At 37.3% G+C, this 125,164-nt stretch overlaps 1 protein-coding gene across 7 annotated transcripts; it reads right to left on the reverse strand.

Annotated features, from left to right (window-relative positions):
* Positions 1–300: 300 nt before the first annotated feature.
* Positions 301–70,594, reverse strand: gria1b (glutamate receptor, ionotropic, AMPA 1b). 7 transcript variants are annotated; one of them, XR_007181302.1, is made up of 17 exons: positions 70,070–70,594; positions 69,784–69,918; positions 55,716–55,955; positions 42,070–42,254; positions 38,807–38,860; positions 36,573–36,731; positions 36,113–36,280; positions 35,482–35,586; positions 35,015–35,125; positions 31,931–32,137; positions 29,135–29,601; positions 15,645–15,855; positions 10,642–10,889; positions 6,829–6,943; positions 6,209–6,323; positions 3,893–4,027; positions 650–885 (listed from the first exon to the last, which is right to left on the reverse strand). XR_007181302.1 is itself a non-coding variant. In XM_048166569.1 (16 exons), exons 1-16 carry the CDS (start codon positions 70,197–70,199, stop codon positions 727–729), a joined length of 2,829 nt encoding a protein of 942 aa, XP_048022526.1. In that variant the 5' UTR covers positions 70,200–70,590; the 3' UTR covers positions 301–726. The 7 variants fall into 7 exon arrangements, 5 of the variants coding, with proteins under 5 accessions (XP_048022526.1, XP_048022525.1, XP_048022528.1 ...); XM_048166569.1 differs by lacking the exon at positions 6,829–6,943 and having other exon boundaries at positions 301–885; positions 70,070–70,590; XM_048166568.1 differs by lacking the exon at positions 6,209–6,323 and having other exon boundaries at positions 301–885; positions 70,070–70,587.
* Positions 70,595–125,164: the final 54,570 nt, after the last annotated feature.

Here is a 125,164-nt window from a genome sequence, read left to right on the forward strand (position 1 = left end):
AGTTTGACACGCGATCTGAATCATGATTCGATACACTGCTTCAGGAAGATTCGGAGCGTTATGAATCAGTGTTTTGAAATCGGCCATCACTAAATAAGTCATTATTTTGTTTTTTGGCGCACCAAAAATATTCTCGTCGCTTTATAATATTAATATTGAACCACTGTACTGACATGAACTGATTTAAATATGTTTTTAGTACCTTTATGGATCTTGAGAGAGGAAGTGTCATTGCTCCCTATGGAGGCCTCACGGAGCCATCGGATTTCAACTAAAATATCTTAATTTGTGTTCCGAAGATTAACGAAGGTCTTACAGGTGTAGAACGACATGAGGGTAAGTAATAAATGACAGAATTTTCATTTTTGGTTGAACTAACCGTTTAATGTCAGAGATGTGTGTCAAAGATATATCATAAGGCAGAAGAAAATAATGAGCGAAAACTCTCAAAAATGATGCATCATACAAAAACACCTCACGCATAGTCTCCGTATTGCCCCCCCCCCCAAAAAAAAACAAAAACAGAAAACAACTACATCTTATTATTAGAAAAGTAATTTTCCTCCCTCATTATCTAATTTCATTTGGAGCCCAAAGCGTGTCCTGAATCTATTTGGCAGTACTTCAGTTGCAGGTAAGCTGTACGCTGCAGTGTCTCTCACATCCTCTCCCACTCTTTCCATTGGTCTCCTGATGTCCCCTGATCTCAGAGAGGCTGATGGCCATTTACATCCCAGTGGTGCTGAGGCCCATGGCGGCCGCCTGGCCCATACATGGCAGAGTCTGTGCCGCTTTTGGGAAGTCATGGGCCATCACACGACCGTTCTCACCTCCGCTGCCCATCCTGGTCAGTGTGGAGCTGAGCATGGCAGCGTCAATTATTTGCTAGGAGAAAAGAAACACAAAGAAGCTGCTCAGACTACATATTGCACAGGCATTACAGCACAAATGGCAAGAGAGCGCTGTTTTAAAGCCGGCTAACTGTACGCACTAGCTCTGACCTCAATTACGCGTAAAGATTTTTCATTTGATCTGAGGATTTGCTCCAGTCGGAACAGGCAATGATTCATGATAAGAAATGGTGAAAAATAACAGCCATCAAGTGCAGCAATGATGAGACCAGTGCCACACTAACTTGAAGCCACTCTCTCATGTAGCAATTTTACATAATGAAACCCTGTAGGCTTGAAACTGGAGCTAATGATGTGGATGTTGGCTTGTACATCCTTGACGAATAAATGATTTAAATCCAGCACACTTCAGTGGATTGCTGGGGATTATGTTGCTCTGGCTGATGCAGACTAATTGGCCTGCAAGCAACAGCGATTTGTTGCTGTGATATTTTAAATGTGGCTGTTATGTGATTGTAATGTCTTAACACTTGAAGAATGAAAAAAGAAGAGTGTCACGTTGAGGAAGAAAACACAAAATACGAGGTGAAATACACAGAAGTGTGAAACTTAAAGAGATAATTGATGCAAAAACAACAATTCTGTCATCATTTACTCTTCCTCATGTCGTTCCATTGTTGTTAACTTTCTTTCTTCTGCAGAACTCATATTTTATAGATTTTTCAATTCTTTTTGTCCAAAATAACACTAGACCCAAATGTCTTTCATTGTACCAGCAAACAAAAGAGATCTTTCTACGTAAATATCTTCTTTTGTGCTCCATTGAAGAATATAAGTCATATTAGGTCTATTTTGATATGTCCCACACAAATTTACTGTTTGAGTAAGAAATATGTGAAGACAGGAAAGGCAAATGTACTCAAGTAATCAGGACAATCTAATACATTTTAAAATTACAGTCACATTACAGTGGGATAGTTCACCCAAAAATGAAAATTCTGTCATTACTGATCAGCGAACATTGAGAAGCTCAACCTAACTTGACTCCTCCTAACTCCTAACTCAAACGTGCTGCGTAACCAATGAGGTTCATTGAGCACGTTTGAGCTTCCAGAAAAGGTTTGATCTCTTGCGTCATTCAAGTTCGGTTGAGTTTCTGTTTTTGTTTGCTGATCAATGTTTACATGCGAGTAAAAGCCTACATTAAATCTGTTCATCAAATAAAGCGACCGAGTCTCTTCAGAAAATTTGGACTAACCCGCTCAATTCTTATGGTTTTACGATCTCTTTATGAACTTTTTAAAGCTTCAAAGTTCAAGTTGTGAAGGCTGTCTATGGAGAAACAAGATTTCCAAAAAAAAGATCTTAATTTGTGTTCTGAAGATGAACGAAAGTCTTACGGGTTTGGAACGACATGAGGGTGAGTAATTAATGGCAGATTTTTAATTTTTGGGTGAACTAACCCTTTAACCATTTGATACAATTTACTTATGTACATACATTCTTGGTGCATTGTTAAAGGTGCAATATGTAATATTTTATGTCCGCTAGAGGTCGCTAGAGACCTATTCAAAACAAAGGCGTAGCTTGATAATGCCAAGTTTGAGCGCGGAATCTTGGGACATGTGGTCTTCACCTCAACGGCAAGTGGAAAAGAATCGGGATAGGACTCGGGAAGAAATCATGTTCATGGATGCGATTATTAATGTTACTGTAGTATGAAGCAGAGCTGGACCGAGTGTTGTTGGAGCTGAACGAGGCCACTGGAGCGATTGCGCAACGCACGCAGCGAGCAGCGGAACTTTTATTATGCCACAGTCGCCGGCGCCGCTTCCGCTTTTCCGGTCATGAGTATGAGGTAACGCAGCACTGTTTATCATATTAGATACATTTGAGTGTGTTGAAAATGTTATAACGTTACTCTGTGCATTCGCTCAGCGGCTGCTCTGAGACACTTGTTGCACACTGCAGTAAGCTAGATCGATTTTATAATATCATATTAAATGCTGGATGGCTTGTGTTGATAAATGGCATGCAATTAATTTTAAAACGTATTGTATGATGGAGAAAATGCTGTATTACCGTTACTAAAAATAAAGCTGCATCTGATTATGCTATGTTAGCTACTTCACAAAATAGTGTTTTTCTTGGAGGCATGGTACTCTCAAAAAATCAAGAAAATTAGATTTAAACAATAAGACTAAACGTGTTGAGCTATATAACAATAAGTAGTTTTCTCAAGATTTACAAATAGTTGTAAACATTTGGGATATTGTAAGTACTCAAGTGAACAAAATATATAACACTGGCCTAGTGTTTTTTGGATATTTTACTGCAAAATTCTTACATATTGCACCTTTAAAGTAATTGCATTTAAATAACATTTGTAGTTACACTGTTAACTTTACTCCTTACAGTAAACCAACCATTATCCCAAAACTTAACCCCCTTAATCTTAACCTTAACCCAACCCTACTCCTAAACCTAAACCTAACCATACCTCAAACTCGTTAGCAGTAAATGTGGGAATTTTCAAAACAACATGTAGTTACACAGTAAAGGCCACTTGATGTAGCTGTAAAGTGTGACCAAAATTGCTGTTCCTGCATGATGTCTTAAAAGTATATTTAGGCAATGCAGAGTGTTTCATAAACCATGTCTTAAAAAGGACTTCTCAGATTTCCCTTTGAAGGACCTTAAATGAAAATTATGAGTCATCACATGGGTTTGTGGTTAATTAAATCTATATAAGTCACTGTATTCTTCTTAATTTTGTAAGCATTTGAGAGCAATGCGCTCCAGGATTAGAGAAAAGCGCAGTGGGTGGTATGATGTTTACACCCACCCACAATTACCTCCTAAATGCCAACATGTTCCTCTGCCAGATCCCCCAGAGGAAGTGAGGTCAGTATACTATAGCAGTTATAAAACATTATAAGTGCCAAATGCAAAACCCATAATTAAATGCGGACGGATCTAAATATTGCACTATAGTGGGCTGTAGATGCTGAATGGGGTGGGTTATCATGGTTTTTACACACCTTCATCCTTCGAGACTCGATTCTGGATTTGTAACAGAACTCAACAAGGGCCACCAGCATGGCAAGCCCAAGCCCACCAATCAGAATGTAGAAAACTCCAGCCACATTACTAAGGCTCAGAGCGCTGGTCTTATCCTGCAGAGCAGAGACGACAATCAAACACTCGCACTGTGATCTGTCACACAAACACATAAACGCACGCAAATCTACAGGACAGCGACAAACATAAATGATCTCTTTCTATCACAACTATTCAATAAACACACAACATGATATTTACAGCTATAAGATATAAGGTACACTTCAACAAAATCTAGATACTTAAACATTCGCTATATATCTATATTATGATAACTATGATATTTATTCTGTCACAGTATATAAAATGAGTCAGCAATAAAAAGAACTACCTAAATCATGCAAACACATGCATCAGCTTGGAACAAACAATCTTTCAGTCATTTCTGGCTGTCTCGGCATAGTGATTTCATTTTTAACAAAGCATTACAAATAAATCAAAACAATATTCACATTTAATAATAAAATATGAATCAAATCAAACATATCTCCCTGTTTACATTTTAACTATATCTATACCTCCTTATTATTTAAAACCATGCAGGTATAAAGTTTTTTGTCTTGTTTATAGAATTTCTTGGCTTCTGTTTTAAGATTTCTTGCCAAAAAGTCATAATTGAGACCCTTTGGCATCTCTCTCTGCCTCTGGTGGCAGAGACATCATGTCAGGGGTGGTGGGAGTCAATGACATGCATCTGTTTGGCGACCGTATGGAGGTCTCATCCATTGGCATGCACATTGTCTTTGGACAGAGACAAGACAGCACTGAAGGACTCTAAAGGGGAAGAGCAATCCTGTTAGAGGGCATTTCATGGCAACGCTTTTCTCTCCAGACTGCCATTTACTCATGCTGAGATAGATGGGTGGCTTTAGGCTTTATATGTTGCTGTTGTTATGAGGAGTTTAGGAGAAAGCAGATACAATGGGGGTTCATCTTAGTTCATCTTCAGAACACAAATGAAGATATTTTTGATAAAATCCAAAGCCGCAGCGAGGCCTCCGTTGCCAGAAACGTACACTTTCAAATGTCCAGAAAGGTACTAAAGTTATATTTAAAACAGTTCATGTGACTACAGTGGTTCAACCTTAATGTTATGAAGCAACGAGAATACTTTGTGCTCCAAAAACAAAATGACATCTTTATTCAACAATATCTAGTGATGGCCGATTTCAAAACACTGCTTAATGAAGCTTCGAAGCATTACGAATCTTTTGTTTCGAATCAGTGGTTCGGAGCGCCAAAGTGACCTGATTTCAGTAAACGAGGCTCCACTGCGTCATAAGCGTTTCGAAATTTCAATGATTCACGTGACTTTGGCAGTTTGATACGAGCTTCGAACCACTGATTCGAAACAAAAGATTCGTAAAGCTTCGAAGCTTCACGAGTGTCATGAAATCCCCCATCACTAGATATTGTTGAATAAAGTCGTTATTTTGTTTTTTTGGCGGACAAAAAGTATTCTCGTCACTTCATAACATTAAGGTTAAACCACTGTAGTCTCATGAACTTTTTTAAATACGTCTTTAGTACCTTTCTGGGCATTTGAAAGTGTAAATTAACTTGCTGTCAATGCAGGCCTCACTGAGCCATCGGATTTTATCAAAAATATCTTAATTTGTGTTCTGAAGATAAACGAAGGTCTTACGGGTGTGGAACGACATGAGGGGGAGTAATTAATGACAGAATTTTCATTTTTGGGTGAACTAACCCTTTAAATACTATTAATATTTTTGCCACTAGGTTAATACTCATTATCCTGATAAATAATATAATATAATATAATATAACTTTTGAACCGGGAGTCTGATTTTATCCTTGAGTACATGAATTTATTGATGAAAACATTTTTACGAGTGAAGAGGTTTGAGTTTTACACATGAATATGTAGGTACGGTTATTAAATGCGGCCAAATGAGCAGGAAAAGCTCAATAATTTGGAAATACTGCAAGTGCAGAACAAAGTGCCCATGCAGAAGCACTGAAGTGAGTGAAGAAAAAAAAGCTACGTTGCTTATTTCTATAAATACACCACAAGCATCACGTCTATTTTGTAATGTGGGAAGTAATAGGGGCCAGACAGCAACATGATGACAGTGCACGCAAGTCTCTGGGTAAATGGCAGATTGGAGACAGAGCGTTGGCTGTGGCGCGTGTTTAAGAGAGAGGAGGACAGGGCCTTTAGTAAAGCGCTAAAGCTGGATCTCTAAGTGAGGGAAAGGACCAATGAGTGAACTGACCTTTCTGGCGGAGTCCTTGCTTCCACACTCCCCTTTATCGTACCACCATTTGTTTTTCAGTTTGTCTAAGACGGCTTGCTCATTGAGTTTCAACACCGCTAGGTTTACGGGGATTCTTCAACCAGGAAAATAACATAAATAACATTACCCATGTTATCTTATGTTATTCAGCATTTAAGCAAACATACACCCATAATTACGTTTTGATGTGTTCTACATGTCTACATATAAATAGAAAAGAAAACAAACAAAACAAAACAGAAAAAAAGGAAAGAACAGCACAGTCACAGAGTTTGAAAACTGTCACTGCCAAAGTGATATGCATTAATACTCCATCTAGCTTTTGTGACCTTTCTCCCTACTGCAAGATGTGTATTACTATATCACTTTGGGTAACCGGCAAGAGATCGAAAACACTCGGATTTGCACAAATTTGAGTGTTACTCAATGTTATAATTGACTGTCAATCATTTAAACTTCTTAGGAGCATTAAATAAACTTTTTTTAGTTGGAATACGTTCAATTTGTGTACAACTGCAGCCGAGGTGTTTGTTAACTGAGGTTGCCGGTTACCCCCGAAGGTGGTGGTTACCCGCTGGATAGCTCATATTGGGGCTGACCTTGGAATCACCTCCTCCGCTGCCACACTCTCCCTTGTCGTACCACCATTTGTTTTTCAATTTGTCCAACAGGCCCTGCTCGTTCAGTTTTAACACTGCCAGGTTTACTGGGTTTCTTGAAATGATAATAAAATAAGCTGGGTCAGCATTGGTGATATGATACGGCGAGGCAGAGGTTGTGTCAAATAAAAGTGAGTCTATTAAGTCGTAGAGGAAGTGAACAGAACATAAAACTGATCTGACTGTGTGCCTGGCTCTGCTGGGCTTGTTGATGTAATATTAGTTGTCTTGTGTTGTGCTAAAGTGTAAAAAAAAAAAAAAGTACCGTGACCAAATTATGAGAGATTTTACTGAGCAAGACCCGAATTGTGGGTGAGGAAACAGGACGAATTAGCAATGCTCTGGATTTAAGCCCTTTGTCACAGAGTGGTCTGCGTAAGAGGATTCCCAGATTAAGTCAATATTACTGAGATTAGCTCTGGAAAATCTAATACGCCGTGGTTGCGGTTGAAGGACACTGTACGTTCCATATTTTGGGAAATCCCAACACTGCAATCAAACCCAGAGCGCTCTTAATGCGGCCCGTTCTCATATGTGTGGCGTTGTCTTTCTCTGTAAAATCCCTGACTTCTTTCTGTACCCTTCGAGACAGGGGGGAGAAAGAGGCCGATGTGCTTATGGATGACTAAAACAAAGCCAGACTTCATCCATGAACATTAATCTGAAATCTGCAGGGTACACAAGACAACAAGGATGTCAGAGAGGATAACGATGGGTAAGACCATCTCAACTTCTGAAATGGAGCACATGAGAGATGAATTTGAGAGAAAGATGGTGAAAATGCCAGAAGTCGTTGGTCAACATCTGATTTACGTTCATCAGCTCTGGACTGGAAAACAGACTGCTGTTTTCTAAGAAAGAAACATTTGTGTTACTGTCTGAAAGGCCTTTATTTGTCATAAAACTGCCTTTTAAGTGTCTGTGCCTTATTTGTGTTGAATTATTACAGACAATAGTTTAGGTGTATAGGATACATTAAATTGATAAATGTTCAAATCTTCTATTTATGAAAGAATCCTGACAAATTGTATTACAGTTTCTATAAAAAATATTAAGCAGCACTACTGTTTTCAAAATTGATAACCAGAAATGTTTGTTGAGCACCAAATCTGCATATCAGAATGATTTCTGAAGGATCATGTGACACTGAAGCCTGGAGTAATGATGCTGAAAATTCAGCTTTGCCATTACAGAATAAACAACATTTTAATATATATTTAAATAGAAAACTATTATTTTATATTGTAATAATATTACTGCTTTTACTGTGTTTTTGATCAAATAAATGTAGTCTTGGTGCGGTAAAAAAGATTTTAAAAATCTTACTGACCACAAACTTTTGAATAGCAGTGTACACCGATCAGGCATAACATTAAAGGTGCCCTAGATTCAAAAATTGAATTTATATTGGCATAGTTAAATAACAAGAGTTCAGTACATGGAAAAGACATACAGTGAGTCTCAAACTCCATTGTTTCCTCCTTCTTATGTAAATCTCATTTGTTTAAACGATCTCCGAAGAACAGGCGAATCTCAACATAACACTGACTGTTACGTAACAGTCGGGTTGTACGCCCCAATATTTGCATAATGCCAGCCCATGTTTAAGGGATTACACAAGCCAGTAACGTCTGGATCTGCACAGATGAAGCAGCAGACTAGGTAAGCAAGCAAGAACAACAGCGAAAAATGGCAGATGGAGCAATAATAACTGACATAATCCATGATATCATGATATTTTTACTGATATTTGTAAATTGTCTTTCTAAATGTTTCGTTAACATGTTGCTAATGTACTGTTAAATGTGGTTAAAGTTACCATCGTTTCTTACTGTATTCACGGAGACAAGAGCCATCGCTATTTTCATTTTTAAACACTTGCAGTCTGTATAATGCATAAACACAACTTCATTCTTTATAAATCTCTCCAACAATGTAGCATTAGCCGTTAGCCACAGAGCATATAACCTCAAATTCACTCAGAATAAAACATTAACATCCAAATAAATACTTTACTCACATAATTTGAAGCATGCATGACGAACATCTTGTAAAGATCCATTTGAGGGTTATATTAGCTGTGTGAACTTTGTAAATGCGCTGTAATATAGTCGAGAGCTCGTTTGGCAGGGAGCGTGAGCATTTAAAGGGGCGGCGTCGAGTGTAAATCAGTGCATTGTTAATGATGCCCCAAAATAGGCAGTTAAAAAAATTAATTTAAAAAAATCTATGGGGTATTTTGAGCTGAAACTTCACAGACACATTCAGGAGACACCTTAGATTTATATTACATCTTGTGAAAAAGCATTCTTGGGCACCTTTAAGAACACCTTCCTAATATCGTGTTGGTCCCCCTTTTGCTGCCAAAACATCCCTGTCCCGTTGAGGCATGGACTCCACTAGACCCCAGCAGAACATTGCCCAAAGCATCACACTGCCTCCGCCAGCTTGCATTCTTCCCATAGTCCATCCTGGTGCCATGTGTTCCCCAGGTAAACAACGCACATGCACGTGATGTAAAAGAAAACGTGATTCATCAGACCAGGCCACCTTCTTCCATTGCTCCGTAGTCCAGTTCTGATGCTCACGTGCCCACTGTTGGTGCTTTCAGCTGTGGACAGGGGTCAGCATGGGCACCCTGACTGGTCTGCAGCTATGCAGTCCCATACACAACAAACTGCAATGCACTGTGTATTCTGTATTTTTTATCAGAACCAACATTAACTTCTTGAGCAATTTGAGCTACAGTAACTTGTCTGTTGGATCAGACCACACGGGCCAGCCTTCGCTCCCCACGTGCATCAGTGAGCCTTAGCTGCACATGTCCCTGTCGCCGGTACACCACTGTTCCTTCCTTGGACCACTTTTGATAGACACTGACCACTGCAGACCGGGAACATCCCACAAGAACTGCAATTTTGGAGATGCTCTGACCCAGTCATCTAGCCATCATAATTTGGCCCTTCACCTTCATCTCCAGTGTTGGGTCATAATTTTATGCCTGATCGGTGTATGTATTTTAGTCTTTGAGTCTAGATGTTGAAATCAACTCTTAGGAAGTATTTTCTATAGTTGAATGCTACTGAACAGGGACAAAGCTCTTATTCAAATCAGAGTTTGCCATTTAAAAAAGCACAATGGGTCATTATTCTCAAGGATGTGTTCTTTGATTCATGTATAAAAGAACAGAAGTACTGAAATGCATTTAGTCAGTGTGGTGAGATGCAAGTAGGATGTATTCACACAAACATTAAAAATGGAAAATCTTGATGATGGAATTATGATTTTGTGGTAAGGAGAGTTAATGGTACAGAACACAAACACAGACAATTACAACTAATTTCAGTCAACAGATAAAACGAGAGGTTACAGAGGAGATGCTTCTTTAAAAAAAGAGATAAACTCGGCCATACAGAACTCTCAGCAAAGATAAAGTCTTATTTAACTTTAGTTGTAGTTACTTTATTACATTCATTTTAAAATATAAAATTTAAAATAGATATTAAAAATTTAAAGTTGAAGTGTGCAATTTTTGGATACCAAATTGGATGATTAAAATATTTCTCCTTACTCAGTTTAATATACATAGACGACTCTAAGCAAGCCATTTATCTGAGAAACCCTTACACACTTCAGCTGTAAGCATGCTGTTATGCCTTCAGACATCTCTCCGTTGTAAACTCTCAGACTTTTAATGATTCATAATCATTGTCAGAAAAAAACATTTTGAAGTATTAGGAGGCTCAGGTGTACCTCAGGGCCGATCCTTTGGGTGTGGCTACTCCATAGCCCTTTGAGTCCAGGTTTCCTCCCACCTTCATGGTGTCACATGGTTTGCGCTGTTCAATGTATTCGTTCATAGTGGACTCCAGCAGATAAGCATACTTCCCTTTGGACTTCCTCACCCGCACGACACCTTCGTCTGTCGTCTTCACAAATACAGAAGGCTCTGCAGACTTCATGTAGGACCACATCTTCTCAAATACTGCGATCTTTGATCTCTGAGGAAGGGGGTTATACTGAAGTCAGATTAAGAAGTCAGATTTCGGTGTGTTTGCCTCAATATTTTAGGTGTACACGATGCATTAAATAGATCAAAAGTAATAGTTCAAAAGAACTGCTGTTTTGTACCATATTTGAAAATACACTTAGGTGCAAAAGTTTGGGATAAGTAAGATATTTTTTTTTAAAGAAATTAATACTTTTATTCAGCAATGTAGGATTTTAGGATGAACAAACACAAATGAATCTTCATTCAAACATAATTCCATTCAAAACTCATCTCAACACTCCAGATCCCAAATCAACAAGCAGGACCCAAAATCAGAGAATCGGTCATTTGCGGCTCCATTCAGTCTACAAAACCACCAGATAAGTACTTTATCGCCTTGCAAGCTTGTAAAAGTTGAGCCTAGCTGAGGAAGATGATGTCAACCTTAAGCAGTTTGTAAAAGACGGATTGAAGAGGGCACAGCTCGAGACCCAGCAAGATAACAGCAGAGGTTGTTTGATCTCCGAAACGTAGATACAAAACAGGCATTCTTCTTCTGAGTGACAGAGACCCACAGAAAACCCCATAGAGACTGTTTATATATAAACTGCATCGAATTGTTCTAAAAACAATTCTAAACGGATTTGTTATCAAACATCGTTCAACTGCATTATTCTATATTACGTCTACACACTATATACGTGATATTATGCTCAGGACACTCACAATTCATGTAATTGTTATAACTATTGAATGGTTGATTGAAAGTGTGCCTTGTTTGGTATGAGTGTAAATCTTTGTTCATAATTCAAAGGATGGCATAAATGAAATCTGTGTAGGGCTGGGCGATGTATCGAATGTATCGCCATCACCTGCTTTCAAATGGAGCGGCATTTAATAGACAGAGCCGTAGATCACTGATAAGCCACGCAATATCGCGTTCAATATCGACGGCGATACATATCGATATTGAACGCGATATTGCGTGGCTTATCAGTGATCTACGGCTCTGTCTATTAAATGCCGCTCCATTTGAAAGCAGGTGATGGCGATTTAGCGGTAATCAGGGAACCGGCTTTACTGAAGAAATGCGCGTGACAAAAGCATTCGATACATCGCCCAGCCCTAAATCTGTGTAAAATGTATTGTATTCCTTTTATAGAAATCATGTCTAAACTGTACTCTCTGCTAATAGCAGTAAAGTTAAGAGACCAGGTGATAATATGTAATATATGTATGTATGCCACCTCTGAAACAAAGATGATACCTAATTGGTCAGAACTCCTCAAAGAGGTTGGACAAACACCTCAGTTTAAAAATTCAGTACACAAAGACAATTTAGACTGACGAGAAGATCAAGAAGACAGAGATGATGATGAAGACAAGACAAAGGCAAACCAAGATCAGATGAAAATAAGAACAAGCAGCGTCATTCAAGCCATCCAACTACTCTCGTCTCACTCACTTACTTTCCTTTCTTTTACTTAGTTTCCTTTCTTTTTCGTTGAGTCTCGTGTTCTAAGTTAAGTTTTGCCCCAAAGTTTAATCAACGATTCTACAGTCTTTGCCCACCACAAAACTTCAAACTTCAGCCACGAGGGAGACTCCACTCCTCCGCCAGCACACCAGAACGTGATTGGCTTCCCACGACATCAATCCGGAACCGAAAAGACCTGCAGCAAATCAGAAGAACCTGGGAGACACCTTTCTCCAAGCCAAAGATGCTGACAAGGGAATCCCCATTTAAAGACACAAATAACAAACGCAAGTATATCTCCAGATTCTCAATGAACTGGTGCATCCATAAAGTCTAATAACCCTGCCTAAGAAGCGATAGAAGGATTAAATTAATGATTGATGGTTCATTCAAATCAGGTCTTAGAGATGACAATTAATTTGCTCGGCCGTAAAATAAGTGATTTTTTTTTTTTTTTTTAATTCCCTGCAAATTAATTAATAATTCTCTTTGAGCTAAATTGACCTGTGTACCCTTACAGCAAGGATGCATTAAATTAATCAAAAGTGACAGTAAAGACGTTTATAATATTATAAAATAATTCTAATTTAAATAAATTGTTCCCTCCATAGAATCCTGAAAAAAAAAACAAAAAAAAAAACGATAATTTCCACAATAACATTAAGTTTTAGTTTTTTGTTATAAGTGTGCCTTTGTTAAAGGATTAGATCACTTTTAAATAAACTTTTCCTGATAATTTACTCACCCCCATGTCATCCAAGATGTTCATGTCTTTCTTTCTTCAGTCGAAAAGAAATTAAAGTTTTTGATGAAAACATTCCAGGATTTTTTTTCCATATAGTGGACTTGAATGGGCACCAAACAGTTGAAGGTCAAAATTAGTTTCACTGCAGCTTCTAATTGTTCTATACGATCCCAGATGAGAAATAAGGGTGTTATCTAGTGAAACCATTGCTCATTTTCTGAAAAAAATTGAAAATTATATAAGTTTTAACCAGAAATGCTCATCTTGAACTAGCTCTCTTCTTCTTCTTTATTAGAATTCCGGCAGTGTAGACACTGCTAAGAGTATTACTGCCCTCCACAGGTCAAAGTTTGAACTAATTGTTATATACTAGCATATTGCATATAATAATTTATTTTCGACTGAAGAAAGACATGGACATCTTGGATGACATGGGGGTGAGTAAATTATCAGGAAAAGTTTATTTAAAAGTGAACTAATCCTTTAATGCCAACTACATGAATTTTGGCTCAGGTGTTTATTTTTATTGGAATTTTAATATTTTACCCCCATTTCCTTCAAAAAATCAATTTTACCCTCTGTACAAAAAATACTCACACTCAGGACCTTAAGGACAAAAATGTCCACATTGAAACCCATTAAAACTGCAATTTTTTAACCCAGGGCCATTTGACTATAAAACGATACAATATTTGCAAATAGGCATTCATTCTATCGGCAAGGCTTCAAATCTTACATTTTTACCATTTTTTACTAGATTGTGCCATATTTTCAAATTTGGCATATAAAAGAAATACTCGCTTTCTGCTTATGCATATTATAGTCTATTATAGAGTCAATTGGAAAAATAATGCAGCTATAATTGTGTGGGTAAGTTGGTAAGGATGTCAGAGTGTAGTTTGCATGTGTTTACTGAAAATTTATTGTGTGTAATTAGTTTGAAAGAAATTATATTGTACTGGCAATCAAAAATCCCACTCCATGTATGAGTCACACCCTTGGCAGGGTCATAGGGCCATGTGAAAACTATGAAAAAGGTCAAAGAAGGTTAATGAGCTTTGAGTTTTTTCTTTTTCACCCAAACACGCATCTTAACCCTTGATTGCACTTTTTCACTTGTTATTGTTTTTGTACGGAGATAAAAGGTGCGCTTGAATTTGAAGTAGAAGTTCAGAAGCCCCTAAACACATTGTTTTAGTTATCACCACAAGAAAATGCTGATTGTTTAGTCTGGTAGATTTTATACAAAGCTTGAGTTCACACAGGTGTTCTCGCAGCCAAACCTATAAATATGTTGTGCTTGAGGGGTTGATCATTTCATTGTTTGCAAGATGAAGAGATGTTACTCAGCAGAGGAAGCTCTGAAGCTAGTGTTGCCCACTGACAGTGAGCACACAGTTGCATTAGAAGCTGAGGATGTAAAGAAACCGATTTGTAAAGCGTTAAAATTCTTAAAATGACTGAATGTTTGGTAATTATGAATAGAAGAGATGCTGACAAAAAAAACAGTGAAAGTGGAAAAAAATATTAATATATAATATGTTTATGACAGTTCTTTGGCATGGACATTTTTGTCCATTATGGACCTAAGTGTTAGTTTTTTTTTTTTTAAATCTACACTACATAAAAAATGTAAATGCCACAAAATTAATGTTGTTGTTCTTCATTGACACACCCAAGAATCTAATAAGCAAAGAAAAAAAAATCTGATTAGTATTTAGTTTATGAAAATAACCTACTATTTTTTTATTTTTTTCAGAAAAAAACACCTATGGCATTATGTAAACAAACCAGCATTTAAAGGGTTACAGTTCTTAAAATTAATGAATGTTTGGCATCTATGGATGGAACAGATGCTGGTTAAAAAAATTTACATCAGTGAAAGTGGAAAAAAAATTAATAAATCATATTTTTATGACAGTTTTTGGACATGGACATTTTCGTCCATTTTGTGTAACTTTTTTTTTTGATGCACAAGGGTTAAAACATGTGCAGCCCTGGTGAACATAAGAGACTTTCAAAAACATTAAAAGAATCTTCACGACCCCAAACTTTTGAACATGTACATGAATAAGGTTTGAAAGCTACAGCACAGGTGACAATTATCATTGAATAACATCTTTTAAAACATAAATTTCTGGCTTTTCCCCTCACACAAAGCTGTCATAGTCTGTCTATATACTTTCACATGGTACAGAAGATAGCAAGTATACAACGTGAAACAGACAGTTTTTTTTTTTACGTTTCTAAACTTGAATTTAAAATATGAAAAGTACTTTTTGTGTTCTCGATGTACAGATAAAATGTGCAAAAATTGTACCTTTAGGGCTACAAAAGCTTCTCACCAGGTTAGTGCCCTCATCTTTGTACCTTATCTACCCTTAAAGGGTGCATATTAATACCTTAGAGGTGAATATTGGTACCTTGAAGTATTAATATGCTCCTTTTAGTGGTAGATAAGGTCCAAAGCGAAGACACAACGTTTGAGGGTATTGATAAAAGCACAATTTTTTCACATTTTGTGTAAGAGTATAGTAACATACTTTTTCTCTTACCCTGAAGAACTCTTTGGTGGATCCTCCATCCAGAGTTCCATAGGCAATCTCTGTTTGCTTAGCTAGATCCTCGGCACTCTCGATGGGGGACACCATCCTTTCCACAGTGAGGAAGGCAGCCAGGTTGGCTGTGTAGGAGGAGATGATAATCAGAGTGAAGAACCACCACACACCTCCAACTATACGACCGGAGAGAGATCTGGGGGGGAAAGGTACAGTTTAACAACAAACAGGTGGTTAATTGTCTGGAATATTGAAGTGATCTTCTCTATCCAATTAGACTCATAATGAAGTGCCTCAATTTTAATATGATTTCCATTTCTAGCTGTGCACACAGTGGAAAGATAACAGATTAATTAATTAATTACTTTATCAGCAGGCATATATTTAAAAAAAAGCCTTCTTAATGGTTAATCTAGTTATAAATCAGATCTGGATCAGGGATTAAACAAAAGTAAAGTCATTTGCAGCCTTTGTATGGCAGAATTTAATTATCATCAGAGCTCAAAATGTCTGAAATATCACCTATATGAGCTTAATGAAAAGACCAGAGGACTGCTGCAGTTACAATAAAACATCTTTGAAATATAATTGTATTTCGTTCCTGAAAAGAGGAGCTGGATGCATTAAAACTGCATATAATTATTTTTTAAAGACACAAATTATAAACAGCTTATAAGAGACAGTATGCAAGAAAGAATCCCAGTATTTTACAAACACGTTATTTAGATGTTATTTTTCATTTTGAATATATTAAATTGTGCAATAACACCAACACCAAAAGTGATTTAAAACAACTTGCCCTTATGGATTTAGACAAGTAATGCACAAGTCAGCATTTTTATGTTGAGTAAATTAAAAGTATGGAAAGAATATGCCTCCTTGAAGCTGTATGTAAGATAAAATTGATTGTATAACTAATAATAATACTAATAACCATTATATAACCCCTAATGTTCTTTGTCCACGAGACATGGCTTAGTTTGATCTGTGACTTCTCTATGCATATGTCTATTAATTTGAGTGTCCTCAAACGTTGAAAACTGTTGTTCTTTCACCATTCCCTTTGAATGAAAGTCTTAAATTTAATAAAAACGATCCTGTTTTGCCAAGCTAGCACTAAAGTTCTGCTTTCCAATACATGCTGCACACAATTCCGCCCTCTTTCACTTTCAAGGGAAATATACATTCTCTTCAAGACTCCAATGATATTATCAGTTATATTAAAGGGGCCCATAAACCACTTTGAATTTTTATAGGGAAGCGAAATGCCCTGCATTACAAATTGGAAGTTGTTGGAACATTGTTGGAATGTTAATGCATTTTAGATATAGATCCAGAACAGAAATTATAGTTCATGCTTTCTAATAAAGGAAAAAAAACAGCACACGTTTAACTTTAGCATGTAAGAATAAAGTTAAATGACAAATGGATGATGCTTATCAGGAAAATTACTTGGGCGGGTCTTTTATTGAACATTTATAAAAGATTATTTTATCGAAAACACACTATTAAACAATAACATTGTGAAATATTACAAAAAACTGTTATCACTGTTATTGTTACAGTCAGAGACAGAAGATGACAGTTCAGTTTGTTTATTGGACACAAGCAGAGGGAACAGTGATAACAGGTGAGTTTGCAGAGGTTGTATAAGTGAATGATGAATGAATGAATGGTAATACTGTCCTTTGTGGTTTGCAGGTTGGATGCTGGAGAATAGCGGTAGCAGAATGGAGACAGGGATGGCAGACGACACAGACACAGACACAGACACAGACACAGACACAGACACAGACACAGACACAGACACAGACACAGACACAGACACAGACACAGACACAGACACAGACACAGACACAGACACAGACACAGACACAGACACAGACACAGACTTGGAACACAGGAGTCCTTGAGGTAGGCATAGAGGTAAGTTCCTTGATGCAAACAAGACCGGACAATGTGAAGGAGTGTGTGAGTGTCTTTTATGTGAGTGCTGATTGGCGTGGTGATGAGGTGCAGGTGTTAGTGATCAGTACTCAGGGGGAAGGCGTGCACTGTGATTGGTGGGTGCTGGAGACTGGCGTGTCTGTGACAGTTATAATATATTTGAAAATGTACTTTATTTCTGTGATGGCAAAGCTGAATTTTCAGCATCGTTGTCACAATCCTGTAGTCTTCAGAGTCACATGATCCTTCAGAAATCATTCTAATATGCTGATTTGATGCTCAAGAAACATTTCTTATTATTATCAATGGGTAATCTGCTTAAACCTTTTTGGAAAATGTTTTTATGAAAGAACAAAGAACAGCATTTAGAGAAATGTTCAAAGCATTTGTAAGGATACTGATTGTTAGAAGGCAGCTGTCTGACACTGACATGGCGAACAGGAACATGGTTTGTGTAACATTAGCAACACATTATTAGCTGTTTGATAACATAGTCAAGCAAAAGGCTAATCATATTAATTATCGTTATGTGTCCGATGTTGTAAAGAGCGATGCCATTGTGCAGCGTTTACCTCAGTAAGTTGACCGAGTGGATCTCTGAGCTGGCACGAGCGAATGGAGGCGGGGTTAATTTGCATATTCATTGATCCGCATATATTAAATGAGGCAAGGATATAGAGTTACATTCAAGCTATTTTATAGCATGAAGAATTTTTTTTCAGAGGAAGAAAACGTTTAAATATCATTTTGGTGATCAAAGATGAGTTTTATGGGATAAAATGATTGACTACAGGGGGACTTTAAATATGAATGACTTCATTATGAATGACTTTAGGCCTATCCTTCCATGTCAAAGATCACAGTATTTGAGAAGATGTGGTCCTACAGAAAGTTTTAAACCAGTTTATTGTGTCACGCTGAGTAAAAGTATTAATTTCTTTAAAAAATATATAAAGAATAAAAAAGAGAACACAAAGTCAAATTGCACCACTTCAAAAAATGTCTTACATCGCTTACAGCAGTGGTTCTCAAACTGGGATACGCATACCCCTGGGGGTACGTGAGATAACAAGAGTGGATATGTGAACAAAATGCTGAGTTTTGCCATTCATTTAATTCTACCCCACCTTAAAATAACATTAAAACCGAGCATGTATTTCTATCAGGCAAAATGTTGTAAATAAATGACATCCAATCGAATTACCTCATCTTTTGTGTCCACACAAGCAGCGTGCAAATATGTTTCATGCAGAGTATGCAAATCACAAAGCAAATTAAAAGTGGGGATTTAGCAATTACTGGCATGAAGAACAAATAGCCTATAGACAAGGTGTGCATAGAGATCGATTTAAGACTCTCTTTGAAAAAAAAAAAACCCTGTGTGAGTTCTTGACATTGACTTTATATAACAATTCAACAAAATTAAGTGATAAACATTTTAAATGCAGTATTGTCAGTGTTGTTTGCTCAATTTTGCAACAAAATAACAGTTCCAGTTTTCAACAAAAAACACAGAAGAACTGCAACATGCAGCGGTGTTTCGTGAATGAATCGTTTGAACAAATCATTAGAGTCAATGATTCAATGACCTATTCATTAATAGGCTACAGCCACTTTCTTCGTTACTGAATGAATTAATGACTCAATGACTCACTCACTAAGACAGTGGGCCCTATCATACACCCGGTGCAATGCGTGTTTTTTGCTAGTTTCAGCCCAACGCAGTTATCATTTTCACGTCCTACGCCACGTTGTTTAAAATGCAAATGCATTTGTGCCCATTTGTGCGCCCAAAATGCACTATATATATACACTAGGGATGGGCAATATATCGCATGCGATTCTCACGCGCATTTCGTCAGTAAAGCCGGTTCCCTGATTACCGCTAAATCGCCATCACCTGCTTTCAAATGGTGCGGCATTTAATAGACAGAGCCGTAGTTCACTGATAAGCCACGCAAATATCGCGTTCATTATCGAAGGCGATTCATCTGCGATATGAACGTGATATTGCGTGGCTTTTCAGTGATCTACGGCTCTGTCTGTTAAATGGCGCACCATTTGAAAGCAGGTGATGGCGATTTAGCGGTAATCAGGGAACCGGCTTTACTGACGAAATGCGCGTGAGAATCGCATGCGATATATTGCCCATCCCTAATACACACACACACACACACACACACACACACACACACACACACACACACACTGCCCTCCAAAAGTTTGGAAACACCCTAGAAAAGTGGGGTTTTGGACAATATTGGCATGAATCCTTTTAATTTGTGATAATTTTGCACTGATAAGGGACAACACAAACAAACAATTAATCAAAATATCCACCATTAGCAGCTATCTGACCTAAACTGGGTTCTGGTTGGTTCATTGTATTCTAAACTTAATTGGCAATCAATTGTTGAAGCTATTAAGGTGTGCTGACCCAAAAATCTTTTACAAAACTGGGGCAAGTTTAAACCAGTAACCAGGCATCATAGCTGGCAAAGGGGCATGTCTGACTTTGACATGTATATATTGCTATTATTATGTAATCAAAATGAAAATTATTATTGCTGATCTTCAATGATAATGTCAAGTTACTGTAATGTATTTGCACCAAAAAAATGATAAGGATTTATGCTGATATCGTCCAAAACCACACTTTGCCAGGGGTGTTTCCAAACTTTTGGAGGGCAGTGTATATATATATATATATATATATATATATATATATATATATATATATATATATATATATATATATATATATATATATATATATATATATATTATTATTATTATTTTTTTTTATTAATTAATTTATTTATTTTTGTGATGGCAAAGCTGAATGATCTTTCTATTCATCAGAGAATCCTGAAAAAAAATGTTAATAATAAATGGTTAATAATACATTTTTCTTGAGCAGCAAATCAGCATATCAGGATAATTTCTGAAGGATCATGTGACACTGAACACTGGAGTAATGATGCTGAAAATTCAGCTTTGCCAACACAAACATAAATTATATTTTAAAATATATTCAAATAGAAAACAGTTCTTTTAAATTGTAATAATATTTCTATTATTATTTTTTAATATTACTATTTTTTTGTTTGTATTTGTAATCAAATAAATGTAGCCTTGGAGAGCAGAGGAGACTTCTTTTAAAAACATTTTAAAAAACTTACCGATATTTGCTATGCATTTCTGTATGCTAGAGGTCATGTAACACATTTAAGAAACTAATACGGGGCTCAAAAGTATTTGAACACACACATCTTGCACATTAGAAGAATACCGGCAGTGCAAACCCCCTAATGAATACTCAAAATGAATTATCAATCTAATCCGTAGAATATGGGTCACTCCTACACTGAAAGCAAAATAAAAGGTTCTCATGGACAAACACTGTTTCAAACGCACGCAATCATGTCTCCATGGAGATTAACAATAGAGCTGTAACTAAAAATAATAGTCTCCTTGTCGTTTCACATTGTAATGCTGCAAAATGTCCGTTCCATTACAGAAACTCGGAAGGGTGCTGTTGGGAACGTTGTGACATGCTGATCATCTCTTCGTACTCTGGTGTCACAGTTCCGTTAAACACTGCAGAACATTTTCAAACACTCGGGATGGCAAGGTCACCTCGACAGTGGGAAAGACCCAAGCGAGACCTCCCTCCAGGCTTTTGTGTACGTGTGTTTGTATTGTGAAATTACACTAATGTGCTTGTGACCTAAATGTGTGACCTAAACCTAATATGTATGTGACCTGCTAGTGTCATTGCGTATGGAAGTGTTTGTAAACCGGAGTATTTTTGTACGGGGGGAAAGGGAATCTGGACAAAGCTGAAGTGACAGTCGGAGGCCTGCGGGAGGAAGGGGGCACCACAGAGCCTGGGTTGAACTGTCATGCTCGCTGAAAGCCTGATGGTACGACCCCGCACAAACACAGACACAAAGACACACTCCACGTCTCAAATAAAGCTCCTAAAGCACACAACATGTATCACTTCCTCGGGGTAACTCGCTCTATTTCTCTGTCACACACACACTTCTCCATGCTCATATCCTGGAGTGCTCTTGGTTTATTCTTTAGCAGGTGTGAACAGACAGACCATTGGCCTCCGGGCCAATTTAACTCATTGGAAAATTTATTGGGCCTTTATGCGACAGCTTTCCTAGGAGTCACATCTACACCATCCTTTATGGTGAGCACTCGTCATACCAAGACATTCAAAGTAGCAGTTCAGTGGAGGTTATTCTGTCTACAATAATGAGGGCACTGGGTTTTACTGCTGAAAACACTGACATCTGTGGCTAAAATAACTTATATTTTCACTTAAAGGGGCAGTGTGTATTTTTCATGGTGTCAAGGTTTGGCTGGTTAGCATGACCACATTAGCTGGTACATGTTGTATCTACATTTAGAGCAAAAATAATCTTGCTCGTACTTTTTGCTTTCAAAAGTTGCCATGTTCTCTGACAATTTTTTTTTTACATTTAAAGTACACATGAAATCAAAATTGACCTTATCTACTTTGTTAGTGCATATTACTAGTCTTGTAGTAAACAATTAATCTGTGCAAGTTAAAACACAGAAAAAAATTGTTTTTCGTGATAATCTTTAATCAAAATCTGAAAAGTTACTTCCGGTCTGGAATGGCGTTCCTTCTCTGATGATGTCAGTTTGACGGCATGGGTTGAAAACGTGTAAACCACTCCCCTCCATCCGTTAGTCTGCTATGAGTGAGAGATGGAGAGGAGGAGCGCTAAAGTAAAACTCTGCTCTCTATTCAATATTCCGTTTCACTTCGAAATACGTCACAACACTGGAGAAAAGTCGTTTGCAACTTCCGGTTCACGTGGACTTTAAGAATGCTAAACAGACAGAAAGAACGCTAGACAGACAGACAGAATGTTAGACAGACAGAATGCTAGACAGACAGACAGAACGCTAGGCAGACAGACAGAACGCTAGACAGACAGAATGCTAGACAGACAGACAGAATGCTAGACAGACAGACAGAACACAAGACAGACAGACAGAATGCAAGACAGATAGAATGCTAGACAGACAGATAGAATGCTCGACCGAGAGAATGCTAGATAGACCGACAGAATGCAAGACAGACAGACAGACAGACAGACAGAATGCAAGACAGACAGAATGCTAGACAGACAGACAGAACGCTAGACAGAATGCTAAACAGACAGAACGCTAGACAGACAGACAGAATGCAAGACGGACAGAATGCAAGACAGACAGAATGCTAGACAGACAAACAGACAGACAGACAGAACGTTAGATAGAATGCTTGACAGGCAGAACGTTAGATAGAATGCTAGACAGACAGACAGAATGCAAGACAGACAGACAGAAAGCTAGACAGACAGACAGAATGCAAGACAGACAGACACACAGAACGCTAGATAGAATGCTAGACAGACAGAACGCTAGACAGACAGACAGAAAGCTAGACAGACAGACAGAATGCTAGACAGACAGACAGAAAGCTAGACAGACAGACAGAACGCTAGACAGACAGACAGAACGCTAGACAGACAGACAGAAAGCTAGACAGACCGACAGAACGCTAGACAGACAACCAGACAGAACGCTAGACAGACAGACAGACAGAAAGCTAGACAGACAGACAGAACACTAGACAGACAGACAGAATGCAAGACAGACAGACAGAAAGCTAGACAGACAGACAGAATGCAAGACAGACAGAATGCTAGACAGACAGACACACAGAACGCTAGATAGAATGCTAGACAGACAGAACGCTAGACAGACAGACAGAAAGCTAGACAGACAGACAGAATGCTAGACAGACAGACAGAAAGCTAGACAGACAGACAGAACGCTAGACAGACAGACAGAACGCTAGACAGACAGACAGAAAGCTAGACAGACCGACAGAACGCTAGACAGACAACCAGACAGAACGCTAGACAGACAGACAGACAGACAGAAAGCTAGACAGACAGACAGAACACTAGACAGCCAGACAGAACGCTAGACAGACAGCCAGACAGAACGCTAGACAGACAGACAGAACACTAGACAGACAGACAGACAGAACATTAGAAAGACAAACAGACAGACAGAATGCTAGTTAAACATACCAAGAGTACGCTAGACAGACAGAACACTAGACAGAATGCTAGAAAGACAGACTGTTAGACAGTCAGACCGCTAGACAGACAGACAGAAAGCTAGACAGATAGACAGAACACTAGACAGACAGATAGACAGACAGAACGCTAGACAGACAGACAGAACGCTAGTTAGACATACTGAGAGAACGCTAGACAGACAAAATACTAGACAGAATGCTACAAAGACAGACTGTTAGACAGTCAGACCGCTAGACAGACAGACAGACAGATAGATACTTCACACTTAATTAAAATAATGTAAGATTCAGTGATGTAGACCAGATAAATAAATCACATTAATGCATCAATTACCAAATTAAGTTGAACCGGATTTCACACATAACATTCACCTGGATCAACATTCCAATCAACCAATTAGATTTGGGGGATAAGTTTGCAGTTTATGTCAAGTTTAGGCTTACGACCAGGGTCACGTGCTTCTACATCAGTGTTATTCACCTTTCATATCCCTCTCATTTTAGGGATAAGTTTTAGGTTAAGGGGTAGGGATATGGTTAGGACTATGTTTTTGGACAGGAATGTTGTTCCAAGTCTTGGCAAAATCACAGTGACCCCAAATTAACAATACAGCACTCAAGATGTGTTCTAAAAAAAAAGCACACATCTCTCTACAGACGAACACAGACGAAAACGCTGTTTTTATTCTAACAGGTGGCTTTTAGCAGTCAGAATCTAAAAAGACAGTTCGCATAAGCATACTGTTTACATAGCCTAGCTGCAGCAACACTCAAATGTGCTATGAAATGCTACAATGTTGATGCTAGTGGACATGACAGTGATTGTGAATTATATGCATAGTAAACAGTCTGCAATTCCCACTTCTGGGTGAACCACTAACAGAGGAGCAGCAATTGTGCCGTGTGTCAAGTTATTAATTTATATACCATCAGAGCCGTGTCAGCCTGCTGGGCTTCAGTAATTCTCTGCTCAGGTTTTGCACTTGCTAATCATCTGTGCCATCTTCTCATGACTTCAGATTACAGCACAGCTCGAACCGAGTTAATTGCTTTGATTGCCCGTGTGCTTACAGTAGCTTTTCTATTTGCTATCTGTCTCTAGAGATGTCAAAGAGACTTTGTTTTTGGCACCTTTATAAGAAATAATGAATTAATGAAATCCCTTCATAAGCACCTCATCAGAAACTAATCAGAGAATCAGAAAGGCTAGATGAGGTAACAGGGTTTTTATGAAGCAATGGCACAGATGAGCTGGAGCGAAAAACAATGTGAACAGTCAGAGCTCTGAGTGGCAGCTCTGACATTTGTTGAGGACAAACAAGTTTCCTGTCAGAGATAAATACTGTAAGCAGCCTAGCGCCTTCTGTCTGGCCCACACAATCCTCATTACCAAAACACTCATGCCAAAAAACTTTTTTAAATAAAGGATTCTGAGATGGTTGACAAAAAACAAACAAACAAACAAAAAAAAACAAAAAAAAAAACAGAAAACCAGCACCTTTATGTAAAACCACAAGAGTATTAATGAGTTTAAACTATTACAGTCACAACTGCCAACCAACATAAAAACTTGTTCAACACTGCATAAAATCGTTTTCTTAATCAGTACTTTTGTCTTGTTTTCCAGTAAAAATATCTACACATTATTTGTCATAGAGAGAAAACATTGCCTTGAATTAGCACAACTTGTACAGTATGTGCAGCATGTATAATGCAACCTGTTATTATTATAGTTTTTTTTTCATTGTCCTTATATTTAACTTCTTGATCTAAATGGCTGATCTAATAATAATATTAATAAGAAAAATAATAACAATAACACCTACAACAATAGTAATTATTGTATAATAAAAATAATAATAATAGTTATTATTACTATTATTATCATATTTATTTATACAGTAGTTTCATGATCTAAATGGCTGATCTAATAATAATAATAACAATTATAATAAAAACAATAATTTTATGATAATCTGAGCAATGGCCTAGGAGTAGTTCGAAAATTTAGGTTTTTCAGAAAATTCAAAATTGCAGAAAAATTTTCATGACGAACAATTATGTCATTGGGTGCAATCGAATGGTCTTGAGCAAAGGAATCAGAGGGAAAATTTTGTTTCTAGCCATTACGGTTCAAAAGTTATTAGCATAAATGTGAGTGCAAATTTGGTCAGTTGGTTTGTTAGAGCGACTGAGTTAGAGACTCCAAATTTGCTATGATGACAGTTTGGACTGTGTGCCAAATTTCATAACTTTCCCACAAGCGGTTCAACGGGCTGCCATAGACTTCCAGAATGGAAGAAGAAGAAGAAGAAGAAGGTGCCTACTATTGTATTATGTAAAAAAAAAAAATTGTTCTGCATATCAGTTATCAGAACTATTATCAGATTAATTAGCATTAAAAATAGGAAGAATCCACGAGAGATTGGATGTGTTTCCCTATCACTGTCTGAAGCTCTCTCATGTCTGAAACATGATGATTCAATTCCATGTCAGTTCTAAACCTTTCTAGCCATAAAATCCAACTGACCTCCCTCACATACTGAGCACAGATCAAAGATTTTCTAATGATTTCATAACAGCCTCATGCCTACAGAACTTCAGCATTCCTCCTTCAGCTCAAAGGGGGTAGGTGAAGAAGTTTTCCATGGAAGTCCTCAGTTAGCATGGAGAAACACTGTCAAGCTGAGTGCTCTGACGCAGACAATCACATCTGTCATGGAACGCTCTCTGGCAGTGTAATCTAATTTGAGTGTGTTGCTTCCTTCCCTCAAGCCAAGGATATACATGTCCAACCAAAATGTCAAACACTAGCAGACGAGCCAGCACACCCAGAGGCTCAAGGCAAATCTGCACATAATGAGGCTAGAGGACCCTATCAGGGGTGTCATCACTAGGCTAACCTATGGTTACATGTTCCTCATGACTAATGCTAAAAAAAAATGTGTGAACAAGTGTCAGTGCAGTCAAAGAGACAGGACAGAATCAAATAAGGTGCCTGGAGTAGAAAGGTCAGGGAATTTTGAGCCACGGGATGGTTCCTACATCGAATGATTCCTACATCGGATGATTCCTATATCGGATGATTCCACAAAAACGTGACATTAACAGAGAAAGGTTTACTACTGCAAAACACACACAAACCACAGTGGGTAATCTGTGCAGCTGTTAAAGTAACATTTATAGAATAATATGAAGTTTAATGAAACAATACTGGAATAGTTTGAAAAAGTATTTTAAATTTTTTTTACATTTTAATTCATCAAGTAGAGTAGTTAAATAATTTGTCCCACCGGGGATAAAAAATAATTCAGCAGAGCCCATGAACATGCACGTTGTAGCAACTTTACATTACTGCTTGCGCTAACAGTAACCTAGATAAATGTGCACTATTATATATCCAAGTGTTTGTGCGGAGTGTGGAAGGCAGCTAAAGTATAGTGCGCCGGCGCGATCACTTGCATTTTTTCAACTTAAAATACTCTGTCCTTTTTTTGTTATACAGATAAGAGTAATACATCATTTTGAACTGTAAAGGGTCTACATTTATTTGTGTACACTCACAATAACAACAAAACATTGTGCTTTTGTAAAATAAAGAAAACAAACAGGATGGTCTCCCTGAACAGCAGCACGTCACATAAATAAAACGAAACTCAGCATATAGGCTACTTGCCTCACAGACATGAGAAATATATCTATAGAAAGCTTGAAACGTCTACTTTTAAACTAACCAATTCGAATCGAAAACAAATGTAGGCCTACTCTCTGATTATGTAATCCATATGAAAGGTGCATTTCATTCTATAGGCGTGTTACTACGGAGATGAGTCAGCATTGTCAGCTTCATCTTTGCAGCCAACACTGACTCAGAAAACACTAGTTTATTAATAAAAAATTTAATTTATAATAATAAACTTATATAACCTTGCTATTTTTTCCGACACATTCACAATCATTACTTTTGCCACTGCTTTGCTGCAAGTGCATTTGTGTGCGCTTGAGCGAGAGGCATATATTCCGCCCACCAGTATATTTAAGTAATTAAATTAATATAAAATATTATATATATTATATATACAGTACAGTCCAAAAGTTTGGAACCAAGATTTTTAATGTTTTTAAAAGAAGTTTCGTCTGCTCACCAAGGCTACATTTATTTAATTAAAAATACAGTAAAAACAGTAATATTGTGAAATATTATTACAATTTAAAATTTTCTATTTGAATATATTTCACAAAGTAATTTATTCCTGTGATGGCAAAGCTGAATTTTCAGCATCATTACTCCAGTCTTCAGTGTCACATGATCCTTCAGAAATCATTCTAATATGCTGATCTGCTGCTCAAGAAACATTTAATGTGTACAATTGTACAAAATATTTGTGTACAATATTTTTTTTTCAGGATTATTTGATGAATAGAAAGTTCAAAAGAACAGTATTAATCTGAAATCTAATCTTTTGTAACATTATAAATGTCTTTACTGCCACTTCTGATCGATTTATTGCATCCTTGCTGAATAAAAGTATTCATTTCTTTAATTTCTTTTCAAAAAAATAAAAATTAAAATTCTTACTGACCCCAAACTTTTGAACGGTAGTGTATAATGCTACAGAAGCTTTGTATTTCAGATAAATGCTGTTCTTTTGAACTTTCTATTCATCAAGGAATCCTGAAAAAAAAAGTACACAACTGTTTTCAACATTGAAAATAATCATAAATGTTTATTGAGCAGCAAATCAGCATATTAGAATGATTTCTGAAGGATCATGTGACACTGAAGACTGGAGTAACGATGCTGAAAATTCAGCTTTGCATCACAGGAATAAATTACTTTGTCAAATATATTTCAATAGTACACAGTTATTTTAAATTGTAATAATATTTCACAATATTACTGTTTTTTTACTGTATTTTTAATTAAATAAATGTAGCCTTGGTGAGCAGATGAAACTTCTTTTAAAAACATTAAAAATCTTAGTGGCTCCAAACTTTTGGACTGTACTGTATATATAATATATATATATATCAAAAATATCTGAATAATTTTTGGTTTGACTGTAGTTTTCAGACACCATAAAATCTGTGTCTGCATTGGTCATAAAAATGTCTATCTAATCTTTACCTTCACTTTAAATAAAATCATCCTGTTCCTTTCTTAATATAACCTGAGAATCTTTTCAACATGATGTGCATTTCAGATGTAGTTTAGAGAGGGACCGTGTAATGCAGCAGGTGATTAAAGAGATCATCTTTATTTTACAACCCATTTTCTCTATCACAGATGTTGTTTGTGGAATATGAGCCAAATAAAAAAGTAGCAGTGGAAGAAGAAAACATTATGGCAATGATGATGACAATGGCTTTTTTTCCCATGTGCACCTACCTTGGTGAGATATCACATCCTTGCTGCATAAAGGCTCCCAGGGAAAACCACAGGCTGTTAAAGATCCCAAACTCATTGGAGTGTTCAGGTTGCTTCTCCTGCTTCTCCTCTCGCTGATTTTGATTTTGACCTTGCTGATTTGGCGACTGGTTGGCCTCTGGTGATGGTGGTTGGTTCTGGTTCTGATTTTGCTGCTCTGTTCCATCCTCTTCATCATCTGCATGCCACTCGTACGGACTGAAGCGACTCACCAAGAATAGCACCACACTCACGCCAATGTAGGCAAACACAATACACATCCAGATCTCATACGCCAGTGGGTCCAGGAAGGAGAAGACACCTGGCTTGGACTTGGTGGGCTTCTTGATCATGATGGATATACCTAAGCTCATGAAGGGCTTGGAGAAATCGATGACCTCCTCTCTGACCAAAGTGATGGTAAGGGGGGCGACAGCTACGTCTGCTTTCTACAAGACAATATGATTACATCATTAAGCATGGATAGAGTGCCTATTGTGATTTAATATGTTGGTATTCAAGCATAGCATTCATGTTTTCGAAGAAATCAAACATTCAGAATGTGTTTCATGAAGCTTTGAGATTCAGCTTGCATAAAACAAGGCTGTTCCTCTGTAGGTTTTAGAAATCAAGCACAAGCCAACAAAAAGCTTTATACACCATTTTAGAATCATCTGAACATATAAATAACATCAAGTATTATGAATCACTACAGAGTCAGTTCTACTCAATGCTGCATCCTCAAGAGAATCCCTCATACATTATCGCTCTCTATGCTTCATAATAATATCACATTTTCTTCAAGCAGAAGAGAAATCTAACGAACTGCGCTTGACAACACTGAGCTGGAGTGTTCGCATTTAGCCCAATGAAGGCAGACTATATCTGACACTGCTTAGCATTCCAAAGCCACTAATGCTGCAGCCTTAGGGTAAAAATGCTCTGAATAAAAAACTGACTGCCTACAAAAGCCAACCTCACATGCACCTAAGTTTTGCTATTATAAATTACATCTTGCTAATTTGCCTTCGTTAGCAGTAATAGGACTCTTTTTTATGTTGAAAAAAAGCCAGAAAGTCAGACATTGCACTAATATGCTCTGACAGTAGGAAAAAATTACTTCATAAGTGATGAGAGACAAAAACTTTTGTTCAACCTGAGGGATTGAGGTGCGGACACACCATGTGCTCTTCTCTGTTCTGCAGCACTCTATGCAAGCTTTGCTACTTATTTCGGAAAAGATTTCTGCCACTGTTACAAATCTTACCTCCAAGGAATAGAGGTAATGCAGTTTTAGCTAAAGTGACTCGTAATGTATGCTAGAGACACACAGATTTAAAGGGGTGGTTCACTGTTTTGTTTTTTCTAGGCTTGATTGTGTTTATGGGGCGTAGTTTAACATGTCTTAATGCTTTGTTTAAAAAAAAAACACTGTATTTTTTATATATTTTACCTTTATTCTACACCGCTGTTTCTCTTCTCCTAAAAACGCTCTATTAAGTTTCTGGTTCTATGAAGACCCTCCCTCAGAAATATGCAATGGGCTCACATTGTCCGGAAATGCCATGTGCTTCGGTGGAAATGTAAATAATGGCGTCAATATTGCTGTATCAATCTGAGCCCGAATCAGACCCAGATAGCAGTAAAGAAGAGGGTCAAGCAGAACCTCTGCAAGCACAGCTTTTAATGGACGTTTATGAATGTTAAGTATTTTGTTTGTATTTGTGTCAAAGTGTTTAGATATGCTGTCACTTGCTGTTTATGTTAGCATTTGATGTTATCAGGTGTTATCCTGATTAAAGCTTTACTGTAGCTGAATACATGACTGAGTAGTAGCATTTTTGTAAAGGTATTGTATAATTTATAATAATATGAACAAGCATGTGGGTAAACACAACATAAAAGCCGTAATGAAACAATACTGTACAATGATAACAGAAACGGCAACAAACACCAACAGAAGTTCGCTGGAGTGATTACATAGAAGTTTGTTGATGATGTAGGCGTTTGTTGGAGAAGTATGAAATAGAATTTAGCTAACTGGCTAGCGAGGCCAAACCACGTTGGTCTTTGTTTACATCCCAGAAAAAATATAACTTTAAAAACAATAAAATATACTTACAGGTTGGGGCCCATAAACAGCAGCTTCTGCTTTTAAAGTGGGAACTGCTCCATCTTTCAGTAATAGCGTTTGTGCAAATCCAGGATTGAACTCGTGTAGATTCTGGAAGCTGTCTTCAGTGAAATGTGCAGCACAGACAGCTAAATTACCATTATAATTGTCAGGAACAGAATTAAACATAAATTTCAAACGTTGTTCCTGAAGTCCAGTGTCCCTAAGAAGCCCAAACACAGAAGACTCGTATGCACAGGACATGGGCTTGCCCACTTTGTTGTGTGTTCCCGTGGGCAGTTTATGTTAATTGCAGGGTTTATGATGTCACTAACCCGGGAAGAAGCGTGTTGTAGTCCAACCCGGTCGTAATTGTAGCCATTAAACTGCCATAACTTTAAAAGACAATATCTCCGTTTGGATTGAACTTTCAGCGCTGTAACTTTGCAGATACTGTTTATGCTCAAGCAGCAACATTACACACTAACTAAAGTTAAAAAAGTGAAATCGCAATGAACAACCCCTTTAATATGTAATGTCTTATAAAATAAAATAAAATAATATAAATAAAATGAACAAAAGACAACCCTGAAAGGTTAAAATAATTAAATAAATAAATCCTTACCACACAGAAATGATAAGAATCAGAGATAATAGCCACTTACGCCATACACTAATTCTCCAACCATCCCATTCCACATCATTGTCTCTGCGTCTCTGGCTCCATACTTTCCGTCCCCCACGAGTTCTAGTCTGTAGGAATAGCCCACATGCTTGGCGATCTCTGCAGCCAGCTCCACGCAATAACCCTCATATTTGTCATTTCCGACTAGCTGCTCATGGTTCTTCTTCAGCATCACATATGGAGATTCCTAAGGATGAAGAACATAGTGCAGGTTAATTTTGCATTTCCCTTTTCTTGTGGTAGCATGGGCCAGATCAGTCTAGTTGTTTGGTTACTGCATGATTCAGAGTAGTTGAAGAGGCTTGAAAGGAAATCTTGCATCAGCTACATCAAATGTTTTCTGCATTTCCAGCATATTTCTTGGCTTATAAATTATTGAAGACTTGCATTTCAGCTAAATCATATAGAATGCACAGAACAACATAAACAGAAAAAAACAACAACCTATAACAAGATATATATATATATATATATATACAGTGGGTACGGAAAGTATTCAGACCCCCTTAAATTTTTCACTCTTTGTTAAATTGCAGCCATTTGCTAAAATCATTTAAGTTCATTTTTTCCTCATTAATGTACACACAGCACCCCATATTGACAGAAAAACACAGAATTGTTGACATTATTGCAGATTTATTAAGAAAGAAAAACTGAAATATCACATATATTTAACTCAGGTGCTGTCCATTTCTTCTGATCATCCTTGAGATGGTTCTACACCTTCATTTGAGTCCAGCTGTGTTTGATTATACTGATTGGACTTGATTAGGAAAGCCACACACCTGTCTATATAAGACCTTACAGCTCACAGTGCATGTCAGAGCAAATGAGAATCATGAGGTCAAAGGAACTGCCTGAAGAGCTCAGAGACAGAATTGTGGCAAGGCACAGATCTGGCCAAGGTTACAAAAAAATTTCTGCTGCACTTAAGGTTCCTAAGAGCACAGTGGCCTCCATAATCCTTAAATGGAAGACGTCTGGGATGACCAGAACCCTTCCTAGAGCTGGCCATCCGACCAAACTGAGCTATCGGGGGAGAAGAGCCTTGGTGAGAGAGGTAAAGAAGAACCCAAAGATAACTGTGGCTGAGCTCCAGAGATGCAGTCGGGAGATGGGAGAAAGTTGTAGAAAGTCAACCATCACTGCAGCCCTCCACCAGTCGGGGCTTTATGGCAGAGTGGCCTGACAGAAGCTTCTCCTCAGTGCAAGACACATGAAAGCCCGCATGGAGTTTGCCAAGATGGTGAGAAATAAGATTCTCTGGTCTGATGAGACCAAGATAGAACTTTTTGGCCTTAATTCTAAGCGGTATGTGTGGAGAAAACCAGGCACTGCTCATCACCTGTCCAATACAGTCCCAACAGTGAAGCATAGTGGTGGCAGCATCATGCCGTGGGGGTGTTTTTCAGCTGCAGGGACAGGACGACTGGTTGCAATCGAGGGAAAGATGAATGCGCCAAGTACAGGGATATCCTGGACGAAAACCTTCTCCAGAGTGCTCAGGACCTCAGACTGGGCCGAAGGTTTACCTTCCAACAAGACAATGACCCTAAGCACAAAGCTAAAATAAGGAAGGAGTGGCTTCACAACAACTCCGTGACTGTTCTTGAATGGCCCAGCCAGAGCCCTGACTTAAACCAATTGAGCATCTCTGGAGAGACAAAAAATTTAAGGGGGTCTGAATACTTTCCGTACCCACTGTATATGATATGTGTGTATGAGGAAACATATCTGTACATGTGTGTGTTGACATACACTATAAACAACATGGCTATAGTATTACAGTCCTATAGTCTACTATAAAAAAACAAATCAGTACTAAAGCCTAACGACAGTCAAAGAAGAATCCTTAAGGGAATGAGGGTATTTCTTTTTGGAGTTCCAATGAAATAAGATTAATAGCCACTCAAAACTCTGAGTCAAACCTCAAACTGTGCCCGTAATGAGCAGAACAGTAAACCCAGCATGATTCAAAAGATTCACACTACCTCTCACCTTCCTGAGAGGATGGTGATTCACCCCAGAGGCAGAGAACAAACTCTTCTGAGTGAGGGATCATGGGGTGACAATTTTTGTAGAATTTGCATCATTTTTTTTTTAACATGAAACAAGTGATAACCTACCAGAAGCACAAAAATATCACAATGTACACTGTGACAGTAATATTAAGGCTTTTTTTATGTCTTTGTTGTATGCTGATGCTCTAAATGGTTTGTGGTTACAGAGTAAAATGGGAGCGAATGGACCTGAAGGAGAGCAGCCTAGCACCTACATATTTTCGATATAACCGAAACCCATTTCCATCTTATAGTAAAAACGGTAATTGAAACCATGATTATAGTTAACTGAATCTAAAACTAAAACTATAAAAATAATTTTGTTGCTAGAAATAAAATAAATGTTAACTGAAATAAAATAAAATATTTAAAAAATATATTTTATTACTGATAAAATATAGTTTATCACATGTATATTACAGTTTGCAAGGCAGTATTTCTCATTTAACTTGATGTACTGAAATTAAAACTGACATAAAAATGAATAAAAACTATATACTGTAGAAATATTAAAAAAAAAACAAAAAAAAAAAACACTAAGACTTTATATATAACTATATTTCACAAATTTGACTTAAATATCCTACAATGTGACTTTAAACTCATAATTAACTTTTATAATTTTACTTTGAGGAAACAAGCTTCCATATAAAATGCACAGCTATAAGCCATTTGTAGTGGTAACCATTCATAGCCTGACACAGCCATATACAGTAAGCTCAACCAATGGAATGAATTCGGGTTGAGACTATCTATTTGGATGACCAAAACAATCATGTTTGCAATTCTGTTTAGTGAGAATAGTGGGGAAAAAATCTGCACACTTCAGCTTAATGTCACTTACCTCAGGATCATTTTCTGCATACAAACACAAATCAAAAAACACATGCACACCATTTCATTTTGATGACACTGATGACTTGTAATTCACACTCATGTGACACATTGCCAGATCAGAAGAACAGAAATCAAAAAACAACTCTAGTAGTATTGGAAAAACTCACCAGGATGGTGGTGACTATGTAGGTCCTGTTTTGCAGTCCGTACGTCTCATTGAGTATGTTGCTGTAAGTAGCTGTGTTCACATATTTCTCATGTTGGTTCCAGTAGCCCACCTGCAGGCAGAAGGGAGGAATATCACAGCAGCACACAGAAATTTCAGAGACGCTATTTTTAGAATGTTAAATATTCATATTGACGGCTTAAGAGGAGCTGTAATCACTTGAAATGCATACACGGCTCTTTAAGCCTTCCTGTGACTAACACTTCATTCGCTTTCATCACAGTCAGTGCTAAAGTTTCAGGTGCAACCTCAGGTTAATCATCACAAATCAAATTTATGTCAGGAGAATGTCAAGCACTGATGTGTTTTCAAATTTTGAGTTAGATGTCAGAATGTCCAATTATTGGGATGCGTTGTAAGTGTGAACCCCATTTGTGTGCGAGCAAGGAAAAAAAAGAGTCGATTTACTTTCTTGGGTCCATTTGGGCCAAGATCCATCACGCTGACAGTGAAGTTGGTCCGATGTCCTTTGTCATTAAACTGAACATGTCCTGTAAGTCCTTCAAACTGCACCTACAGAGAGAATCACACATAATCGGATTGTTCATAACTGAAATCGTCATATATCGCAAAGGCTGTGATTTAATTCAATACGTATATTATAAGTATATAATATAAAATATAAGTATATTTTTAACCTGGAGCTTAAAAAAAATTTGCAATTAGATTTTTTCCCAAAATTGTGCAGTTTCCCAAAACCCAGTTCTGGGTGATCATATTGGCTCTGCCCAAGCCCCTAAAAATTTTTTTGGTCTTGAACCAGAAACCCAATAAGAAAAGAGATGCCGATAAGGAGTTAGTCTAAAATGATTGTATTTACAAACAATATATCTTTGAACGATTGCTAAGAATTTCATCAGAAAATGGATAAAACAAAAGCAGTTTGTGATTGCATAAACATGCTGAATACAATTACTCTGGATGTTAAGATGACCCTGATGCACTTATATTTGTTTGTGGGCAGGTTATATAGAAACGTAGTGTGTTATTTCATTGTTGAGGTTTGCAGGTCCCCTGACTATAGCATTCTTTTGGTTACCTGCTGTAAGGCTCTCTGAATGTCGATGCCCTGGCCCCAGGGTGCAGGAGGGTTAGCCAGACACTCTCCTGCATTCCCTCTGCGAGAGATATCAATGCGCTGCTTTCTCAGGTTCTGGAAAGCAGTGGCCATGACAGTCACCCCGTCATACGTGAGCGCTCCCGTGTACTGAGACATTCCACAGACACGGTTTCAAATGAAAATTTAGGAAAAAAAGATAAAGGAATTTATTCACAACATTTGGATTTCACAGTGAGTATCTTGTCCTGCTGAAAAGACCAGCATATTTTGGTATGTTTCTTTGGTAGCAAGTAGTAAGATTTTCTTGATCAACCATCTTTACCTCTAAAATGCATTAACCAAGCTGGATGAAAAGGGAAATTCAAGGTCTTTTCAGCAGGATACACACCTTTCCATCATGATAACATGTAAAATATTTCATATTAAGACCTTGCTTTACCTTGAGCCTCCTTTTGGGACTTTTCAAGTCTTTACTGTCAAACTCCAGCCAGTCCTGTATTGTCCTGCTGACATTAGGATTTGTGTAGTTCATGAGCTGGAAGCCTGTCACATTGGCACCTCCCTTCCTGAATTCTGTGAGATTAAGATCCAGAAATCCCTGAAGGCAAACACATCAAAATCTCCATTTACTCATACATTTAACATCCATTTATTCACATGTCTATCATCGATCCTTCTTTGATACACAGTCCAACGCGTAGCATAGAAAGTTTCAGGACTTTGTGTACTCTAATATAAGCAAATCCAATCATTTTATTCTCAGAAATGTATTAAGAAATGGTTTCAGGGATTTAGGACTATTGTAAAGTGAGTTAGAATGTTTTACACTATCTATTGCAGCAATAGGTAAGATATCAAAAGATGTAAAATAGAGCTATAAAACACAATATGAACCCATAATTAAAGTCAGAACACTTTTTTTACATAGACATAATTACATACTCTTAGATTAAATCTTAGAAAAATACCCAAGAGAAACTAGGGCTTTATGGCACGGTTATGGTTAGAGTTATCAGTATAATGTGACATGGTTAAAAGAGAGTCATTGTTAGAGCTAATGATACAGTGACTGACATGCATAGACTTACATAGATATGCATGCTGGGTAAATATCATGTGTGATAACAGCTAATTGTATATGTGTTTGTGTATATTTTAGTTCATTTGGGTGACCCATGCAGCGATGAACCCCAGGGGACTCTATCATGCAATGTGTTGCATCCTTGCTGCTTTTATCATAATTGGTTATGGGATGACATCTTTTTTCATCATTGCTGAATTATGCACTTGGCAAAAGAGTGTTGCGGTTTGGAGGATTTTCTTCTTCTTTTCTTCCCCTCACAGAACCCAATTATAAATTTACAATGCTTCCTGTGAAGTCACAGTTCATGAGTGCTGTATTACAGTTTCTTCAGTTGGCCAGTTATGTTTTCTGAGCAACTAAGTAATTCAGTGAACTGCTTAATTCATTGGCAGCCCTAAAATATTTAAACCATCCTGAAAATCTAAAACTGAAACTAGAAAAACAAACAAACAAACAAAAAAAACCTAAAATAAAACATTAATAACAAATTCTAAACTACCATAATACTGAGAGGCATATTATATATCTATATAGCAAGAGTAAAAAATAATCAAAATGTAATAAATATTTGTAAAATAAAATAAACTATCACAATGCGATTATTACGGAAGAGGATTAGGACCAAGCAATAATAAAAAAATAAAACCATCTCGAGATTAAAGTTGTTAAATTTAGAGAAAAAAGTCAAGATAAAATGTTGAGAATAAACTCGTTAAATTATGAGAAAAAACTCTTTAAATTTCGAGAAAAAAGTCGAGATAAAATGTTGAGAATAAAGTCATTAAATTACGAGAACAAATTCGTTAAATTATGAGAAAAATGTCGTTAAATTTCAAGAAAAAAGTTGAGATAAAATGTTGAGAATAAAGTCATTAAATTACAAGAAAAAAAGTTGTTAAATTACGAGAAAAAAAGTCGTTAAATTACAAGAACAAATTTGTTAAATTATGAGAAAAATGTCGTTAAATTTCGAGGAAAAAAGTCAAGATAAAATGTTAAGAATAAAGTCATTAAATTATGAGAAAAAAGTTTTTTCGACATTTTATCTCGACTTTTTTCTCGTAATTTAATGACTTTTTTCTCATAATTTAATGACTTTATTCTCAACATTTGATCTCGACTTTTTTCTCGAAATTTAATGACATTTTTCTCATAATTTAATGAATTTTTTCTCATAATTTAACGACTTTAATCTCGAGATAGTTTTATTTTTTTTATTATTGCTTGGCCCTAATCCTCTTCTGTAGATTATGCTTTGTGAGAAACTATTATTTTGTTACTCCACTGAAATGCTTAATGCAGGGTATTATTCATATTAAAATAGAAACTGAACTAAAAAACTGAAGCTAGGGATAAAAAAATAAAGATAATTAAAATAAAACATAATAACATAAAATATGAAATAAAATAAAATAAAATAAAATAAAATAAGAAGTGCAACATACAACACCACCATCAGCTTGTCTGAGCGTTGCGATTCCAGTCAATGTGTAAGAGGTTAACCAACAATACATCTTAAGTAGCCTCAAGGCTCATAGTTCATTTATGCAGACCAAAAAGGGCTGTAAGATGCAGGATACTTCACTTACCAGGTTTGCTAGTATGTAGTGGTAGTTCTTCAAGTTCTTTTTTTGCGCTGCAATCTGAAAGACAAATGCAACATACATGAGAGCATAAAAGCGCAACTCTCTCTCACTGTCAGCTAATGGCAGGCCTCTTTCATTCAGTGCCAATTAAAGTTTTTAGCCTGGCTCTCTAAATAGCAATGAATAGGTCCTATCATTCAGGACTTAATTGCACACCCTCCCAAGCTCACTGAGTGTGGAATATCTGTGATCAGAAGGAGCAGTCGGAACTACACGAGATGGAAGGGAGGAAAGAAAGATTTGGCATCTGTCACCATAGGAAGTCCAATTATAGGACTTAATGACTACATGCGCATGAAGACCGCAGGAACACCTGTGAACAGCAGCGGCCCTCTGGAATCACACCGTCAGGGTTAATTGTATCGAATGCTGATTTCTGATCACTTGGTTTGGCAGTGGTTTCTTTGAGATCTTGTCAGTCTGGATGGCGAGTGGTGAGGAGAGTAATTGCCTTGGTGAGTCTGAAGGTGGAATTCATTGTTTCTCAAATCATTTTCTCGCTTTTCTGGGAAAGACATGGCAGAACTTTAAAGTTTACAGAAATATCATCTGCTAAGTAAGAAGACATGCAATGTTCCATAATAAACTTAACATAAAATTTCAGACTGTGTAAAAAGAAATTGAGATGTATGTCCTGGAGTAACTTCTTTTACCAGTAAAGTCCAGATAATACACTGTACATTAAGAAATATGAAAACAGGGTTTTGACAATACATGGAATCCCTCCAGAAACTTCCTAAGAAATGAAATAGGGATAGGGCAGATGCAATAAATGATTAACAGATGTGTAAATGTAAAGCAGTAGAGTGTTTAACTAGGAAGCCTTTGTACGTGTGTTAAGGCTGTAGCTTTTTTTTTTTTTTAAATATTATAATTCTGTATCCTGCTACTTTACTAAATGTTAAATCCAGATGAAACTCCTCAGATTACAAAGTTTCCACCCTTTTTGACCAATTAATTTCCATCACATTCACTTGTGACATTTGCCAGTCGATTGTGATTACTAGACACTACTATTTTAATGATCTTTCAGAAATCATTCTAATATGCTGATTTGCTGCTCAAGAAGCATGTATTATTGTCAGGGCTTGACAAATGCGGGTAGATTTCAGCATTGGCGGGTAAGACAGCCACTTCCACTTGCCACTTTGGCGGGTTGAATATAATTTCAGCCTACAGCCTAATCAAAGGTAGCCAAGCTCGACGTATCACAAAATTACAATCCGAACACAATTCGTTATTGATTAACTTGCAGTTAGTGAAGGCGGGAAAGGCAGAATCGCACTGAATGACACACAACAGAAGCTGGATATGTGTCAGTATATTACATCCATGCATTCAGCAGCCCAAATAAATACCTGTCTGTCATTAATAAATGTTAAATAAACCAACTATATCTGAAAAAAAAGAGTTTAGGCTGTTTAATTTACTATTGTATTTGTAATTTGCTAATTTGCTGCTTTGTTCTTTTTATATAGCTTAACAAAAATAATGTATAAAATGTAGCATATTATGGTCATATTATCCACTCCTTGCCCACCCGTACATACCAGCTAATATAGCTACCATGTTGGCCTAGTCTTGATTTAGGTGGTCAATCTGCATTTGAAAGTTTGAAAGGGTTTTAAATCTAGATTGACTCAAAATCAAGCAATTTTAGCATGCCAAAGTCATTTGTAATCATATAAAATGTAATTTTGCCATTACATGAAATACATTACATTTTGAAATATATTCAAACAGAAAAGTTATTTTAATTTGTAATAATATTTCACAATATTACTGTTTTTACTATATTTTTAGTGAAATAAATGCAGCCTTGGTGGGCAAAAAAACATTAAAAATTGTAATGTTTCCAAACTTCCAAGTACTGTAAGTTTATAAATTATAAACACATAATTACAATCAGATAATATGATTATGTAAATAATCAATACAATAATCATTTTTTATTTAATTAAATTTATATACTTTTTTTATTTCAATTACTTTTTAGGCTTAGAAATCATAATTTAATGAATTTTGGAATCCTGAACTAAGTGCTCTCAGCTTTTCTTTTTTTAAAGGTGCCCTAGAATCAAAAATTGAATTTATCTTGGCATAGTTGAATAACAAGAGTTCAGTACATGGAAATGACATACAGTGAGTCTCAAACACCATTGTTTCCTCCTTCTTATGTAAATCTCATTTGTTTAAAAGACCTCCGAAGAACAGGCGAATCTCAACATAACACCGACTGTTACGTAACAGTCGGGATCATTAATATGTACGTCCCCAATATTTGCATATACCAGCCCATATTCAAGGCATTAGACAAGGGCAGCCAGTATTAACGTCTGGATCTGTGCACAGCTGAATCAACAGACTAGGTAAGCAAGCAAGAACAATAGCGAAAAATGGCAGATGGAGCGATAATATCTGTCTGACTGTCTGGAACTGATATTTGTAAATGTAAATCGAAATAAATATTTCATTAGCATGTTGCTAATGTACTGTTAAATGTGGTTAAAGTTACCATTGTTTATTACTGTATTCACGGAGACAAGAGCCATCGCTATTTTCATTTTTAAACACTTGCAGTCTGTATAATTCATAAACACAACTTCATTTGTATAAATCTCTCCAACAGTGTGTAATGTTAGCTTTAGCCACGAAGCACAGCCTCAAACTCATTCAGAATCAAATGTAAACATCCAAATAAATACTTTACTCACATGATCCGACGCATGCATGCAGTATGCGTGACGAACATCTTGTAAAGATCCATTTGAGGGTTATATTAGCTGTGTGAACTTTGTAAATGCACTGTATTATAGCCGAGAGCTCGTGGGGCAGGAAGCGCACGATTTAAAGGGGCCGCACGCTGAATCGGTGCATAGTTAATGATGCCCTAAAATAGGCAGTTAAAAAAATTAATTAAAAAAAAATCTATGGGGTATTTTGAGCTGGAACTTCACAGACACATTCAGGGGACACCTTAGACTTATATTACATCTTGTAAATCTGGTTCTAGGGCACCTTTAAAAACACATTATTCAATCCATTCTACTGAATTCCACAGATTTTTCCTCAAAATCAAAGCAGAAAATCTGGGAATTCTGTCTGGGTCAACCACCTGGTTATTGGTTCACTATAAAATACTACATACAAAAATGAAAAATGTTCCTAATCATATTTCAACCCTAAGAAATGTATGAAGCATTCACCAAGTTTAAGATGGAATTGAGTCTCTCCAGCTCACAGTCCAGAATGATCTTGTACTCCTTCTTATTTTCCAGATCTTGGATGGTTTTCAAGAATGCCGCCTCCGTCAGGGTGTCAAAGTTTATGGATGTCACCTGCCAGGTCTTCTCGGCGGCAGTGTCCAAAATCTTCTGCAGCACCGTCAGACCTTCAAATACAAAAAAAACAACAACAAAAAAGTCCCAATAAGAAGACTCATATGGCTATAATTAAATATTTGTAACTGGCAGCTGTCTGCATGGATACACATTTGTTTCAGCACAATATGGTAAAGCATCTGTACCTCTTTAAAATATCAGTATTTTAAGACAGTGATGCAGCTCTACGAATATCACTTTAGTGAGGTACTGTAACATTCTGGGAAGTAAAGTCTTGATTTGGAAAAAAACCCCACATGCTCTGTTGAGTCACGTACTCCTGAGGAGAAGCTCTGTCTCCACATTCAGCAGGGGGTCTCCGCTGTTCTGCTCCAGCTCTGATCAACATCTGCTTTCATATCACTTAGAATCTCCTGCTTAGAATTATGGACAGCTAAACACTGAACTTCAAATGTTCCTGTTTTCTTCTGCTTAGGGAAAATTCGGGGTATTTTTGTAAGGAGAAGGACCAGTAGAGACGTGTTTGAAGTTGTTTAGTCTGGACACATTTAAAAAAAAACTTAAGTGATCATAGTCAAATGAAGTATTTATATACGAAATATTCATTTTTTCACTAAACAGTGCTCTTCTATTATTTCTAGCTTGCTTATGCCTGATTCTCAGCGTCACATCCTCTTATATCCATGGATGTTTTTCCTCCGGTGCTTATTTTCAAAGAAAACAGAACCTCACATTGAGGAACTTGTAATCCAGTAGATCAAAAGCCACTACCACCAATTGTTTGAATTGAATAGCTGTGCTTTTCTTAGAGGAAATTAAACAATTTGATATTACTCTGACATTACTCTGCTGAGAGTCAACTTTTAGAGGGCTTGCTGTGAAATTTCATTAGAATCAAACAACCAATTTTATTGGATGTCTCTCATCCTGCAGAGTATTCATAAACATGCACCATTTCAGATCATTTGACTTTTTTATTCAAGCAGTTTATCAAGTTACTGCTTCCCTGCATGTACTGTAGTTTAGTCATGTGATGGCTTCTTGCATATGGAGAGAAACTAATAAAAAAATGAATGACTGATTGCTCTTCAAAAAGGAACTCTTTGAATCTGACAGCTTGTTTCCTGTGCACCAGACACATTGATAGTTGTTTTAATGAAAGATGATTGCTACTCAGTATCATTTGCATGCTTAAGGTGAGTGCTTTCCTAGACTCCTCTGATCTATTGATTTTAACAATGAATTGAACAGAATTAAGCAAATTCCTCCATTTATTAGACTGTTACCTATGGGTCAATGACAAATAAGAGTTTCCAAGATAAAGGAGAAAATATTTAATGTGTGTGCCAAGCTTTCAGAAATGTTTTTGCATTCATAGTTTTATATAGTTTAAAACATTTATACCATTTTCAACAAAAAGTTTCAATTTAAAGTTTTATGACGTAACCATCATGTAAAAAGTAAATAATACTTGACTAATGATTACTTGAAAAACATTATTTTAATAAATAAAAAGTTTAAATATTTTAAAATCATTAGCACCATATGATTTGATTGATTTGGCAGACAGAAGTTTTTTCAAATATTTATAATATTTAAAAAGAAAAATTTCGTTTTTAAATGGGTATTTTTAAATTCCTCACAAAATGTCAGTTTCTTCAAAATGAATACTTTTATATATTTTATTGTCCAGTGTCTTTAATAGTGGTTAAACGGATCGTTGTTGATCCGTGATCCGTACGGACCAAGCCCTCACTGAGCCATCGGATTTTATCAAAATTATCTTAATTGGTGTTCCAAAGATGAAAGAAGGTCTTACGGGTGTAGAACAACATGAGGGTGAGTAATTAATGACTGAATTTTCATTTTTGGGTGAACTAACCCTTTAAATGTACGCCCACCAATAACAACAAATAGAAAAGAAAATGCTTCTAAGTGCCACTGCAGTGTTAAATCAAAATATTTCAGCATTTAAAAGTCATCGGTAACATATAATATGCTGATCAAAAGTGCTATGTGTTTAAAAAGAGATCTGGGTGGTCATGCAGCACTTACCAACTTCAAAAGACAATCTCAGTTAGGCAAGTTCCCTGTCAGGCTCTACCTAGAGGAACAGGATCAAAGCCTGTGCAGTTTTTAAAAAACAAATTATGATGCTTTAATACAGCGATCAGCGTTGGCTTGTGCACGGTTACGATAAGCTCACTGGTCAATATGAAGGACGGAATCTGCAGGCAGCAGAATTTCAACTTCAAAGGCATCAAATCTCCAATTCAACCAAAGGCAACGGCCTTCAAAGCAAAATCTAGATCAATACAGACACCTATAATCACACCTCAGTGTTTGTGAGCAGCACAAATGTAAAACAAAAACGGCCAACCTCCTAATAAAGCCTGACTATGCATTGAGTAGAAAATTAGGCCATGCAAAAGTTCAGCAAGTGAGATGTTTTACTGAAAACTAGCTGGCGCATTTAAATGGGTCAGGAACGCAACATAAACTCAAAGAAATTAATCCAAGACAACGTTAATAAGCCAATTTATGTATTTAAATGAATTTGCATTTATTGTGAATGCTCAGTTGCACTTTCAGTCATGGTTTTGGCTCATAATTGGTGCTGTCATCACAGTTGCTCGTACATTACGGCTCAGTCTCCTACAAGGAAGCTTGGTGTTAGAAAAACATGATTCGTTTTGCTTCACTGTCAAAATATGTATGAAAATTTGTCCATTTTTGTTAACACCATGTCTTTTGAGCAGCTCTTGCATGATTTTTTTTTTTTTTTTTCAAAATGAGGCAACAAAAAATGCTTTTGGTGCTGAATCAACTATATCTAGAGATGAGCAGATAGAAACATTATAAATATAGACACTGATCTTGGCCCACTGCATCCCATTAGCATAATATGTTAACAATGCATATCATTAACTAAAAACAAGACTACAATCTGGACTGTGGCGAACGTAATAAGAGACTCTTGGGTTCAGTTGTCCACACAAAAATATTGCTCTCTGCAGAATATTCATCGAAACTTTTGTCATTAGGATGAAATTTTGCATAACTTATATAATACCCACACTCTTCACTGCACTGCTGTCAATAAGAGTCCAAAGAAATCTTTCATTTCACACCTCTCTGTAAAATAACAGATTAAAAAGAGATTTGCTAATTATAGAATGAGTACTTGGATTATTATGCAACAGAAGCCAGAATTAGGTTTGTCATTGAAAAAGCTGTGAGACAGCCATTGCATTCACTGGCATTCATTAAAAGACTGTATCGGATTGCCTTTTGAAACGCCTCTACAGCCTTGGCCACACCAACTCTCTACCCTTTCCTGACGCTTGCATCTCGGCAGCTATGTAACTGTCTCGTGCCACAGAGCAAACCAGCTTTATCTCCCACCGAGCAGCACTAACCCTCAGATAAGACGGAGGGAGAAATGGACGGTGCGTTCTGTCCGTCTCCCGTTAGTGTTGCCTAGCACGACTGTGCCGTTGATGATAAGGCGATAGGTTTAGGGATTGTCTTGGAAGAGCAGAACTGGCTTGATATCACCTGCTCTCCCTGTGCTTCTTCAAATATCTCACGCACAGGAACAAATTGAATTTCTCTCCTTCTCCTTTTGAGTCCAAAGCAGTGTTTTCCTTGTCTCCTTCAACAAAGCCGGCTGTGTGTTTACAGGCCCTAACTCTATTATCTGGGTCTTTGAGGAGATAGCACACATGCGCCGGGCTCATCATGCTTCAGCTTGGTAAACATCTGTGTGAGTTGGCAAGGGCAGATTTGGGGGGTTGTGATCACTAAACTGCTGCAAGCTCCACAGATGATGCTCGTCCCATCTGCAACGGCTTTGAGATGTCATCTCTGAGCACCTGACAAATGATGCAGCAAACATTTTAGTGTGAGACCAGGTTATTGTAGCAGTGGTTACAGATGGTAGTAAAGAAAACACAACACCTCACTTTAAAATGCCTTTTTGCGCTATATTACATGTTGAAAATATCTATTAGGGACTTGAAGTGTTTCTAAAAGTTGGCTTTATATAAAACTGCAGCATACTAATTACAGCACTGCCATAAAAAATAAAAATCAAGACGAACATGTCAACCGCAATAATACAAAAAATGATGCTGAAAACAGTGATGCACAAGCACTGGACAAAGACGACCATCTGAATATGTACATTAAAAAAATATGTAAGAATTAGGAATGCATGACATTAAAATTCCAGGCAATAGCGATAAGATGATAGTTATTCATGTTATGGCTAATAACCAATAATGGCTGATATTAAAATTCTATACTCTTTTGTCTAATAGTATAGAAATAAATCACTAAAAACTAAAATCAGTCTTTTAACCCTTTCAAGCGTGAGTTTAAAATATTCTAACTGTCCCCCCAGAGTGAGTTTTTTTAAGGCGACCGTTATTTAAGAACGTTTGCCTTTAATGTTTCCATAGCGACGCGTCATGCGTGTCACGAGCGCTGAGCGCAGCCACAATAACACTGTATGACAGGTGGATCGCTATTATTTTGTTTTTCCTTGTTTATTTAAAATATTCACAAACTTGCTTTCCATGTTATCAACTATCTGATATTCCGATCCTCAAATATGTGTAAGTGAGTGTGTTCTGTCGTTTAAAATCCTTTATAAATGATCTTTATCTTGATCTATAACGCGAGATGGGCGGCGCCATCTTAGTTTGCCCCGCAGTTCGCAGAGTCCTGTCAGTCGGATTTACAGCAGGTGAATTCATCATTTTCTCCCGAAATATATGCAAGTAAGTGGCTGGTGAACTGGAAGAATAATAGAGTAAACTTTATAGTTACTTGGGCCCATTATGTGTGTCTGATATGAATAAATGTCGGCAAATTGTATATGAATGGATTGTTATTGCTCCTTCCACTGATGTCTGACATCAGTGTGTATTTTATAAACTCTAAATATATTGTTTTAATGGTGCTTATGCATATTTAAATGTCTGAAACCCTAAAAGAAACGTTATGTGGCTGAAAACACTGCATAGTTGTGATATATGACAAGAGCTGCGCGCGTCCGTCTCACAGTAAAAGCGCGAAAGCGCAGTTTGAATCTGGCAGTTATGTGACGTCGCTGAACGTTCGAAATCCCATATGTGGGACCGTACGCCCAGGGGCACTGAAATAAAAATCCCATATGTGGGACCGTACCGCTCAAAGGGTTAAATAATACAAGTGAATTTAGGCATCACAACATTATAATATACACTCTGAAATATGTGACCGTGGACCACAGACATCATCTGAAACCTGAATAAATAAGTTTTCCATTTATGTATGGTTCGTTAGGATAGGACCAAGATACAACTATATGAAAATCTGGAATCTGAGGGTGCAAAAAAATTAAAATATTGAGAAAAATTGCCTGTAAAGTTGTCAAAATGAAGCCCTTATCAATGCATATCCACTCACAAAAATAAATTAATATATTTAAGCTAGGAAATTTACAAAATATATTCATGGAATATGATCTTCACTTAATATCCTAATGATTTTTGGCATAAAAGAAAAATCAATAATTATGACCCATACAGTGTTGGCTATTGCTACAAATATACCTGTTCGACTTATGGCTGGTTTTGTGGTCCAAGGTCACATATGGATATTCATTTTGATATTTAACAATAATTAAAATTATTAGTGTTTTTAAAGACTAACTTTAAGTGAGTGTTAGATGACAGCAAACATAATCTAAATATGAAAACAGAACGAGCATGCACGCTTAAAGGTGCAATGTGTAAAATTTAGGAGGATCTATTGACAGAAATGCAATATAATATACATAACTATGTTTTCAGTGGTGTACAAAGACCTTACATAATGAACCGTTATGTATTTAAAGGTCCCGTTTTTAGTGGTTTTTTGAAGCTTTAATTGTGTTTATAGTGTGCAATATAACGTGTTCATGTTTCGGGTGTAAAAAAACACAGTATTTTTCACATAATTTACTTATCTGTATACCGCTGTTTCCACTGTCATAAAAACGGGCTGATGACTTCCTTGTTCTATGAAGTCCCTCCTTCAGAAATACGTAACGAGTTCTGATTGTGCCAGCGGTTCCTGTGTTGTGATTCGACAGCAGCTTAGCGCTCCTTGCCCGGAAAGGTCAAGCCTCTTACCATAACGTGGAGATGCATGCGCTCAGTGTTATTGTAAACATGTCTTTAATTTTACCCTATAAATTTGAGCCGGAATCAGACCCGGTGATTAGACTGCGGGATGAAAATAACAGCGTTTCGACGACATGGCGACAAACACACTCTACAAACGCAACTCTTGTGTATTCCTGTGGGCGGAGGTTAGTCAAAAAACTGTTTTAGTGACGTCATTAAAGAAGGAAGTAGAGGGACGTAGTCCAAACTGGCCGTTCGATGTAGGTGACTTCTGTTAAATAAAATATCTCGCTTGGCATTGAACTTTGAGCTTTAAAATTTTACAGATTTTATTTATACTCTAACAACAACATTACACACTAACTAAAGTTTGAAACATGGGATCACGAAGAACGGGACCTTTAATATCTTAGAATGAGCCATTTCTCTCTACATACACCGCGGGTCCATCAAGTCATCATTTTGCACCGGCATGTTTCTACAGTAACCCTAAACGGACAAACTACTCTACAGAGCTAGTTTCGTCACTAAGTTCGAAGGTGTTTTTAGAGGCAGCTTGCATCATCACTACATTGAATAGGCACAAAGAATAAGAAGTAGAAGTAGTAGTAGTCGTCTGGTTTATTCGAAGCAGAGACTGTTCTTTGTTAGAAGTAAAAAGAAACCTCATTGCTAGACTGGCTACTCTGCTGTCTCAGATGACATCTTTGTCTTTGTGTCGACCAGACGGCCACCGTAGCTTTTCTAAAGTGCTTAGAATGGGAAGGGTGAGCACGGTGCCGAGCCATTGGTTTCAAGTCGCAACCTCACTGCTAGATGCTGCTAAAATTTACACATCACACCTTTAACTCCCTGAGGTCTGAAAACACGCTGGCGCGTTTTGCAGGATTTTTTTCACATTGCAGCAAAACAAACTTAAAATACTCCGTCATTTCTTGTCATAGAGACATAAGTAATATATCAATTGAAACTATAGAATGTCTTCTTTTATTTGTATACACTCAGAGTAAAAACACAATGTTGTGCTTTTTGTAAAATGAAGAAAACTAACATGATGCGTGATCTCTCCTCTCCCTCTGAACGAAGTCCAATCTGATAGTTCTCAGAAAATGAACTGTAACCTATGAATACTAATGACAAAAAAAATGACACTTACGTCTAAAGAAACGTTGAAATGTCAGGTTTTAAATCGTGCAAGTCAAATCGAAAACAAACATTCTGTGTTTATGTAATCTGTATGAAAAGAGAGCCATGTCAGAAGTCTGTGATTCAGCTCATTATCCGCTAATGTGGCCACGCCCACGGAGCCAGCGCTATTCAGACGCAAATTCAGAGGCAATACATGCATTCATCGTCTCAATCGTGTATTTATTGTCTTGAAAAGTGTTTATTTGGATGTTAAAGCAATGGTTAGCGATCTCTAGAAGACATTAGTTCCTAGTTCCTTTTCTTCTTTATATAAATTTGTGGCCTAAAGGTGTACAGAGAGCGCCCTCCGGCTGCAAGTATGAATTAAAAACACCATTCCTGAAATGTCCTCTTCTTCTTTAGAATAATTTGTGGACTAAATGTGTACAGAGAGCGCCCTCCGGCTGCAAGTATGAATTGAAAAAACAGTATCCAGCACTCATAGTGATGACTATAAATATTGAATAAATATTACTTCTCAGTATAGAAAATTGACATAAATATATAAGAATCCATCAATATTTATCCAAATGTGCATGCTTTTAAGCTAAAAGCCTATATGAAATGCCATAGAGGTAACATAATTGTTCAGACACTTTGCATCACAGAAATACATTTTATTTTAAAGAATATAATAGAATACCATTATTTTAAATTGTAATAATATTTCACAGTATTGCTGTTTATGATGAGCTGAGACATTATTACAGAGGTTTTTTTTCACAGCCTACCTGACTGAAAGGCCTCATTAATATGCAAGTCATTTCAGGTCATTATTATGTGATTCTTTTGTCTTCTCAGGTGTAAATGGCCCATTATTCATGCAGATTCACGCCTCCATGCATACTGTGTTTCTTGACAAAAAGTGTCTTACAAAAACTAAATCAATATATTGTATTATATGAAGGAGTAGGCAGCATAATTTTTACATAATTCTGAAGTAAAAACTCTAGTCTACAACCTCCAATACCCAGAAGTCTTGTGAACACAGATTTAATATACTTTTTTTGGCCTTATTTCAGTGACTTAAGTTTTTTGTTTTTTCAATAACCACGCATAAACATTATTCCTTCAAAAATACAAACATGTTCCTCACATATTATTGTAGCCTAGTTTGTGCTGAATACAGTGTAATGACACTTTTGTCATTTATATGTTTATGAACAACTGAAAAAAGCACAAATGTCAGGGCATGTCAAAACTTCTCCAAGCCCCAAATCAGCCTCAGACTCCAGAGGGTTAAATATCATAAAAATAAAATATTAAAAATAAAAAATCTCTATTGCTGCTAACTTATATACTATGCATATATAATTAATCGGCATGTAATAAATGATTTGATTAAAACAAGGGAAAAAACATTCTGACAGATTTTGTGTCAGCAGAGACTAAGTACAGTTATGATTACATCTGCCATGTTCTACTACATATAACATGACATAAACAATTTCACACACACACACACATATACGCACACAGGAGTTACTTAAAAGGTTTAAAATAACCTAGAGACTGAGTACTGCTGTATCCAGGCAACAGGAGAGCAGTGGGGGCTTCTAGAGGTAGTTGTTGTATTTGTGTGTGGATGAAACACTAAGTGACCTTGTGCTCCTAGTTCAGCAGTGGCAAACATCTGCACGACATGTGAATCAATAACATATGTTTTATGATTGAGATTTTACTTTATATTATTCAGAGTGGGGGGGCAGTGTAGACAAATGTAATATTGTGTAACGTTATGGGGGGATTCAGGGATTCAGACAGTGTTGTTATTTGCACATGCTTTCTGTGTTTTTTTAGTGCTGATTCACTAAAGGAATTATGCAAATCAGATAACGGCACAAATGCTGCCACAAAATCTGTACATCAATGTGCAGCATCTCTCCACCACTGCAATCCAGACACCTTTGGCTCTTTAAAATGCTTGATTACACCACGCATATGGATATATGGCTGGTTATGATGTTCTTCTCCATCATTTGATGAGTGAATCCTGCCATATTCAATAGACAATGCACACAGATACCGGTTTTTAATGAAGTTCTGTGTACCAACTGCTTTCTGTGAATGGTAATGATGGGAAGTTAATTTCACCATGCAAACAGAGCTGTTCAGATTGTAGTCTTTAAACCGGGAAAAGAATTAGCATTTTCTAGCCACTGGTTCCCATGGGAACTTCATATAGGTTTGTAGATTAGTATTTAACTTTTATAAAATAAGGTCTCAAGATTATTTGACAAGCCATTTTCAGCAAGCCGAGTTATAAACATGTTAATGTTTATCAATATTAATCTGTAAAATTGAATTAGGGGTGTCGCAATAGGTATTGACGATTACCATGATATTTTAAAAAAAGAAATATTGATGATATGTTAATGAACAAATTTGATAATATTGTAAATAATCTAATCTGGCTAACAGTTCAACATAATACGTGGCGGTATTGCCACCAGTCATAAAACGGAAAAGAAAAAGATGACGACAATGGAGTAGCTACAGATGGGTAGCTACTACTGGAACACAAAATCATGTCGTCAGAGAAGACAGATGAAAGAGAGACACTCTTCCTGTACCCAAAAAAGTTTTCTCACCAATGTGGGATTGTTTTGTATTCTATATGAGGTGTTAGACACCGCAGTAAGTAACTGATCAACAGTAAGTTTTTTTTGTGCGCTTTTGTACAGCTATGGTTACAAATTATCTCTCTCACCTTCATAAACTCATAATTATGTCATTAATTACTCACTCTCATGTCGTTCCACACCCGTAAGACCTTCGTTCATCTTCGTAACACAAATTAAGATATTTTTGATAAAATCTGATGGCTCAGTGAGGCCTCCATTGCCAGCAAGATAATTAACACTTTCAGTGCCCAGAAAGCTACATATTTTAAAGGGGACCTATTATGCAAAATTCACTTTTGCATGGTGTTTGGACATAAATGTGTGTTGGCAGTGTGTGTACATAACCACCCTATAGTGATAAAAATCCATCCACTTTTTTTTTAATCCCCATAAATCATAAGCAGTGTCTCAGAACAAGCCGTTTCCAGATCCCTGGCAGTGTGACATCACAAAAGCCACAGGCCCCGCCCACGAATGTTGACAGACACTTACGTTTGAACATAGAACCGCCCTGAGCACGTTCACAGCGAGTTGTACACAGTCCGCCATTGCTGCACTGACGAGAACGTCTCCCGAGTGTTTTAGGTGTTCTGTAGCTGGATGGATTAATCTACAGAGCTCTCTTCATTTACTACCTAAATCTGAGCTGCTTAAAACGAGGTGGATAAACTTTCCAGTAAAATGCTCCCTCAGTTCTGTCGAAATCCGTTTATGTCTCCGCGAATCATTTCACACCGGACTGCTTAGTGAACGAATATCAATACAAAGGGACAATACAAAACAGAGACTGTGCTAAAAATGTGTTACTCAAGGAGGATATACAAGTAAAAACTGTTCATGATCCTGCTTACATTCTCCAGAGTGATACTGGATATGGCAGTAATGAAGGTGAGAGCACTTTATTACAGTTCATCTGAGTTTATTTACGGATATAAAGTTTACCAGTTTATTAAGCACCACCCGAAAGGCATAAGGTCTTTATATATTCGTTTACTGTTAGTTTTAACGAGTGTTTCTGTGTTCTTCGCTGTGTATGTTGATAATGATAATACAAGGAAAAGAGAGCGAGTTTATGGATAATATTTTAATGCACACTTGCAGTGTTTTATTAAGCTCTTACAATGATTTTCTAGAGTGAAAACGGACGCTTCATTTTTTGTGTTAAGTACAATAAACGTCATAAAACTCATTTGTATAGTTCTGGCCATCATTCGGACGGTACAACAGGCCTGTACTAATATAGTTGATAAAAACAAGAAGACAATATAAGTTCTAATCGTAATTTTAACTAAACTATACCTGTTCTATCTCCATGCAGCATATATTCGCAGTTTCTGACATTATAGAGCGTCCTGACTGAATCCTGTCACCAGAGAATCAGCTCGTAAAGCTCCGCCCTCTTAGGCCGACTGCAGCAGCTCATTTGCATTTAAAGGGACCACACTGAAACGGCTCATTTTTGCTCAACCACTAAAAGTGGCAATTTTAACATGCTATAAAAAATTATCTGTGAGGTATTTTGAGCTAAAACACTCTGGGGACATCAGAGACTTTTACATCTTGTAAAATGGGGCATAATAGGTCCCCTTTAAACAGTTAATGTGACTACAGTGGTTCAACCTTAATGTTATGAAGTGACGAGAATACTTTTTGTGAGCCAAAAAAACAAAATAATGACTTCTAGTATAATATCTAGTGATGGCCGATTTCAAAACACTGCTTCATGAAGCTTCGAAGTTTATGAATCTTTTGTTTCAAATCAGTGGTTTGGAGCGCGTATCAAACCGGCAAAGTGAATCATTAGTGAATAGGGGTGTGACGAGATTAAATTGTGACGAGATTTCTCGTCGAGGCGAAAAGCTTTTTATAGAAATAAAAAAACATTTAATTCAGCTGGATAACGGTCGCCGCCGCTCCATATTCACAGAGTACGTGCGATCGCGAAAGTGAAAGTAAACGCGAGCACGTATTCAAACGCGATGTCAATACCCAGCATTTGAAAGTGGCTCCCTGATGCATGCAAATATCTTCCAATATTGAGAGAGTGCTTTGATTATGGTTGCACTTATTGATTGCACTTAAGACTAAAAGAAAACTGGGTCCCACTTTATATTAAGTGGCCTTAACTACTATGTACTTACATCAAAGAATAAGTACAATGTACTTATTGGGTTCATATTGAATTGCAAAACACTTTTTGCTGCTATTGAGGTGGATACGGGTAAGGTTAGGGAAAGCTTTGGTGGTATGGGTAGGTTTAAGGGTAGGGCTAAGGTGTAAGGGATGGGTCAACAGTGTAATTAAAAATTAGATGCTATTGTAGTACATAATATTTTCATCAAAAGATAAAAAATTATATCTAAATCAAAAAAAGAAACTTCCACAGATCACTACAACAACCACAAAGATGTGAGTTACATGCTTGACAGAATGGACAACTGTTGTAGTCCTAATATAGAGGCTTCAGAATTCACAACTGAGGTCAGACAGTGTGTAATTTATGCTGTAGAACAAAACATCAAAGTCTCTTCAAGTTACGTGAACCACAGACCTTATTTTACTCACAAATTGAAGACTGTTATTCTAAAACCCCTTTAGGAAATTCCCAAGGGAAGCCATGGTGAATTAGTCTTCCGGGTTGGTCTACAAATTGATTTCATGACTGAACAGTTCTATAGCACTGAGTTTTGTGAATAGGGCACAATCAATAATGAACCTAATTTACATAGAAATGAGGCATGTTTGTGCAGAAAATAATGACAATGATGTTATTTAAATATGGTGCAACGCTATTCCAGTGCATTTAGCACCTGGTTAAACTGGATTGTGGGTGGTTAATGGATAAGACGCAGGTTTTTGTGCAGAAATACTGTGCACGACATTGGCACAAATGTTAAATTAAACTGTCTCTCTTGCTATGGTCTGATGCTCTCATTTGCCTTGGTCGTGAGGATCCGTAAATGATTGCAGTAATGGTTTAGAGTTATTCTCAAATGACAACATGGCAATTTGATAATGACTGGATATGGCAAATATGATGGAGTACCACACACGTGTCTCCACTCACAGGAGAAATATGGTGCAGTCAGTGCTCGTCCATACTCAAATCATAATAGAAGATCTTTCAGTGAACTTCAAACAGATTATAAGAACAATCCTGCAGGAATCAGGGAGCCATAAGTAAAATTACTACACCCGAGGCACTGGAAATGTCAAAGTATAACCCTATTACAAGCCAAGCAGAGCACCTCAACAGGATTACACCAAATCATCACGTTTTTCAAACTTTCCCAGCAATATCCTCTAAAGCTCCTAAATCACAAATCACCAAATCATCTGCAGTTCATCTTTGTGACATCCTGAGCAACCTTACAGAGTATTACAACATTTTATCACGACTGCAACTGCAGTGGCAATGCAGATACAGAAAAATAATGAATTAAATATTTACCTCACCCTGAAAAAGTTGTGGGAGCACTACTCATAAATTCAGTTTTCATTACTGCACTTGTGAAACGGCATGTTAGCAAGATAAAAAGCCAACCTGAGTCCGAGCTGTACATGTAGACGAACTTAGTCCACTTGTAGTGCTCGACAAGAGCGATCAGAGCATCCTGGAGTTCAGGTCTCAGCTGGATCACAAACTGGTTGTTGGTATCGATGGGGAAGCTGGGCGTGACGAAGCAGACGTGCAGAGCTCCGCAGAACGACATGAGCATGTTCATGGTCTTCCTGTCATACAGGCCGATTATGGCGTAGACTCCTTTGGAGAACTGGGAACAAACTGGGAAGAACACAGGAGAAGAAATGTTAGACTAATGTAATGGACATTAGATTTGCATTATAAAATAAAATTTGAAGAACATGAAACTAAGTAGTACATACATACATACATACATACATACATACATACATATATATATATATATATATATATATATATATATATATATATATATATATATATATATATATATATATATATATATATATATATATATATTTGTAATATCATTTGACAGGGGTTTCCAAACTGGGGTCCATTGAAAATTTGATTTTGCAAAAGATTTACAAAAACGTTTTCAGTTTTTAGGACTGAATGTGATAATTTAAGATATTTAAATTTAAACAATTATTTTTTTAACACTGCTTTGAAATAATATCTGTTGTGATAAGCAATATGCAAAGTGGGTGAGAAAAAAAAGCAAAGAAAAAAGATACAAGTAAATATTTTCCTGATCATATTTTAATAACTTGTAGTATTAAACCATAGCATTTATTTCATACAATGGAAGTCGATAGCTACCATCAACTGTCTGGTAAAAGATAAATGTGAGTAAGCTAAATGATGACAGAATTTACATTTTTGAAATTGGGATATAAACTATCCCTTTATCCCTTTAAAGATGTTTGGGTATTTTTTGCTACAAACAAAACAAAAAACACTGAATATGAAAATTGCTGCTGATGCAACTGCATATATAACACTGGATTAAAAGATCAGCTCATCAATATAATACAACATGTGAAACATTCATTAGCACTATATACTGTACTTCCAACATCTTCAATCAATACCCGGGGTTGACATAAGAAAGCTAGTGCTTGGTAGTCAATATGTTATCTAAAATTCTGTCATTATCACCCCCAAAGCACTTCTCCTGAAAAAACAAGACCTCAATATGTCTTGCCCTGTATTCTTCTTTGTAATTACAGTGACAGTGAAACCTCCACCCACCAATCATCTCTGCTCCAGCCCCCTCACAGCCGGCTAAACCCCATGTGCTTAAGAAGCACATGGCAATTGCTTTTTATTGCAGTACTCCTGAAGGGGGCCTGTTTCATGTACTTGTGAGCCCTTTGTTGAAGACAGTGTCAAATCTGGGTCTTCTCAAACAGAAAAGCTCCAGAACACCCTGGAAACATTGAGCATATTGAGTTTCCTTCGTCTTCATCTCAACTCCAAACTGTATCCTACTTTATTCCCTTTTTTTTTTATTCGGTAATTATATAAATGTCCCTCTGGGACATTTCACTGCTCCACTGTCTTTTTTTAAACCCTTGTACATTGCATTCATTAATAATAATGCAGGCATTTTCAGATATAATTATGGCGCATTTGTAATAAAACACTATAGTCTCGCTTACCATAAATTTCAATCTCAGCAGCTAAAATTCAAAAGTGTTTCCAAGCTAAGACCTAAGACCTTCTATTGGCTCCAGCTAACGTATAATTCCAGGGAAGATATGTGCCATTTGCATTCAGATATGTTGGTTCCCCGAGGCTTTGAAGGATGTGCCACAGTTGTGACATTCTTCAGCTCCAAATCTTCCCCTTAGGCAAGCAAACTTTCAAATCAGCCTCAGAAAACAACTCAGATAGCAGATAGCGTTCTCTGCTATGCATCTACAACAGTCTGCACTATTTAAGCTTCATTCCTCCATAATAATGACCCTGATTCTCCCCTCCACAGCACTGATAGTGAGGATTGACAAATGTACTGTCATTTGGAGATATGCATCTTTTAAAACGGGCGATAAAGAGTCAATGTGAGGCTGCACAATGCATTTATCTCAATCATTTGGAAAGATAACGCAAGATTTCTGCGTGCACATCATCTTTATCAGCGTTCTTCATGCCTACCGCAGATAAAAAGGAGGGGGAATCGAAAAGAACTACTAATTTTTTTGTAGTGCTGCTTGGAAGGAGTATCAGGGTTTGAATCTCTGTGTTCGGGTACAGAGCATGTGTATGAATGTATAGTCGGGTTGGGGAGGAGAAAACAAGTTTTCTGCCTGCGGTGATCTCCACGATGTTGAAAGATGTTTGTGACAGGTGGGTCCAGTGTGAGTGATCTCGTCTGATCTTCAGTCACTGCAGTGAAGATGAGAGGAGCTCTGCTGCATCAATCTGTTCCAGCAGCCTCTGTTCTCCTTGCCTTAGGTTATTGAGCAGCTGAGGTAAAAAGGGTGTTTGAACTCATGTACAGTCCTAAGGGAGCTGTGACATGGCTGATAAACCAAAATGGTGACAGGAGACATTTGGGCCAGCCATGGTTAATCAGAGATGCAGATTTGTTCTGGTATTATTTTGACTGAAACGTCATAGCTGAATAAAGGGATAGTTTATCCAAAAATTAACATTTTGTCATCAGTTACCCTGATGTCATTCTGATCCTTTCTTTATATAGCGTAAAATCCAAAAAGGAGATTTTAGGCAGAATGCCCAAGCTTCACCACCTGTTTTCCTTAGAACAAAAGTGAATGGTGATTTTTACTGACAAGCACCCAAAAGGACAAAAATAAAGCACCGTATATGTGGTCCATATGACTCATGCACTATATTCTAAGACATACTGTGCTATACACTCAAAAAAGTATCAGGCAATTGCTACATATTTCCACCTGATCTGACCCTTAAAAATGTAGTCAGCTTGGTTCAAATGATATTAAATATTATTTTTTACTTGAATAAAACAAGTTCTTTCAGATGTTTTTACCTGACAAAACATTTTTACATGGTAGGTTTGTGTAACACCAAAATTTAAGCTGTTATTAGACAAAAAATAGCATCTTAGGATGTGATGTGTCAGTTTAACATTAATGACACAAAACAACATTGAGAGCAGAAGAAAAGATTATCAGCAATTCAACAACTTTGGTCTGTTTCTCACACAAAACTATCATACATCTTCAGAAGATTTGGAATATTAAAATTAAATTAAAAGTTTGTTTTTGAAAGATGCCTCTTGTGTTATTTTAAAGTACCCCTATTTTGGATTTTTGAAAATTACAAAAAACATCCTGCAAAGTTTTAAAGGTGCCATAGAATTGAAAATTGAATTTACCTTGGCATAGTTGAATAACAAGAGTTCAGTACATGGAAATGACATACAGTGAGTAAACACCATGGTTTCCTCCTTCTTATATAAATCTCATTTGTTTTAAAGACCTCCGAAGAACAGGCGAATCTCAACATAACACCGACTGTTACGTAACAGTCGGGATCATTAATATGTATGACCCCATTATTTGCATATATCAGCTCATGTTCAAGGCATTAGACAAGGGCAGCCAGTATTAACGTCTGGATCTGTGCACAGCTGAATCAACAGACTAGGTAAGCAAGCAATAACAATAGCGAAAAATGGCAGATGGAGCAATAATATCTGACATGATCCATGATATCATGATATTTTTAGTGATATTTGTAAATTGTCTTTCTAAATGTTTCATTAGCATGTTGCTAATGTACTTTTAAATGTGGTTAAAGTTACCATCGTTTATTACTGTATTCACGGAGACAAGAGCCGTGGCTATTTTCATTTTTAAACACTTGCAGTCTGTATAATTCATAAACACAACTTCATTCTTTATAAATCTCTCCAACAGTATGTAATGTTAGCTTTAGCCACGGAGCACAGACTCAAACGCATTCAGAATCAAATGTAATACATCCAAATAAATACTATACTTACATGATCTGATGCATGCATGCAGCATACATGATGAACATTTTGTGAAGATCCATTTTGAGGGTTATATTAGCTGTGTGAACTTTGTTTATGCAATGTATTAGAGTCGCTAGCTCGGGGGCGGGGAGCGCGAGCATTTAAAGGGGAAGCAGCCTGAATCGGCACATATTTAATGATGCCCCAAAATACAGTTACAAAAATTAATTAAAAAAAAAATCTATGGGGTATTTTGAGCTGAAACTTCACAGACACATTCAGGGGACACCTTAGACTTATATTACATCTTGTGAAAAAGCATTCTAGGGCACCTTTAAATCTGAAAGTGCACCGTATATAAAGTTATTGTCTCTCAAAAGTAAGAGTCGACTCTGAGTTAATTAAATGAGTCGTTTGTAAAACGAATGTCACAGCGAAACATTAGCATATTGTCCGCCCACTTATTGCACGCACAGACGCCAGGGAAAATTCATTTTTTCAACAATACTACAGCAGTACAATCTTTTGTTGTGTTTCTGTCATTTTACTGATGACTGCTTCTCAAACCTCTGGGAGTTTAACGCAGGATTCACAAAACGCTTGGTCTTAAAATATGGATCAATGACCAGCTTGCTCCTCTGAATCTCAACCTGTGAGTATGATTAATAACAAAGACTATAGAATAACACAAGACGTGTCACTCGTATTGTTTTGAATGGGAGAAAGTGTAACGCGCAATATGGCGGAATAAGTCCCGCCTTCTAAATAAGAGCCAATCGCCGACTGGTAAAGTCATCGCGTCACTTCAGCTGCCGTTAGAATCACTGGTTTCTATAGAAACAGTCAGAAGCGTGCCTCCGAAAAGACGCGCATTTAGGTCTGCGCATGCGCATTAGCTTAATCCAGCCTGAAAAATAGTTTTTTTTGGCATGATTCGAGCGTTTAGAAAATAAATTTATGAGCCGGTTGTTGTTAGATTTCATTGGTGATTTCAAATATGAAATTTAATCGTAAGGTTGGCGAGATTTGGAGAATTTGATGTTTCACCATTCAAAGAGATAGGAGCTGCATGATACCCAGGATGCCCAGGATGCCCGAGAGGCGTTTCAAAGATAGCCGCCGAAGGGTCTTAAAGGGACTTTGTTAATAATTGATGTTTAAATTTTCTAGCGATCATTCAAAATTCGTAGTTTTGTATGTTATGTTGTGTAATGTACACCCTAGTCTGTCTCCTGCTAACCGGCTAACTCATGTTCTGTAGTTCTGCTATTCAGATGTGGGTCCAATATTGTCTAAAAATGTGTCGATTAATGCAGCTTGTCTGTCTTATTACTTGGAGTAATAATCAAGGATGGAGCACGGCTTTTTTTTTACAAAGTTTAATGCATTATCAGCTATTCACGTTTGTGCTCAGCTAACGTGGGAGTTTACAACATAGCTGTGGGTCCGATTCGCTTACATAACTGTAAAACAAACTGTTTTTTTCCTCTGCGTTTTTATTATTACAGTATAGAGTGGAGCTCTATCTGCGGTGCGCGCAGTAGACCAATCACAAAGGACTGGGCCATCAGACCAATCAGAGCAGTGAAGGCTCATGGAAAGGAGGGGTTTAGAGAGACTGATTCTTCAAACTGCTTCTAACGAATCGTTTACAAATCATTGAGAACTGAGGAGAAACTAAATGTATATTATGAGAAAACGAAAGTGTTTTTTGACCTTGCATGCATGTAAACCTGTTGTAAGAAACTCCCAAAACAATATTAGGAACCTTAAAGGCATAATAGGGACACTTTAACAAAAATACAGTAAAACAGTACTACAGTAAAATATTATTACAATTTAAAATTACTTGTTTTATTTTAATATATTTAGTCCTGTGATGGCAAAGCTAAATTTTAAGCATCATTATTCCAGTCTTCAGTGTCATTTGATCCTTCAGAAATCATTCTCATACGCTGCTTTGATGCTCAACAAACATTACTTATTATCAATGTTGAAAACAGTTTTTGCCGCTTAATATTTTTGTGGAAAAAATTTTTTCAGGATTATTTGATGACTACAAATCTTTTGTTAAATTATAAATATTTGCTGTCACTTTTGATCAGTTGAGTCTTTGCTGAATAAAAGTATTAATATGCTCAAAAAATATATATATATATTAATGACCCCAAACTTCTGTATGGTAGTTTGTGGACTACATATATTGTGCTGTTTTTGTCCTTGGCAATATTAATGGCCACGTACACACACTGCAGCTAAATTCCATTGTCATTTCACATTTTAGTGTTTAATCCTGTTCTGTACACACAGAGATCTGTCATTTACGGGAGTGACAACCACAATCTACAACCGAAAAATGGCGATAGTGACAACCGCAGTATATTGAACCGAACTGAACAACTACTTGTTAATGACGTATTTAAACTCGCATCAGGGATGTGTCTCTCTTCTGTATATGCAGTGCAAGAAAACCACAGGGAAAGAGGTACGAGCCTTGACTAATTTGTGTTGCCAGATCTTGCTAGAAAAACAGCGAACAAGAACAAGCCCATGATAAACTGAAATAAATCCAAATGCTTTACACTGAAAACAAGACCAAAATATTGTGAGTCGCGACCCATACCTGCACTTTAATAACTTACTTTAATAACTCCGTAAACTTGTACGGTTTACCGTACAGACACAGAAAGTTAGTTTAGGGGATTCACTCCTGAAACTTGACTGTGTGTGTGTGGGCAATAACTACCCACTTTTGTCGTATATAGAAAACAGAAGCTTGTTCAAGATTTTCTTGCATGTTTCACAAAGAACATAATACAAGATTGAAATGACATGGGAGTGAGTTAACGCCAAAACAAAAATCATTTTTAGGTGAATTGCTCCTTACAACAGAATGAAAAGGTGGAAGCTCATCTTGAATCCTGAAACATTAGGCCCAGCGTTTCACTCTGAGAGAAAATACCTAGATCATTTCAGAGATTACAGCCAAGCGGCCTCTTTTTGTCACCTAACAGAATCAGATTTTGTCCCTGGTGTCCTCTAAGCGGCTTGTAGCCTCAGTCTTTGCAAGATGATATATCTGATAAGGTACATTTTTATCACTGTATCATTCCAGCCCAGTGAAGGTCGGGGAGCATGTGGCCCTACAGGCGCATATCCTGAAATCACCACTGCTAACCTCAGTGCCATTTCCTCTGAACTGCATCCAGTTCCTAACGGCTAATGAAGCTAATGACATACCCGTCATCTATAATCAACGATCAAGCATCCACAGCTTACTGGTATCAAAAAGCCATTCATATTTCACATTGCTTCATTATAGGTTGGAAGTCCTTGCTAATGGCTATGCAGCTGATGCTAACGTGGCTGCATGAGGTATCCTTGGCAGTCTTCTGCGGATATTCAAGTAGGCTATCACATCAAGGCACTCATTGTCTTTAAAGTCTTCCGTCACTTGTATATAAGCTTCAAATTAACACAGGTAAAAGCTCTTCAGCGGTCTATGTGAGTTCCACAGGGAGGACACACAAAACAGTGTTTGTTCCTGAACTCGCTCTGACGTGAGCTTCAATGGGTCTCTTTGGAGCCCGCCTGATTGACATGCTGTGGACATTTGGCCCGACTGCATGTCAATGTGATGAAAGGACTGATACGTGCTGAAAGGAGGACCACGGGGCCGAATGGGACTAATGCCAAGAACTGACTGTCATAAAGGCTTGTGATATGGCAAAAGCAGAAACGGGTTCTTAAAATAATTCATGTATGGAAGAAAAAGGAATCTGTCCTATTCACAATAGACAAAAGCCTGTTTGCCAGATTTAAAATGATGTGATGAGGGGTTTTATTCAGCTAGAAAGGCAAGAGGAGAAACACTCATCACCATCATGACAGGCGCTGACTGGTTATTTCAACTGTCATGGAGAGGTCGACGTACTGTATGTAGCTCACTATTCATCAGTGCAACTGGCTACTCAACTTCAACATTAAATCAAAGGTGCATGCAATTCTTGAACACGAATAACGTGTAGCAATTTTCATGTGGTCTGATATTCAGTGGGCCCAGCCAATTCTGATAAACTGTTTACTGTGAAAAAATGTGACACATTTCAAATGAAAGCTGAAATATAGCATTGAAGACCATATTAAAGTGATGGTTCACCTGAAAATAAAATTTCTGTCATCATTTACGCACAATCACCCTCGAACCGGTTTGACTTTCTTCTGCTATGCACAAAAGAAGTTATTTTGAGGAATGTTTCAACTGTTTTTGTCTTTACATTAAAAATCTGTGGGATCCAAATAACATTGACTATTGATTTTCACTGTATGGACAAATAAAACATTTTTCAAAAATGCATCTAGAGAGGTTTAAAGGGGACACCTTTTCATAAGATGTAATATCAGTCTCAGGTGTCCCCAGAATGTGTGTGAAGTTTCAGCTCAAAATACCCCACAGATCATTTATTATAGCTCGTCAAATTTGCCCCTATTTGGGTGTGAGCAAAAACATGCCATTTTTGTGTGTGTCCCTTTAAATGCAAATGAGCTGCTGCTCCTGGCTGCTTTCAAGAAGAGGGCGGAGCTTTAACAGCTCGTGCTTCGGTTGCTCAACAACAACAACAAAGCTGGAGAATCTCATGCAGCCAAAAAAGAGAGACTAAGGAAGAAGTTACAACTTTTACAATGCAACTGGACGTCTCTGAATGGTTAGTGGATAAATATTAGGGCTGGGACGATACATTGTTTCTCGATCGATACAATGGCGCTCTAGGATAGTTTTTAACCGTACACTCTCAAAAGCTTATGAAGAAGACTGCTGGACAGCTCTCGTGCAATTCAGCTGAGTCATGTAAGTGGTTAAATAAATATACTTGCACCTCGGCTAAGAATGCTTTTATGATGCGAGATTTGTAATTCGCTTCAACCTTTTCGAACTTTATGATTGATTATTTTAGGTTTAAGTGGTATGTTTAAAGGAACTGAAAGCAGGCAGTGTACGAGTGTTTCTAAAGCATATATAGTATCGCCATCTGCTGTTTAAAAACTAAGCTCAGAATCGATTCGAGACAGAATCGCTCCAGATTCTTCGTATCATGAATCGAGATTCTATGTATTATACCAGCCCTAATAAATGTAGTTGCTGTGGAGTTGATTCAACTCATTGACTAGCATGTGCCGTCATGTTAATTTTTTGTGCAAAACCGTGTGGACGCCCACTATACATAGCGTACTTGTTTGCCAAAAAGAGGCATACACACCAGGCTAACGTTTATGATTGCCTTTAAAATACTGTGAATGGTCTAATATTTTTTACAAAATACTGCTTTAGAAATCGAGCTTACCAGGATCAACTTGCAGGCTATCAAAGCTAACGAGACTCTAAATAGTGTTCAACAGAACAGTTAGCATATTTTGCTCGAACTTTTGCCATGGCGTTACAACTGGTACAACGTTTTTGCTTGCGAAAACAAAATGACGCCGCCATGGGTGGAAACGTGCAGATTAAGGGGCGGTAATATTATAATAAGATCCCCTTCCTACATCACAAGGAGAGCGAAATCTGAGTGACTCGTTTTTCCACACTTGCAGAGAAAGGCTTGCCAAAACAAAGTTACCGGTTTATCCTTTTTTAAGTTTTCTGGGTTGGTAGATGCAATGGGGACCCGATTATAGCACTTAAACGAAAAAGTCAGCCACAAAGGAAACAGTCATATTTTCATGATATGCCCCCTTTAAAACAACATGACAGTCAGTGAAAGTGAATAAATGATGACAGGAGGTTCACATTTCCCTATATAAACACACTATATCATGGGACCTCGATAACTGAGCTTTAATTTAATGTAGGGGTATGATCCCATCACAACTTCCCCGTCAGAACAGTATTCTACAATCTGTCCACTGCAATCTAATCTTAACACTCCAGTCCTCTTGATTTTTACATTGTACAGCGTCTTGTCATGCATGTCGGTTAAAGCCCACTGTTATTAGAGCAAATTAAACTCTTTCATGTGGTAATTTGGGGAACAATTTTCCTTCCTCAGAAAAACACCTGTCCTACTCCAGCTAAATATTGTCAATTCCCTCCCACAAAAGTGAATTTCTCACTATAACTCCCTTTGTGGCTCTGCTCCCACATGCATACATCAAAACCCCTGAAAATAATCACTTTGGCTATGATGCAATGAATAATAGATTAAATGAATCTATTTGAGCTGTGCTAAACGGTTACTGTAGCTCTTCAGAGTCAAGCCATCTTCGGCAAATAATTCAGGCATATATCTAAGAAAATAAGAGTCTGTACTGCTCTGTGTGCCATTTCTGCCATGCATGTCATCTATTTTAGTATGATAAATAAGATAACTGATAATGATTTACAGTAATGGGAACTCATCTAAAAGTCTTATTAAAAAATATACAGCCCTTACATGTGTTATACAAAGAAATATAAATTTCATGGGTAAAGGTGACATGCTGTATTTTTTCTTTGCTCTGTTCAGATTATCTGACAGTATAAAAAATAGAAATGCAAAGTCTTACACTATAACAGATAAAGTGAATATTAAACATCCATCTCAGCTGATCCGATTTGCAGCAGAAATGCATGTGACCACATTGCACTTGTAGTATAGACGCTAATCTGTACTGATGTAAACCCAGACAACAGAAAAGGACCGCACACTCACCTGTCAATCAACCTCTGCATTAAAACAGTAGTTTTCAATCTCAGCTGAACACTTGTGACTAGATCGCTTAAGACGAAAGTTAATACCAGGAGTAAATAAAACTTGTATCCATTGTGGAGATGAGCACATTAAGGCTAAACATGCTGTTTTTGAAGAATTTTAATATCTTCAATGGTTGTTTATGTTAATATTTTAACATAAAGGCACAATATGTAAGATTTTTATATTAAAATAGCCAAAATCCACTTGTACAGTGTTATATATTTCGTTCAGCTGTGTACTTAACATTATCCTAAATGTTTCCAAGAATTTGTAAATTCAGAGAAATTCACAATTTTAAATAGTGCCCGTCCCTCCCTTGTCACTTGTCGCCTGTCAGTGACGTATATCTGCGTTATCCCTGGTTTCCACTTGTACTGCATAGTAACCATGGCAACAGACGCGGACAGCTGCGTAACGTCTAGTGGCACGCTGTTGTTGTTTCATTCAAACATTATGGACCATGGCAAGCAAACTTTGGGACAAAATGAGAAATAAAATGAGGATCAATTTCGGTGTGGCGTTTCCGCGATGGCGAGAGCTTTGTGACAATCTTTGACATGACAGAGACGCCGCTCTTGCACGTTTTTAGACAAGGTAAGCAACAAAAGACTAATCAATTTTATATAGCTCAACACAATGAAATGTTAGAATATCATCAATATGATATTCTAATGTTGATCTAGCTTACTGTTAGTCTCATACAGTCAACAAATACACAAAATAGCATTACAACTTTCAACACACTCAAATGCAGTTTAGTATGATAGTGTAACGTGAGACCAAGTGAAACAGTGCTGCGTTACCTCACAATTTTACCTCACAATTAGTTCACTTTCAAATTAAAATTAAAATTTCCTGTCTTCCTTTCTTCAGTCAAAAAGAAATTAAGGTTTTTGATGAAAACATTCCAGGATTTTTCTCCATATAATGGACTTCAATGGCCTCCAAACGGTTGAAGGTCAAAATTACAGTTTCAGTGCAGCTTCAAAGCGTTCTACACGATCCCAGAGGAGGAATAAGAGTCTTATCTAGAGAAACCATCGCTCATTTTCTAAAAGAAAATAAAAATTATATACATTTTAACCATAAATACTCATCTTGAACTGGCTCTCTTCTTATTGTTATTTGAATTCTGGCAATGTAGACACTGCTAAGTGTATTACTGCCCTCCACAGGTCAAAGTTTGAACTAATTGTTATATACTTGCACTAGCATACTGTATATGACAATTTAGTTCAAACTTTGACCTGTGGAGGGCAGTAATACACTTAGCAGTGTCTACACTGCCAGAATTCAAATAGAGAAGAAGAAGAAGAAAGCTAGTTCAAGATGAGCATTTATGGTTAAAATGTATAAAATTGTAATTGTTTTTAGAAAATGATTGATGGTTTCTCTAGATAAGACCCTTATTCCTCGTCTGGTATCGTTTAAAGCCCTTTGAAGCTGCAATGAAACTGTCATTTTGACCTTCAACCGTCTGGAGGCCATTGAAGTCCACTATATGGAGAAAAATCCTGGAATGTTTCATCAAAAACCTTAATTTCTTTTCGACTGAAGAAAGAAAGACATGAACATCTTGGATGACATGGGGGTGAGCAAATTATCAGGAAATTTTAATTTGAAAGTGAACTAATCCTTTAACAATTATTGACCAAATAATAGACAAAAATGGGCCCAAATGGGCTTGAAATTATAAATGTATGTCTGCATTACTGTATTGCTATTATTGCAGGTTGGAAACTTTTAATCAAAATTTACTCAGCTCTTCACATTCCTCCTGAACATATCAATCAATTAACAAAAACACTGATTTTCTTTTGTTCTGTTTCTTAAAGACCCATTCATTGTTCTCTAGTCCTGTTTTTTGTTCTTGTAACAAAAGAGGAAAATTATCAAATTATAATCAAACTGAATTTTGTTGCACTTTCTGGCTCACAAACTGCTCTTGGGTTTAGTTCTGGGAAGGTGTATGCAGCGATTAGAGGATAAGACAGCAGCCATGCACAATCGCCCAGATGAGCAAACTCTCTGCAAATGTAATTAGCTCCATATATTTCACACTTCCCTGTGACAAGAACATCAGCCATTACGTTAAACTTTCCTTTGATAGCCTCCCTCTAACAAGACCCTCTCCAATGCCACCCTATAAAAATGCCCTAAGGAATCCCCTAAAATGGAAAACATCGCTCCAGCCCCAGTTTCTGAGCTCAGCCTCCAAGTAAACAACATACTCTGCTTTGAGGCGCTGAGAGTCACTTAAAAGGCATCAGTGATGTGTACATGAGAAAGGTTTATAACACGCACTCATCTGGGAGATACTATAGCCTATATGACTCTCCTGAACTTGTCAGGGTGATCAGTCTACTCTGCTAGTGTCGAAGTATCTCAAACATCTGAAATATTTTCTCTCTCTTTATCAGAAGCTGTCTGCATGCTAAGCATTATGCACTGTTGTACTACGCTGGCAGGGTTGAACACAAACATGGAAAGGTTGCCTGTGTCAATCTCAGACATCAAAGGGCAACATTTATGATTGACAGTCAGCTGAGGCAGGAATGAGGATGTTTTCTCTGTTTGGCTTGTCTAAAAATTTTCAGATTAGCAATGTACAGGATATGTCTCATATTCCAATTCATGACAAAACATATGTTGTCTAATCTGTAGAAAACCATGTTAAAGGTAACAACAGTGGTGCCAGAAACGTGCTGTAAAAAAATGTGGTGATGATGCTTCAGGCAATGTTTCAACAGAAATAAACTAATGACAAAAAATAATGCAATAAACAACTTTAAATGCATATCCTTACAAAACTGATAACAAAAATAAGTGGAAACATAACTATTTAAAACAGGGACTTCTGAGAGCAATGAATAATAAATGAGCAATAAATAAAAAATTTAATCTAATATCATTTAAATCTAATATCATTTTCAATGTATTTGGTAAGGTAACTTCATTTTTATATTTTTCATTAAAATTACAAAAAATAATTAAATTAAGAATACATAATAAAAGCATAAATCTATTTTGTGAACACATAATGAGCACACAATAAACACAAAGAAGTGAAAATATACAAACTAATGAAGCATCTGGAAATGTGAAAACACCATGTGTTTCAAATTGTGTCAAATTCAACCTCAGGTGTTCTAGGACATTTTGCCAGCTTTGCAGTTCCACCTGCCGTTCTTCTTGACAGTAATCCAGCTGGGTTTTAAGACTGTATAAGAGAAGACACGTTTACAACACCAAAATGTCTGAGGTTCTCCTACTTGACTATGCCTACAATATTTCACGGGCACAAATAATCTGTGCAGAGTCGAAAATTCAGCAAAGCAACAAGGTAGATGGAAACAGGTCGCGTGCGCACTGCAGAGGTTTGGCTTTGTGAAGAGTAACAGACCTATGAGATATACATTAATATAGAACTTACAGGCGTATGTCATGGCAAAGCTGCTCCCCGTGTCCACCATGTCCACTTGTGGTACCAGTTTAGGAACATCATTGTGTTGAGAGAGCGCGAAACGGAACACGTCGTATTCATGGGAGTCGGTTGGAAACAAACCTCCTGTCGAGATTACAAAAAAAAAGTAATTCAGGGAAAATAACAACAAAATGGGAGTATTCAAACCCAAATGGCTAAGTGTGCCTCACACTGTGCGACGGAAACTTTAAATCACTGTCAGGATACGAACAATAGCCGCCTAATAGCTACTCACCTATGTTGATGTTACTTGGGAAACTTGAACATGAACACAACCCAAGCAAACCGGTTAAGAGAAAGACGAAGCTTTGCCGCATATTTCCGTTTGCATTTGAGAAACTGAGAAAAAGCCAAATGCCAAACATATATGTATATCCCAAAGTCTTTGCTTCTTCACTCACACTGAGCCCATAGCGGTAACACAGAGCCAGCAGAGCGTAGAGAATCCCAGTCAGTCCTGTTGGCAATAGCGGTGGTCACTGAATAAGCGTGTCTCTGACAGCCCTACTTACAAATGAACACTCTCTGTAGTCTCAGCAGAAGAAAGAAAACGAGGTCTTGATCGCTTTCTTAACATCACCGCGCGCTCCCGGTAGGTTGTTACTCTACTCACTGTAGAAGACCAACTGACTGGGTAAACTTGAAGCCGTGCGCAGACTGTACCATTTTATAGAAACACGATTTTCTCCAATTGGCAAATGTGTAGCTATGTAAGATTATTACAATTTATACTAGAAAAAAAACATTTATTTTGGGAGTATTAAAAGGGAGCCTTGAGTCTGATAAACATGTCAAAGCTTCTGAGCAACAGAACATTAAGTGGGACAGTTGGTGGAAACGATGTTATCCAACAAGAAATCAAACACCGATTTAAACACCACATTTTTTTCTGTGTGTGTCAATGACAAATATTAATATCTGAGAAAATACTTTTTAAAACATGTAACAAGTTCATAGAAATAAAATGTGTTCATATTTGTGTAGTTGACTATCATGTCAATAAGTAAAAAATAATATACTTTAATTGTACCCAAATTTTCAACATATTTTTTAATGTAATAATGTATTTGTTTACAAATATCATTTTATTTGTGAAATGTGACATTTTGTGTACATGTCAAATAATTTCATATAATGACCTTGACATAGCCTATGAGGGTCTAAAGGAGATCTCTCAATTAGGCTATATCAAATTCCTTCAAGTCCACATTTTTTATGCTGCTATTTCTAATATTAAGTCCAATTAAAGACTGTAATTGTAATTGACTTTGTCGCAATTACATTTTAATAACTCATTTCAAATCAGGAATAAAATCTGACTAAATTTGAAATGATATTATTTATGCATCTTAAGCTCAAATCACTCTGAATTAATGAGCATGTGCATCCATTCTAGAGTAAACAAACAGGCAATTTGTTCTTTTAACTTTAAGCCACACTGAGTTTGGCAGAAATAAATAGCCTACACACATCAAGACATCTCTCCAGTTAGGTCATCGCAATGTCAGACAGTTCCGTTGCCCCTTTAGACTTCTACCCAAAATCTGCCGAGTATAACTAAAGGAAGGCAACTGTTTTTTGGTTTGTTTTATCTGGTTCATACTCACTCTGAGCCAGTGCATTTAATAATAACCCTGACCCAACATCTCTGTTCACAATACACATTTTCATAAAATCACATAGCTGAGCCCACAAACACTCCACTAAAATAAAAATGATGCAATGAAACCCCTCTAATGAATCTGAGGTTCGTATTAATAATTGCATTGCACACAAATATAGTAGAGAATGGCACAGATTGTGCCTTTACCGTTCCATGAATTAATAAATGATAAATGCACATTGTATTCACATCTATATTGCATGCAATGCATTACAGACTGAAACTGTCAGCACTTTCTTAATTTAGGCTTTTCACACTGTTACAGTGAAATGCATAAGTAAAAATATGGCCCATACACACACACACACACACACAACAGAGTCCATGATTTTATCCAAAGACAATTATTTGAATTGATTTGTGCACCTCTAATTAGTTACAACACCTATTATCTAATTCATATTCAGTTATCCAAGTATGCTCTTAAAAACTACAGTGGTTTAATGTAATCCTAACATTGGGCTGAAGATGAGGGCTGTCCACTGAGATTAGATACATTAACAGTGACATAACCCTATAAATTAAGACAGCACAAATGGCTTCATCAAGTTCAGGATGTAATGACATTAACATCCATGACACAGACCAATTACAGTGTGGTGGAGCTCCAGTCCCCCTTAGCTATACCAACAGAAGGAACTCCTCATATCCCCATGGGGTTTTTTTTGTTGCACTGGCAAGTGCCAAGAAAATGCCTTATGGGAATCGGGAATATGAGTTACTTCAAGTTAGTTGAAACAAGAAAAAAATGAATTATTAAACACCCATAAATAAAACATTAATGTTGTAAATAAAATAAGTAAGGTTTGCTTGAGTGCGTGGTTATGCAGTTTGTAAACTGGGTGGCTTCAGAATTTAATTTGCTTTGTTTGAGGAAAGTGTCCACTACAACAAAACAGTGACCATTTCAGTGTAATTTTTTTAAAACACATGCATTTACTGAATATAAAAATAACTTCACCATAAAAAAGTAAAGTGACAATATAGCAAGTAATATGGGAGGCATTTTGGTTACTGTATTTTGTTTTTTGTGTATATTCAATACAATATATAAATATATAACAATTATTATGTTTATAGGTATTAAATTGATTTATATTAAATGTATATTAAATATATATTACATTTATACTAAATGTATTATATATAAATTATTATAAAATAGATAGTTCCGGCCCTTGATTCTGATTGGTTGAGCCATGTTCGAAGTCCCGAAAACATACGGCTGACTGCATTACATGTATCACTGCGCCACTGAGTGTCTTAACAACCACTCTTAGCAACATAAACATATATTTGTTCTCAATTGATTTTGTTCATTAAAGCTTATTATATAGAAGAGTATTGCGAGAGAGATAGAGTAACCGAGTTTATTACCTGCATTCAGATTTAGCATTTTCAGTCCTATGTTCATAATAAAAAATCAGTTTAAATGTCCGCTGCGATCTTGTCCTTTTAACTTTTAATGGGTTTTCCGGTGCGCTGCTGACACTGACAGCGCTGGTCAAAGCATTGTCATTTGCGTCTTGTTCTGTGTTCACAACAAGTTTCAATATAAAAGTGTTTGCGACTGAGTAACTCCATGCCGCCATCTAATGGCATAATAAATTTAACTTCTGTTGCTGTTCACTGTCCGGGACTAGTTTTTCCAGCGGAAGGAAGGCTTTTAATGATTTTACTTCATGAAAGTTGCATTGATACATATTTTTATGGCTTTAATAATTGTATCGTATAGTAATCATTTTATAAAAGCAATAAGCCCCGTGAAGCCGTGGTTTACAGTGAATTTAAAACAGCCTAAGGTGCGTTGTTAGACACGACGCGGAGCTTATTGCTTTAATATAATATTATATACAGTATTTTGTCAATTATATAAATATGTACATTTTTAAATAAATCATTTGAGCTATAAATATTTTAGTTTTTTGTTTTTCCACAAGTGATATAACAGAAGGCCACATGATGATGTATATTTTACAATATTTTACTGTAAAAATATATGCATTATTTTTTTTAAATATAACATATCTTCATAAATAGAAAAATAGAAGATTTTCCATATTAATTTTACATTCATATTTTATAGCAAAATTGCAAGTATTGTAATTTTACAAATGAAATAAGTATTGTCTTACAGTTAACAATCAACAGGTTTTACTGTAGCATTTTTATTCTTTTATTTCTGTGAACATTAAAACATTTTCATAGCAGGGTGTTTCTAAAAAATCCTAATTCTTGACTTAAGATATGAGCTCCTAAGGGAAATTATCATGGTTACTAAACAGATAGGACAGGATTTTAGGATGTTTCTGTAAAACACCTCCAGAGTGCCTGATGCTATATGTACATATACATGGAGGTTGTGAATCTGAGGACTGGCATGTATGTAAATATATATATATATATATATATATATATATATATATATATATATATATATATATATATATATATTTACATACATGCCAGTCCTCAGATTCCAGTGTTGTAGTTCTGCAGAAATATGCATTAGGTGAAACCAGGTAACATTACAGTGCCACATAAAGGTGGGCTTGGTGGATCTAAACACTATGGAATCAGAGAAGCACACTTACATCCTGGTTACAAGATGATCCATCCTCTGGATATTCTTGTAAGTGCTGGCACAAATTTTACTGCTGCTCTTTGATTTTCCCCTCAGAGAAAACGAGGATACTCCACTTCTCTTAGAAAATCAGCTAAGAATATGTACAGTCAGTGAGCTTAAATCCACCACGCTTTGTAACTGTCGTAATCTTCATTCTAATACCTGTGAACCCGATTTAGAGACGAGAAATGCACATTCAGCTTTTTCCCAACAGCATCCCTATATCCTAGCTGTCTAGAAAAGAGCATTATTTGGTTTATCCATCTTTAGGAGTTCAAACGTCTTCTGAAAAGTCATCCGGATCAAATTAACCTGACAAAGCATTGTTAGTAATCAAATCAATTGATCCTGAAGATCTTAACGCTAATGAATAAAACAGTGCCAGAGCTATATTGGATTATATGTGAGAATAAATAACCAAAGGTATCCCACATTAAGAGCGCTTTGTATAGCAATTTGTCCTGAAGTTCACAGCAATTCTTTGACATAAAGGTACAAGTGAATTAAATATTTAGTGAGTGAATAATGCAGCACAACCTGAGGTTAGTTGACAGTTACTATTAAAGAAGCCTTGATTGTCCACTTGTGTTCTTAAAGGGGAATGCTCTCAAAGAAAGACCCATTTGAGCCCAGGTACAGCCCTCAGTCCAGGACATTTCTCTCCCCATTAGTTGTTAAAGGTGATGAGGCATAGCTAATTCAGCAGCACTGGAAGTAACATTTGTGTCTCCATTATACCTTAAAAGCTTTTCACCTTTGAAAGTCAGACAGTGAAGCGAGAGGTCTTTCAACAGGAAGCACTGAAGCCATTACCATCATTATAGAACAAAGCTCTGTGGAAAAAGGGGAAAAAAGACGTCATTCCTTTTATATTAATTTGACCAATGTCTTAACTGTCATGCACTGTTTTCATTAAAGTCAAGGAAAGAGGCAATTGTTTGACCCAAAATGATGAGAGTGGGTTATTTCTTTGAATAAGGACTACGAAAGATTTTGACTTTGTGTTTTGTTCTCTACATTCAAAAAAAAGCTGAAGTTAATTCAGTTGGCTGCACCCTGGAAATGAGTTTTCCTAACATTAAAATAAACTGTGAACTCTATTCAGATGCCTGGTGTAGCAGCAACTAAAATAATTAAAACAATAAAATTAGATGTTAAATTAACCCAACTCAATTACTTTCAGTTAGCTATTAGCGCATATTAGTGTGTTTAAAGGGTTAGCTCCCTCAAAAATGAAATTTCTGTCATTACAATTACACATCCTCATGTTGTTCCAAACCCGTAAGACCTTCGTTCATCTTCAGAACACAAATTGAGATATTTTTGATGAAATCCAAGAGCTTTCTGACCTCCCTATAACACGGCAACTTCATAACTAATTTCAAGGCCCAGTTAAAATAGTCAGTTCATAATTCATAACTATTTCACATTTTGGAAAATTGGTGGCAAATTCATATAAATTTGTACAATCTCATTGGTAAATTTTCATACAATCTGCGTACGGCCCATTGAGGGTCTTGTTTAAGTGTGCGGTTATAACACCCTGTGGGGGTGGACCTTCATGTTTATTTGTTCTAAAAATAATACACTTTCGTATTAATCTGTGTGAATTCAAATGAAATTGTCATGTCACAAATTTTTTTTCATGCAGATCAGGTTGTCTAAATCCAACACGATCTCCTAGTACTGCGTCTCTATAGCACGAGTTTACGTTTGTATTTGGCGTGCTATTTTTCTGAAATTACATTTTGCATGCATATGATACGAAATGGGTAGGATTAGTGGTGTGGGGTAGGGGCGTATTATATGTACGCCAAAAGTGCATATCATATGCATGCATATCATTTTCACGGCAAAAGTAATTTCTGCATATAAATAGCACGCCAAATAGAACCAGAAAATTGTGCTATTGATTACGCACTTTCATAAATCACTCCTAAATCACAACAATATAGAACATTAAGCCTTAATTAGTCTCCCCTTTTCTCATCTTGCTTAAATAACACTTAAATTTGGCATGAAACAAATTACAATTGTCTGTTTTTCAACTATTGTGTCGTGAATGAAACAACGAAACAAGAACAAGAAAAAGACACAAGACACTTGAACAAGAAAAATGGCGGGACTTGCATGATTTTGTCGATTGGGAATTGATTGGATCATTGTCGTTAGCTGATTGCTGCAGACTCATGTGAGTTTCAAGTTGCTGGAGGGAAGGAATTATTGTCAGAACTACGCTAGCACTAACAGGAATAATGTAGTAACCTTCTTTTTTGTTACAAATTCAAGTTGATTGTATAAGGTAATTTTAATTAAATTGAGTAAGCAGTATTTTGCAGTTGGTTTTATACCGAAGTGTGTAATATGAAGAAAATCACTTGAGTTACCAGGATACCAAATTAATAACAACCCTTCACAGTATCAATCAGTAATCTTATAAAAAAAAAACTGGTGTAATTAGAATTCATCTTCAACTTTTAGTTTATAACAAGGAGGATAAAACAATATAAACAGGCTATGTGAGCATGTGTGCTTGAATTCAAGTGCAGTAACTGAAATAGGTCATGTTTATCAGTAAAGTCAGCATCTTCCTGACCAAACTAGGAGTTGAATGCTCTCGTTTCATGTTTGATTTTCCTGTACACACTGCACATCCTCAAAAATGTTCTGTTAATCTTTACAACTGAGGAGGGATGACAGTGTACTTATCAGGACACTAAGAACATCAAATTATGTGGCTGATGGAATGAGACGGATGCAGCTTTGTCAGCATTACTCCAGCAGGTGTCATTCTATGGAACATGAGGCATGAATCTGGGCGACAGCGCAAGCTTAAAGGTGTCATAAGCCATTTCTGTCATTTTTCTAACTTCCAGACTTAGCCACTGTATTAGACCATCCTCCATCTCTTCAATCATATGCCATCTAAGCTCCAAATGTTAGCCAATCCATTAACAGCAAACATGAATACATAAAAAGCAGAGAAGCACTTATTTTTCTGAATAATGTATTAAAGAGGCCACATTATGGTCTACACTATGGTCGGGAATTATTTAAATGAGGAATATTGTGACGTTTACTACTGGATATATAGCCTAATCAGCGTCATGTCACGTTCTGTGGATTACGGACCTTTTTGGGCAATTTCACTCTGGCCAAGAATCTCCCATGTGTTTTCATAAGCTGCATCCGAAATCGCATACTCTCTTGAGTAGGTACTTATTTTGAATAAGTAATTATTTAATGACCACTAAAAAGTATGTTCTATAGTATGAATGTGTATAGTATAAATGTAATCTGGACATACTACATTCAACATGTTGCCCTTATCATGCTTCACTGCCATTCACAAATCCCCTCCCTTGGCCTCATGGGATAGTAAAGTGTCCAGAATCTCGCCGGAAGAAGTAGGTAATCTTCATGAAGCTTCGGAGAACAAATAAATCAGTGTGTCGAATCATGATTCAGATCGTGTGTCAAACTGCCAACGGCTGAAATCATGTGACTTTGGCGCTGATTCGACATGCTGATTCATTATGCTCCGATGCTTCCTGAAGCAGTGTTTTGAAATCGGCCATCACTATATAAGTCGTTATTTTGTTTTTTTTTGGTGCTCCAAAAATATTCTCGTCGCTTTATAATATTAATATTGAACCACTGTACTCACATGAATTGATTTAAATGTGTTTTTTGTACCTTTATGGATCTTGAGAGAGGAAGTGTCATTGCTCCCTATGGAGGCCTCACTGAGCCATCGGATTTCAACTAAAATATCTTAATTTGTGTTCCGAAGATTATCGAAGGTCTTACGGGTGTGGAACAGCATGAGGGTGAGTAATAAATGACAGATTTTTTATTTTTGGGTGAACTAACCCTTTAACTTGTGCAGCGATTGGTGGAAACAAACATACCTCTATTAAAGGTGCCCTAGAATCAAAAATTTAATTTACCTTGGCATAGTTGAATAACAAGAGTTCAGTACATGGAAATGACATAACACCATTATTTCCTCCTTCTTGTGTAAATCTCATTTGTTTAAAAGACCTCCGAAAAACAGGTGAATCTCAACATAACACCGACTGTTACGTAACAGTCGGGATCATTAATATGGACGCCCCCAATATTTGCATATGCCAGCCCATGTTCAAGGCTTTAGACAAGGGCAGCCAGTATTAACGTCTGGATCTGTGCACAGCTGAATCATCAGACTAGGTAAGCAAGCAAGAACAATAGCAAAAAATGGCAGATGGAGCGATAATAACTGACATGATCCATGATTACATGATATTTTTAGTGATATTTGTAAATTGTCTTTTTAAATGTTTCGTTAGCATGTTGCTAATGTACTGTTAAATGTGGTTAAAGTTACCATCGTTTCTTACTGTATTCACGGAGACAAGAGAGCCATCGCTATTTTCATTTTTAAACACTTGTAGTCTGTATAATTCATAAACACAACTTCATTCTTTATAAATCTATCCAACAGTGTGTAATGTTAGCTTTAGCCAAGAAGCACAGCCTCAAAATCATTGAGAATCAAATGTAAACATCTAAATAAATACTATATTTACATGATCCGACGCATGCATGCAGTATGCATGACGAACATCTTGTAAAGATCCATTTGAGGGTTATATAAGCTGTGAGAACTTTGTAAATGCACTGTAATATAGTCGAAAGCCTGGGGGGAAGAGAGCGCGTGGTTTAAAGGGGCCGCAGCCTGAATCGGTGCATAGTTAATGATGCCCCAAAATAGGCAGTTAAAAAAATTAATTTAAAAAAATCTATGGGGTATTTTGAGCTGAAACTTCACAGACACATTCAGGGGACACCTTAGACTTATATTACATCTTGTAAAAACTGGTTCTAGGGCACCTTTAATAATCTTTAAGATGAAGTGACATCCAATAATATTTGAAAACCATTTTGAATTTGAACAACAAGAAAAGGCTTTCGGTTAACATTGCCACACAGTTGGACAACAGCTACCAGATTACTGTACGTTGTCCCAGTGATGAGATTAGTAAGAACCACCACATTCTAGGCTGTCTTATCAACTGTTGTGGCCTGTTCGAATTAGCCTTGAGATGATGAGAGTGAAGGCTCAAGCTACGCTGGCATTTCTTGTGGACTGGTCGACTTAGTAGCATCGCTAGACAAGGTGTTTGGGGAGCACTTAAAACTGCTACAGTCTTCAAGGGTACATCAAAGACTGTGCAAAATGAGCTTTTGGATTGTAATGTAAGTGAGCAATGTAATATAAGTGATTAATGTGATGTAAGTGAGCGTGTAATATAAGTGAGCAGTGTAATATAAGTTGAGTAATGTAATACAAGTGAGCAGTGTAATATAAGTTGAGTAATGCGATGTAAGTGAGCAGTGTAATATATGTTGAGTAATGTAATACAAGTGAGCAGTGTAATATAAGTTGAGTAATGTGATGTAAGTGAGCAGTGTAATATATGTTGAGTAATGTAATACAAGTGAGCAGTGTAATATAAGTTGAGTAATGTAATACAAGTGAGCAGTGTAATATAAGTTGAGTAATGTAATACAAGTGAGCAGTGTAATATAAGTTGAGTAATGTGATGTAAGTGAGCGTGTAATACAAGTGAGCAGTGTAATATAAGTTGAGTAATGTAATACAAGTGAGCAGTGAAATATAAGTTGAGTAATGTGATGTAAGTGAGCAGTGTAATATAAGTTGAGTAATGTAATACAAGTGAGCAGTGAAATATAAGTTGAGTAATGTAATACAAGTGAGCAGTGAAATATAAGTTGAGTAATGTAATACAAGTGAGCAGTGTAATATAAGTTGAGTAATGTAATACAAGTGAGCAGTGAAATATAAGTTGAGTAATGTAATACAAGTGAGCAGTGAAATATAAGTTGAGTAATGTAATACAAGTGAGCAGTGTAATATAAGTTGAGTAATGTAATACAAGTGAGCAGTTTAATATAAGTTGAGTAATGTAATACAAGTGAGCAGTGTAATATAAGTTGAGTAATGTAATACAAGTGAGCAGTGTAATATAAGTGAGTAATGTGATGTAAGTGAGCAGTGTAATATATGTTGAGTAATGTAATACAAGTGAGCAGTGTAATGTAAGTTGAGTAATGTAATACAAGTGAGCAGTTTAATATAAGTTGAGTAATGTAATACAAGTGAGCAGTGTAATATAAGTTGAGTAATGTAATACAAGTGAGCAGTGTAATATAAGTTAAGTAATGTAATACAAGTGAGCAGTGAAATATAAGTTGAGTAATGTAATACAAGTGAGCAGTGAAATATAAGTTGAGTAATGTAATACAAGTGAGCAGTGTAATATAAGTTGAGTAATGTAATACAAGTGAGCAGTGAAATATAAGTTGAGTAATGTAATACAAGTGAGCAGTGTAATATAAGTTGAGTAATGTAATACAAGTGAGCAGTGTAATATAAGTTGAGTAATGTAATACAAGTGAGCAGTGTAATATAAGTTGAGTAATGTAATACAAGTGAGCAGTGTAATATAAGTTGAGTAATGCGATGTAAGTGAGCAGTGTAATAAATGTTGAGTAATGTAATACAAGTGAGCAGTGAAATATAAGTTGAGTAATGTAATACAAGTGAGCAGTGTAATATAAGTTGAGTAATGTAATACAAGTGAGCAGTGTAATATAAGTTGAGTAATGTAATACAAGTGAGCAGTGTAATATAAGTTGAGTAATGTGATGTAAGTGAGCGTGTAATACAAGTGAGCAGTGTAATATAAGTTGAGTAATGTAATACAAGTGAGCAGTGAAATATAAGTTGAGTAATGTAATACAAGTGAGCAGTGAAATATAAGTTGAGTAATGTAATACAAGTGAGCAGTGAAATATAAGTTGAGTAATGTAATACAAGTGAGCAGTGTAATATAAGTTGAGTAATGTAATACAAGTGAGCAGTGTAATATAAGTTGAGTAATGTAATACAAGTGAGCAGTGTAATATAAGTGAGTAATGTGATGTAAGTGAGCAGTGTAATATATGTTGAGTAATGTAATACAAGTGAGCAGTGTAATGTAAGTTGAGTAATGTAATACAAGTGAGCAGTGAAATATAAGTTGAGTAATGTAATACAAGTGAGCAGTGTAATATAAGTTGAGTAATGTAATTCAAGTGAGCAGTTTAATATAAGTTGAGTAATGTAATACAAGTGAGCAGTGTAATATAAGTTGAGTAATGTGATGTAAGTGAGCGTGTAATACAAGTGAGCAGTGTAATATAAGTTGAGTAATGTAATACAAGTGAGCAGTGAAATATAAGTTGAGTAATGTAATACAAGTGAGCAGTGAAATATAAGTTGAGTAATGTAATACAAGTGAGCAGTGTAATATAAGTTGAGTAATGTAATACAAGTGAGCAGTGAAATATAAGTTGAGTAATGTAATACAAGTGAGCAGTGAAATATAAGTTGAGTAATGTGATGTAAGTGAGCGTGTAATACAAGTGAGCAGTGTAATATAAGTTGAGTAATGTAATACAAGTGAGCAGTTTAATATAAGTTGAGTAATGTAATACAAGTGAGCAGTGTAATATAAGTTGAGTAATGTAATACAAGTGAGCAGTGTAATATAAGTGAGTAATGTGATGTAAGTGAGCAGTGTAATATATGTTGAGTAATGTAATACAAGTGAGCAGTGTAATGTAAGTTGAGTAATGTAATACAAGTGAGCAGTTTAATTTAAGTTGAGTAATGTGATGTAAGTGAGCAGTGTAATACAATTGAGCAGTGTAATATAAGTTGAGTAATGTAATACAAGTGAGCAGTGTAATATAAGTTGAGTAATGTGATGTAAGTGAGCAGTGTAATATAAGTTGAGTAATGTGATGTAAGTGAGCAGTGTAATATAAGTTGAGTAATGTAATACAAGTGAGCAGTGTAATATAAGTTGAGTAATGTGATGTAAGTGAGCAGTGTAATATATGTTGAGTAATGTGATGTAAGTGAGCAGTGTAATATAAGTTGAGTAATGTGATGTAAGTGAGCAGTGTAATATAAGTTGAGTAATGTAATACAAGTGAGCAGTGTAATATAAGTTGAGTAATGTGATGTAAGTGAGCAGTGTAATATAAATTGAGTAATTTAATACAAGTGAGTAGTATAATATAAGTGAGTAATGTGATGTCAGTGAGCGTGTAATACAAGTGAGCGGTGTAAGAGGGCGGGCCTCCAGGTTGGTACTGGCGATACAGGGAGGCAGGGAGGCGCCAGCTGTTCAGGGAGCCAGGGAAGCACCGGCTGCTCATTGACTTCATTGACTTACCAAGGAAGCCAGGCTCAGCCACTATGGCTGGGGACGTATAGCACCAATGTACCCTCCCCCCCACCCCCCACCCCCCAAAAATTCTTGGGAGTAGCCATGGGGTAGTGAGCGGACTCTGGAGCAGACTCATGGGCTGGAGCGGACTATGGAGTGGGCTCATGGGGCTAGAGCCGACACTAGAGCGGACTCAGAGGCTGGAGCCAATGTGTGTGTGGCTCAGACACACATAAATGTTAGAGCCATTATAGAGAGTTCAATACTCTCTGGGCTGAGCTCTGGAGCTAAAGCGGACACTGGAGAACAACACGGAGTGGACTCTGTAGAGCATACTGGAGCAGACTTTGGAGAACATACTAGAGCAGACTCTGGAGAACATTTGGAGCAGACTCTGTTCCATGCTCAGGGACTGGAGCCATCACTGGACTCTGGTCAGGGCCAGATTCCTAGTCTGGGGGGAATTCTTGTACTGATTCAAGGACTGGAAGTGAATTTAGAGTTATCTCACAGGAACGAGCGGGCTCTGATGCAGATTCAGGGGAAAGAGTGGGCTCCAGTGTAGACTCTGGGGCTGGAATTGGCTTGATACAGAACTCTGAGACTGGGGCAGACTCGTTACTAAATACTGGGGCTGGAGTGGACTCATTACTGAATTCTGGGGTTGGAACAGACTCGTGACTGAACTCTGGGACTGTACTGAACTCTGGAGATGATGAGAAAGGATGAGGCATTTTGGAGGCAGAACGACTGAGCAAGAGTGCATATAGGATATATTGCTCTAAGGAGCAGTTGTTAGTGTCCCAGGGCATCACTGAATACAGTGGTTCATCCACACCTCCATGGATCATCTTCCAAAAACACTGCAGAGACCAGCTCCCAGAATTCCTCAGCATACTGGGAAGGGGATAGCCATTTTGAGAGAGGGAGGTTTTTTTTGGTCCACTAGGCGGAGAGGAATGCTCATGCTGCAAACTGGAGAACCAGGGATGAGCACACACTTCATTGAGATCCAGGCAGGTATCCAGGTACCCCCACCCTGAGAGATTTGGCAGGAGCCACCACTGGTTCTTTGTAACTTGGCAGACCTTTTTCATGATTAAACAGCAATGTTACACACTAAAAAAAAGTTGAACCTGTAAAAGATTAAATATTTTTTGAATGATACAGATATGTGTCCATGATTACAACAGAGATGCTAAAATCTGGATCAAAATTACCAAGTGAGGTTTAGCAGAAAGAGAAAGCAGGCAGTCAGCATTATTTTCACATGTATCATTTAATTCTTCAACAAGTCAATACGCTTTCCTTTTATACTTGCTCAAGGCACCCTAAACCAGTAGCCTTGTTCATTTGTCAGCACTTTAGTCTTGTTAAACGGGATGACGCACAAAGAGATAAGCGTGTATAAAGGATCACTTCAATGCATAGCAGAACTGAGAGGGCTATGTGCAAACTTGGATCTGCCTTTTCTACTTAAATCATCCTTAATTGCTTTTATTTCTGTTGTCATAGCAACTGAGCAGCTCTTTTGTGGGTTCAGTGGGTGGGGTTGTAATGACTCTCAGCTTTATGGGTCCACAAACATACTGTGAAGTGCAGGAACACAAGCACAACACATCAGGGGCCGAGAGACAAATGTACCAAAGAACTGCTGTGTGTGGAGGAATGTGAAGACAGGCTGGTCTTGGTTTTGAGAGATGCCTGTTATTTTATTTGGAGGCGGGACCAACATTTGTTAGTGTGGTGGGGACAGAAACGTATCAGCAACAAAAGAAAAAAAGAAAAGCTGTGATGACTTTCACCCCCACTGTGTCCCTGAAAAACATTGTAGCTTGAAACGAATATTACAAAGCGATGCTACAAAACTGCAGTTTGGAGCTGAAAAGCCCAAATGCTCATCGCATTTCACTGGAGCCCAATTAATACTGCACGCAAGAGTCAGCGTTTTTCCTCAGCGTTAAAATACCAACTCGGTTAATTCAATGAATTATGAATCATATTAAAAAATGATTAGCCAAAACTGCTGCAGCTTTGGACTTTCACTAATTGCTATGTGTTTTCACTAACTCACCCACTGCTTATTAATGCTAGTCTAAATGAAGAACATATTGGCATGACATGTAGCCCAGGTGCATTTTACTGGCAGGAACAAGTGCTGAGCAGACATCAATATTAGAACGCCTGTCAAAAAATGAGGCTTTGTGAGATTTACCATAAATGGTTTTTAAAGAGTTAGTTCACCCAAATATGAAAATTCTGTCATTAATTACTCACCCTCATGTCCTTCCAAACCCATTCGTTCATCTTCGGAACACAAATTAAGATATTTTTTTATGAAATCCGAGAGCTTTCTGATCTGTTAATGTTATGAAGCGACAAGAATACTTGTGTGCAAAACAAAACAAAAATAACGACAATTTCTTCTCTTCCATGTAAGTCCCCTATGCTGTTCACGTTGTAAACACAGTGCAGCACTTCCAAGTTCTACTTCAGAATACCGGCTCAGTATTGGCCGACACTGTTCATGTGAGCAGCACGATGTATGAGTGTAATGCCGAGGAGCCGGCCAATAATGAGCCGGCGTTCTGACGTAGAACCCGGAAGTGCTGCACTGTGTTTACTACATCAACAGCGTTGAACCACTGTAGTCATATAGACTATTTTAACAATGTCTTTACTACCTTTCTGGGACTTGAAACTTGTTATGACGTTGCTGTGTATAGGGAGATCAGAAGGCTCTTGTATTTCATCAAAAATATCTTAATTTGTGTTCCGAAGATGAACAAAGGTCTTATGACTTTAAAAAAGTTAAAAAAAAAAAAAAAAATTACAAAATAGAGAATGTTATAGGCTTTACTAGTGTCAACAATTAAGGAATCGAAAGTTCACGTGACAGCATTTATGAAGACATTCTGCAATTGGAGTTTTTGTGCACAGTGTCATGTATATTTTAGATTCAATTAATGAAATGTTACAGCTTAGATTGAAGGACATTTATAAAGGTGAGAGGTAATGTCTAGTTCTGGTTTTATTAGTCAATTGGAGGCCATTGATGCGCAGGCAGCTATGCTCATGGGATGGGTTTGACTTTAAGGATCTGTCAGTAAGGCCAATTAGAAAGCTAGCAATGGCACTACTGAGAGTGTTTTTATGCTTAGTTCACCTGCCTCCTCCAGCGGAGCTGTCAGCCCTGTCCGCTCGAGAGATGGGCTCAGGCATACCTAGTCAAAGCTCCAGATCCTCCCTCGGTTCCTCTCCGCAATTTCTGCTACGCTTGCATATCTAATGCATAATGCATTAAATAATGTGATGAATAATTTGTAATCTGACAATTAGTAATGTGTTTTTTGGCTGAAACCAGAGGATGAAGCCTATGTTGAGGTGATGTTTTTTTAATGTTATTTTATTCATGAAGCAACAAAATGCAGAGTTGTGCAACCAAAAATGGGAGAGAAACTTCCATAAAAATAAAAAATGCAGAGCAAAGTTGCCATCTAGTCTGTTGGGGAGGTAGTGCACACACAGTATGGGTGAAGTGTGTCTTCAAGAGCTTTCTTCACGCATCGGCGGTGTCACAAAAACTTCTGTGGCGGTGGTTATAAAACATAATGCAAGTGTGTGAATGCATTATGCATTAGAATACACATTCAATGAATTGTAGTTGTATAAGCACAGCAGGTTCAGACACAGACCACATTTGAGCTTTCATATTACATCCTTCATAATAGCTTATTAATAGAAAAAAAGAGAAAAATGCCTTTGATCTCAGCCATTTTTACCATTTGACTAGGCCTATACACTGTGCTGAAACAGGCTTTTATTCCATTAAAGAGAGCGTTAAAAGTAAAAATATGATGCATACGAGTGTTATTTTAGAACTTTTAGGACAACAAGGAGCATCTGTGTGTCCTAGTGGTTTGTGTAATCTAATCCAATTTGCATGCTCAACAGTGCAGAATGCAAACAGAGTAGAAACAAGAGCAACACAACATAAGGTCTGGTTCCTTCACTTATTTAAACCTTGTGTTTTCTCAGCTGTTGACAAAAACACTGTTCAGACATCTCTCACAACTCCTACCACTGTTCAGGAAATTTTTGCATTGCAATATGTTTTGTTGCTCAAGAAAATGAGATCATATTTTTGCACCCTTTTCTTTATTTTTTATTTATTTCATTTTATTTATTTTTTAAGAAAAAGGGTGTTTTCCCTCACACAAATGAATAAATAAACAGATTGTTTGTATACAGTATAAGTTTAAAACAGGACAGTCTCGTGGTTTTTGTTAATCTTTAAAGGGGACACTCAAAAAAAAGTGTTATATAGCACTAAAAGTAGTTCTTAGCTCGTAATCATAGGGGAAACACTTTTGGTGCAATGTAGCATCATATCTTTAAACGTGATATATAGCACCTTTGTCAAATGGTGCTGTGTAGAACCCATAAGAGGTGCCATATTGAATTTTATTTCTTCAACAAAAATGGTGCTAAACAGCACCAACAGTGGTTCTTTGGCTCGTAAAGAACCTTTAAAGGAGCTTAACAGATTCTTTGTATGGCAATGGTGCTATATAGTACCTTAACCACCCCAAAGAACCACTGAAGAACTGCTAAAGAACCATACAGGGGCTCAACAGGTTCTGTATATGGTAGTGGTGCTATATGGCACCTCATTAATCCCAAAGAACCAGTGAAGAACTGCTGAAGAACCACTGAAGCACCAAGATTTGGTGCTATACAGCACTTAAAGTGGTTCCCTATATGATTACGAGCCACAGAACCACTTTTAGTACTATATAGCACTTTTTTTTTTGAGAGTAGACCAAACATAGCTTTTTTTAATGAACAGCAGAACTGCAACTTGACAACCAGTGATCAACTTGCATTTTTAAGGTTAGGCATGTGACGGTATCAAATTTTCATGTTGCGATAATTGCTGAAGCTTTTATGACGTTATATGGTATTATCATGGTATTGAAGTAAGATGTAAAAAAGTTTTGTCATAGTATAACGGGTTTAAGAACTATTTTTCTTATAACAAAAATAACTCTGAATATTTAAATACAATAATGCAATACACAAAAATTATAAAGTAAAATGTTTCAAACATTAAAGTGCAAAAGAATTATAAAGAACAACAGGTAACGCTATAAGGTTATGTAACGTTAGTTAATGCATTAAAGGTGTAGTATGTAGTTTTTCATCCGCTAGAGGTCGCCTGTTCAAAACAAAGGCATAGCCTGATGACGCCAAGTTTGAGCACGGAATTTTGGGACATGTGGTCTTTACCTCACAGCTTGTGGAAAAGAATCAGTATAGGACTCGGGCAGAAATCATGTTCATGGACGCGATTATTAACATTACTGTAGTATGAACCAGAGCAGAACCGAGTGTTGTGGGAGATGAACGAGGCCGCTGGAGCGATTGTTAATGAGAGGCGAACGCGAAACATGCCTTGCGAGCAGCTGAACTTTTATTATGCCACAGTCGCCGGCGCTGCTTCCGCTTTTCCAGTCAAGCGTATGAGGTACCGCAGCTCTGTTTATCATATTAGATACATTTGAGTGTGTTGAAAATAATGTTATAACATTACTCCGTGTGTTCACTGGGCAGCTGCTCTGAGACACTTGTTGCACACTGCAGTAAGCTACATTGATTTAAGAATATCATATTAAATGTTGGATGGCTTGTGTTGATAAATAGCATGCAATTAATTTTAAAACGTATGATAGAAAATTCTGTATTACTGTTACTAAAAATAAATCTGCATCTGATTATGCTATGTTAGCTACTTGACAAAATAGTGTTTTTCTCTGAGGCATGGTAAAACATGGTACTCGCAAAAAATCAAGAAAATTAGATTTATTTTTTCCGACAAAGAGGAAAAATCACGGACTTCAGCTTTAACTAAGAAGAATATGCAATAGGTACAATTGCTACAGAAGGTAGTATTTTTTGTTAATGTTAGTTAAACAACGGATCATTGTTAGTTTTAATTCAGGTCCATGTTATTAAACATTAACTAAGAAATTAACATTATCTAAGATTAATAAACCTGTCATTGTCAGTTTGGTAATAATAAATTAACATTAACCAACGAAGCCTTATGTTACTAAACAATAACAAATAACATTAATCAGAATATTTTCAATCATTATAGACATGTTGTAGTCCAGATTAAAATAAAAAAATGTTTAAGTTTTAAAATAAATAGCCTATTAAGTCTTTAAGTATTAAATATTTGGTGCCGTGATGAACAACATTGTGAATACAAAAAAACTTAATGGCTATTTGAAGCATTTTAAATACTGTTCAGTAGCTCAGCTCCTTTGTTTACGGCGTTTCTGGGGTAACCACTGCATTTCTGCTGCCCCATCAGTGCCCTCTGTTGTCAGACAGTGAATGTGCGCTTTCATTCACTTTCATTTTCATGTGCTGCTCTTGCCTGTTAGGCTTGTTTACATCTAAGTGCGCGTGTCCCTTTGACACAGCATACAGCGGTGTTGTGATACGGTTGATGGGGAAAGTATTCTTAAAATGTATTATACAGATTTTAATAATTCGTAATAAATAATTATTCACAGTATTTTGAAGTGCCTATGATAACAATATCATGCATATTCATTATCGTGATATATCGTATTACCGAACATCGGCACGTCTAGTCTCTGTACGTATGTAATCCTCATTCCCTGAAGAAGTGAATAGAGAGGTTATGTCAGAACTGAGAGCCCAATCACCGTTGAGTGTAAATTAAACAAGCCAATGGGCATTGGCATTGTTCATTTCACCCTGCAAAGCGGGTAAAAAAGGAAGAGCACATGTAGTCGCACATTAAGTTTTTGCTGAGGAGCCGAGACGGTGGGTCCCGGCTGTTCAGCAGTGGTACAGCAATTATGGCGATGGGACGTAACATATCCGTTCCTTCCTTTAGGGAATGAAGGTTAAATAGGTAAAAGACGTTCCTTTTCAGGATCCTTAAAGCGCCATAATTGCTGCCCCCTTCCAGTGTACTGTATAAGCCAGCAAATCCCCCTGCACCTGTTGGGGTGGAGGAAGGACAGGGCTTAGACAGAGAAGTGTCTATCACTGCTGTTCCTTACAGCGAGACATTTGGATAACATTGGGAAAGCGTACTCACGTAAGAGAATGCTACGGAGAGCACATCCTGCACGTCGGAGGTATTATGTGGAAATTACTAGGGCTGCCCTCGACTAAAGATTTTTCTGGTCGACTAGTAGTCATTCATTTAAGCATTAGGCGACTAATTGCATATTTATTAATAAACCATACAAATCATAATAAAGAGCTAATGCCTACATAGCCTAATCAACGTTCAAGCACACGCATGAAGCTTGCCACAGCGCACTGGAAAAAGTAATGATTATGAATGTGTCGATGAAAAACAGCAAGGAGATTGCTTTAACATTTTAATAATTAATGGATAAACTAGTGTTTTCCTTATTTTTGGCTGCACTGAAGTTGGCGATGCTGAATTGTCATCTCAGCAGTAGTTGACTTGCCTAAATGCATGTTTCATACGAATTGCATAACCTGAGATTATTTGTTTTCCATTTGAATTGGTCCATTTAAAAGTAGACATTTCGCTTTCTACAGATATATTTTCTTATATGTCTGTGAGGCAGGTTTACATGGAGTTTTGGTTCTTTTTTCTTTTTTTGGCATGCTCAAGTTCACAGAGCAAAACGGCAGAATACGCACCCTGTTGCTTTCATTATTTTACAAAAGCACGTTTTGTTGTTATTGTGAGTGCACACAAATAAAAGTAGACTCTTCACAGATTCAAAATATGTATTACTCTTATCTGTATGACCAAAAATTACTGAGTATTTTAAGAGCAAGTGATTGGACCGGCGCTTCCATGTTAGCTGTCATGTAGTAAGTGTGCTACAATTCAGCTTTCACACTCTGCACAAACATATTTTGAGGTGTTTGAATGAAAGGCGAGCATTTGGATGTCCTGCCTGATGTACTGTAATTGCCATATCCGATCTTTCTGTCACAGACTGCGTGACTTCACCACTTCCTGTGTATTTTTTCCCCTGCACTAAGCGGCTAATACAATTTTGGTCGACCATGTCTCTTCTCGTCAACTAACGGTTAGTCTTCATAGTAGAAATTTCACATATGGAATGGCCAATTTAGGCAGTGCGACATATGGAAGGTCTCTGTGGTAGACTCAGCCTAGTTAGGGTGAAATCAATACCGAGCAGAGACGGCAGAGCAGCTCTGCCAAGGAAAGACAGGGGCTCACAGAGAGGGAAGCCGTACCGTGGAAGAATACACATGTGGGACCACTCATAGGGGGAATCACAACACATGGGCACCTAGCCTAACACAGGGACTGACCTTGGGCATACTCAAAAGTGATAGTCCTGCTGTCTGACAGTGGTGAGCAGGGTTACTGCAGCTGCGGATGCCATGTGCACCAGGAGCCTCTGAAATAATTTCAGTGGGGCCACCGTCCTGCCCTTGAACTTGTTCAGGCATTTCAGCACTGACTAAGCGGACTCCTTCGTGAGGCGTGCTGTCAGGTGGACCGATTCAAACTCCCTACCGAGAAAAGAGATCCTCTGCAGCACTGATATGCTTGACCCTTGAACGCAAAGGGTAGGAACGGTCTGTGTTGAGCAAGAACAGAGGCATGAAAGTATGCGTCCTTCACTGCGTCAATCACTGCCAACCAATCTCGAGGACGGATGCATTCAAAAATGCAATTTCTGTGTCTGCATTTTGAACGGGAGCTTGTGAAGGGCCAGATTAAAAATGCGCAGGTTCAAGATTGGCCACAACCCACTGCCTTTCTTGGGTACAAAGAAGTACGGTCTGTAAAACTGTGTCTTCATCAGCTGGAGGGACCGGCTGTATCGCATCCTTCACCAGTAGTACTGCAATCTCCAGCCACAGGTGAAGAGCTCACGCTCGATTGAGGTGGAGCACAGGGACCCGACCAGGAAGACACAGCATCCTGGAGTGGGGTGCAGCACTTAACTGGCTCCACGGTTGAGCAGGGGGCGCGTGAGAAGGCATAGCATTCTAGAGCCGGGCCCTGTTGCCTACTGGCGATAGAAGAGCGGGATGAGAGTGGTAAGGCATAGCGATGCAACAGTGTTTTTGATCTGCCTGCATTGACACCATTGTGTGCAAACTGAACTGAACTGGACAATGAAATTACTGTTTTCTCCATAGATGCTGTATAGATAAATGAACTAAATGAATAACTAATGATTTTTACAATGGAATGAATCAGTACAGAGCTTACTTAAGTTGGACAATGACACCATTTTCTTCTAGAGCTGCTGTACAGCCAAAATTATTTTTCTGTTATCACTGTAAAGCTGCTTTGACACAATCTGCATTGTAAAAAGTGAAATCTAAATAAATGTGGCTTGACTTGACACTCTGCCATCTGTGCCTTCTTGGGACCCAGAGATGGAGGAAATCGCTCCTTACTGCACTAGCTGTAAAGCCAGTGACAGAACAAAAATTCTCCACCTTGCCCTCCTCCATGGGAAGAGCAGCTCCCTCCGTCTCTGGGTCACCCATCTCAGGGGTGGTGTTTTACTGACCGCTGAGCATCGTCATCCTGCGGGGGGCTCGGAGTACGGTTGAGCTGGCTGTGATGGAGCATTTTTTTTTTTTTGTGGGCAGGCATGCACGGCAACTGCACAGTCCACCTGGGGAGTACCCACAACCCCCTGATCACCCCACCATCGAGGGTAGTGAGAGAGAAAAATGTATGTTTTTAAATTTAAATTTATTTAGATTTATGCATCACACAGCGCCCCCAGAAACCAATCATCCAGCTGCGATCACTCAGAGCGGGTCCGAGCACGCAGCAGCCCGGGCAAGCATGGCTGCAACTCTGAATCCAATTCAGCACGAGCAAACACTGCAGAAGCGGGAAACTCATAGTTAACCCCCCAGAGCAACACAGCCCTCTCTCCGATGCAGCGATTGACATCTGATCCTCCGACGGAGTACCGAATGAAATGCTAGGTCCCCCATGAGAAGGACCAGCAATCCCATCCGGAAGCATCACAGCTTGCGATGCGCTAGAGGAGCGGGGGGCCCACAGAGACATGCTTGGTGGGGGAAGCCCTCACTGTATTCCTCAGGTCACCCTGGTTATTCGCCGAAGTAGTCCTCCCTGGAAAGTCCTCAGGGTAGAGGTAAGGAAATTCCACATCTTTTAGGAAAAAGCTCTTTTAGTGCTGAAGTGCACAGGGGAATGGTTGCTGCACAAGCACGCAGACTATTGAAAGCCTGTGGCGTACTGGAAGCTCTTTCAGTGGTAGCAATGATTGCAGAGCAGAATCAGAAGAAACGCTTGGCTCCAAAGCGAAAGCTTCACAGGGTGGAGTGCGTGATGCTAATCTTGCATGGCTCGTTTAGTTTACACTCAAAAGTGATTGGACTCTCAGGAGAGATCCCAATTCATCAGTTCAGTTCTGATGTAACTTCGAATGTGACTGACTGAAAGGGAACAGGGCAGATCGGACATTTTGTTCCCAGTGAAAATGGATGACTTTATAGCAACATTAAGTTGGATAGACGATAACTGTTTTCATTTTAAGGCAAATGACTGATGGAAAATGACCTATATTATGTCTACAATAGTATTTTAATAAGACACTGTTTTATACATACAATAAAATAAACCAAAAAAAAAGAAGTTTGAGTGGGCATGACACTTCTGAAGCTGTGTTGAGGTCTCTGAATTTTGAGAGTTAATTTGCTGTCCCAACCCATCTTTATTCTAACTGAATGATAAAGTTACTTTCAGAGCGCACACACACTCAGTACAAATAAAACGAGGACAATGCCAAAATAAATCCTAAAATTAGCTCTAAAAGCTGATGGAAATAATTGTTGACATTCACAGAACCACTGAAGTGATGCACAATGTGGCAGAATATGGAACAGTCTAAACTATTGATATAAAAAATTGCATTCACTCAGATCAGCCATGTTATCTCTACCCCATAGCTTCACGTTATAAGTAATGTTAGAGAATGGAAGGACCACACACTTTTATCCTGTAAATTCCTCAATATTTTAGAAAAATTAAGTGATTAAACAAGCCTTCTGTGGCCTAATCAGTTTAATTGGAGCATGTGTTGTAAGCTATAATCAGGTCATTAAAATTATAGATCATCTGTCATGTGCTTCTCCTTCTCCAATCGTGATCTTCTTTCTAATCTTTTCATCCTCAGCAGTTTTATTCCTAATAGTTCCGCATTCCAGAGCAAGAGAGCTTCTAATTAACCAGCATTAGCAAGCATGCTTTGAAGTTAATTACACTTCCAGAGACCCATTACTGTACGCAACCTCCAATACAGCACCATGCATGGTCCTGTTCACCGAAATATTCAGCACAATTTAAGCTTATCGCCTTATTGACAGCATTTGTGGCATATCATATATATATATATATATATATATATATATATATAATACACAAACACACGTTTGTTTTTGTGTGAATTGTGGGGACATTCCATAGGCGTAATGGTTTTTATACTGTACAAACCGTATTTTCTATCCCCCTACACTACCCCTACCCCTAAACCTACCCATCACAGGAAACTGTGCACACTTTTACTTTCTCACAAAAACTCATACTGTATGATTTATAAGCCTTTTGAAAAGTGGGGACATGGGTAATGTCCTCATAAGTCACCCTCTCCTTGTAATACCTATGTCATACCCATGTCATTATACACATTTGTGTCCTGATATGTCACAAAAACATGCACACTAAAATCATGTTAATACACAAATCATGCTTTGTGCCTACTGAAATATTTCAATGTTTACACATTGCTACATTCATTTTTATTTAAAAAAAAAAATGATAGTAACAGTAAAAGACTAAAAATACTATGGGTAAAAAAGTATTAATTGCTCAACAATAAATGTCTCAGGAGAACACATGAAAACCACATAAACTCAAATGAGCACTGACAAGGGACGAAACAAAACAGGAAGTATAAATACAAGGCGAACATAATGAAAGACAGGTGCAAATTATAAGAAACCATAGAAACAAACAAGGACATAAGCAGTAACCCAAGAAACCAAAACTAAACAGAGCAGAGAAACAGGAACTAAAGGGGGGAAAAAAATGGAATTTCATCACGTAATATGTAATTTTACAGTAAAATACTGTTAAATTTAGCAGACATTTTGTCATCTTATAGATGTGAAAATCCATAAACTGACATTCTTACAATTCTCTTTGTGACACTTCACATTTAATGGTTTTTCATTTAAGTAATTATGTTTCTTGCATTTTAAGTGGTTGTCAGTATATTATAACGGTACAAAACAGATAGCACTTTAGTGAACTGGTGTATTAATATTATATCAGTTACTGAAATATACTTTTACTCTAAATTTAAGTCCAATTGGTAAAATGTTGCTTCCATATTTTTACAGAAAAGTTCTTCAACACAGCTGATTTTTTACAGACTTTTTTTATAGTGTAAGTGTCCCACTGTAACTTTTGCTTTTTTTAAAGAATAGGAAGAGGAGGGACAAAGTGGAATTATTTTTTGTTGTAATCAACATTATGCCACAAATGCTGTCAGTTGAGCTTTACCCTGAATTGATATACTGAATTAGAATATTCTTGTAAGAAGAGACTGAAATATGGAGAATTTTGACAAAAGCACTTTGTTTTCACCCCATTTTTAAGTACTGTAAGAAACCAAAATGAAATTTCCCCATGGTTTAAAGTGAAACTACTCGTTAACCTTTTGAACGGTCAGCTGTGAACTGAGATTTTAAAAATGGTGACCACAGGGAAACTTGAACCTCAGGCTTTTATGAATTTTGTTCAAACTCTGTGGTCTAATTAGCTCTTGCTGAATAGTGCTGGCACTGTGCATTAAAGCTCAAAATGCTTTTCTGTCTATGTGAAAGCACCACTGACTCCTCCAAGAAAGGCCCGGGGCAGAGCAGAAGCGCCTCCCAGCTGTGAGCCCGCAGGTTGGGCTGCAGAAGCAGCATTGAGCTCCACTTAACCTTCCTCCATCTTCTTATTAACTCTCTTCTTTTGCTTCTTTATAATCTATAGTTCATATTGGGAAAAAACTAAAACAAACAAACAAACAAACAAAAAAACAGTGGGTTCCAAAAGTCTGAAACCACCAGGGAAAATGCTTATATTTTGCAGCTTTCTAATTTATTGAAATAACTTTTTTTTAATTTCAAATTTTATTATCAGCATAATGAAAGTTGAATTAAAAATTGAACATCAATTTCAGAATATCTTGCTTTATGACAGCCGCACTCAATCTAGCATGAATTGGACTAAACCTAATCATCATGTTCATCTCCAGTATGATTTGAGAATGATTTAAAGAGTAACTTGTGCTTTAATCGAAGTAGGATAGTCTGACCATCTATTCAAAGGTTTTCATATGATTAATGCGATCTCAGACTTTTGGACCCCATTGTATATCTCTGTTCCTTGCTTTAAAAAAACAATATAATATTATGTTCCCTGCTAATGCCTAGCTAGTACAATAATTCTTTAAAAACTAGGTCTTGGTGTATTTAATTTGATTAGTTTGATTTATAAGATCACCTTCATCTGTCCTGTGCTCTTTGAATATATTTAGTGTTGTCAGATTTTATTGAGAACACAAACTGAACATCGCAGACAGGTACCGAGCTGTTCATCATCTTTCACTTCATAGAAAACAGATGGATGATTTGAGAGAAAGTCTGTCAGACCAAATGATGAAAATGAATTTAGGGGGAGGAATGCCTTCCGCTGTTTTTGCATTTGCTCTACCCAGCTGTACAGGAACAGATTGGTTAAATTGGGTTAAGGGTGCATTTTTACTCAAAGTCTGTTCTTGAAAGTCTGAAACTGCCATTTCTTGTTGCCATTTAGTCAAAAGTCAGAATTCTTGCTAGAGTGGTATAAGTTTTGATAGTTTGTTATTAGTTTTGTGTGTTTTGAGCTGAGTGGAATTTGAAAGAAACTTTTTGATAATTATTGTAACATTTTTATTGGTAATTATTAACATGTCTACATTTGGTCAGTTCAATAAATTATTATACATTTATATTATAAAATAAATCATACACGATATTATGTATATATACAAACCCAATTCTAAAAACAGTTGGGACACTGTACAAATTGTGAATAAAAACAGAATGCAATGATGTGGAAGTTTCAAATTTCAATATTTTATTCAGAATACAACATAGATGACATATTAAATGTTTAAACTGAGAAAATGTATCATTTTAAGGGAAAAATAACTTTATTTAAAATTTCATGGCATCAACACATCTCAAAAAAGTTGGGACAAGGCCATGTTCACCACTGTGTGGCATCCCCTCTTCTTTTTATAACAGTCTGCAAACATCTGGGGACTGAGGAGACAAGTTGCTCAAGTTTAGGAATAGGAATGTTGTCCCATTCTTGTCTAATACAGGCTTCTAGTTGCTCAACTGTCTTAGGCCTTCTTTGTCGCATCTTCCTCTTTATGATGCGCCAAATGTTTTCTATGGGTGAAAGATCTGGACTGCAGGCTGGCCATTTCAGTACCCGGATCCTTCTTCTATGCAGCCATGATGTTGTACTTGATGCAGTATGTGGTCTGGTATTGTCATGTTGGAAAATGCAAGGTCTTCCCTGAAAGAGACGACGTCTGGATGGGAGCATATGTTGTTCTAGAACTTGGATATACCTTTCAGCATTGATGGTGCCTTTCCAGATGTGTAAGCTGCCCATGCCACATGCACTCATGCAACCCCATACCATCAGAGATGCAGGCTTCTGAACTGAGCGCTGATAACAACTTGGGTTGTCCTTGTCCTCTTTAGTCCGGATGACATGGCGTCCCAGTTTTACAAAAAGAACTTCAAATTTTGATTCATCTGACCACAGAACGTCTAACCATTTTAAATGAGCCTTGCCTGCGCTTCTGGATCATGTTTCGATATGGCTTCTTTTTTGACCTATAGAGTTTTAGCCGGCAACGGCGAATGGCACGGTGGATTGTGTTCACCGACAATGTTTTCTGGAAGTATTCCTGAGCCCATGTTGTGATTTCCATTACAGTAGCATTCCTGTATGTGATGCAGTGCCGTCTAAGGGCCCGAAGATCACAGGCATCCAGTATGGTTTTCCGGCCTTGACCCTTACGCAGATTGTTCCAGATTCTCTGAATCTTTGGATGATATTATGCACTGTAGATGATGATAACTTCAAACTCTTTGCAATTTTTCTCTGAGAAACTCCTTTCTGATATTGCTCCAGTATTTTTCGCTGCAGCATTGGGGGAATTGGTGATCCTCTGCCCATCTTGACTTCTGAGAGACACTGCCACTCTAAGAGGCTCTTTTTATACTCAATCATGTTGCCAATTGACCTAATAAGTTGCAAATTGGTCCTCCAGCTGTTCCTTATATGTACATTTAACTTTTCCGGCCTCTTATTGCTACCTGTCCCAACTTTTTTGGAATGTGTATCTCTCATGAAATCCAAAATGAGCCAATATTTCACTTTCAACATTTGATGTTATCTATATTCTATTGTGAATAAAATATAAGTTTATGAGATTTGTAAATTATTGCATTCCTTTTTTATTCACAATTTGTACAGTGTCCCAATTTTTTTGGAATCGGGTTTGTATATATATATATATATATATATATATATATATATATATATATATATATATATATATATATATATATATATATATATATGTTATCATGAATATAATGAATACATACATTGAATACATATAATGAATACATACATATATTTTTGATACATTTTGCTCTTACGTCCAACCAACACCACATTTATTTAATCAAAAATTACAGTTAAAACAGTAATATTGTGAAATATTTTTACATTTTTAAAATAACTGTTTTCTATTTTAATACATTTTTAAATGTCATTTATTTATGTGATGGCAAATTTCCAGCATCATTACTTCAGAAATCATTCTAATGTGCTGATTTAGTGCTCAAGAAACATTTCTTGAAAACATTGCGCTGCTTAATATTTTTGTGGAAATCATGATAGAGGTTTTTTCTGAATTTTTTTGAAAATAATGTATAAAAGTGTTAAATGTCGCTTCAGATGTGCTGCAAAGAAAAAAAGTGCACATGCCTGCATACTCTAGGTTGAACAGATAATTTTAGGACCATGCAAGAACGCCTGCCATGCTCTATTTAAAGAGGAACCAAGACTGGAAAATCATATGAATCATGTGGAATATGAAGATGATTACCAATTAAGGAACATATCCTTTGCACTTTATCTGGCTCATCAGCCTCTGTCAGATGTAATTTTCTTTCAAGCCATCTGCATTCAAGTGAGTTAATCATTTTTACCTCTGACAAGGCAGATTTGCTAAATAGAGACACTTCTTGTCATACAATGCATGAACACCTTCATGAATCTGAATTTAGTATTCACAGTGCTCACTCTGCCTCTCATAACCAGCACATCAGACAGAGGTTTAAAGTCAACCTCAAGGGAGCTAAAAAGGACATACAAGAACAACTGCTTATGCATTTAAGGGGCTCTATATTCACACACACTTTATTATAGTGCTGAAAAGAAGAGATTTACTCTATTTATACCTCATCTATCAACTCACTCTTCCTATATCCCACAAAAGAGAGCCTACCACAAGAACAACAAGCAGCTGTCCGCCTTGTGAAAAGCTTTCCTGGATTGTGTCTGATTTGAGTCAGTTCTCTGGGCAGAGACCCAGGGAGAGACAGTCTTGTCTGCACAGGCATGTGGGACGGAGCTGAGTGGGCTTTCAGTCACGGTGCATTGTCACAGTGATTCACCCTTGCAGCACTGCCAAGCACGGCGCTATCTCTTCTCCACAGTGCTGTATTCAGGACCACGGACAGGGACAGTCACAGTAAGACAGAAGAAGACAGTAAGACGTTACAATTGGCTGCCAAATCAGAAGCAAGTGTGACATTCTTATGAAAGAAATTCCAAAACGGAGTATCTTCCATAGGGGGTCCTATTCTCATCACGCAACCCACTGCCGGAACACAGAATAAAAGGCTTTGTGACAACAGCTGGCCCTGTCAGTGGGCTGGCAGCTATACAGATGTAGAATTTGAGCTTTTATATTCTAGTGGCAGATCGGCTTATATGATTTTTAAAGGGTACAGATGTTTCTTTGGTAATATTTTGACTGAGGAAAACTTTCACAAAGTCTTTGTTTAAAGCTGAAATGTGTAATTTATGTGCAACTGGTGTCACCAAATGGAACTGCAAAAGTTTTTCTGAATGTGGTATTTTTCTATAGCAGTAGCCATTTGTCTGTTAAGATATATTTTATTGTCTTTTTTTCTATAGGGGTCAAACTGACCCTAAACAACAAAATGATTAAAGCTGCAGTCCGTAAGTTTTGCCTCTTTGTCGCCATCTCTGTGTGAAACCTGCAATTGCAGTTATTTGTGGAATTATCATCTTTACGTGGGTTGTGCATCGTCACGGTTCCTCAGCGCAGATTAATCTAATGTTTGCTGTCAGTCACCACACCGATGTGGATACTATACTTTGGAATCACAGATTGTTGTCTTGGAAGTATGACCAAAATAAGAATTTTCACTGGAAAATGTCATCTGAACAAGTAAGTAACATGTCTGCTAGTAAATATCACATGTGAGCAAAATAATTTTTTGTGATTCATTTCCAGCCAAACTGTAAATTTATAGTGTGCAAATATTAATTGCATGTTTTTAAGATACATAAAATGCTAGCTATGAAATTAACCTTAGCAAGACAAAGGACTCCAAAAATGTCATTTTGAGATGTGGTGGAAATGAGACTGTGGTGGGAATTTCAATTTATTTCAAAAATAAATGAAAAATAAAAATAATAAATAAAGGGGAACTATTTTTTTAAATTCTCCTAATATGTATGTACAATATATTCACTACTGGAAGTTGAGAGTGTGAAATATGTGATTTAAGAGAGCCCAGGGAGCCAAAATTGCTATAATTGACGAAACACCCCCCTATTACTAATAATAGATGTCAAAAATAATAAATAAATAATATAATATAAAAAAAACTTACTAGTATTATTTCATGTTACCATCAGGCTTGAATAAAAAGTTTGGCTGTAAGTACATTTGCTCAGTTTCAAAAGCTCCTCGAAAGTTAAGCATATGCTCCTCATGGACCTATTTAAGTGTCTGTTCACATCAAGTCAACTGAATCACGACTCTGTTTTCACCAGAACACACTTCTCATTTCACACTCAAACACTCAGTCATGTTAGCATTACACGTCTGTTGTTAAGATCAAAAGTGTGCGCATTTCCCGCTGGATTTTTTTTTTAGGACGGAATCCTGCTTTGATCCCCCATTTCCTTCTGTCAGCAGATTCTCCCCATCTCTGCCTCTCTCGTTCTCTCTCTCTCAGCCAAGTCACACAGCGAAACAGACAGCATAGCATGATCGCAACAAGATTATAGCTTTGCTGGAGCAGAATCAAGCCTGTGTGAAATTGTCTACAAACCAAACAATTCCAAAGAGGACGTTCTCCAAATGACTTCCTCTGCACACGAGTTCACAAGCAACCTGGCAAATATATAATGTGCGTGCAAAGAACAAATGTTGATGCTCCTGATAGCTTCGGTTCATACTCGGTTTCCCAAGCTTAAACTGGTGAGGTAGTTTCAAATGTAAAACTACAGGTCACTTTGGAATGTACATGTGCTCACCGATTGGATCATAAGCTTGCAGAAACTGGGAACTAATAATAAATTATGAGATTACTCTAAGAAACGGATTCATCCTAATTTTGTATTATTATGGATAAACCATCTTGAGTTCTGTGCTGATGTACAGTAATATGGGCCTGATAAATGGGCACTTGCTCATTCTTGCTTATCCTATAATATGATGACTAAGCATATTATACATAAGGTGTATCCCAATTCACATACTTATGCACTATTCTATGATGTTTGTAGTATAAATAGTGTGAGTAGTGTGTTCACACTGAAAATTCCAAAGAGAAAAAGTGCACTTTAAATAATTGAATGATGCACTTATTTAACCGAAAAAAGAAAAAAAAAATGCTGCATCCAAAATGGAATGCTTCCCTACTATATAGTACATGAAAAAAGCATGCCAAAAGAGTAGTATGTCCGAATACATAGTATTCGAAAAAACAGTAGGCGAAAAGTCCCCGGATGACCTACTACTTCCTGCGAGATTCTTAAGTGCGCATACAATGGACACTTTACTATCCCATGAGGCCACAGGAGGGGATTTATGAATGGAGGTGAAGCAAAGTGACGCTGGTAGGTCACATGATAATGACAACATGGCAGATGAAATACGTCCGGATTTCATTCATACTACACACATTCATACTATATAGAACATACTGTAACGAACAGAGGAAATGATGAGACTCACTTAACAGCTTAGTCTTCTTTTATTAAGGTGAGCACTTGTTTGGCCGATGCTCCTGCCTCACAGACTGTGAACAAACTTCTGGAACATTTTCCCCAGAACCCCGCCCACACAACACCACGCAGGCTCTTCTTTCAGGAGAACCTCCCACCCCTTAAAGCCCCACACAAGCTGAACATATAACACAGGAAAAGAACATACATGCACTTAGATTTATCCGAACAGAACATAAAACACTCTTTAGACTTGCTACAATACTTTTTTAATGCCCGCAAAGTTCAAATTCGTATGTAGTACCTATTCAAACAGTACGCAATTTCAGACACCATAAGTGTGGAATGTTGGACACTTCATGCACTCAACTGTGCATATACACTGTGCATAGTGTATAAGTGCATAGTATATAAGTGCATAGTGTATAGGTGTACAGTGTAAAAGTGCATAGTGTATAAGTACATATTGTGTAAGTGCATATTATATAAGTGCATAGTGTACAAGTGCACATTGTAAAAATGCATAGTGTATAAGTGCATAGTATATAAGTACATAGTGTATAATTGCACAATATATAAGTACGTAGTATATAAGTGCATAGTATATAAGTACATAGCGTATAAGTACAGTGTAAAAGTGCATAATACATAAGTGCATAGTGTATAAGTACATAGTGTATAAGTGCATAGTGTATAGGTGTACAGTGTATAAGTACATATTGTGTAAGTGCATATTATATAAGTGCATAGTGTACAAGTGCATATTGTAAAAATGCATAGTGTACAAGTGCATATTGTAAAAATGCACAGTGTATAAGTGCATAGTATATAAGTACATAGTGTATAATTGCACAATATATAAGTACGTAGTGTATAAGTGCATAGTATATAAGTACATAGTGTATAAGTGCACAATATATAAGTACATAGTGTATAAGTGCATAGTATATAAGTACATAGTGTATAAGTGCACAATATATATAAGTACATAGTGTATAAGTGCATAGTATATAAGTACAGTGTAAAAGTGCATAATATATAAGTGCATAGTATATAAGTACATAGTGTATAAGTGCATAGTGTATAAGTGCATAGTATATAAGTACATAGTGTATAAGTGCACAATATATAAGTGCATAGTGTATAAGTGCATAGTATATAAGTACAGTGTAAAAGTGCATAATATATAAGTGCATAGTGTATAAGTACATAGTGTATAAGTGCATAGTATATAAGTGCATAGTGTATAAGTGCATAGTAAGTGCATAGTGTATAAGTGCATAGTATATAAGTGCATAGTGTATAAGTGCATAGTAAGTGCATAGTGTATAAGTGCATAGTATATAAGTACATAGTGTATATGTGCATAGTGTATAAGTACATAGTGTATAAGTGCATAGTGTATAAGTGTATAGTATATAAGTACATAGTGTATAAGTGCATAGTATATAAGTACATAGTGTATATGTGCATAGTATATAAGTACATAGTGTATAAGTGCATAGTATATAAGTACAGTGTAAAAGTGCATAATATATAAGTGCATAGTGTATAAGTGTATAGTATATAAGTACATAGTGTATAAGTGCATAGTATATAAGTACATAGTGTATAAGTGCATAGTATATAAGTACATAGTGTATAAGTGCATAGTATATAAGTACAGTATAAAAGTGCATAATATATAAGTGCATAGTGTATAAGTGCATAGTAAGTGCATAGTGTATAAGTGCATAGTATATAAGTGCATAGTGTATAAGTGCATAGTAAGTGCATAGTGTATAAGTGCATAGTATATAAGTACATAGTGTATATGTGCATAGTGTATAAGTACATAGTGTATAAGTGCATAGTGTATAAGTGTATAGTATATAAGTACATAGTGTATAAGTGCATAGTATATAAGTACATAGTGTATATGTGCATAGTATATAAGTACATAGTGTATAAGTGCATAGTATATAAGTACAGTGTAAAAGTGCATAATATATAAGTGCATAGTGTATAAGTGTATAGTATATAAGTACATAGTGTATAAGTGCATAGTATATAAGTACATAGTGTATAAGTGCATAGTATATAAGTACATAGTGTATAAGTGCATAGTATATAAGTACAGTATAAAAGTGCATAATATATAAGTGCATAGTGTATAAGTACATAGTGTATAAGTGCATAGTATATAAGTGCATAGTGTATAAGTGCATAGTGTATAAGTGCATAGTATATAAGTACATAGTGTATATGTGCATAGTGTATAAGTACATAGTGTATAAGTACATAGTGTATAAGTGCATAGTATATAAGTACATAGTGTATAAGTGCATAGTATATAAGTACATAGTGTATAAGTGCATAGTATATAAGTACAGTGTAAAAGTGCATAATATATAAGTGCATAGTGTATAAGTACATAGTGTATAAGTGCATAGTATATAAGTGCATAGTGTATAAGTGCATAGTAAGTGCATAGTGTATAAGTGCATAGTATATAAGTGCATAGTGTATAAGTGCATAGTAAGTGCATAGTGTATAAGTGCATAATATATAAGTGCATAGTGTATAAGTACATAGTGTATAAGTGCATAGTATATAAGTGCATAGTGTATAAGTGCATAGTATATAAGTACATAGAGTATATGTGCATAGTATATAAGTACATAGTGTATAAGTGCATAGTATATAAGTACAGTGTAAAAGTGCATAATATATAAGTGCATAGTGTATAAGTACATAGTGTATAAGTGCATAGTGTATAAGTGTATAGTATATAAGTACATAGTGTATAAGTGCATAGTATATAAGTACATAGTGTATAAGTGCATAGTATATAAGTACATAGTGTATAAGTGCATAGTATATAAGTACAGTGTAAAAGTGCATAATATATAAGTGCATAGTGTATAAGTACATAGTGTATAAGTGCATAGTATATAAGTGCATAGTGTATAAGTGCATAGTAAATGCATAGTGTATAAGTGCATAGTATATAAGTACATAGTGTATATGTGCATAGTGTATAAGTACATAGTGTATAAGTGCATAGTGTATAAGTGTATAGTATATAAGTACATAGTGTATAAGTGCATAGTAAATAAGTACAGTGTAGATAAGTGCATACTATAAGTACATAGTGTATAAGTGCATTGTGTATAAATGCTTAATATATAAGTACATAGTATATAAGTGCATAGTGTATAAGTACATAGTGTATAAGTGCATAGTAAGTGCATAGTGTATAAGTGCATAGTATATAAGTACATAGTGTATATGTACATAGTATATAAGTGCATAGTGTATAAGTGCATAGTATATAAGTGCATAGTGTATAAGTACATAGTGTGTAAGTGTATAGTGCATCATTTGGGACACAACTATATATCATTATAAGCCATCATAACTGTACATTATTAAGAACAATCTGTTTCTTACAACAGTTTGTAATGTATCAATAATTTAATAAATATTTAATAAATAAATGATGCAGAAAATACACAAATACAGTATATCTATATTTTTCATCAACTGTAATCTTTCTCTAGTACAAAAAGAGGCAGGTGTGCAATAGTACAAAAAGAAAGTAAAGAATTTTGGACACCAGTCAGTCACGAAAGAAACTTGGCACAGGGGACTAATATCATGTCTAGGAACTCGGTTGGATCAAAATGTTTTATTGTGAGTGCTGACAGTCAGAGGCTGTTGTCATGTAATGGTCCATCAGTTCCTTATGGGGGCCTTCCCAGAACTAGCTATCCAACACAGACGGCTGCTGAGAAATGATCTCAGATGGTCATATGCAGGACGCACACACCTAACAGTGCAGATAAATTAAAAAAAAAGAAAAAGAAAAGAAAAGCTTCTGGCATGCAAACGATGCCAGTCAGTCTTTTTTTAATGGTGTGATTAATTGCCATATGAGTTCTGCTTCATCACACATGTAATTAGGAGTCAGACTGTAAATCAACTACAGTTGATTTACATTTGTTTTGATTCACAAACACTTGCGGCTTACAGAGAATGAATTTAACTAAATATGTTTAATGCACAAATGTATGAAAAATCTTGAGACATCCCATGTGGAAAAACACTGCAAGCATTTTCTTTCAGTATCAGTACTTTCATCACATACTCTAAAATGTGTTAAAAAGAAACTGAATTTATCAAGCCATTGGCCCTGCAGCCTGAGACTCTTATACATTTTTAAAGATGTGTAGGAAGGGTGATAATTTGTTCGCAGTGTGTGTTCACAAAGGTATCTGTTTTACCAACTAGAGCCAATAATTATGTCATTATCACTAATAGCACCATTCAGAACTTGGATAGCGGTTCAATTTGGGCTGAGACATGTTTCGTTTCTGCTTCTGTCTTTTCCCATCTGCAGGTAGAAGCATGCCAATGAAACATAGCTATTTCTAAAGTTGGCTAAATGAAAAAAAAGGAGGTGTTCTGATGCTCAGAACAGTTCTGTCCAGATTGTTGGCTCAAAGCTGATCATGTTACTGTCACAAAATAGGAAATCCTTCATATTTGTACAATACTTCCGGATTAGTCTAAGCCCACACTGTATACAAGTAGATTTTAAATAGATATAAAATATCTTAAATGTATGTCATATCAGCATCAAGTGCTATATTTACAGAAAAAAATAAATGTATGTGTCTGTGTGTTCAAAAGTTTGCGGTAAAACTTTTATTCAGAAAGAATGGACAAAGTCACCATAGTGATGAATCAGCTCTTCTTGTCCGGTAAATCTTAATGAGTTGCTTATATAGCTCTCCAGTCACTAATATAGTGCAAATGTTTTCTTGTGACCACATGTGTAATGAGAGTTTCTGTAATAATAATCACCCAGCTGAGCTGTTTTCCGTCCTTCATTATGAATATCGCACCATGAATCTTTTCATCTTCATCAGTGCTGACCCACAAGAGAGCCAGGAGTCCCTTTTTGGGGTAACAAGGAGTATCTCTGATCTGTAATTAAAAATAATTGTTCCTAATTTTCAGGAAAAAAAAAGTTTAATGAGGACATGCAAAAATAAATAAATAAATTATATATATATATATATATATATATATATATATATATATATATATATATATATATAATTTTTTACATCTAACAACGATTATGTTCAGTCATTGTATGTTATTACGGGCCGCTGCATGTTAAAGTAAAGGTTAATATCTTATACCATTTTTGTATTACTGAATGAAAATGTTTTGCAAATGTAACTACCATTGTTGTGGCACTGTGTACTTTATGCAATCATAAGCAAATGTATTATTCACCCAATGTATTATTCACTTTAAGTGAGGAAATGCTCAGCAGAGTACAAAGGTACACAACTTCAAAGCTCAGCCCTTCCCAGCATGCATTTCCTATGATGTGATGGAGTCTTCCAAACTGAGGGACCGCTCTGGACAAAAGACTCAAAATAATATTAACCACAATGCATATAGAACAGCAAAAAAACAGATTGTGCAAAGTGCCTTTGAGTTGACTATACTGCAGCGAAGACTGTGTTGAAGCAGTCAAGCAATAAGAAATAGATCATCATGCTTCCAGATGGAAGGAATGAGTCTTGTCATCCTCTCTGTGTTAATTTATCAGAGTCTGGCTGAGCCCAAGTCGTTGTTTTGTAAAATTACAATCTCTGTGGAATGATATGTGGGACATTTCAACTCAGCACAGCTTTTAAGAATAAATAAAACTTACAATCATTGAGTTACTTAACAAACAAAAAAACAACAAACAAAATCAATTAAAGCACTCTAATGCAATTCTTTGGCAAAACAATTCCAGTCAAGGACTTTTGAAGCATAATTCTCCAGACAACCTATTTTCTGTCATTATCTTTTTGTTTATGAAAAAAATATCCTCCAAAATGACTGTTTTGAACTCTTAAACACCTTGTCTCTTCATTAACATGCAAAATTCAAATGTACAGATCTGACTTGCAAATGCTGCCATTTACATTCCCTAGTGTGACCAACATCACAGTCATGTTTAAACAGCAAGCACAACTACAAAGGAAGCTCACATTACAAAATATTCAAAGGTAAAAAAATTAAGCAAGTGCAGTGTGAAGGTCATTATCATGTTCTGCTTGATTTAAACTAATATACCCCTTTAGTGCAGGGCCAAACAGCAGGCAAACTTCCATCTCAAACAGAAGCCACAAAGCAGGTTAAATTTTAAAATGAAAACTTGTGGCATCATCCGCATGTAGAAAAAACAAACCTACCGCCACACTTGCCCATGCATATGTGTTTATTTAAATGTTTAAATATAACATTAAGGAGCTAAAGGCCATCTTACTTGAATCTCGGTCACTAGCTGTAATCGATCGCTTTGTCCAATTACATGAAAGACAACATTACAACACATTCAAATAAGTCTTAAAGGTGCCCTCGAATGAAAAATTGAATTTATCTTGGCATAGTTAAATAACAAGAGTTCACTACATGGAAAGGTCTCAAACTCCATTGTTTCCTCCTTCTTATATAAATCTCATTTGTTTAAAAGACCTCAGAAAAACAGGCGAATCTCAACATAACACCGACTGTTACGTAACAGTCGGGGTGTACGCCCCCAATATTTGCATATGCCAGCCCACGGTCCCAACATTATCATTATGAAAGGCATTAGATAAGGGCAAAACGTCTGGATCAACGTATGAATCAACAGACTAGGTAAGCAAGCAAGAACAACAGCGAAAAATGGCAGATGGAGCAATAATAACTGACATGATCCATGATATCATGATATTTTTAGTGATATTTGTAAACTGGCTTTCTAAATGTTTCATTAGCATGTTGCTAATGTACTGTTAAATGTGGTTAAAGTTACCATCGTTTCTTACTGTATTCACGGAGACAAGAGAGCCATCGCTATTTTCATTTTTAAACACTTGCGCGTATAATGCATAAACACAACTTCATTCTTTATAAATCTCTCCAACAGTGTAGCATTAGCCGTTAGCCACGGAGCACTATCAAACTCATTCAAAATCAGAAGTAAACAATATAACAGTATACAATACTCACATAATCCGACGCATGCATGCCGCATGCATGACGAACACTTTGTAAAGATCCATTTGAGGGTTATATTAGCTGTGTAAACTTTAAGGCACTGTTTAAGGCAAGCGCGAGCTCTGTGGGTGGAGAGCACGGGATTTAAAGGGGCCGCAGCATAAAATCGGCGCGTTTATAATGATGCCCCAAAATAGGCAGTTAAAAAAATTAATAAAAAAAAATCTATGGGGTATTTTGAGCTGAAACTTCACAGACACATTCAGGGGACACCTTAGACTTATATTACATCTTTTAAAAACATAATCTAGGGCACCTTTAATCAGTCTTTGGGCACATATACACTACAGCTAAATTCGGTTGTCAGTTCACCTTTTAGTGCTTAATCGCGTTCTGTACACACAGAATTCAGTAAAATACGGGAGTGACAACCGCATTCTACAACCGAATTAACTCCCGAAAAATACAGGTAGTGACAACCGCATTTACAGAAATTCTATGCAGTGTGTACGGAACCGAACTGAACAACTAGTTGTTAATTACGTTTACGTGCACCGGTGTAACGCGTGTCTCTCGTGTATGCACGGCGAATCACAGGGAAAGCACAAGCCTATCCAAATGCTTTATGCTGAAAATCGCGATTCATGTTTGCTCACTTTAATAACGCCATAAACCTGTTCGCTTTATGAGACGAGCTTAAACAAGCCCAAAAACGCTTATAGTGAGTGACCATGGCAACACACAAAGAGCGCGCGCTGTGTGAAACAGGCTGTACAAGCATAAACAAAACACGACGCCTCCGTCGACTGTGTTAGTGTGTTTAAATTGCTGAAAATATAACGAGTGTTTTGTCACTTTAATATTACTTTGGTCACGATAACGGATACCAAATATGAGAGACGCTAGAACGTCGCTATGGTTTCCAAGCTGTCAATCATCGCATTTTCTAGAGTGAGTCGTGTTCCGTACACACATGTAACGATAATTTAGGGGATTCACTCCCGCATTTAAATGCGGTTGTCACTCCTGAAACTTACAGTGTGTACGTGGCCTTTAATATTAAAGGATGCATTGTTAAAATGCTGGCCTATTCTGATCAGCCCGTAATTATTTTTATATTATGTTATTCATCAGACCAGGCCACCTTCTTCCATTGCTCCGTGGTCCTGTTCTGATGCTCACGTGCCCTCTGTTGGTGCTTTTGGTGGTGGATGGGGGTCAGCATGGGCACCCTGACTGGTCTGCAGCTATGCAGTCCCACACGCAACAAACTGTGATGCTCTGTGTATTCTAACACCTTTCAATCAGAACCAACATTAACTTCTTGAGCAATTTGAGCTACAGTACCTCGTCTGTTGGTTCGGACCACACGGGCCAGCTTTCGCTCCCCACGTGCATCAATGAGCCTTGGTCGCCCATGACCCTGACGCTGGTTCTCCACTGTTCCTTCCTTGGACCACTTTTGATAGATCCTGACCACTGCAGACCGGAAACACCCCACAAGAGCTGCAGTTTTGGAGATGCTCTGACCCAGTCATCTAGCCAGGATACCAGGAAAAAAAAATCTCTGGTAACCATTTTGGTAGCACTGTATTGTGCATCCCTATTATTTCCAGCAGGAATTTATACGGTTTTATTTACAGTACTAAAAACTCCTGGCTGTATTCTGAAGACCATGTTAAATGCCCCAAGTAAAAAACTAAAAATGATTCTTTGTGTTTCTTTTCAGCCCATGTGCATATCTGTTTACATGACAGAAAGAGCTTTCTGAGTCACCGGCAGTTTTTAACCTATTGCCCCCTCCAGTTTCTCTGTTTGTTCATCTACTATGTGCTCTATTTTCTCTACAGAGCATAAATGTTCAGTTGACTAACAGGATTTCAGAGCTTGTCCAAAGCTGATGTGTGTGCATATCTCCTTCAGGTGAAATGTAAGGATTCATAATCGAGAAAGTGTCTGGGAAAGCATTTCTACAGCAAGAAAGTGCCACACATGCAGAACACCACTCACTTATAAACCCACTGAGACCCCAGTGGAGCTCTAAATGCTCAAACATGGAAAAAAAAGTCAACATGAAGGAGTTGTCCTGCTAGCCTTGCATTGTGTTTCGTCCAGTCTTGACTCAGTTGTAAGAGAAGTACAACACCAATATGCTATACAAAAACTCTTTGAGAAAATAAAGACACTTCTTTTTACTTAAGATAGAGAAATTTTCAAAATGCATCTGACAGTGAATACATAATTGTTTACTAGGGCCTCAGGCAATTCAATTCTCTCCTCAACTTAGCTGTGCATTTTATTTTCTTGCATCTCATTTCATATGCATGTGCACAAATCTTTATGTACAGAGCCCCACAAAATTTTGGAAACAGCCTAGGTTATAACAATATCAGCAACAAAAATAACACATTCCATTTAGTAATAAAAAAATAATGGATTCAGAACACAGGAAAACTATTTGGAACTAATTGAGATGATCTCTGACTGTCTTCACTACATCCAAATTCCTAGTAGTAGCTAGCCACTAGCAAACAAAAGCATCTGAAATGTTAAATTTGTCAACTATTTTAAAGAATGTAAAAGTCCATTAGCTCCCAGAGTGAACTAAATATTAGAAAACATGAAACGGTTTGGCCTTCTGGCAAATACTAATCTTACGTGATTAGCATTCTCGAAGCACAAGCCACTTGAAACCGGACTGAAATTTCAGCTTAAGAAGTTCAGCGGGTCCTCAGGCAGAAAGTTCCTGGAGCTGAGTCAGCTCTCTGTCCCTCACGTCAAGCCAATGATAGAAAGTCAGAAATAGTGGAATCATTGCAGGAAATGGAACATCTGCTGACAGCATGACACATCTTCATCACCAACCCTCAGAAAATCTGTCCGTGGAGAAGTGAGAACTAAAAAGAGGACAGCGATGCTCTTGACAGCCAAAAAGATCACGGAAAAGAGACGGAAAGATGAAGTCAAAAGCTGCCAAAAACCATCCAAACGCTATATTTGACAGAAAAAAAAAAGATAAATAACCCTTGAGATGTTGTTCTAATGGCTTTCCCACATTTTATTTTAGAAGTGTTACAGCACTGCTCACAGATGGAGAGGAGCTCCCTGTGTTTTTTGTGTCAGGAGACACGGTGTCGCTCAGCAACATTTCCTGACATGACTGAATGAGTAATAGTTTCCTGTGCTGCCCATTCCCTTAATCCATATTTAGCCTTACATTTGCAGACTATATGCCACATTGCTGTTCATTATCACAGTTAATGCTCATTTAAGCCCACAGGGACATCACCACCTGCAAAATGCATGCGACTAAAGAAAAATGCCATGTTTTACACTAGCTATGAGTTTAGAGATGCACTGATATTAAAATTCAAGCTGATAATTATTTTCTTGTTAGGTGATAATGGTTAAATAGTCAATATTTGTCACAGTTCCCTTCGTTCCTGGACTCCATTACCCATCATCCTCCTTGTTTCATCACCTGCACCTGGACTTCATGATCTGCACACTCTTTATAATGGACTCACTCCCTGCACTCCTGGTCTGATCTTATTGTTGTTTAAAGTGTGTTTGGTTGTGTTATTCTCCTTCGTTTGATTAAAATACCCTTTATTGTGGAAGTCCGTGTGTGCCTCATCTCTGCAGCAACCACACACGTAACAGAAGATCAGACCATACCGTGTGGACTTCTACTGCAATATGGCTATCTTCCTAGTTCCTGTGCCCCCGAAGAACCGCCAGCACAAGCTCTCAGTGGAGGACCGTCTCTGGACTTTCAGGCAGGACGGCCGCCTGCTGGAGAAGTATGTGGAGGAATTATCAGAGCTGTCTTGCAAGGTGAGCTGGCCAGATGCCATTCTTAACACCTGTTTTCTGAGGGGTCTGGACGAGGATACGATCCAGTATATTGAATCTGAGTCTCTTTTCCCTAGTCGAGTCTGTTAATTTGATTCTCTTTCTAAATGGTTCCGAGTTCGAAGTTGAAGAGGTTCAAAAGAGATCGTATTTTCCTCGTCCGGCTGCCGATTTCCTCCATCTACCACTCCAGTGGGCATTCCCCGGTGGTCCTGTCTGATCCTCAGCCCAAGCCGCCCAAGAAAAAGTCCACCGCGAGGCCCAGACGGCCTACGAGAGTGGCTGCTGCCTCACCAGAGCCTCCAGCAAAGCCTACCGCCGAGCAGCCCAAGCCTCCAGTGAAGCCTGCCTCCGAGCCTGAGTCACCGCTACTAGCGACGCCCACTCCAGTACCCGTGGGGCTGTTAATTGAGTACGAGGGGATGTCCTGGACTCTGTCTCCAGACCCCTCTCCAGTTGCCCCCAAGCCCGCTCCAGCAGCCTTCGACGAGCCCTCTCCAGCCCTCCAACATGTTCCCACAAATCCCTACCTGCCACCGATTTCAAAACACTGCTTCAGGAAGCTTCGGAGTATTATGAATCAGCGTGTCGAATCAGCTGTTCGGAGCGTGAATTCAGCAGTTTGGCGGTTTGACACGCAATCCGAATCATGATTCGACACAGAAGAATCATAACACTCTGAAGCTTCCTGAAACTTTGAGCTTTGAGTTTTGAAATCGGCCATCACTAAATAAGTCGTTATTTTGTTTTTTCGGCGCATCAAAAATTTTCTCGTCACTTTATAATATTAATATTGAACCACTGTACTCACATTAACTGATTTAAATATGTTTTTAGTACATTAATGGATCTTGAGAGAGGTTGCTATATTATTCGTATATTATTTGTTGCCATATTATTCATTTTTAAATGTCTAAATGTTAGTGAGAAGAAAAATAAAAAAGTTTTAGATATAAATCTGCATATGCATTGGACATCGGTTATGCTAATCTTTGCTCGCTCCTTTGAAGGTATCTTGAGTAAAACAGCTCTATATTTAACAAAGCACATACAAAAGCTTGAACCACAAACTATGCAAACTGTTTTACAGAATACGAAAGCTTGATGTGCATAACCCCCCATTCTGGTATCCACAATCTAGGATGCAGTACTCCCTTTCTATGAAATTAGCTCAAAAACAGTTGGAAAAAAGGAGCTTGTTTATGTTTTGCATCACTCAAGCTGTCAGAAACAAACGTAAGAAATGCCTACCCACCAATTTCAAAACCCTCCAAATCTTCATATTTTGTTTCTGTATACAATAATCGGTATGCTCCTATATTTCTAAATGTACAAGAGAGTTAAAAACATCTGCAATACAGTCCATGATGAAAGCCAAGCGCTTGTGACAGGGTCTACTTTTTTTTTCTTTTTTTTCATAATTACCAAGAATGTGGGGTAGGGAACTGATTATCTTTGCATAAAACACCTATGTGAACTTTTTTGACTTTGAAATTCAATCCGTTTTTTTACTTTAGTACATTTGATGCTCAGGTCTTGAATCCCACTCATTAAACAACTTTAGTCACATGAGTGGGAGGACGATGTAAGGGAGGGCAAATTTATGCACTATTGACAGAGGGAACGCAATTTCATCCCTGTTCTCTAATGACTGTAATCAAGAACCGAGAAATATGGAGAGTAGGCCATTTCAGACATGCTTAATTATTGCTCAAGGTTAGTTATCCAGTTAATGGGACATTTGGGATATAAAGATGGTGTAATATGCAGTGATTCTAAATCTAATATTATAACTTGTGTAGGAACAAACAGATGCATTGCTTGTTTTCAGCTCATCAAAAATATTAATAAACCATTATATTTGTTCTGATTGCTTGGTTTTATTACATTGATAAATTGCATTGAATTTGATACTCGGTTGGTAGTGATTGGAGAGAACGCCGCTTTTCTCCAAGTAAATATTGCTTGTCTTGCTTGTATTTACCATTCGGAAAAGACAGACAACCAATCATAAGTGCCTCAGTACTTACCTCATTAAATATTCATTGGCTTTGTACAGGAGAGCAGAAACTCTACCGCAGTGTTTAGACGTTCAGAGAAAGAAGGAATCCGGTTGAACAGCGACTGTAAACGCGTTAGACTGGGGCGATGATGCGACACTAATTTCTGTAGTATGTTTCCGACCACTTAAGACATCCAGCTCATTTAAAGGCAATTTCCACAAAAACACAAGACGTTATTCGACCAACTCAAATGTATCTTGAATTGTCTTTGTTCAATCAACGTTACTGACCTTATTAATGTGCAAATAAGAGCGTTAATTTGAAAGGTACGTGTGAAATCATGAAAGCAAAAATAAATGACTAAACCACAATAAACTATGAACAATGTAAACAGGCATTATTGTTGGATAACCTGCAGATATTCATAATTAACGGCAGATACACCTAGCTGTCTCCTTGAACCGGAAAAAGATTTACATAGGCTATGTGCCAAACAAAACAGGACACGTACAGGCATGAACATTAATATTAATAAAATATTACTTTTAATTCAACTTATTTTTCACACAAGAAAAGAAATGCAACAAAAAATAATATTATATTATGTAAAACAATAATGCATTTTTAAAGGATTAGTTCACTTTCAAATGAAAATTACCCCAAGCTTTAGCCTACTCACCCTCAAGCCATCCTAGGTGAATATAACTTTCTTATTTCTGATGAACACAATCAGAGAAATATTAATAAATATCCTGATGCTTTATAATGGCAGTAAGTATTAACAAAGAAACGAGTATGAGCTTGTCCATCCATCATAAGCATATTCCACACGGCTCCAGGGGGTTAATAAAGGCCTTTTGAAGTGAAGCAATGTGTTTATGTAAGAAAAATATCCATATTTAACCAGTTATGAAGTAAAATATATAGCTTCTGCAAGACCACCTTCAAATTATAGAAGAAAGTGTAAAACTCTAGCAGTTCAAAATCTTACGCTACATCCTACGCCTTCCGTATTCAACTTACAGAACTGACGCAACACCAGTTCCGTTTTTTTTTCTAATTTGAATCTGGCAGAATCTAGATATTTACTTCATAACTTGTTAAATAAGGATATTTTTTTGCACAAACGCATTGCTTCGCTTCAGAAGGCCTTTATTAACCCCACAGAGCCGTGTGGAATATGTTTATGATGGATGGACGTGGATGGAGACACTTTCTTCAGCTCATACTCATTTCTTTGGTAATGCTTACAGCCATTATAAAGCATCAGGATATTTATTAATATTTCTCAGATTATGTACATCAGAAAGACGAAAGTCATATTCACCTAGGATGGCTTGAGGGTGAGTAAAGCTTGGGGTAATTTTCATTTGAAAGTGAACTAATCCTTTAATGTTAGGGATGGCATTATGAAAGCCCATGTAAAATTACAATGACTGTATTAAGAAACTCAGCAGTTCATGTATCACCTCTATATTGGACTAAACCTGCAAACCTTTGCAATGTTGACTTAGTTTTCTTTACCTTTAGATTTCCTCCATCTTTTGTAGCCAGCAGGAGGGAAACACGCAGTAGTTCTGTCAGTGTGCTCTGACCAGTCTCTGACAGGAGCTTGCCCTGTCTTCTCTCTGAAAGCACAGAGTTTTTTCGAATCGTCCTACCTTGAACATCAGTTCTGCTGAGGTCTTTTGTGATGCCTCAGGCATTTTTGCTGTCAGCCTGATCAGGAGAGTCTGCAGACACTCACACATTATCCTGTGTTTGTTTGGGACTTCCTGAATGCAACTGTAAGACTTTGTTCTTTCAAAAATATTGAGTTCAGTTGTTGTATGGGAAACTTTCTGACCACTCTCACACTTTTTGAGAACTGACTCTGCAATAATTTCTGAATCTCCTCTGAAATCTTCTCATAGGCCTGTAAATCCAGCACTTTATTGTTGTCTGCACCATTGCAATGTGTTTTAGATGCAGAATGTCCTCTTTTTAAAGACTTACTGCATATCACTTTGGGAATATAAATTCAAGGAATTTGTAAATGGTCTTAAAATGCCATATGTAGACGCTACTCTACTGTGTATGTGGATTGTGCATCAAGTGAGTTTTTATTATTAAGTTGGCTTGGGAAAGCCAGCTTACTGTAATGCTATTTTCTTCTGAGACTAAAATTTCTGACTCTAACTCCTCCTAGAGCTTTAACTCTACAAACTCCAAACTCGGGTCAGACCTTCAGACTGTTCTGACTTAGTGTGCTATATCTTTTCTAACTGATCAGACTTACGACAAATTCAAATTTAAACTACGGAAACCCATTAGACTCAATGAAACTGCCATTCTACTATTTCTAATCCATTGAAACTCATTCAAACTCATAAACTCTATCTATCTATCAAACTAAATCTATCTAAACTAAATCTATCTATCAAACTAAATCAATCTATCTGTCTCATAGCAACCACATAGCAACCACCCAGAACACCATGGCAACTGCCTAGCAACTACACAAATCACCCTGGCAACATCCTAGAAACCAGCCTGAGTACCCTAGCAACCGCATAGCAACACCCTAGCAACCACCCAGAATACCTTAGCAACCGAATAGCAACACCCTAGCACCACCCTGAGTACCCTAGCAACCGCATAGCAACACCTTAGCAACCACCCCGAGTACCCTAGCAGCCGTATAGCAACACCTTAGCAACAACCCTGAATACCTTAGCAACTTCATAGCAACACCCTAGCAACCACCCAGAATACCTTAGCAACACCTTAGCAACCACCCAGAATACCTTAGCAACCACATAGCAACACCTTAGCAACCACCCCAAGTACCTTAGCAACTGCATAGCAAAACCCTTGCAACCATCTTGATTACCCTGACTCTATCTATCTATCTATCTATCTATCTAAACTACTAAACTAAAACTGAAAACTTTCAAACTGAAAACTTTTAAAACTGCTTCAAACTTTCTGGACCAGCTTTTTCAAGCCAACTTAAAGTTTGTCTTGACAAACTTTTTTCATCTAGTTATTTATTTGCTCCTTTAATATGTGCAATTTGAGCAGTTGTTATAGTGTTTACATGCTTGTTTTCTTTTCCGGTTCTTGTTCCGCTTTCCATTTTCTTCTGGTAAATTCTGTTAAATAATATTTATAAACATCACTGATGACACCACTAGTGTGATTGGTCAGAGAGAGTGAGAGCCTGGATAAACACCCAGCATTACACCGGCATTACAACTAAACCTCCCTTCTCCTGATTCAGTCTGGCGTTGTTGTTATTGTTGTGTTTATGCTTTGTTTGTAATGGCATGGTGCCGTAAGTTGGGTAGACTCCATAATAATTCTCAAAACCTTCATTGAGATTGTTGTAAACAGAAGTAAAAGGTGGCCGTAGGAGTGCAATTTGGAGGCTGGGTGCAATTTTCTTTTTTAGCAACTTTATTTTCTCCTGGTTTTTTTTTGCTAGAAAGGCATAGTTGCAACCATAGTTTACATTTATTTGTGTTTTTCCTTTAATCAGTTAAGTTATTTTCTCTCCCAAACAGATAGATGTCTTTCCCCATACTAAATTGCTGTTGTTTTCTGCAATTTTCATTTAATTAAACAGTTTGTTTGGCTTTGCAAAAACTCACTGTGTTCTTGAAGTGGTGAGTTGAAGGAGCTTAAACCGCAACCTTTTTAACTTCTCCCCGACCCTAGATTGGAAAGAGAAAGGCTGGTTTCTGTTGAAATGTCACTTTGAATTTGATATAGGTTGGTAAAAATTTGCCAAAGACAGGCATGACTTGTTCAGACAGTAAGCTGAGAGGAAACGAAGACCAGGAGGACATATAATGCAAAAACTCTTAATAAAGTCACACACTTGCACATACTCATACACGTTTATGAGATTACATAATACAGACACAAGTGATCAGGACAAACATCGCTGATTTATTACATATGAAAAATCCTTAATTAAACCATGTCAAGCTCACACAGTTTTTATAAACATCCACTTCTTCCTAAGTTTAAACCACATATATATTTGACTTATTTGAGCTAATTTCTCAGAGGAATATTACATTTTTATCTGTGCATCTCAAAAACATTATAGGCTAGCACTTTATGGGGGAAAAAATGCTTATGTGTTCAGAACAGGGTTGAAAAATCAATGTATTGACTTCCTAAAATTACTTGTCACAGGTCATAAGGGCCAACAAAATGCCGAGCTGTGAATGTTGGCAAAATTAGGAAATTTGGTGGGTCAATGCAGAAGCAAAAAGGCTCATGTCTCATGAAGAGTGGTAACCATAGCAACAAGCATCCAAAGACGAGTCTCAGCTGAAAGTACTCCTAATGTGTATCATCAGAGGAAAGCACTCTATCCCAAAGAAATCTGACCAACGCTGACTACAAGCATGCCTGAAGTAAATAAATTGTGCACATTATTAAACTGATGATTAAAGCATTTTAAAAAATTCACGAGTTCACATATACATATAATTAAATAGAGTAAGTTATGCGTATTTGGCGTGCTGTCCGGAGGGAGGGCTCCGAGCTTGGAATTTTGGCCCGAACCCAGAGTTCTCTCCCCGAATGTGGTAATAATAGATAGAATTAGAAGTGAGGAGATGAGGTGGTGGAGGGATGCTGATGAACTGTCAGCCAGGGTTGCCAGGTTTTCACAACAAAACCCGCCCAATCGCTCCTCAAAACTAGCCCAATCGCGTTCCGGGGGGTAAAATTCACGTTTTTTGGCGGGGCTCCCCTGGTAAAATTCGCATTCCAGGGACTAAACATTGCATTATTTTGGGTCGATTCAACCCGCAGACATGAAAAACAACCCGCGGCAACAGTGTAAAAGTAGCCTGATTCCGCGGGAAAACCACGGACTTGGCAACACTGCTGTCAAGTCTGCAGTATATATACCTCTTGTTGTTGGTTGATTAGCTGAATGCTTTCTAGTGCTAATTAGGTTAATTATCTGAACCTGCTCCTCCTGAACTTTGTTAATAAAACATCATTTAAATTCATTGTTTCACAGCCCAAAAAAAAAGTTTAGCATTCAATTTTAGCTTTGATATTGAGCTGTGCTGAGGATAATGGCATACATTCAAAAGTATATTTATATTTTAAAATGTTTGCGTTTGATAAATACTGTCATTGTGACAAACTATTACAATTCACTTATTTGTGCTTCATATAAAAAAAGATCAAACACCACAACAACACTCAATCACTGACTTACAGAACAGGTCTACTTCTATTTAAGGAGTTTTTTCCTTTGACCTCATTGATTTATCTCCAAAGCCTCTTGGGAATTTGACGAACTGGCTATATGTACAGTAGATGGGAGTTTTACCTTACAATATGGCTAATAACACAGGAATAATGCATTTTTACCCATAAGCCTGGTAGCTTAAGGATTAAAATTGTGAACTTTTTAATATAACCAGATGATATGATGGAGTTGGAGCCTAAAATTTTCTGAATATCTGTTCTACTGAAATATGTTGCAAGTAAGGTGTGAAGTGTCAATATGTAATGCATTTTTGTAATATTTACTTGCTTGAAGAGATTTGAATTCACTCCAAATAAAAATTAATTAATCTTTTACACCCTCATGTAATTCCAAACTTTCTTATGACTTTCTATCTTCTGTGGAACACACACACATATAGATATTTTGGAAACTATCTCAGTTTTCTGTCCATACAATGAAGGTCAATATGGTCAAAAATAATATAAATTCCACTGTATGGCCAAAAACATTCGAAACATTCTTCAAAACATCTTTCTTTTATGTTTCACATAAGAAAGTCGTACAGCTTTGAAATTTGATGAGGGTGAGTATACAATAACAGAATTTTCAGTTTTTTTGGTCGAACTATCTCTTTAATGTACAGTCAGTCAATCATTATCACAAATGAAAAGACCAATTTTAATAATGCCTTCCTTCCCCTTCCTTTGTCTAATGTTATAATGCCTCCGAAACTTGCTACTTAAAGAGTGAGTGAAAACTCATTTGGCCGCCCACTCACTCCATTAACACACAAGCACAAAGAAATGTCCTGCTGATACAAAAATCCACGCCTTTTTTTTTTGCTATTGCTTGGATCATTTTTTAGTCTTTTGCTTCCTTTAGCCTCTTCTCACAATCCTTTACACAGTGTCTGTCCAGACCGCTGCTATAATAAAGAGAAGAAAAGCGGGAAATGCAGGGAAAGAGCATTATAGTCAAGTCCGAGATGAAATAAACATCAGTGCTTAGGCCTGAAATGCAGCAGCTCTGCCACTGCCAGATAAGACATCACTGTCAAAGATATTCTGTCACACAAATGGGAATGCAGATATTCAGAAAGCTTACTGGATTGTGCCAACAGGAAAAAACAGTGCTGCATCTAAAAGAGTGAATATTAAGTGTCTGAGCAGAGAGTGTGGATAGCGCTTCAGTGGTCATTGATTTAAACAGCCATCGCCAACAGCACCAGCTGCAACACAATAATTGAGCAGAGTCGAAAAGCCGTTCACATTCAGGCCTATTTGAAGATGTTTGAATGGACTGACGCAGATGCAGTTTATTCCTACAGCGGTCAAACTGTGGAACTGAGTACACGGACTTGGCAGCAGGTAGTAATAGTGTGTTCAAAAGAGATTTAGCAGTCCATAACATGACTAGCGGAGCTGCACACTGCAGTTGTTCCCCACATAAAAAAGGCTCTTTGTGTCAGGAAGCAGATAACACGCTTCTGATACCACCACACTGCTCTTCTGGGAGTTGGAGTTGATACAAGGCAGAGAATAGAATGGAATAGCAAGGTTCTGCAGAATAGAGAAGTGAAGATTCAGCTTCTTTTCAGTTTATGAGTGTAAACTGAATTGCATTGATCACACCCCACAAGAAGTTGAAATGGAATTTGAATTAGAATGACAAGAGTAGAAATTGACTCTACTGTTTTTTAAAAGAACAGTTTATCAAGATCGCCAAGTTAATTTTTGCATTTCTGGTTAATGTTAAAGCAATATTTCTTTTACATTCTTACATTCTAATTTGAATTGCAAATCTCCATCCTGTTTGCTACGTCAATTCAAATTCAGGAATTGAACTGGAATTTAAAAGGCATTCTCAATTCAGTTCTGAATGTCGCCAAAGGATGAGATTTCGGTTTACAGCCCTCCGGTCACAGTCACACAAGACACACAAGTCACATTTGAAAGACATTTGCTTCACAAGTCTCACTCCCACTTGAGGTCGTCTATAACACAGTATTGATCTGGATATAAATAAACCCTCTCTGGCAGGCATTTACGTAAGCTGACATTTGTGAGGATCAGTGACAGTAGATCATAGGTCATTCGCAGAGGACATCAAAGCTAATGTAGTCACAGTCACATTCGCTTTCTGTGTTTGTCACCTAATCATAATTGAGGGCAGCGAAGACGCATCTTTTCCTTTAAAGCATCTTAAAAAACTTCATAGAGATTTTGCAAAAGGCTCCTTAAGAATTCATTTAGGGCTTAATTGAGGGCACAAACCATTTCCTTTCCCTTCGCTGAAATTCAAAGCGCGGTTCTAATTCAGAGATGCTTTTCGAAGCTCAGGCAGGGAGGAAAACTGACGGCTGCTTTATCTGTGCCGATTCAGTTGTGTGACTGTAGCAGGCATTAATCATGTCTGTCAAGTCATAAAGGCAGTGCTTAGAACGGTAAGGAATGTGAATGCTTCATATGTTAGGTGACATTCATTAAGTATTAATACAAACTATGCAGAATCTATGAGGGCAATTTAAACAGAATGACAGCTGTGAGCCACTGGGAATCCAACTGCACAGTACAGTATGTTCTGCTGTACATTCCTGTGGACCTGAACTACATAGCCACTATCAGAGGTCACCAATCCAGATCCAAACTTGGGATTGGTTCCATTCGGACTTCTCTTAATTTAACAGAATTTAAATCATGACAACTCTCTGAATAGTTTTAGCATGTTATTGAATATGGCAGTGTTAATGTATTTGGTCTTGGCGGACTAGATCTGCTATGCTGCTGCTGGAGAGCAAGTATGGACTTGCTACTGCTACAGGCTGCTGTGAGCATGTAAGATATGCTGCTGCATGAATAGACATACATAAATCCTGTAGCAGATCTAGGCAGGTGGAGCTGGGGGAGGTGGAGGGTAAGACGATGGCAGCAGGTAAGGCAGTGCACTCAGTGATAGTTTGAGATAACTTAGCTTGAACTGAATAGTCTTTCTTTGTTTGCAGATTGCAGAGTGATCGCTGGACGAGGTAGACTGAAGACGGACGATGATCTTGGGACAGGTAAGTAGCATATTAGGTAGCTATGGGGTTGTAGACTAGAGCGGGCTCTTGGGCTGGAGCGGACTCTGGAATGGGCTTATGGGCTGTAGATGACCCTGGAATGGGCTCATGGGCTGGAGAGGACTCTGGAGTGGGATTGGGGACTCTGGAGCGGGTTCACGGGCTGGAAAGGACTCTGGAGCGGGTTCATGGGCTGGAGAGGACTCTGGAATGGGCTTATGGGCTGTAGTTGACCCTGGAATGGGCTCATGGGCTGGAGAGGACTCTGGAGTGGGATTGTGGGCTAGAGGGGACTCTGGAGCGGGTTCATGGGCTGGAAAGGACTCTGGAGTGGGTTCATGGGCTGGAAAGGAATCTGGAGCGGGTTCATGGGCTGGAGAGGACCCTGGAATAGGCTTATGGGCTGTAGATGACCCTGGAATGGGCTCATGGGCTGGAGAGGACTCTGGAGTGGGATTGGGGACTCTGGAGCGGGTTTATGGGCTGGAAAGGACTCTGGAGCGGGTTCATGGGCTGGAGAGGACTCTGGAATGGGCTTATGGGCTGTAGTTGACCCTGGAATGGGCTCATGGGCTGGAGAGGACTCTGGAGTGGGATTGTGGGCTAGAGGGGACTCTGGAGCAGGTTCATGGGCTGGAAAGGACTCTGGAGCGGGTTCATGGGCTGGAAAGGACTCTGGAGCGGGTTCATGGGCTGGAGAGGACCCTGGAATAGGCTTGTGGGTTGTAGATGACCCTGGAATGGGCTCATGGGCTGGAGAGGACTCTGGAGTGGGATTTTGGGCTGGAGGGGACTCTGGAGCAGGTTCAAGGGCTGGAGAGGACTCTGGAGCGGGTTCATGGGCTGGAGAACGACTCTGGAGCGGGGTCAAGGGTAAGCTCGGTGACAAAGGCGGACACTGGGCTGAGCTCGGGGATGAGACCGAGAGCGGCATATGACTCTGGTAAGGGGTTGCCTGGAGCGGATGTGTGTGTGGCAGCCACATAAAGGGTAAGGACCACCTCTTCAATCTCACCAGGACAGACAGGAACGAACTGGGGAATTTCACTCACTGGAACAGACTGATGAACTTCTCTCACTGAAACAGACTGGGGAATTTTTCTCATGGGAAAAGACTCAGGAATTTCTTTCACAGGAACAGACTCAGGAACTTTTCTCACAGGAACATGCTCAGGAATTTCTCTCACACTGAAACAGCCATTCTCAGGATCTTCATTAGATAGTCAGTCAGGTCAAGGGCAGCCAAGTCCAGATGGAAGATGGCATGGGCCAGGGCGGAACCCTCATAGATGGGCACATTTTGGGTGACACCATTACCAGCGTCCATCTTTGCTGCTGCTAGATCCAATTTTGAGATTGGCCTGTCCTTCTGTCACGATCACTGGTTGCAGCACAAAGGAAAGTTGGAACTAATGAGACTAATTAACAAGACACACCTGAACAGAACTAACTCAATCAGTAGCCATATAAACAAACAGGGAGGGAACGAAGGAGAACTCAATAAACAGACTAGAAGATTAAGACACTCACACATGTACAGAAAAAAGATCAAAAAACAAACTCGAAACATTAACAAAAACTCAAAACGTGACGGTTGCCTTTGGAACTAACTGAAATAAATAAGTTTACGCTGAAGTACTAAAACTAAACTAAAAGTGAAATAAAAATAAATAAAAGCTTTATAGAAATGTAAAACTACTAAAAATGCCTAAAGCACAACAAAATTCCTAATACTTGAACTAAAATTAAAATGAAAACTGAAGATATAAAAATAAAAGATAAATAATATAATAATATATAAATAATACTAAAATAACTTCTCTGATTACATGTAATCTAAAAATATATTGCTCCCTTAATTAGATTCGGTGTGTTTAGTTGCCTTTGTTAGTAAAAAAAAGTTAAAAGCTTTAAAGTCTACTTTAAATTATAAATAGCTTGTAGCTTAGAAATCTACAATTTCCCCAAGATTTTTAATGTCATGAAACAGTAAATGTATCAGTGGTTGATTCTGCTGCACTGTTTATACCCTTGGGATATATTGGTGGCTTCACATATAAATGAACTGGCCTTTTATATCACTTTCTCATCTTTTCTGTGACTT

The sequence above is a fragment of the Megalobrama amblycephala genome, linkage group LG18 (assembly GCF_018812025.1).
Source record: "Megalobrama amblycephala isolate DHTTF-2021 linkage group LG18, ASM1881202v1, whole genome shotgun sequence".
Taxonomy (NCBI): Eukaryota; Metazoa; Chordata; class Actinopteri; order Cypriniformes; family Xenocyprididae; genus Megalobrama; species Megalobrama amblycephala.

Coding starts and splice junctions, on each gene's coding strand:
- gria1b (XM_048166569.1), bottom strand. CDS start 70,199: ATGTTTGGCATTTGGCTTTTTCTCAGTTTCTCAAATGCAAACGGAAAT. Junction 36,732..38,806: donor ACTACATACTAGCAAACCTG/GTAAGTGAAGTA, acceptor GTTTGCCTTCAG/GGATTTCTGGATCTTAATCT. Junction 32,138..35,014: donor ACATAGTCACCACCATCCTG/GTGAGTTTTTCC, acceptor CTTCATCCTTAG/GAATCTCCATATGTGATGCT.